The sequence below is a fragment of the Stegodyphus dumicola genome, chromosome 1 (assembly GCF_044657685.1).
Source record: "Stegodyphus dumicola isolate Sdum_Otavi_A_Nest chromosome 1, ASM4465768v1".
Classification (NCBI taxonomy): Eukaryota; Metazoa; Arthropoda; class Arachnida; order Araneae; family Eresidae; genus Stegodyphus; species Stegodyphus dumicola.
In genome coordinates, this window is record NC_140768.1 from 60,884,675 (window position 1) to 61,021,194 (window position 136,520).

A 136,520-nucleotide genomic window follows, 5' to 3' on the forward strand; every position below is an offset into this window, starting at 1 on the left:
AATTCATATTAGAAAAATGTCAGTATAAATGCACGAATATCAAATTTCTATTTATGAAAAATTTGAATTCGAAATTTTTGTTTAACATAATTATATTTTTTACGTTTTTTAAAACAATGTCGTCATTATTTCTTCTTATAAGATAAAACTTGTTTGCGTCATAAAATTTTTAGAGGTTTTTCAAAGGCTAAATCTGTAAATTACTGAGAGAAGTTTATGGATCAATTTAGAGGATCAAGGAACTCCTTACTAACAGAAAATTTCTTTGCAAGCGGCTAATACGCTGGTGGACAAGGACGTATCACGAACGGCTGTATAGTGCGTTAAAAAGTGTGTTTGGATGCTAAGTAAAATAAAAATAATGGCAGAATAACTAAGACATAACAATAAAGATAATTTATTATGCTCTGAATTGTTGAAGGCTTTGAAAAACGTTCAAGAGACAAAATGGTCATATTGTGCTGAATATGTAAAGTGAAAAAAGAGCAATTACCGGCCACAGGCATTTTGGTGTAAGAGGGCATTTCGAGACATGGTCACCATGAAGGGTGATGTAAGATTCCACAAGTCATATTATACTTTGCACAACATTATCCAACGGCTGTTGGGGTAATTTCAGATGAGGGTGTCTTTGTTTGTTAGAGGGCATTGTCGACCAGCAAGACTCCTGAAGCATCCCAAACATTTTCAATGAGATTTAGATCTGGTAAACGTGCTGGCGATATGAGGCATTGAATAGCTTCACTCCCTAGCGGACAGCGACTATTCGATGACATGTTGCGTTGTCATCTACGAAAACAAATTTATCACTGACAGCACTACGGAACACGTGAACTTGAGGCAGCAGAACATCATTAATGAGTCGTTGGCCAGTCATTGTCCCAGTTGTAACCACAAGTATGGGGCGTGAGGCCTTTGATTATAGTGCGGGCCCATATCATGGGAATGCACCTCGGATATTGGTCCTTTCCTGAGTATTTCCTGGACGACAAGCAGTACCACTTTCAAGCCAAATCGAATGGTGTCTATAATCGGGAAACTGACTGAACCTACTCTCATCTAAGAATCTTACACTAGCACTGTTCTGTTGAGTCCAATTACGATGCTCGTGATACCATTGCAAATTGACCGTACGTTTCTGTCTAGACAAAAAACGCACACATCAGGGTAAAGTATAGTCCTTGATGCAAACGTCTGTCTACAGTTTTTCGAAAGATTTGCGTGCCAGTAGCAGCAAGTAATTGATCTGTCCCCTCAATAAACTGTGATTATTTTGTCGATAATACTATTATCTTCTGCAGGTGTCTTACTGCAAACACTTCCTCCCTCGTGAGGTTTGCTACACATTCCATTTGTTTGAAATGATTTCCGAAGATCTAAAACAACATTGTGGCTGACGTCAAAGTCCCTAGTAACATCTATTATTTTTTGCCCTCTTTCAATTTTTTTTCAATAATATAACCACTCCTAAAATCATCTAAGTGATGTCCTTAAGACATATCGAAAATTTCAAATTCATAAATTGATTCTTTACCGTTAAATTTTGCTTTTAAAGAATAAAGGTCAATACGTGTCAGATCCTTTATCCCTTTTATCAGCGCATCACGTGACGAACAACTTCGGCAATAAAAAGTTTGCATACGCACAACACGTCTTACAGTTTATAATTTCCGCACTTTTGCTAATTTCCATATTTTCCTGCCTTCCATTTTGTGGTTTCTATCGCTGCTACTGTCATCCGTCCCTAGCAATTGTCCACAAGTATATAAGAATTCAAACTCTTTACGTTTGTATTCTAACGGTTACCATGTCATCAGAATTTTTGTAGTATGAAACTTTACGTTATGATTTCCATTTCTTAACATATAATTATAACTCTATAACGAATCATTCAAGATACAGCCATGTAACCTTTCGAAAATATCTTACACTTTTAGCACGTATTACTGCCAGAAATCGATGATGTCTTACGGTATACAACATATTTCGTGATATGTACTTCCTGACGTTGTTGATTGCCAGGATCAGATTTGCCTTTTAAAGTACATTGAAACCTAGCTGGTTCGACCAGCAACGGCTCTAAACAAATTTTATTATTAGAGAAAGTGGTATACTTTGGAAAGCAATATCAATTATTTATATCCTTAGACGTGATCAGAGGTGTTTGTCTATGGTAGATGGTCACCCTGAGATACTTTATTCATTGATTCAGTGTGACTAGAAGTGCTAAGTTTTAGTGTACTTTTATTTTTATTAATTTCTATATTGCTTTGATTTTTGTAACCAGTTAAATAAAATCTGGAACGGTAGTAATTTATCAAGGAAGTGCTAATAGTTGACGAATAATTATATTATTAGGTGATCAAATTCGATATATTTGCTTCCCAAGAAATACATTTCTAACGAAGTAACGATTACAGTTTCAGTTCTGAAACTAATGAAGAATTTTAAAAAGGCATCTGGAGAAATTATACTCATTATAGGTCTTCAAATCCTCTGAATAAGACTACCTACATTATTTGTCCTAAAAATTTATTTAAGTACTTCTTGATATTATTTTAGTTAATAACATTTTCTATTTTGACAAATGCGCAAAAGTTCAATTAAATGCAAATAAAAGCGGTAACGAAAAATAAATCAAATTTTCTTCCCTGTTAAGAAATCTTTTCCTTTAATGTACAATTCTTCTGCAATGCGAAGAAATAAGAGATGTGATGCAGAGGCGAAAACGGCATCTTCTGAATTTCTATTAACTTCCGAGTAATCCCTTTTAGAAGTTTTAAAGTTCTTTTTCGAATTCCTGAATATGGAGCCACTATCCATACAATGCGTCTTTTGTTCGCTGAACTTCAGGACATCTTAGATAAAAGTTATTTTATTCTATGGAAACGAAACGAAAGAAATAGGAGATTTGCTGTTCTTTTCATTTTATTGCGTTGAGGAGAAATTGCCAGTGCGTCGAATACATGTTACACAGTTTCTTTTCGTCTATTTTAGAAGAAAAAGTAGCTTTCTCTCTTCTTTACTTCTTTTTGACTGTAACCTGAAAGAGCATAAGAAAATCTATTAAAGAGTAATGCAGAACAAATTGTTTAGTTACACGGCGAAAGGTTTTTAAAGTAAGAGAAGTGTTCTTTTAATAGCATAAGACATGTTCTTCACAATTTCATTGATCTTAAGGCGCAGAATTTGTACGAATACTTCAACTCATGATTTCAGTAGAAAATTCTTCACAGGAGTATCTAAATCTCAACGTATTTTTTAGCCATCGTCCCTTTTTGTGGATTCCAGTAATTTGAGTTATTTCTAGTGATCTCTTGACGTAATAACATATAGAAATATTTTTCATCAGAAAATGAAGCTTCTGTAACTTCGTGATTTTTGTCTTTGTAACAACAATGATGACAAAAAGTCAACTTCAAAAATTTTAAACAAATTTTATCTCTGTTCTCTGAAGTGATTGAATGTAATTCATAATAGTAAAAATAGTAGATAGTACAAAGTATGTACTTTCTCTGAATCGTTAGCATTTTTGTGATAATTTCATAGTTAAGAAGATATCCATTTTATGCCCTTAATTAAAACAATAGCAAAAAAAAAAAAAAAAAAAAAAAAAAACGTGGAGTAGGATATTTATTTTTTTACTGTAAGAATTCGCTATGTTAAAAGATTACATTTGACAAGATTTATGCCTCAGATTCGATTCGCTTCAGTGGAAATTAATTGAATTAATTACTTATAAGGAAGCATACTAACGCCTTTGAGATAAAAGTTCTTGTCAGAGACTTTCTGAGAAAAACGATACGCATATCTTATGCAGCCAACAAAGTCAGAAATAGAATACGAAAGTATTTATGAAAACTGTACCTCGCAGAGAACGTTGGAAAGAATCCGACCTTGTGATTGGATACCCTTTCTGATGGCATCATTCCCTTTCTGTTCGAGTCAGATGAGAAACTGTCTCGAGCAGATGAGGAACAAACTGCTTTTTTGTTGGTCACATCCTATGTTAAAAGAACTCCTTGGCGCCGTTTGGGTTTAAGAACAATTTCTAGTATTTGTTTACTTTTTTATTTTAAAGCCGAGTTACTATTTAAGTACCAGAAGTCTGTTTTAACGAATGAAAGCCTCTTATAAGCGTTACATGAAATTGTTTCTTATTATACCGATGTGGGATAAATTTAAAACAAATTTTGCAATGTTTTTCAAAGAAGGAGGTTATAATTACTTCATATCACGCTAATTCAGTCAATGAGAGTTATCTGATGGGTTCAACAGCAGTTTGTAGCAACGAAAACTTCAATAAATAAATTCTTGAGGAATCAGAATCGTCCATATTGAAGTTGTCAACATTCATTTACTGTATCGCATTAGTATGTCGGAGCTGTGCAAACGCAACTTAAAAAAACGAGAATTGCATTCTTCTTTATCTGGCTTTCAAAAACAACCAACTTTGATATTACGTTTCCAAAAATTGTTGTAAGTTAATTATCAGCTATGAATGATAACAATAGTATTTATACAGGTGTAGGACATTAAAAAATGACTAAATTATTAACTTTTATAACTTAATACAAAGAAGCATGTATACTCTAAATAAAACGGCTAAAATGTATAGCACTACTAGAATTTCTAGCTAAGTGTCCAATAGTCATGCTTGCTTCTTTAACTCGAATGCTGTTGCAAAATAATGCCTTAGTTTTACTTTCTACTAGCCAAAAGCCACATGCATATTTTAAAATAGAATATATTGAATTAAAATTCTGTGGGTTTTATTGAACAGTATGTAACATAAAGAAGAGACTAAAGAATGATTTTGTTCCTCGTGTGACTTTTCAAATAACGCTTAAAGGCTCTGCCGTGGAGAATTCGCTATGATGGCGCCTCTTCAGCGGGCATTTAGAAATACTATAATGGTTCAGATCGTCTTTTTCCCCCACAGACGCATTTGTCATTATTTGATATATTTCTTGAATAGAAATATGTCAGAAATGAGTCATGATAAATTAGATACTATTTTAAGTAGAAATTAGTGCTTTTTCTCTCTTTAGTGATCGTTGGCTGAAATGTATTATTATTACTACTTAGTTTTAAGGATAGTAGTTAACTACTTAGTTTCAAAGATAGTATTTTAAGTAGTGTTACTATTTTCCTTTAAATTAGAATTGTTTAATCTGCTTCTATTAAATATCATTTAAAAAGGACACTTTACACAGTAGTTTCGTAACGTGAAATGTTCTTACATTCAGAGATTATAAAATGAAATATTATAAAACATTTAATCTTAATATTAGCACGTTTAAAATTACATAAACGTAATTTTATTTGAAGTACTGACGTTTCACAGCAGGGATAAGAGGAAAGCGAATCTAATATTATAAACTACTAAAATAAGTACACGAAACACGATTTTTTTTCGATACAACTAGATTAAGACTGTTAACTATTAGCAATACTAAGATCATCATTAAGTTCAAAACTATCCTTGCAAATCCAATTTTGAACCTGGTTGACACAAGGAGCTTTGTTGATTACGTATTAATTAAATCCATGGCAGTTTTTAATGCCCGAGTTGCTTTCTTCGCGGATGAGTGCTCGACGAAGTGACTTCAGTAGAAACATTTTCCATTTCCGTTTGCCCTCGGAGTGTGTCACTATTTCAGTTAACGTCCCACTCACTTTCCAATAAGGAAGAAAGCCGGCGGCTACGTAAGCGAAGACTCGAAAATGATTGGCGGAAAATTAAAGACCCAAGAGTCTCTCTGAGAAGCATCCAGCTCTGCGATTTTCCATTTTACCTGATTTTCATTTCCTATACCTGTCATTCAAAATAAGAAGTGAGCTAGTATGGCAGTACTACTTAGTTTTAAGGATCTTACGTTATTTATTTTTATTCCAAGGAACAGATTACCAATACTGGATTTAGAAGAACATTTTGGGAATAAGTATAAAACAACAACTGTCAAGTCTTGTTTGAAGAGCATGTTTCACTTCCAGTTACCTGAGATTAACAGGAAATGAACTTCAGGACTCATTTGAAGTCATAGTGAACAAATTCAAATCTTAACTTACTAACGTAAGTTTATCAAACTATACATACTGTCAGGGGTACAGCTAGATTTTCTGCCCCTTGGTGCAGTCTCTACTGCTTCAGAATTCTACCATATCATACGGCAGCACTGATTGCACGGTTCAGGTGCGGGCGAGATGTTACAGATAATGTAAATAACTCTGATAATATTTTTACATTTATATATGTGGTAATGAAAATTTTCATTCTTAAGTTACAATACAATTTTGTATGTTCAGAAAAATCATTAGTAATTAAAAAAGAAAATAAAAATATTATTTTAAATAGTAAATAAGGAAGATTATTTTTTACGCGAATATAACTAAAACGATGCAAAAGAAAAGCATAACCAATCCCATACAGATAGACAGAGAAAGTATTTATCATGGCGGTGCATAATTAAAAGAAACATTCTCGCTGATAATTACTAGTTTAAAGATTTTTATATAAAAATAGGAATAATTAATTATAATCAATAAAGCAAATTCTTCAGGAAGATTTCAGAATTTGAGAAATTAACCTTCCAACTTCATCCTATGCGATTTACATCCATAAATTTAACAAAATTTGGCGCCTTCCACAAGAATTGGTTTTACCTGATTGATTTAATTGCGCAGCACCATTTTTCTCACTCTAGACACAATGAAGAAATCTTGCATTCAGTATAGTTTTTTTAAATACTACCCAGTCCAACAGGTAACGGAGAGTTCTCCTTTTATTGGCTTTTAAACAAAAAATTGAGGAAATTTTTGTAATCTTTAGTTATTTTATTCATTTAATATATTTTTCGAAAATAATTCTGTTATTATTTTTCTATAGCTTAGTAATAATCTAGTATGCTAATTAGTGCTTCCGTTTATGTTTTTTATATTTTGGACTCATTTATGCTAACATTATTATGAGCATTAAAACATTCTACCTTTTTAAAACTGATTGAAAGTAAAGGGATACATTTAAAGATAGCATGTTATAATATATATAGAGAGAATAGTATGTTTTTTCAAAATACAGGACTTTTAAAAAAGTGATTTTACTATCTTACATATTAATCTTAGACATGCATTTGTTTTCCCTAAATTAGGTAAAACTTTGCCGATAGAGATTTTGTACACACAAAACAAACCTTTTTATATAAATTTCCCGAATTAAAAAAAAAAAAAAAAAAGAGAACAATCTTATAAAATGTTTCGTGTACTGTTATAATTTAAATATTACAAAAAGTTCCATATATTAATAATTAAAATTCTTAAAGATATAAGGAACTAACTTAGTTGATTCGGATCTCATTACAAATACATACTTTCGTGAAATTTAGGGAAATACTTCAAAATACAAGAGGTTCGAAGTTTTGAAGATTAATGATCTTGAATCGCGTAACACAACAGTTTTTATTAACCTTGAAAGCGGTCCAAGAAAGCTGGGAATTACAAATATTCAGTGAGTTGTGCATGAAAATATGCCGAACATTTTATATTTAACTTCAGAAAGTATAAAGAATATTTTGACAAATAGACTTTTTGCTCAATGGGAATAACTTCAGCTTTTAAACTCTTTCTTCATCTATCCAATGCAGAGATGTAAAACAGAAGATACAAGTATTTCGTTTTCAAGCGACATGAGTGAGTTTTACAAAGAGGAAGTTTTTTTTTTCACGCTTCATTCTAATCTTTCATATAGTTTGAAATTAGCGTTTTTTGTGTAATAAAAATCTTGGTTTCTTTATATTCACCCTTGCATTACTTAATAGCCGGTTTTGTAACTAGATCTTGAAAGTCTGGTTCTCCGATATTAATGGACAGGCAAGGACTGGAATAACCTTGAGCACTCTCTCCTGTCTGTGTCTGGAAATTTCCCTCCCCTCCACATTTTCTCCTAATCGGCGGGAAGGTACCCTTTCCCTAGCAACCGTGCTCATCTTGTGGTCATTCTTTTCTGATGCTGGCTGGACATTTAATCGATTTGTTTACGTGTTAGCATGCGAGACAAATGATCCATTTGGAGGAAAACTGAAGGATAATATATATATATATATTACTTCCCTATTATAAGGAGACAGAGAGAAAATGTTTACGTTAAAATCCGTAAAAGAGGATATTCCTGAAGTATAGCATACCACCACATTATAAAGTACACAGGGCAGAGAGGAAATCGATAAAAAATATGCTTATGTTCGAAATACTTTAAAGCAAATTTAACAAAATGCATAATGATTATCATGCTGCATAAAATTTGCTTCTGTCATTCCTTTACCACCTTTAAAGTCTTCTCAAAATCAGACTATTATTAAATTCGAACATACGTCATGCATGCTAGGCAAAATTTAAAATTTCAGAAAACGTTTTTAGAATTTATTTAATACCTCAAATGGATATTGTTTTATGCTTCTAAAATCCCATCTGTTACAAGTAAACATCAGAGATATGACAGCCGTGCTGTTGCCAATGGACGATGCATAAGATGTTTCCTTTTTCTTAAATTGTTGCTGTTAGTAGGAAAAATTGAGTCATTTAAAAACTCATTTTATCTGTGATTTAACGTTACTTTGCAACAAGTATTATTTTATGCTATTAATGTAATAAATAGAATACGTATCTAATACTGTATAATCTCCCGACTTCAAAATTTCAAACTTTATTTTGCAAAGAAATATCGCATTATTTCGTTCGTGCTCTTATAATGTATGTAGTTAAAACACTCACCTGAAAAACTGAATAACTTGTGGTACGAGTATCGACGCAAACACGATTGTTTTTTAATGCTTTTTTCGGCGAAAAGCTAATATACTCTACAATGGAGTTCGAACTAAAATGGGGGTAAATGATAACGTGTCACCCACTTTGATCATCTGGGCTTAATACCTCTTCCCAGTCGCCGTTTAAGCGGGAAAGAAATTATCGGATTCCCCTTGACAAACTCTTGTGATATAAACGGTTGTCCTTATATGTGGTACAATTGGTTTCCCTTACGTGTTCCTGTGGTATAATGAACAAATCCAACTAGCAAATAGATCCATGATTTGAATCACGGTTAGATAGCACTATATTTTTCTCAATTTCTGCGCAGCAAAGATCTAGAGTCTGCATACTGCATTATGTATATTCTGCGTACTGCATTAAGCCTGCATTAAAAACAAAATGAAGTAGCAATGATAAAATTAATATTAATGCATACATAGCATTCCTTTCTCGAACACACATTTTTAATATTTTCATATTTTCTCTTTACACTAGTTGCCGTTCAAAAAAGTATGCATTAATGAACACAACAGTTTTTAAACTTGATATTTGTTTTTAGACAAGTTTTCATTTCACCCAAAAATAAAGATTTAGCTTTACAAGCAGGCAAGTGTAAACATTATTTTTATTCAAAACATAAAATAAAATAATTACATCAACATTTTATACATGTTTTTAACTAAACAAAATTAACCGTACTTCTTCTTTAAGTCATGAAACTACAGCCTGAAATTTTCAGATCACAAGCTGATCCATTTATTTCATCAATAGGGTAATGAAATGTGAGCCACGTTGTCGATTTAATAGTTTTCCTTCCTACATCGCAGTCCTTTCTACGGATACCTATTTTCTTTCCCTACCATCCTAGATATTATTTTAATTAACCAATTTCCTTAAGATTTTGATCTATACTATCACTTCTCATCTTCGTTAGATATCAGCAAATGAGTTTAAGGTGCATATGAGTTCAGATTATTCAAATCTGGATGCTTACAGTAGCATTTTTTTCTTACAAACTTCTGTTATGTTAGTTAGCCTGCTTTAGCCATTTTACTAGTCGAATATACACCGCGAATTTAGAATTTTAGCAAAAGCTTTGTTAGTAGATTTATATTGCAATCTCCTGCTCCCAACTGCTTTAATATATGTGAATTCGGCTTACGTTTATCTAATACCTGCAAGTGGCGGAATTTTGATTTCTACGCACAAGTTTTATAATATGTTAAATCCAAGTGTTTAATAAAGGAGCTTATTTAAAACCATGTTAAGATACTGCCGTAGTAGTTTCACAGACGGAGTAATAACTGGCTTGCTAATATTAGTAGATTTTAAGATCCTTAAGTTAGATTACACAGAATAGAGCCCTACATTGATAAGGAAATTATGCTGCATTGTATGTAAATTAATATCAACAGAAAACATTGCTCCATTTGATTTCAAATAATGCCCATCCCGCGTACTTACTACTGTTTCAAATGTACCCTTACAAAACGTTTTAACTCCAAAAATAATTCAAAAAAGTGCGTACAGTTTAAAAGATTCAAAGTTACAAAACATTAAAATAAAATGAAATCTGCTCAAAAGAATTGACCAGTGAGCTTTATTATAAGAGCGATTATAGGAAAACGTTTCGCATAGCTCTCAGATAAATAACTTTATCATAAAAAATAGCTAAAAGAACATCAAAAACGAGCTAAGATGCCAGGTAATGTAGAAATGTAGAGAGAGCTTCATTAATGTTTAGTTCCTTATTAAGAAATTTGTTAGAATCAATTAAAACATTTCATAGAAATAAAAAAAATCTTATTTAACCTTTCCGTTTAGATCTTAGTTTAATTCTTGAAAGGAAGTTTTATCCAAAAGTTAAATTTATTAACTCCTAGATCATTGGTAATTATACAGTCAAAAACGTTATTTTCCAGAGAACAATAAAAGCGAAATATAACATAGTTTAGGGCTCAGTAAAATGAGTCGAGGTGTAAAAATTTTGTTATAAAACTAAAAATAAAACAAAAATAAAGTTATTCCTACTATTCGCACTATTTTCGTTTACAGCATTTTTTAAAATTAAATTAGTGAGTAATATTTTTCATAACTTGGATGTCAAATGAAATGTTTACTATCGAATTAGAACTAACTACGACGGAGAAACACCCTGAATATAGACGTGACATTCAGGAGTATTTTCAAACCGTAGAATTGAAAGCCTCTTCAAGGTATCTGTTGTCGTCAATTTGCGATAACATGAATCTGAATTAAACTGACAATGTTTATTAATCGAGGCATAAGGTTTTTTTTATTTATGTGAAATATGTAACTCAGTACAGCAAATTTAACCATTCAGAATATATATACATTTCATTAAAGTATTTTGCATTAAATATTATTTTACACCAAGAATGCCATAAACAGTGTAGGTTTCTAATACTTTACAGTCGGCTTTCTTCAAATTTTCTAGCTCTACATTTAGTCGGTTGGTAGATATTCTGTCTTTGGCCTGTAGAAAAAAAAAATTGATTTAAACTAGAATTTTACAGTGTACAGATTCTGCATTCATTTCTATCTTAAATATTTTTCAAACGCGGATCACCAGTGGTCAAGCGGTCAAGTCGTTGAACACTGGTAATGCGGCCGGGGTCCTAATCCCATCGAACGAGCTGGCTGCATGGTCTCGTTTTCGTAGTTTTTTTCTATGTGTAACGTGTTTCCCTCGTATGCTTTGCCGTAATCAAATACACCGCCATCACCACCACCTTTTTAAATAGTAATATATAATTAAGGCAAAACTAAAAAGTAAGAACTGGTTATTTTAAGTAAAATTTTGAATGCATCACGCTCAAGTTCATATTCAGAAAAAAATGTTCACGTCAAATCACGAAGTAGAAATAACGAAGAAATGGATATCGGGTTTCGTAGCATGTAGCTAGCATGAATCTACGGATGAGACCTTGGTTTCGTGTCTAAAGACTAAATATAGGCTTTAAAGAAAAGTAAAATTCAATTTGAAGTATTGTTATAATTTTTAACCCTTTGATGTTGATAATTGCCTCGAAAATTTAAGCCAGTTATAGCCCATTGGTAGCTCAACGGCAACTGAGGTCTTTCCTGCTGCCTGCAGTAAAATTAATAAAAATTATTATTGCTATTGGTTACAGAATTCAAGATATGTGTTTATTTTCACTTTTATTTCCATATTCAGAACTGAGAGCATTGAGAATTGATTTTCGTTAATTACTTGCTTGACATGTTGACATGAGCACCTACAATATTCTTACAAATATGCTTCAAATGTATGAATATAAATAATTAATAGATAAATGTATTCAAAATAGCATTTACCTTTCCTTATACGTGGAATCTAACATTTACAAAACCACTGGCATAACTAGACTTTCCCCGCTGGGGTGGTCTCCGCTTTCTCTCAATAACAGAAAGGGCTACAATATATAAAGGAAAATAAACTGAAAATATGCGCTTATATTTTTGAAAGAAAACTTTAAATCCGGCATTCTAAAATGCAATTTTACTTATTTCATGATAGAAAATCATCGATTACATTGTAAAAGTATATACCATTGCTTCTATTCTTGCTCGTTATTTGTAGGTTTTAAGTACTTCGCAAATTATTTATTTTTCAGAAAAACTCTTCTTCAGCTAGAAATATTTTAAGCAATTGTGAGAAAATTCGCAGCAGTAATCATATTATAGTACTATTTGGAAATGTGATATGGTGACCTTAGTAAGGAATTCTGCCCTATTAATGTCAATGCGATCATACACTTGGAAACTGCAGTTTTTCATTCTGTATTTTGATAGAATTAAGCAAACTCAACAAAAACATGGAATTGTTGAAAATCTTACTGTGAGTTGTTCTTTGAATATTCTGTCTACTAAATATAAAAATCTTTTCTTTTTACAATTCAGTTCTGTATGACAATTCATGGTTCTTTACACATATCAGTTTTTTCTTTCGACTCTGAAAATCCATACCTTTAGGCCTTATAAAATAGTATTTCACGTGAATAATAACGAATCCAATAAAATACCACATGAAGCAGACCGCCCCCTCTGCCTCCGTAGTTACGCCACTGACGCAAACCTACCACTTAACAAGCTCATTTATTCCCTTTTAATGAAAACAAATTGAAGAAAGAAGTGAACAAACGGGTTATTAGATTTCTTCCCTGTATTTTCTATTAACAAATCTCTTTCTTAGTCTCAACTTCAACGTTTATTTTACCTTCTTAAAGAAAGTATGCGTAAGATTTGCATCTTCTTAATATGCTTTAGTTGAAATGAGGAGTAAACAGAAGAACTGAATATTAGATTTATTAATGTTCTTTAGGTTTATTCATGCTTTTTAGGTTTATCAATTCAGATTTTAGGTTAATTAATATAAATTAAGCCTAAATCTCACAAAATAAGTAAACAAGTGAAGAATAAGTAGTGAAAATTTCATACCAGCAATAGCCAAACGCCGCCTCTGGATCCACCAGTGGTTTACTAACGTATCATCTACAGCTCGAAGAAGGCGTTAGTAGAACCCTTTTTTGTCTTTAAGATCTGCGTCAGAGTTGATGCAACCGATGGAGCAGCGCCGGGCGTTAAAATCTAGGGACGGTGAAATTTCTGTAATTTAGGGAAGCACCGAGCAGCAAAATTTAGGGATGAAAATAATTTATAGGATTTAGCGAAGCATTGGGCTGCCGAAATTGGGACCCGCAAAGCTTCAATCGGGTAGCAAAATGCCTATCCTGCTTGCGTTTTAATATCAAAATAAAATACTTTTAATCTATGACGGGGCTAAAGAGAGAGTTTATTAGATTAATATTAAGTTTAATATTCATAGATAGTATGAACGCATAGGAATTTAAAGCGAAACATTTCATTTGATCGGTCGTAACTGGGTTTAAGTGCTCAGTTCATGGGAAGCAACTAGATGTGGTGTTTGAAAGAAATTCGCCCATGTAAATTTGTAAAAATAAAAGGAAAAATGCCTTTTTTACTACGATATCATCCTCAAAATAAGTAATTATTTTTAGAAGTCACTAAATAACACTGATATTTAATTCATACCTGCCTGTGATAAACATACTGCAGAGGTATAACTCTCCAATTTTAAAAGAATAGCTCTACGTAAAATACTGTTAGTTTAACAAACTTATAAGATTAATTTAATAGCAAATTTGTAATCTAAAATCGCTTTTATAGTAATTTCATTCATAACTGATGAAATTAATGATAACTTCATTAATTAATGAAGTCTTTTCTTAATTCTGGTTAAAGAAACATCTTCTACGAAAATGGAATGAACAGAAATAATTGTAAATATAAGAATTAATAAACTTGAAAGGCTTTGCATAAAAATACATATACATCCTATTTTACACACTTGAGTTTGGAAAACATGTTCCAGAAAATAAAACACGGCGAACGAAAGATTTTAGTACATAGTTGAATTTAATAGCTATGTATTCATTTTTAATTTACCAGGTGTGCCTTATTATACGCAGAAATGTGTAAAATCGAAGCATTTTCTAATTCTTGTAAACAAAAAATATTAATGCTAATCATATAGCCTTGACAACGTTCCAGCGGCTTCGAATCATTGTACAGTTCTCATAGATTAGTAGAGTAGCTAATTCGCGCAACCTTGAAAACCCATCAATGGAGATTTCAGTGATTCACATCCAAGGCAAAATGTAACGATTTCTATGAAACAATAATTGCGTGTAATTTCATAATTGAGGCGTTGTCTGTGTGTCTGATAATCAACTTAGTAATATGAAAAAAATAATTTTATAAAGTAGTAATTAAAGCACAGTGAAACATCTCTAGGATAAATATACACAGTTCTAGACCTTTATGTTCTGCGCAGCCTTAAAGAAATGAATGCGGCTAAGTCCAGTATGGTTGTTTATTTGTATAGAAATATAGGTTGTTGTGGACATAATCGCATACTTATTTATTTCCTATGCTAATATTATGATTTACTCGAGCTATATATGCTTTATATATAACAATAAGTTGTATATAAAGCATATATAAAGCTGAGATCCACAGAGAAAAGATTATGCTGTCAGTTTGGAGGGATTATAAAGGAATTCTACAGTTTGAACGTTTACCAAGAAACCGAAGGGTTAATTCAAACGTCTGCGTTCAACAGCTCACGAATAAGTGATGAAGTTCAAGAAAAGCGATCAGAATTGCCAAACTGTAAGAGTGTTGTTTTCCAACATGATAATGCAAAGTCACACACAGTTTAGTCATTCGCCAATACTTAATGGAGCTAGGCTGGGATGTGTTGTCACAACTACCATATAACCTGACTTTGCACCTTCAGATTCCATTTATTTCATTCCATGCAGACCTCCTTGAATGGTAAAGTTTTAATCACACGTAAAATCTCCTTTAATCTAGTTTTTGTTGACAAAATCAGAAGTATTATGAATATGGAATTATGACACTGCTTGAAAGATGGTAAAGGTCATCGACCAAAAACGGATAATATCTAATTCAATAAGGTTATATTTTTAAGTAAACATTTTGAATTTTCCATTTTATGTAAAACTGCAATAATCTACCAAAATAGCCCACCTTGCCAGCCCAATAACTGCGATAATTTTCACAGAATTTATGGTTTTGTCCTTCATTTAATTTGTGTGACCAGTGAGAAACTGTACATCTACGGAGTATCATTGGAATCAGCATGGAAAATCTGATATTCTGCAAGATATTAGTTGCATAATTACATAAATATCTATGCCGATGTACCGATACGCTGTCTTTGAACAAAATGAAGTCCAAATACTTCATTTTCAAATGCGGCAATAACCTCTTCGGTGGCATATCGAGGTAGGTGAAACTAAATCTTTGTAGGGTTATAGAAATACTAGAACGTATTTATCCGCTGCAGACTGCATGGTAGAGAACATAAGATTATCCTGTAAGTATCACTTGCTGTTAAGGACTAATAAAAGGAGGGATAAGGATATCTGCTTTAAATTAGCATTTAGGGTTTTCCGGCTTCTTTACAATTGAGAATTCAATTGAACAAGATACATATAACTTATGTATAACTAAGTATATAACTATGTATATGATACATATAACTTAATATTATGTATTTTAGTGTGTAAGATTCTCACTAGTGTATTTCTCAGTTACTGTAGAAAGTGACGAATCTTAAGAACTAGTTAGTGAATAATCGCTTAAGTTCGTGTAACAAGAAACAACAAGATGAAAGGGTAACTAATCCTTTATTATTCCAATAAGATTTAAAAAAACTCCGTCTTGGAGTGTACAATAAAAGCCGACACTTGGGCTTGAACTTAAGAGACTAAGAAATAAACTAAAACTAAGATTAACTAAAGAGATATAGCCGAAGCTATCAAGATTCTAATCGAGTTGGTCCCTTAACTCTATTTGACTACGAAGCTTATCAAGGGCCTGAGTACGGTCGATCGTAATAAAAGCTTTGAGAGAGAGTAGCCAAAAGGCAGACGCGCGCAAATCAGAAACTGATTCTCTCTAATTTAGCAAGTAGACTTCGCGGTTTAAATACCGCTCCTCCTCATTAAGTATTCAGAGTGATTCCAAAACTACGTTCTGGCCGGAAGTAGTAAGTTGAAGTTAAGAATTTGACAGGAAAGGAACTTTAACTTAAAATTTAACTGTTAATAAAATTAACATAATCCTTACAAGTGTATAATAATATTAGACGTTTTGTATTTATTATGCAAGATGTATAGTATTGGAGATGTGCAATTTATTGATACACTGCAAGCTGAAAAAGTGTGTTTAAGCAATAATAAAATAAAACTTTGTTATTAATAATATTGCATAACTGTACGTAATAACAGTATATTTCATTAAGGTAATTACCCTATATATGATATAGTAACTTGATAATTGTAATGGTTATTATGTAGAGTCATTAGGTTTATTTGAACCTGAAGATGTGAAATATGTGCAATGCCCTCACCGGGACTCGGACCTGGACCTCTCGAATACTCGTTGAGAATACCTTTACATCACGATGTCATTCTGGAAGGAGAGAGAAAATATCTTACAATTATACGTTACTTTCTATCAATTAATATGTGCAATTATTGATATGTTGTAAATGTGTATTCAGCATAATCAAAACAAAACAGTTCTATGTATATAGCAAGTATAGATATGCTTTCCCGAGCTGGGACAAATTGCTACATGATCCATATATCAGACGAGGCTTATCTCTGGCTGCGTCCTGTATGTCTTATGTATGATCATTCATTTCCATCTACAAATAATCAGCATCAACCTGCAAACAAATCACCTGAGTTCACTTTTCAGAAAACTCTAATTAAACTCTTTCTCCCAGTTTGCTTCTGCTACCACATTTTAATAAATAAACGATTAATATAATTTAAAAAGTTTACGTATTTAATATACGTAGAGGTTCATTTTTTTTTTTTTTTTTTTTTTTTTTTTTTTTTGCATTATCTGCCAGATTTTCCCTTTCGAGGATTTTCCGAAAAATATTTTCTCTAAGATTGTCGTTTGTGAAACACGTTAAATCTTCTATAGTTAAAAGTTTTATTTAAATTAACGCTTAATATCATTATACTGAATCTTTCCGTTACTTCTACTGCTTTTTTCTACTCCAGTAGACAGTGCAAGTAGAGTAAATTTAAATAACAAGTGAAATTCTAAGTTTAGACAGATGGCTTTGGCAACTTAGGACTAGAGCGCTCTAATACTAAACTAACTTGCTGAAGTGTTGTGTTGATTGCTAATGGGATTTTATTTTTTGAACGTGAGAAAGCCTGTAAGCAAAGAAGTCAGGTTCATAGACTTTGAATTTTATTTATTTACATATAACTGAGTTACTGTGCATGCCGCAAACAGCAAAAGTTAAGTTTTTGTTAATCTTCTTAATTGTAACCTCAAGATAAATACCAATAAATATTTCTATTGCTTTTACACTTTTGTTGTTACCAATTCGAGCTGCATAGGATTCTATGTAAGACAGAGCGAAAATTCCTCCGGCAGGCATGCAAATTCACTTTCTTCTTTGCTATGCGGGGCTCCGTGTTCTTTGATTAAGTGATTAATCTTGTATATTTAGTTTCTAAATGAAACTGAAGTCATAGATAGAATTGCATGTTGGTAACTACACTGCTGGCCTTTAAAATTGCAACACTAGTAAGGAATGATATAACGAACGTCAAAATCGCATTAAAGGAAGAAGAGGTTGGGGTATGTAAATGAATAGTATTTCAGCCCATTTAGACAACACAGGAGGGAGAAACGACATCTGAAGCACTGCATAAAAGAAAAGTTGTGTAGTGAATGTTTCATGCGGAAAGCGCTTCGCAAGGTTGAAGTTTGCTCAGAATATCGTGTTATGTCTCGAATAATAATAATAAATCCTTACCAGCAAGTGTAGGAATTCGATAGAGGCAGTATCGTTGCCTTATCGAGAGTGCGGATTATCGTTCCGTGGTATCGCCCCTTGCACTGGTCAACATCCAACCACTGTCATGTGACTGGGAAATTAATAGGTTGCTGAAGGTCATACTAAAAAGCATGCAGGATCTCAACGCCATGCTATGACTAACGCACGAGAGAACAAACATATTGTGAGGCCAGCCCTACTAGCCCTACTAGTTGTACTAGTTGTACGTACCAGCCCTACCAGCCCTACTAGTTGTACGTACCAGCCCAGCTGGTACGTACAACTACATCACGGACCACTAGTCAGGAAATGGGCATGTTTGGGAACGTCTAGTACCCGCTCATACGGTGCGTAGACTTCTGCAGTCGCGTGGACTATCATCACGACGACCCTTACTTCGGCTTCCCTTGACTAAGAGGCATAGAGAAACATGGCTACTCTGGTGCGCCGAACGACAAAGCTGGATACAGGAGTGGTACAATGTCGTCTTTTCAGACGAGTTCTTGTTCTTCGTGCAGTATTCTGATGGCCGTATACGTGTCTGAGGGCGCCGAGGAGACCTCACATCGTTTGCTTGCTTTCGATATCGGCACAGGTGCCCTGTACCTGGTGTGATGGTTTGGGCAGCCATTGGGTATACGACACGTACATCTCTAATTCGGATCGACGGTAATTTGAACGCAGATCGCTACATTTCTGACATCTTACCTCCAGTGGTTGTGCCCTATATTCGAGGCCTTCCAAACGCCATCTTCCAACAAGATAATGTAATCCTATATGTTGCACGTCGTGCTCTGACCTTCTTCGATACACAAGTATTTGATTGCTGTCCTGGCCTGCACGGTCTCCAGATCTGTTACCCATTGAAGACATCTGGTCATGGGTTGTTGAGAGACTGGCCTGCCACCCCTCTTCAGCTAGGTCACTGACCTTAAATATCTAGGTATTATAATTAAAAATAGGCTTTCCTGAGTACCTCATGTTAAAGAGCTTAAGCAGAAAATAAATCAGGTTAGTAATTCCATGGTTAGAACAACAGGACCTCACTGGGACACTCCAATCTCTATACTCAAAAGCTGGTACAGAACAATCTCAAAAAAGATCATATTATATGGGGCCGCCATATGGGAAAGGAAGCTTATATATGAGGAGGCAGCTTCTCACCATTCAAAGAATGCAACTTTTGATCATATGCAAAGGTTACAAAACATCCCCAACTGCGGCACTGCAAGTGCTGGCGTGTATCTCTCCACTGGACCTTCTAGTGGAGAGAAAATCACTATTATTAAGGACATTGCGTCTGGAAAATAACATCTCTCTGGGGTAAAAGACATTCTACCACAAAGACTATGAGAAGGGCAAGCCGATCATGCTTGGACACTCTGCACGTACGGATTTATCCCACAGAATACACATGCAATACATCCCGCCAAATGAGAAAGCATTAGCTATTTATACAGATGGCTCAAAGACGGAGAAAGGCACAGGCTGTGCCTACTGTGTACTCCAAGACAAGAGAAGTGATTAAAACTTGCGAAAGACGACTGGCAGTCAAAAATACCGTCTTTCAGGCGGAGCTTCTTGCATTAAAAGCAGCCATCAATTTGGCAAAATATAAATTAGGAATAAAGGTCAACATATATAGCGACTCTGCCTCAAGTTTGGAGTCCATCCCAGGGCACAGGCAAGGAATTCTTTGGTGCAAGATATTCAGAAAATTTTTCTAAGTATGCCACCAGATGACAGAGCTATTCTGATCTGGGTTCCAGCTCATGTGGGTATTACTGGCAACGAAGCGGCGGACGTGCTTGCGAAATCTGCAGCCAATGACTCCAGTAGACTGGAAAACACAGTAAGTGTCCGCAGTCCTATTTATAAAAATCACGCTCAATAGACTTTTACAAGAATGGCAGAAAAGATGTGAAAGGGAAAGCACAGAGAGGAGAATCTACAAGTTCTTTCCGAAAGTTACATGCTCAGTTAATACATACAGGGAAGCACAAACTCAGTTCTTCACTGGCCATGGTCCCTTCCCACATTATCTTAAGAGATTCGGCAAACGATCATCAGAATTGTGTGAATGTGGTTCGGTGGGTGATGCAGATCACTACCTCTTCAACTGCAAACAAAACTGATAAATCGCCTTTAAAAATGCCAAGCAGTGAATACTGGCCGCAATGGGCGGAGAATACCTGTGGCAACAAGCAGACGAAAACTGAAATAGAGGAGATGATCAGGCTATGCTCAGCAAGGTATTAAGAAATTCTCCCCCTCCCTTGAGAATTGTATCTTCTAGCATAATTTCAATAGCGAATCAAAATACTACAACAACTGAAAATCAACACTAGAAAAATAGCTCACCCCGTAGAATAGTAACAGGACTGTAAGAGCAAAACTATTGTAATGTAAGCATATTACTATCCAATTTGTATGTACTTAATAAAATAATATTGTAAAGCAGTTTAAAATGTCATTGGAAATCCAGTCAATGTGTAAATGAATTACAAGTTTACTTTGATTATCTCAGTAAAAGTATTGTAAATAGGAATTCAGATAATTTTTAAATGTACACATAACTGTCCTGATTTTATGTAACTATCATACAGGGGTTGGACAAAAATATGGAAACACCTTTAAAAAAACATGTTTATTTGCTTAATATGGTGTAGGAAACCCGTTGGCATCCAAAACAACTTGCAGTCTTCTCGGAATGGATAAATACAGTTCCTGTATGTTTGCCAAGGGAATATTATACCATTCTTCCTGCAAAACGATGGCAAGTTCAGATAACGATGTTGGCGGTGGAGAACGAGAACGCACTTTCCGTTCCAATGTAGACCACAAAGGTTCGATAATATTCAGGTCTGGTGACTGTGGTGGCCAGGGGAGATGGGACAACTCATCCTTGTGCTCAGAAAACCAGTCCTGGACAATGTGAGCTGTGTGAACAGGGGCTTTGTCGTCTTGGAAGACACCATCACCATGGGGGAACAAAGTTTGTACCATTTGATGAACTTAATCGGCCAAAATGTTCACATTAGTCTTGGCAGTGATGTGCCTTGACACAGTTATCATGTGGCTAGCAGAGAACCACGATATGGCTGCCCAAACCATAACAGAACCCCCGCCATGTTTCACTCTTGGCAACAAGCAGTCTGTATTATAGATGGCGTTTTCCAGACGTAAACTCGGCCAGAAGTGGGAAACAATGTGAAAGAAGACTCGTCATACCATATTACTCGCTTCCACTGCTCTATAGTCCAGGCTTTATGACTTAAACACCACCTTTTCCTGTTACGGGCATTAGCATTACTGATGAGTGGCTTCTCAATTGCAGTACGGCCAGCAATTCCCTGTTTATGAAGCTCCCTTCTAATTGTTTTGGTACTCACAGGGTTCGGTAACACAACATTCATCTCAGCAGTAACTTTTGCAGCTGTGGTCTTCTTATTTTTCGTCACAATTGCCCTTAATGATCGTCTGTCACGATCACTCAGGACACACTTTCGTCCGCGCTGTGATTTAGCAGATGATGTTTTTCAAATATGCGGAGAGAAATATTGGCGAGAGAGGAGTCTACCTATGTTTTGATGCAGAAGTCTTAAAAAGATTTTGTACTTGAGTCTAAGTTTCATTCTTTTTCAGCAATGTTACCTTCTTTCTTGGAATATACTCCTGCTATTATTGCCTAATAGGTTAGCCTAAGGATATTTAAAACTTATAAATGAGTCTTTTGGAAGTTCTTGTTCCATCACTTCAATTTAAATGTTTGTGAAGATTGTTAACTTTGATTTGTGTTCGATTTAAGCAAGCTCTCTAACTTGTTAAATAAAAATTTCATAGTTATTCTAACTTATGATTCTTTAAAAAACTGTGCTAAATGGAGGATAGTAAACTTTGACTGTGTTACTGTGCCTTTAATTGCAATAAATGTACGATATATCAGAATTAAATAATATAAGCACCAAATATATTACGTATTAATTTGAAACTGCATCAACATTCATTCAATGCATTCGTATGTCTTCAAAATGATGCTCCTAAAAAGTGTATTGAAGCTGAAAACGACCCATTACTCTCTTTCGGTTTTTGGTTTCGTTCGCGTAAATACTGTGCTACGATATTTAACATATAGAATAGATTTATGTCTTACAAGCATGCAGCCGTTCAATATGCGCACCAGCGATGACTTATTTCCTTTCGTAATTAGAAATCAGCAGGTGCTCTAATCCCAAATGATTCGCTTCAGTGGTGTGCGCGAATATCTACTGAATTAACAATGCGCAATTCATTCGATCTCTGGAGAATATTCAATAAATTGGTTTTCGAGATTATCTCACGAATATATATCTATACATCTTACTTGTGTTAGGAAACAAATATAATCAATAATAAAGAATAGTTTTTATCCAGGATGTAAAACTCTTCTTAGCCTCCATAAAACATAAGAAGTTTTTCTTTTGAAGCGAAATTTTTGCTTTAAGCTATCTCTAAATTAGTTGTACGCAGTAATCTGATACAATCACAGCAGAGGGAAGTTACTTTGCAATATTTTACATCCTTTATGTTAATGAATAGCTGAACATATTGTTCATAAAACATCGTTTCCTACTTCATAATCATGCACAAGGTATCTAATATAAATATCATGAACGAATTACAAGACAAATTTTCTATGATTAAATATTAATTTTTCCCCAAGACTTCCAAAAGTTCCCCAAGACTTCCAAAAGTTCCCCAAGACTTCCAAAGTTCCTGAGTTAGATAACTCTGAAATCACATGTAATGGTTCTCCTTTAGATACTCTAAAAACGAAATAATCAAGAGATAAAGTTACTTACGTGAGCGAATTACAAGCGTTAGAAGTAGTTATAAGCTCATTTAAATTTTATTTATAACACTGCATGTGAACAATGTATGCTTGAGAAGATTATTATTACTGTTCTTAGGATTAATATATTATTTTCTGGCGTCCTAGATATCCTATTATACCCATAAGATGCGATTAGACTTAGAAAATATTTCAAGGATACTTTTGTGTTTATTTGCTATATCGAAGTCACGAGCGTATAAAAATTTAGCAGCGTTCACCCCATTTTACAAAATTTCAATATATTTTTTTATTATATAGTTTATACAATTATCTTTATTATTATATAATTATTTTTGTGGCTTCCAAATATTTGATAAATGTATACAATTTCTATACCCGTGCGAAAATTTTAATGTGTAAAAATATAATAAATTTAAATTTAGCAAGAGTGATACAAAAAGAGATTTAATAAATTATATAAAATTTTATAATGATAAATAAACTTGAGGAAAATGAGAAAGCAGCAAAAATGTTCACAGCTAAAAATAACACATAAATTAATCATTACATGACGAATTAAAAATGGAAGTAATGGAAATTATGAAAATAGAATACATGAATGCACCGTAATGAATATATGTGACCATGTTATATTGTAATAAATTGCTTTAACAAACTAAAGTATTTAGAACTATCTGAATTTCAAATCAATATTCGGATATGTTAACGTAACTTTAACTGATTAAGTGGGAATGTTATTTAAATGCTGCTTTGAGCAGGGAAGGAATAATTCTTGCACTTACTTTTGCGAGTGATGGGAAAAGTTGCTGATCTAAAGGAATTTAACAGAGGATAGATTGTTATGGTCCGAAGTCTCGGAGCTAGTAAACTGCCTGACTGGTAGCTCGTTCACGATCTGGTATTGTTAGTATTTCTGCAAAGTGGATAAACGACGGTGAATCCAGCAGTAGACGCCAAGGTGTTGAACTTCCACTCGTCATAAAAAAAATGACGTCGGAGACTGTCTCGCTTGGTACAGCCAAATCGGCACCAGTCAGTGGGTCAGCTGACAGCCCAATACAGTGCAGATCCGAGGGCAAGTCTTCCGGAACACCCAGTTCAGCGGACACTGTTGAATATGGCACGGCGCAGAAAACGTCCCATTCGTGTGCCTTTGTTGACCAAGCATCAGCATGAACTACAGTGGGTCCGAGAGTATCCAGACTGGACCATGGATAAGTAAAAGGACAATTGCGCGGTCGCATGAATCACGATTTCTCATTCATCACTTCGATGGTCGTGTCAGGCCATCTTCCAGGCGAACAATTGCTCCTCCCCCGTACCGCAGGTCATATACGCGCTGGTGGTGGCGGTATTATGTTTTGAGGAACGTTCTCGTTGACGACTGTGGGAACTTTATTTGTGGTAGAATAGACCATGAAAGCTGCGGACTGTGTGAATACAATAGCGGATCAGTTGCCTCCTTACGTGACGTCTGTCTTCCCATCTGGAAGTAGAATCTTTCAGCAAGACAACGCCCCATGCCACAATGCTCGAATTGTGTTGTAATGTTTCGAGGAGCATGAGGACAAATTCCAGCTAATGTCCTGGCCACCTAAATCGCCAGATCTTAACCCGATAGAGCACATTTGTAATGCCATGGAGTCTCAGCTCAGAGCTCAATCACCACGATGCCGAAATATCTCGACTTTGAGTGACCGATGCTTAGATATTTGGTACAACCTGTCTCTTATCATCTACAAAGAACTCGTGGAATCTACGCCAAGAGTTGCAGCTGTTTTTCATGCCGAAGTCGTGCAACTCGTTATATATTGAGAATAAAATACTTTCTATTTATTTCTAAAATTATCAGTACATTACAGCAAGAGTCCAAGTTCTGAAGGCCATTGTAAAGTTGAGCAAAAAAGGAGCGAATTTATATTTATTATCGAGTCAAATTATATTTCCTGGTCTTTTTTTAATTTAAAAAAATAGTTTCAGCTTTGTTTCTATTTCGAAGATGAAACATCCTCTAACTTTTTCATTCATATATATATTTAAATGCAATTGGAATATAACATACGAAATAAAAAGTATACATACAAGACATAAAAACATACTTGTACTTCTCGACGTAACTTTCCATCATTTTGCTTTAATTTTTCAATTTTGTTTTATCAGTATTTTAAATTACTGTGGTAGCAATTATTTTAAATATATATTACACTGTAATTGTTTTCGATGATTAAATTTTGTTTTAAGGGAATATTCTTAAAGGAATTAAATTCTTTAAGGGAATTCTTTAAGAGAATTCCTTAATTCTTTAAGGGAATTCCTTTTCTTATGAACTACAAAAATTACTTCAGGGTGAGAAGTCATATTTTGGCAATAAATATTCTCATCAAAGCTGATTAAAGAGAAAAGAGTTTTAAAATGATTAAACAATAATAAGTTTGAAAAAAATTCTTCCATCAAGGAAAAGTGATTAAATCCTTTAAACGCTGGAAGTTTTGCTTCAGATTCGACTTCTGATGGAATAGACTTGGTACCTGTGAATTGTTTATGCGACGTTTCTCATAAAAGTGGAGAAAATAGAATAATTCTACTCATTTAACTATAACCTGTGAAGTTATTCCTCAAATAGCAGATGGGCCCCGCATGTTTTTTGTTTAACCTTCAATCACTAGCGGCCGAGCGGTGTGCCTGCTAATCAATGGAAGCTCGACCCAGGTTTATGTCCCGGCGAATGAGTTGAGTGCATTGGCCTTCTTTTTTTTTCTTCCTTTCAATGTGTAAATTTTTCAATCTCTTTTCCTTTAAAATGTTTTCTGCGAAGGCGTCTTTCTACTCAAGTCTTTGGTGCTTCAGGCATGGTCCTAGGTGCCTAAAACTCCGTCTCTACTTTTTAAAAGGCAAACATTTTATATGTTTTTAAGAGTAATATCTTTACCCATGTAAAAGTAGTTTTTAATTTACACCTAATTTTTGTCTTATGCATCTTTATGTCTTATAAAGGATTTTGTCAGCTATTTCATACACATAAATGATAATTATTGGAATTCTAGAATTTAATTTTACAATAATAGAATGGAACGGAAGATCCGGCCTTACCTAGACGACCAGATGCATATCCTAAGTTTGTTTGAACATGCTATATAAATTTTTGAAAACATTGTGAAAAAATACAACTCGTATGGAAATAAAAGACTTGGAAATAGAGTGCATAAAAAGAGCTGTTTTATAAGGAATTTTCTCCATCTTTTCTGCATGTCTTCTCAGTGTAATCGGAAGCACACTCTACTTGTATTCGGAAGGTCTGAAGTTCGAAGCCCTGCAAGGACAATGAGGATTGCTTCCGTTTTCTGACATCAAAAAAATTGTAAATGAATCTACAGTGGCTCCCGATCTAAAAGACAGTGGACGATAATTTGTCACTACGAGGATTTGGCGATAGGGTCCTCTCATCCACTTTGGAAAGTGGGAATAAATAAGGTATTTTCTCCTAATTTTTGTCGCCTTATTTGGCGAGAATCAAATCTATATCAAAATATCTAAACGTTGCCAAAGTTGGCGACAATTTGGCGACATTTCGGTCCAATCCCTGTATAACTGCAATGGACATTGTAACTGATGGCTTGTGTATCTGTAACTGTATTTCGCCTTCATAAACGTTACAGTATTTTACAAAAGCAGAAAGTACTAGAAATATCTCGGCAACCGGGAGAAAACTATATAAGACAGAGCATCAGTTTCCTAGCTGTTATTTATCGATGTTTGTTCAGTGTAAGTTCGCAGTACTGAGATATCTCTATGTGAGCTTTAGATGCTCTTTTTTAGATGCGCTTTGCATTGGTCTGTGTTTAGTTCTTAGAAATTTTAAAGTGTAACTACTGACTGTACTCTGCGATACTGTAAAGAGCTGTACGACTGTTTTTGCGAAACGTTCCAGGATTTTGAATTGTTTCTTTTGGTAAAATAAATTTTATCATCAGGTCTGTATGCATTCAATCTATTAAGAACCTGTGCGCACGCAACAACTTTGGTGTCAGAAGTGGGATTGCATGCCAGTGACAAGAGTGATGGAGAAGCAATTAAGACAGCTGGTGGCAGCCTTTGCTACATCCAAAGAAGAGATGAAAGCTAGCCAAGCAAGATTCAAGTTGGTCAAGAAGAAATGGAAAGAGGAATTATTGCTATAATCCAAAACAAACTCGGGGCTATGAAAGACGCAAAGCAAAATTTGGAGAATTTCAAGAAAGAGTTTCTGCTGTGGAACAACAAATCGAAGAAAGAGTTTCTACCATCCAACAGCAAATTGAACAACAAATTGATGACAGGGTCTCTACTGTAGCCAAGGAAGTTGAAGGAAAGAAATCCATAACGACAGCTGGTCACTATTCTAAAGCCTTTAAATTCGAACATATGCCATCATGCCTTGAAAGCTAGCTAGCCTTTAAAGCTATCTACATACAATGGAAAGACCTCCTGGCATGTGTACAAACGCAATTATCTGCAATGGCAAACGCAAATGGATAGGATTCTGAAACTAAAGCGTGCCATCTCACCGCTTCATTGAGAGCAGGGTGAGTATGGTGGGTTCAGTGAGTATCCTTCAGACTCTTCCTGAAAACCATAAGCTTCGAAGCTCTGTCCGGCACGGAGCTGCAATTTGGGAAGAAATGTTCAAAAGACTATATCAGGTTTCAGTTAAAATTTCGCTAACAGAAGCTGACGGAAACACTCCAGGACTCGATATGGATGCTGAAAGGCTGTCTCATCTCTCTTTTACGTACTGGCTAACAGAAACAAGAGAAATACTGTCTCTGCAGTATTTCATCTATGGGATCCGGGACGGGAGATATAGAAAGCCCTGAGAATGATGGATGTAAGGATTTAAAAAGCGCTTTGTTATATGTCATGAAATTCGAAGCAGCCGAACAAACCACTCGTAGAGATCGCCGCCCAGTCAGAGCTACTCAAGTCCAGGAGCCTGTAGATCAAGTGACTACTCGTCTATATGATTTAACCAGACTACTCAATGCTATGAGACAGGAGAGGACTGATAAGAAAACAACTCAAAAGTGGTAGACCTGCGGTAGTGGAGATCATATACGAAGAAAATGTAAAACACCTTTAAAGCATGGAAGATTAGAAACCCCAGCAAGGACGTAGGGAACAAATTAGTGTCCGTTTCACGGAGGGATGTTGCCAGATAAGCGCTTCAGATTTCTGAGATAAAAGGTGGAAATAATGGATTCTTCATCATGGGATATATGAAGGGAGTTTCTTAAATTATGACCATCAATACAGGAGCCAATGTAAACATCATCCGAAAAGATTTGGCTCACCAGTTGGAAGGCAAACTCATCTGGAAACCGCCCTGCTTTACCCTCTAAACCGTGCCCGTGTATATAATTGACAGCGATGGAAAATTAAACGTAAACTTCACTTTTGGAAGTGCCGCCTTCCGTCACACGGCATATATAGGAAATATTATAGACCGTTGCGTACTCGGATTAGACTTTCTACGGAAATATAACTTTCCCTTGTACTTTAAAAATATTGAACTGCATTTCGCCTTTGAGGATATAACCCTATTCGGAATTAAAGATTAAGGATTTAAATCAGACCACCGAGTAATAGTTCAAAACGATATAATAGTACCCATAAGAACAGAATTGTTTTCTTGAATCCATAAGAGAAAACAGAAATTTCCGGTACGGTGTAATGGAATATCCCAAGAACTGTAACTCTTCGCAAGGAACCTTACTCGTCGACTTATCGAGGGCAGTTATCCCGGACACAGTTGCCAACGTCACTGATAAAGCGAAAATAATCAGGATAGCTCCAGCATGTACGTCAGTGACCTGTATTAAACGAACGGATAGTCGGTCAATTTCTGTGTCTTCCGAGAACCTAATACTGCAGAATGCACAACTAATCGATGAAGAGAGAAATGCTGCAGAACGTGTCATTCAAGAATTTCAAGATGCTTGCTCTTCTCATCTTTTGAGGTAGGCCAAACCAGCTTGACACAGCATAGAATTGATACAAAGAATCATTGACCAAGAAAGCAACATCCTAGACGCCTACCGATTGCTAAATGGGAAGAGGTAGGGAACCTTATGAAGGACATGCAAGAAAGTGACGTTTTCGAGCCTTCAATAAGTCCATGGCCCTCTCCCATTGTTTTAGTTAGAAAGAAAGATTGCTCAAGTAGATTTTGCGTTGACTATCGCCGGTTGAACCGAGCTTACGAAGAAAGACAGCTACCCTCTTCCAAGAACCGATGGTATTCTAGACACTCTTTCTGAAAGCAAGTGGTTTTGGGAACTTGATTTAAAGAATGGACATTGGCAGGTACAGATACAGCCTGATGACCGAGAAAAGACGGCTTTTACTACCGATCAAAGATTTTGGTAGTTCAGGGTGATGCCATTTGGACTAGCTAATGCGCCACAACTTTCAAACGTCTCATGGAAACCATGTTGAGGGGTCTTTCATACGAAGTCTATCTGATGTACCTGGATGACATCATCATCTTCAGGAAGAGTTTTGAAGAATATTTAGAAAACATTAGGAAGGTGCTTCAGAAACTTAAAGAAGCCAATCTAAAATTAAGTCCCGCGAAACGTAAATTATTCAGACAAGAAGTTACTTATCTCGGACATGCCACCTCTGCTGAAGGTGTGCGTACGGATCCTGAAAACATGTTCGCAGTTAAAGGCTGGAGAAAATGTTCATCAGCTAAGAAGTTTCCTGAGTCTTTGCACCTATAGCAGATTTGTGAAGGACTTTTCTTCATTCTTAAGACCCCTTCAAAAACTGGCAGAAAGCAAACAAAAGTTCTTGTGGGTAAAGGAATGTGAGGATGCATTTAACAAACTGAAGGAAGCTTTAACATCCGCTCCAATCTTGACGTATTTTCAGCTCGACAAACCATTTATTCTCGACAAGGCTGCGAGTAGTAAGAGTGTCAGTCCCAAGAAATAAATGCTCAAGAATGTGTCGTAGCATATTGAAGAAAGTTTCTGTCTAAACTGGAGGTAGTGTGTCACCAGGAAAGAGTTGCTCTCCAGAATTAAAGCCGTAGAACATTTCCTCCATTTTCTCTACGGCAGAAATTTCCTGCTCCGCATAGATCATGCATCGTTGACTTTGCTTTTAATTTTCAAGAATTCTGAAGATCTAAAAGAGCGTTGGATACAGAGACTCCAGGAATATGATATCAATATCCGTCATCGGAAGAGATCATCCCATGGAAATGTTGATCGAGACCCACAGACTGTCGAAGAAGTCTTGGATGATGGCAACATTAAACCCATAACTGATTTAACGGAATCTTCAAACAGGAAACCCATCCGGCAAGACATTTCGATCTGTAGTCCTGCGACAAAACCGTGTTGTGCTCTCTGGTGAAATGGAGTATTGTACCGGAAGTTCTATTCGGATGATAGAAAGGCTTTCCGATAGCATCCGATACTTCCCAGGTGTCCTCAAAGAACTGCATAACAGCCGTACTGGAGGCCACTTTGTAATAATGAAGACTTTGCTTAGAGTTCGAGGGTGCTTCTACTGTAGAAATGCAAGCGCTAACAAAAATAATTCTAATCTTACGATGCCTTTTCGGGTTGGAAAGGACCGAAGAAATGCATCCGAGAGAAGTTGCAACGTTATAATACAGGAGCGCCTTTCCAACGAATAACCTTTTACGTCCTGGAACATCTGCGGATGGCAAAAAATACTTCTTCATTGTCATTGATTTTTACACCAAGTGGCGTTGTAATTGATTACTTTACCAAGCGTATCTTGTTCCTGATCGAGAGGCTGTTACGGTAGCAGAGTTAATGATACAACATAGAAATTACAAATGACACCTTTACATCCCCTGTCAGACAGCATGGTACAGAGATTTAATCGAACCATCCATAATAACCTCTCGCTGGCGATTTCCAGAAACCAACAAGACTGGGAGAGGAAGTTACCTCTGTTTTTACTGGCCTATCGCAGTGTTGTCCGCGAGACTACCGACTATTCCCCCCATCTCAGATGTTCTTCGGTCGTGACTTTCGTCTGCCTTGCGATTTGTAGTTTTTTCACCCTTCGGATGCGCCTTCGTCGCCTGAGGAGTACCTCTGAGATCTCCAGGCACGGTGGGAAGTGATGAACAGTTTCGCAAGAGAGCGAGTCAGCTTGGCGAAGGAGAAAATGAAGACCCGATACGACACGAGAGCTACAAAACATTGATTCACCGGTGGTTATGGAATCAGATTCGACGAAAAGGACTCTCTCCTAAACTTACAGTTTAAAACACTACGCCTAAAATCGTTCATTACGACAGGCTAGCTCCTTACTAATGCCATAGTACATAGCCCACATAGTTTATACTATAATATCAATAGAATACTCAAACCATATTGTATATAAATTTGTAAATTTATGCATTTGTAAACGGATTTAACATTTGATTTGTTTTATATCATTCATTGCAATTATTGTTTAAGTATTACATTCTTGTAAGTATGGCTCTCTGTGCAGGGATTGCACTGCTTGGGACGTGCAGTCCTTGGGAAGGGGGTTGTCCTGCAGTGAATTCGAAATTATAATAATTAACGAATTGCATCAACTGATTTTATTTGCAAAGGATTTTAAAACTGGTTCTGTATATAAATTATTATCGCCAAAGGTGACGAGAAATCACCAAAAGTCGCCAAACTTGCCGATCATTTAGCGACATTTTGGTCTGGTCCCCATATAACTGTAATGGATATGGTAATTGATTTCATATGCAACTGTAACTGTACCTGGCCTAATATGTCTTCCAGTAATTTTGTACAGAAGTACTAGACATTTCTTGGCGGCTGAGAGAAAGCTATGTAAACTATTTAATGGATATTGTAATTGAAACTGATACTCTATCACAGAGAGTATCAGTTTCTTAGATGTTGTTGGTAGTTGTTTACTTCAGCGTATGTTTGATGTACTGAGATAGCTCTGTGTGAACTTCCTCTTTAGATATGCGTTGCAATGCGTTGTGTTAACGTTCTTAGAAGTCTGAAGTGTTGCTACCGACTGTACTCTACGGTACTGTGAAGAGCTGTACGACTATTTTTGTGGAACGTTCCAGAACTGTAAAATATTTCTTTTGCAAGCTAAAATCAGTTCTGAGTGCATTCGATCTATTACGAACCTGTGCGCACGCAAAGTTATGAAAAAAAAAATGGCATGCAATTTTAGAAAAAGTCCGATGTGTGTCAAAGTACGTACATTAAAATTGCACTTTGTTTAAATCTAATATATATCCTGAATCGAACTTTCAAGACATGAAAATGCAAGCTGAATTTCGTCAATCGGCCCAGTAGAACAAGAGATGTATAACTCTTCGACTTCTTTTGGGGAAAGAGAGAGACTGAGTGTACATTGGTTTTTATCATGAAAAACATTGAGAAAATTCTTTACTAACATTTGAATTAAAAATTTGTTGAAGACTTATTTTATAAGTATATTCTTAATACATGAGCGAAAGGTGTCCAAACTATAGTTTCCTACATGGAGATTTAAGTTTTATACATGATAAGCCGTTCGCAGAGAAAGCCCTCTCTAGTACTTCGGTTGTTATGTTCAGTAACAATTAGGTAATTATATTTTATTTTAACATTATTTTACTCTTTTTTCCCTTGCTGATAATATTCATATCCTTTTATGAAAATTCGTTTTATTTGTTTATTCATCAGAATTAATCCCTTATGGAACTCAGTAGTTGTGGTCTTATTAAGAACTGAAGTGCTTCCTTCGTTGATAACATAGCAATAGATTTCGATGGAAGATGGCCCTATAAAATTTTCAGAATCACTATTACATGTTATTTCTATATTTCAATAGTAACTCTTTCATATTTGTATATGCGTTCAGTTCATTCCATTATTTGTTTTCAACTGTAGTTTTACTAAATTTGTTTAAAGTTTCATAATTTTCTTCATTTTATTGTTTTGAGTTAGAATTATAAGATTTATAAAAGTCCAGAATAAATACTGGGTAGCTCTAATTAAAGTTTCACTTTGAAATGGTCACAAAAAGAAAACTACTGGATTGAATGTTATCAAACGTAATCGTGTAAAGGTGGTCATGGGAATTTATTTTCCGCGAAAAAAAAATAAATAAATAAAAGTTAAAAAACTCACTACCGCGGGAAAATTGCGCTGTATGCAATATTGTTAACCGAAATAAGACATGAAGACATGGGTTAAAAGTGTGTTGAGTCGTTTCTGAAACATGTTACAAAGCATGTTCAATATAGCGTTCACCATTTTCCAAAAGCAAGTTAAATCGTATTACTGCATTCTCAACAGCAGCTTTTAGCATATCAGGAGGAATGTTAAGGACATGTCGGTGTATCGCATCTTTCAATTAAGCCAAATTGTTTAGATTATTTGAATAAATCTTTGCTTTTTCTTGCCGTAAGCCAATTAATTACAAGCCATTACAGTATTGCCTCACTCCACAGAGAATTTCGTTTCTAAAACGGAAAAACAGTTTTAAACCTATAGCTTCCTGTCATAAAGCCAAATTTCAAGCTTCAAAAATTACGAATTAGCGATCTGTAAGAAAATTATTTCCGGAATGTGCACACTTTTGCGAGTCATTTGCGATCTCACATTTTCTAATCGCTAATTTGTGGTTTTCATTTCACGTGGTTTCATTCCGTTTCTGTGTTACACGGATGGCGCACTCGACGTTTATCGACTTTAAATAGTAATTTTGTTTAGGTCCATGTTTCTTAAGGGTATACAACATGTTAAACCCGTGGAAAAAAAGTTTAAGTTAGATTCCGACCCTTATTTAGTTTAATAATATTGCATACAGCGCCAATTCCCCCCCCCCCCAGTGGTGAGATTTTGAACTTTTTTTTGGAAGAAATAAATTACCATGACCTTTTTTTACACGATTGCTAAGTTTTATAACATTTAGTCCAATAGTTTCTCTTTTATGATCATTTGAAAGTGGAACTTTAATTATAACCACCCCGTATTTTAACCTCTTATTTACGCTATGCTTCAAAACATTCTTAACTTCTCTAACTAATGTTGCGTTTTTATTTGTTAGTTCTTCAAATATAAGCTTCACTGAAACGTTAACGATATATAAATTCACCTTTCATAAAACAAAGTGTTTGAGTATAATGATTAATGGGTTATAATGCTAATATTTTAACAGAAAAACAAGCAAGCATTAAATTTATAATCATATTTCAAATTTATGATAATTGTTTTAACATACTGATGTTGAAGTTAAAAAGACATATATATATATTATATTAATATATGTTATTACCAAACTACAGGTAAAATAAAGTTGATTTATCGGTAAAAATTTCAGCTATTTTTGCGATTTACCAGTAAATCGGAATTACAATCGTTAAATAAAACAGAGAAATCTTGTTACCTCTATTATGGTAGGTTAGTTTTTATTTTGCGAATTTAAGAATTCAAAATATATATAAAATTATATGCAAAATTGCATCGGAAAATTTGGGGCTGAATGGCATCTTTGTTTTATATAAATCTTCTAAGACATTTTTTTCCCTTCAGTAGGATATTTTTAACAATCTAAATTTAAACAGAGATTCTTAAAAAGACCTTTATTTGAACCTTGCTAAATTAAAATAAATTACCTTTTAAGAGATTTCCTCTCCCCATTTAAAAAACGAGTTAAACTAACGCGGGAAAAAATAAAAAATAAAATAAAACACGTGATAAAAGAAATAGATGCGTTCGGAGCTTATCGAACCTAGCAAAGAAACTAGAGTTGTGAAACAGGTAATCTAAAAATGTACAGTATTAAATTAATTGAAATCTACCGGAATGGTATTTGGATTTGCATTTTTTAGTCAACCATATTTAATGAGGCGAATGAACGGTACCTTTCGATCTTTTAAGACCTTTAGAAGACGGGTATTTATAACTACACGCAAATAAGATGCGTGGGTGAAGTCTAAATATGCTCGCTAGGTAAGTTAAAAATTCACACCACAAATCTACGTCTTCCATTCATACATTGATTGGCGAAGGCTTCCGCCTCCATTCATGAGCACCCGCCAACGCCTGACCAAATCCCTCCTTCCAACTTCCACCCCCCCTTTTTACTACTAGACCACGGATCGTCATCTCTCACTCCCTTCCTACCGACCCCTTCTCAGGACCGCGTGGGTGACAACGCATGCGCATTTGAAGCTACCTCGCCAGCTTTCCTCCATTCCAACCATGGTACGTCCCGAAATGGAACAGACCACCAGCGGTCGACTTCTGAGGCACTGAGTGAAGATCTGTTTGTGGTATTTTTCCTTTTCGAGGGGTGAAGGTAATCGCTTTAAGTTTTCCGACATGGTTGGGAGGGATTTTGCATAAATACAAGGGATTGTAACTCATCCGCCATGTTGTTAACAGGGGTGGCCCTTCCGGTATTATCAGCAGCGATGTTGCTAATAGGATGGTTTGCATATCCTTATTGACAGGTAAGTTATGTCTTTCTTTTGTTGTCATTTGATAATTGTCGGTGTGGGCGGGGGGACAACTGTTGAAACTTAAAACACAAGCCTTGCATTTAAAAACCTTTTTCTTGGTATAAAAGAGGTTCGAAAGCAAAAGCAACAGGCTGATGCTGTTGTGGGTATGATTAGAGCGTCATTAATGCGTTTCTGCGACCAGTAAAGGTATATCTTATCATAAAAACTTGTTTATTTATTGAGTGGCTTTTAATTTACATAAAAATAAATAGGCAAAATAATTGAATGTTTACTCTAAAGCCTGATGATTTATGATAAACAATGTTAAAGTTAATAAGAAGGTCTTAACGCACACGAGTGTCCCTTTGTTAATCTCCAAATATTATTTTTCTCTGTTTTCTAAAAATAGATCTTTCTCTAGCAAATAGGCAGAGAATTTGTACTCTTTTTATTTCAGAAAAGGAGAATTAATTAATTCTTTAATTTCGCATTTACTTAGGCTGAGTAAAGTTATTTGATATCCAAGAAATTCTGGAAACATTATGCTTTGTTTACGTAATAAAGGCTTAACGTTATAATTCAACATACCAGCTTCATCTAACTGAAATATTTTGCTATAATTTTCAATTCTATTTTATTATTCTTTTAAGTAAAAATGAGTTTTTTTGCTTGCACAACAATGTTTCCTGTCCAAAAAATATTTAAACTGCAAGACGGCAAATACTTTTGAAATATTATAAATTTGATTTGAGTCGAGATTCTATTTCTAATAAATTATTTTTATTAGCCACCAACTTTACATCCATTTATCATTTTAAAAGCCACATCGGATTTTAATTAACATGTTGAAAGCCACATCATCAGAGTTTAGAAACTAGCCTTATACCAAGCAAAACATACTTATAACTTAACGTTTTAAATACAGGATTTGTTTTATTAGACGCAGTCTAATATTATTTATCAATCACAATTACCTTTTTAAAAATTTTTACTCTTTTTCTCTGGAAAACAATTTAAGTGCATTCTAGAATGTACAGTAAATACTGAATTGTGTTGTTTAATTAAATGAACTCCAGTTCAATTTTCTAAAGATATTTTACTATTGGAACAATTACTTTCCATCAAATAATGTAATGATATCATAATTAATATTCTTTAAAAATATGAGCGACATGTTATAGCAATCAGAATTGAAGCTAACTGAAAAATATTTAAGTCTTACTTATAAATCCAAATGATACGAAAGAAGGAACAGTTGGTACCTATACAGAGAACTATTTTTGCATCTTCGTAATTATTAAAAGCCTGTAAGAAAAGTTCTCTTACTTATTGTAAAATTATATCTAATCATTCCAACAAAATACAAACTCAAAACATCAAAGACGAACACAATTTTCAGCTGCCTTCAATCTGTTTTCCTGTTGCCAAACGAAAGGCAGAAATAGCCTAAATTATGTGAGTTAGATATAAGAATACGTGCTTTGTAAATTGTAGGATAGAGTAGAACCTAATAAAGAAGGGAAGAGTTGTGTTATTTTAAAATCTGAATTCTGGATAGAACGAATTCCGGATAGAACGAATTTTCATCATTCATTTTACTAAAGAATCTTGTAGCAATGTCAAAACTGAATTATAAGTGCACAAGAGTCCTTCATTTAATTAAAAATGAAAATGAATATTGCAATTAAAGGATAAATATACACTGTTAAATTAAGTTTCTTGCTTAAGATTATTGCCATAATTTTAACTATAAATTGTTATCATTTGTAGGTATGTTTTTAATTTATATGAGTAGCGTTTTAACATTCAGGAGGGCGATTAATAATTGATGTGTTCCACATACATCAGGTTTTAAGGGTTTTTCCAGATAATTTAACCACTAGAATAATTTTCAGAGAAAACTGTAAATTACGACAGTTTAAAATAATGAGAATAATTTATAAATGAAATTTAGATAATGTAGATCATAAAATTTGTAGAGTGAAATCACATTTCATTCAAATAGTCTCAAAGTTATGCAGCAAAATACAAATTAAGTGTAACTTTATGGGAGGAGGGAATTGTCAAATTTTACCTTATTTTAAAAAATTCCTCTTACCATAGAAAGGATTTAGTAAAAAAAAAAAAAAAAAAAAAAAAAAAAAAAAAAAAAAAATCTGAAATGTTTCAGATTTTAAATTACGTCCAAAGGGGCGTTTTTTAACATTTTGTGTGTTACCTTTCTTTATTAAATATCATGTTCCTCGCACTTAAACCATAAGATCCAGTGCAACAGCAATATCGCAAAATAGTTTTAAAACGAGCATATCTTTAGAATTTCCGATACAGAGACTCACGCGCTGGAGATAAAAATGTTTTTTCTGCACAACGTTGCCATTGCTCGCTTTGAAATCCTTGAGTTTGTTAATCAAAAATTCGTCAAAGTTTTAAAAAATAGGAAATCGATCATAAAACAAATTTAAAATTTAAAATTTGGTCTTCCACATGCTCATATTCGTTGGAGGATTACGTTATTCAAAATTCGATGACTCTATGTACCGTTGTTTTATCATAATACGAGAAATATACATACATTTATGCAGATTTTTCATTATTTAATTTCTTCAAATATAATGCAGGACTCTAACATTTTGTGGCAACAGTTTGAAAAGTGAACCGACATTTATGAGTCCGACGCAAAATGCCAAAACGAAACTAATAGTCCTTCGGGATTCAAATCCCTTTGGACTAAAAAAAAAAAAAAAAAAAAAAATAATAATAATAGTAACATTTTGCTAAAAATATTAAAAGCGCATTATTAGAAAATGTATATAATAATATGTTGTTGAAAGCTATTTCCTTCATTTGAAAAACTCTACAATGTAATTTTCAACATTAATTATAAAAAAAACCCATAAAACTGTTAAAAATGAATTAAGTAATCATTATATAAAGGCGCATATAAATACGTGTATATAAACAATACATAAAATTTTGGTTAATTTTATTAAGTATTTTTATTTTATTGAAATGAATTTTAAAATTGTTTAACTACTAATTTATACCTATTTCAGTGAACATGTACATGAATTTTTATCAGGTAAATCGAATCAAAATTATATATTTGGAAATATAGTAAGCAGACTAGTTTTTAATGCGTCTTTGTAACTGTAAAGGTAGTTTCACTGCCTCTTTACTATGGCAGCGGAAAAAGCTGTTGTACAAGCAGTTTCTAAACAACTCATTCAAAAATAGTATTTGACACCCTCTAGAGGAATTATACTCCCAGTTTATCTCTTGAAGTACTACATATTAAATACTCACTGCCTTTTTAATACTTACCGCAAACTAACCGAACTTGCTGAAAAAGCTGTTCTACAAGCAGTGTATAAAGAGAAGTTTATGAATTGGTCCACAAGCATCTAAAAGTTCCGTTTAATGAAATATAATCACTAAATATATTTACAAATAATTTTAGTAGCAAATCTATAAGCACAAATCTTTGATTCTTATAATCAGCTTATGCACAATTATGTCTTCTCGTTTTCAATCCAATAATTGATTTTACACCCTCCCTTCGTGGTTAAATTTATTTTACATTCTTTAATAAAAAAACGATGTTAAGCTTCTCTTTGTGAAAGAATTCGAAGCATCGTTCCTTTAACTATTTGGGGGTAAAATAATGTTTTCCTGAAGAAATTTCACCTCTTTTTCTTCTATTATAGGAAAATCCTACAAGCACAAGTTTTAGAATCTAATTTAAGACAAAACATAATCATAATGTTTCTATAGAACTGTTGAAACTTGGAATACAACAAAAAGAATGCATACGGAAATGACGACGTTGAAACTGAATTTGTCATGCGGCATGATTTTGTGATTAATTGTTACGAGCATGGTTTCCAGTATTTGGTATTCTGAAGCTTTGGCGATTTCTAATAAAGTAGTCGCGATAATACATAAATACGGATAGTGTTTAGTGTAAAAGGCGAGACGTTTAGAAACAATAATATTTTCAGCAAGAGTACTAACGTTTGAACAGTTAAAATAATCAATAAAAGATGTTTCGAATGCATATAACGTACACCTTAAATACGAAATTTTTAATATTCTGCATCTGCGTTAAAGATTAAATTTTAACGGTAATAATTAAATTCGCACATTTTTATTCTCAAAAAAGAAATACAAAAAGAAATGCTGAAATTTCTAAAGTACATACTGGCGTCTTGGCTTATTCAAATATAAAAATTTAGTTTCGGTCATTGTAATAATAAACATACTATATTTCTACCTGATTCACTACTTCAGGAAATTTCATTTCATAAAATTCTTAAATTTGCTGCCCATATTTGGTTTCTGTATTATAGAAACACATACATTATAGTAGGAATATTTATCATAAAAATTTCAGTTTGAAATTTTCATATTAATGGCCTGTATAAATAAAGAGTTCTTATAGTTACGGAAATTAATTTTTGGTCTTCTGGTAAAATCATACTGAAGAGCTACTTTTAGGTTCTTGTTGAATAAGACTGAAAACTTTTTATTACTATTTTTTACGAAATACATTGTTTTAAAATTTATTGCTAATCACGCGATAGAAATAAATAATAATAGCTTTTAAATAAATGATTTATTTTACAAAATAAAATATTTAATTATTTTTACAAATTGGAAGTAAGTAATTATTTCTTTCACAGGCTATGCAGATAAAAATTACTTAAAGAATTACTAATAAAACGTTTTCAGATAGCAAACTAAATTTTGGGTAGTAAACACGCAAAAGACATATTTAGGAAAAAAAAAAAAAAAAAAGATATCATAAAAGATAAAAACTGTTACGAGCCCAGTTGCTAGTACTTTTATTTTGCTGTATGAATACGTGACGGAAAACTTTTACAACGAAAATAAATTGTATTTTTTCTTTGCCTAAATTGAAGTAAGAATGAGATAAGAATTGTTTTCCCTTTATAGTTTTTACCTAACATATCCCTTAAAACGTTAAAATTAGTGAACAAATATCACTTCTTTATTAAAACGGGTACCGTTTGCTCCCTAAAAATTGGTACAATTGACAAACTTGAGTTTACTTAGGCGATTTGAAAAGTTGCCGAAGGCTTATACGGACACCTAGTTAATGAGGTAATGCTGAAAAGATTTGATACTGTTTTTAAACATTTACCATTTAAAACACATGTTCTCATTCAAGTTTTAACATTTCGCGTAATTAGAACACACGAAGGTTAACATCAACTAGCTATTCGCTTTTACTAAAGTTTTGGAAATGTAATTAAAAATGAAATAAAAAATGTTAAATAATGATTGAACCCTAATTAATCAAAAATATTCACTATTTAATAAATTTTGTAAAATTTCAGTTAATAAACATTTTTAGTTTTACTTTAGGTTTATCTGTCTTTTTTCGTTAAAAATATACAATTAAGTACTCTACAAGTTTATGTAAAATACTTAAGATAGAGAATGAGATGTTGATCATTCGCTATATAGCTAACTGCTTAATTTTAATTAGTGCGAGAGATGTTTTGAAGGAGATGAATTTAGTGTTGTCATTCACATTTGAGAAATCCCCAGTATCTGCCTGCCTAGAATGAGAATGTTAGAATAGAAAAGTTTAGAATGAGAAGGTGTCTAAAGCGTAGCTGATTGTATTTTATTTCTTTATTACCAGGCGAAGTCCGTTTGCTTTTTCTATTGTTTTTCAAGGTAAGTAGTGGCTTTTAAAGTAATAGTTCTTTTTTGTTTTGCTTTGCAATTAATTAAGAAGTAGAGAAGCGGTAATTCACTAGGCATGTTCTCTAGCATTATAAAAGAGGAAATAACGCATGTTATGGTGATTAAATTCAGCTGAGGGGGAGATCCTTCAGCTCCTTTGGATAGTGGCCCATCGCATCCAATTTTAGGACTATTTTAAGATTTATGAATAATACTTTATCTGGATTGGAAGAACGGGTTCTACTGGCTGATTACTCAGCACCTATCGTTGTTCCACTGGCTGCCTTTCTCAGAGTCCAGAGCTGCATAATATCTGCACCGCAGTTATAACGTCTTCTATCCGAGAAAAGATGGGACACAGGCAGCCGGATTGAATCTTCTTCTCTCATTCTTAATTTTAACTTCAACCTTTAAGTTACTTCAAGTGTTCAGACATATCTGATCTTCTCGGTCTTTCTAATGTTAGAGTAAAACTCAGTGTCACCACTAACAATTGACACCTTTCCTTCCATATAAGCATTAACAATTAGAAATTAAAATTAATCTTCAGTCAATTGCTTAGTTTAGAACCCCCTTAAACAAACAGGAACAAAAAAACAATAAATTGCCATATTCTTGAGCAATGCAAATTGAATTCTGTGGTAAAGATTTCAAACTCATGGTTAGCTTTCAAAACTAAATTTCAGCGAAAGAAACCTTCCGGTCATTACTTGACTGAAGGAAGGAAAAAATTCCATTATTGGACCTTGCGCTCTATCAGTGCCAAGAGTTAAAATTCTAATGCTTCGGCAGAGTTATGAGCTAGCTTCTGGTATAGTAATTATTTGTGTCGTCTTTGACTACTATTCTGCTTTTAACTTAAATGTGAGCGTTCTGTTTAGTTGCATTATCTCGAGTAGTGGCTTATATTATAGCACAAGAGAGTGTTTTTGTCTTCTAAATTCTGTTTAAATAAAAAGGTTATTTTTAAACGTCACACGACTTTGTTGTTGGTTCAGGTATAGCAATAATTCGTTTCACATCTGGTAAGGTTATTGGACTAAATATTGTTACCAGATCAAGTAAAATCCTACAAAGTAAAGTGTATAGTGGTCAAGCGACTTTATTGACTATATAGAAAGAAGTCGTTAGTCATCATGTTGAAAGAATTATAGTTGAATACTTTTTGATGCTATGTAAAGGGTTATGCCCCACCTGACGGCCATTGTCATGAACGACGGCATCACACTAAACATATGTATTTGAAAACTCTGCATTTTTCTGTGTACCGCTAACTGTGATGAGCCACTATATGAACATTTGGCTCAATTGAAGCACCACTTGTGGGCAATAAATTTAACTATTCTCGTAAATCTTTCATTTAAATTGCTTTTTACATACCTGTCTGTGAGTTTATATAAAACGTTCATCGCGCTACACCTGTACGTTTCGAATTACTGAATTTGTACATTTTCAGTTTGTTTTGGATCATTCGATAAACCTGCACCTGAAATGCAATATTTGAAGCAAATCTGATGTCATGTTCCAAATTATTAAATGTATTTTTGTGATACAAGGAAAATTTGGATAAATCATTTGTTCATGGATGCAGCATAATTCCTTTGCCACAAATAGTCTGTACCAAATGTGCGAAGTATCAATGCTATTGACTTATTGCGTATTATTTTTTCGAAAATTTTCTAGAGAACTGCAGCTCAGTATTAAGTTAATATATTTCCTACTGTAACAGGAGGAACCACTAACACAATTTTAAATAAATTTAGCGTAGCTTATGTGATAAATTCTCTCTGAGAAATGTTCGGCATTCTGCATTGCAATGAATGCTGAAAATTGATTGTGTTCTTCCTGCAGGTTATCGGGCAAACTGGTGTTCCATGACTTACGAATATCTCACTGAGCTGAGTGTGGCTAGTGATGTTACTTGAAGCGATGATGTTGTTGAATTGTGTATAACTATAAAATATGAATATCTTGGTTATTATAGTCTCTTAGGAACAATAGAATGTTCGAAAAGAAATTTGCACTTGTCTTATAGGCTTTAGAAATTTTCCAAGCCCTCTATCTTGTTAGAGACAATAACGTTATAATTACATATGTTGGAAGCAAAAGTGTTAATTTCGTCCATCTGATTATAAGATGAATCAACATTATTACAGTTTTTGAGCTACATTCGTTATCTTTCTAGAAAAGAATTAGGCAAGTTATACGCGTTTGGCGTTATGCGATTCTCTGACAGCTCCAACCAGCTTCTTTGAAGTTTGCCTAGATTTTCAGATATCAGATTCCTTAATTATTTTTCTGGTTCATTTTCAAAAACTGAGTGTGCATTTTAAAGCACACAACCCAAAATATTGAACACAGTACAACTGCTCTAGCAGACGACTTCAGCTATGCAAATTAGGTGACTACAAAATAGAAAGCCGAGTTTTATGATTGCTTGATTGCTCTAAGAAGAAGACAATAATTTCCGGTATTTATTATGATGTGTTATAGGTATTGAGTGATTCAATTATAGGCGCCTATATTATATACACTGGGAGAAATTTAAAGGAATAACCATGAAAAGATGTTTTATTTGAATTATGTTAAGTATTCAGAAATTATGTTAAGTCCAAACGAAAGGTAGTTGGTTGGTAGCTCGAGAGGAGAATTGTCACGTAGCCCAATAGGATTCACCTTCGCTGCACAGTAATATGCAGTTCTATGCTTTCGTTCTTTTTGGCATGAGTAGAAGCTTCAAATTCCAATTCCAACGATTGCACAGGTACCTGAGTAAAAGTTTCACATGTGGAAGGGGGAACATGTCATTGACAAGGCATCTGATGGATTGTGAGAAGTGGCGTGAGTTTGGGAGAATGGAAACATGATAGACAATGACATAGATCAGTAAAGACAATATTAAAAGGCGTCATATCAAGAATCTGGAAACTATTTAAAGGCTATTAGCTATGATACAAAGACAAACCCGATGAAAGTCGGAAATACCTATAGAAAACATGGCTCGTATTCATTTGAAAATTACTATGAAAACATATGTATACGCAGTCCGTTCGCAGGAATTAAAGCTCAATCATATTATCAGCATACAACAGTCTTATTCAATCTGCCACTGGTGGACAACGTATCTTATGAAACAAAGTATATGTTTCAACAATCAATAGAAATATTCTTAAAAGTAAATAAAAAATTTCAAAAAAAGATTAATTTAATTGAAAAGACTACGGAAAGAGGAAATAAGCCAATATTGATATTAAATGTAGGTTTGTTTCCATAGCTTATCTGTACAGTTTGTAAATTCGAATACTATAAGTTTTTCATTTTAAAAATTTTTATCGTAAGAAATCGAGTGTTATTAACATATTTGCTTGAATAAAGATTTAGACGTTTTTGCTGCTCGTGGATAATAACATTTATAGGGATATACTATTCCAAAGCACCTGGCTTCTGTTTTTATTAAATTTCTTTCTGAACATTTTTAAAGTCTGCAGGCAGATTGAAGATCTTCCGCTTGGCAGATAAAATACCTAAATATCGATAAATTCCGTTGAGAATTTAGTTACGTTTGAACTAGTTGAAGAAACAAACCGAGAGAAAATATAAAATTAGCATTTATAAAGTATAAAATAAAAATGCGAAGTAATCTTATACTGCATCTTATTGCCAGATATTCATATGCAACCATACCACATATACATCTGTTAATCAACAGATACTCTATCCCGTCTGGCATTTTGCTTCAAATTCAGAAAAGCTTTATAATTATCATTAAAGCGCATTTATAGTATTATAATAAAAATTAAAAACTTGTATTAAGTATTCAGAAACTTTTTAAAGATAAAGATACTGTTCAACTATGCAGTACGATTTGTCGAATATATATTCAAATATTTATACTGAGCTGTTTAATCAGTTGCTTCCATTTGATACCGCCCACCAGCTGCCGAGCGGTAAAGTCGCTGAACACTGGTAGTTCGGTCCGAGGTTCGAATCCCGCGAACGGGCTGGCTGCATGGGCGTTTTCGTGGTTTTCCCCATGTGTAACGTGTATACGAGCCAGTTTCCCTTAGAAAGTCCTCCACGAAGGCATCCCTCCTCTTAGGCAGATAGCCCTCGAGGCTTTGCCATAATCACACACACACACACACACTCCATTTGATACCATTAGGAATGAGGTAAAATCCTGCTGAGTTCTCCACCTTGGGTTTACTTTTATCTATTTCAAAGGTACTTGCAACTATACTTGGAAATGATATGAAATAACGTAAAGTGTACGAAGAAAGGCACAGTCAAAAATGTTTTTAACTGGCTTTAATGCAGTCATTTCCAGCCTGTTTAGATTGACGAAACCTTAATTGAACTTAATATCTATGATCTCTCAATTAGAAACTTATATTTAAAATTTTTCTTATTAAATATTATGGTTGCATGAGTTACCAATTAATATAAAGTCTGTGTTTGAAGTATTCCTTACAATATGATGTTGTGACTAACAGACCAGGTGAACCATTTTTTTCAGGATTATCTGGTTTGTTTCTCGGTTCAGATTTCACTTCTCCGTTGCAGAAAATTGTGAGTTATGTAGCTAATCTAACAATCCGCATTTCCTGTTACCGTTTTAGGTCCTTTTTGTAGTAGCTGCACGGCTCTAAATATTACCCATTCGATCCCTGAAATAAAATACTAATTGTCTAGCATTCCTTTCGATTTTTAGTGAGCTGATTTCAATTATTCGATTTGTTACTAAGCGGGGGAAATTAAACTAATTATTTAACTTTAGTTCAAATATTAATCATCTTACTCCATTTAAAGATAAGCAGCGAAAATAAAGAGCATTTGCATTATTGTAGATTTCAACTTGGTACCATTTTGTTAAAACCTACACAAAAGAATCCATGGTAATAACAACGTTTTTTGCATAAATAATTTTTGAGTGTTACAGGATATTAAAATGGAAATTCCTTGCAAGGGTCCATGGCACATTGCCATATCGTAACATACCGGGAGTCACTGCCTGCATGTAACATTCATTTACAGTACAATATAGATGGCGTATACCTAACTAATTGCTTATTTGGAAGATATAATACCAAGTGATACTTTCGATTAATACCTGATTATCCCGATTATTAGTATATGGCTGCTGAAGAGGCATTCATCTTATACGTAGTGAGCAGAATAAACTATAGTTAAGCAGATGTATGCAGTTTGGTTTCGCTGAAATTTAATAACACATGGTGAAATAAAGATATTAAAATATTGATGATCACCTAAAAAAATAAAACAAAGTTGAAGTGTATGGTAATAATAAACTGGAAAAAGGCCAGAGTATGGAACATAATACCAAACAGACTAGTACCATGAAAATTTAGGTCTCAGCAGTGATACAGAATATCATTTTGAAAACGCATTTCTAGGGAGATATTTAATTGCTGTATGTTTTAACCAAACTACGCTTCTGTCGGAAACAGCATTTATCGTATATTTCTAGGGAGATATTTAATTGCTGTATGTTTTAACCAAACTACGCTTCTGTCGGAAACAGCATTTATCGTATTGAAAGCTCATATTCATATTTCCTTAGAGTCTAAAATACGGAAACATCAGTTTTCCAAGGAGTACCCATTTAGCACAAATCACAAGGTTTTAATATTAATTATAATATATCTGCATTTATCAAGATTATTATTATTATTATTATTATTATTTGATTTTCATCATGAAAAAGAGATTTGAAGAAAAGTAAAAGCTAATCTATTATATTGCGGTTTTAAAATCATAATTCTAAGGCAAAAGATAAAATAAAATTAAAACATCACATTCGAATATTTTAGAACAAATATCCAATTTCGGTATTGTAAAAACAACGAAATAAAACTTGAAAGCGGTTTGAATTATCTTAATTTCCCCAAAAGAGAAAACCAGCTCCACCATGAATCGATTACAAATACATCCCTAGAATTAAAGAAACTATTAACGGATATTAGACGTTTTGAACAGGAAAGGTGCGAAATGCATTCCAGATAGATATCATCTCTTGGGATACCTCAAAAATCAATTCTTTTCCTAAAACAGACGATTCAGTATAGAGCGAACCTAATGCATTAGCAGGGACATGTAAGTAATGTGTGTTTCAATGACTTGTCCTCCTCATGATTCATGATTATGGGTGCAGGTGAGTCGTTGTTGTCATTTTCTTCCGCATCAGCAATTCCTCGGTGAAAGTTTGCTGTCATATAAAGAAATGCTTTTAACAATATTCTGTAAAGAACAATCCATTTTTGGAAAAGGGAAATATTAGTGCTTATGTTGCGCTTGTGATACAATTTTCAAATAAAATTGTTTGTACATGATTTATTGTGTTTTCCCGAAGAATATGTATTTTAAAAGTAAAATTAGAATTCTCTGATTAATTGTTTATTAGCTTAACGCAAAAATACAATTTTCAAGAATGTTAAAAGAAAACTTTATTCATCAATAAAATTTATTCTTTAACGCTTTCATTGTCCATTCTTTATAAATATTTTGGTTTTTGACGTCTGGTTTGGACTTCGAATCACGAAATTTTGCGCTACTTGATTGTAAAGTTTTAATTTAATTAGCCAATTTTCATTTACGTTTTCTTCTTGTTTCTCCTCCTATCTTCCTAATTTTACAAGCATATTCCAGGGGAGGTAACGCACAGATTACAACATCAGCTAATAGCGAATATACTCCGGTTTAGAAAACGCAAGCGGTACGTTAGAAGAACGTTGTAGCAGTAGTGAGTACAAAGGCATGGAAACGATAAATAAACGGAAACAACTCCCCTGTAAGCTGTAAGTTTAGCTAAATTACTATTAGTAAAGAGAGATTCAAGTTAACGTGAAAGTTTTGCTAAAGTAACCATCCGTTGGTTGCTGAATTCAATAATTCTAAAAATATCTTTTATCTGCACAAGAGAGGTTTGTTAGATAAATATAAAAATAAAGTACTATCAGATATAACAGTAAACGTTATATATATATATATATATATATATATATGTGTGTGTACAAACAGAATAAGTCATAATATTTAACTGAAGATAAAAGCTCAAAACGACTGCTGAGGCTCAATACACTTTGATTTTTTTATATATTTTAATGTTTAATCTCATATATCGAAAATTAAAAAGGTGAAAAATTCTAATGATGCTTTCGTTATTACAAAGCAAAAACAACTCACGATTTGTAATATAAAACTAATATTATCCTGGAAAATGTCACGTGGGAGTAGTCTTCATCGTGAAAATAATATTTTTTTACATTTAAAAGTCATATAAATAACTTTTTATTTTATCTTTAGACCATGTCATATAAATACTTCCTTCTATAAATTCGTCACATTATAGCATATTCAAAATAACATGCTAAGCAATGCATTAAGTAACTGTTCTCTTACACCTTATATCTAAACATTGCTACCTGGTAATTGTTTCTTTATATTTCTACAGTGGGTAAGTAACTGTAGTCGTGAAAATCATATCATTCCTATATGTATTAGCATACGATTTCTTCAGAGTAACCTTCTGTAAAGCATTCACAGTAAAGAAAACGCTCATAAAATTGTCATGTTTGCTATCAAGCCAGCAATGGCAGTTTGCTTGTTTAGTACACAGGCTTATGAATACTTAGTTCATCATTCTTAAGGAAAAATTTCTACCCTCAGTAATCTGCACAAGTGTGAAGGTTTCCGGCAAATATTTTCGAATACATAGATTTAATTTTTCCCCAATCATAGTATTCTATGAATGAAAGTTTAAATTTAGAAGAAATGTAATTTGTTCACTGCAGATTGAAATGCCTAGTGTAGACCCTAATTGATTCAAAACGAGAAACACTGCGTTTTGAAGCCCATTTTATAGTCTTAGTATTTGACCTGTATTCGGATAATTCGCATTTTACCAGGTATTTTCAATTCAGTACTCAATTTTTTAACCTGAAATTTTCAACTAATTCTTGTAATCTTCTTATTTGGTAAACTCAAGGATTTCCCAGTTTTTAATGTGTCATTTACGTATTGAAAATGTGTAGGTAACGGGTATACCTTTTATAGTGAAAGATATCCTATCTCTTTCTATATCTCTTTCTCAGAAAGAGATATATGTACTAAAAATCTTATTCATTAAATTTGTTTCTATAAATTACCATATTTACTCACATATTTGGCCCTTTGGGTTTTTAGACACGTGATTTAAAACATTTTTATTTATGGTAAGAATGTAAAAGGTATTCACAAATAGTAAAGTATTTTTACAAGTAAAAAGAATACTATTTAAATTGTTAAGTTCTTTGAAATACATAAGAATGTTAGTGTATCGTTATAGGTTGCTTTTTATGTCCTATGTTTATCATTTATGCCGTCTCTTCAGAAATACTGTACTTCGCATATTTTTTAATCTCCCCGTATTCAAGCGGAAAAATTAGTAGGAAAAGGAAGGATGCGAGTAAATACGGTATGCACGTCGTAAATAGTAAAGAAAATTGTATTAACAACTAAAAAATATTTTTTTTAAAATTATTATTTTACGGAGAGATCTCTAGTAAAGGCTACGATTTTCAAGCAGGAAGCCACAAATAATTATCTTGGATATACATTAAGTACATGGCCACACTTCTTCTCAAAAATTAATTAGTTGCAGTTTCACCACTCTGAACTACCACTATTTGAGTTTTCCTAGTATCACTCCAAACGTTACACATGCTAAGGAGTCAGACGAGCACAATTGTATTATTCCATAATTAGTAAAATGCCGTCAGATGGATTATTTAACGTCATCGAACATTTCTCTCAAGATTGTTAATTATATAATAAAAATTTTTAAATCGTTAAATTTTCTTGCAGGACTTTGCAGTAATACGGTTCTTTTCTTTTGCTACTTAATCATTCTTCAGATAGGACAGCTGTTATGAGGCCATTTTTCCAGACTTACTTGTCTCGTGGCAATTCATGAAGACATTTAAAGAAAATCTGCTGAATACTGAAGGTAGTAATCTATTAAAAGGAAACATATTACTCCTCTCAATTTAAAATTTAAAAAAACTGAAAGGTTTCAGATTTTAAATTACGTCTAAAGGGGCGTTTTTTAACGTTTTGTGTGTTATCTTTATTTAGTAAATATCATATTCTTTGCACTAAAACCAAAGAACATGATATTTAATAAATAAAGTTAACATACAAAACCGTAAATGAACGCCACTTTGGGCGTAATATAAAATCTGAATCGTTTCAGATTTTTGTTCTGACTTAATTTATTGAACTTTTTGCGGTTGAATTTCCGCAAAAACCTCAATCGAATTTTTCAACTATCGTGCAGCTGCTAAAAGTGAGGGATTTTTAAATCAAAAATTTAGCGCCACTTTGTTGACAACTCAATAATTTCAAATCATGGTAAGAACGAAGTTTTAAGCAAACAAAAATTTAAATGCGCTGAATATTATCTTACATCACTGGATAGATCGGAAAACTTTTAAACATATCATATACTTTTGCTATGCTGATTAGAGAAAATATCTCGTAAAGTTGAATGCAGTTTTTTTCTCTAATATTCTCCCCTTCTGTGAACTGAAAAGTGTATAATAAAATAAATATGAAATCTTTTAAGTAACACAAGTTTAGTTAAATGCTCTAAAAACTAACAAATACTTTTAAACTAAAAAATAATGTTTTTAACTCTCACAACATTCTTTGTCCCATGTGACTAAAACTAAAACCTTGAGGCATACATCAATGTACTATACTGGGATATTAACTTAATTTTAAGTTGAGTATACTTATTTACGATAATCATAGTATATTCAGTTCAATTTTATTCTCAAAATTTTCCTTTAAAATCCTTCATTGATTAGAACCTTGCAATTTGTGTTTAGTTACATGTAAACGAAGATTGTTGTAATTGTTAATACATTATTTACTTTTCAGGGAATGTAATTAAAACTGATAAACCTGAAAATGGTTTTAATATATCATATGTATTCAAACATTATAAACTACCTTTTGATCATTTTTCAGTCACTATAAACATCTGTTTACAATGAACCACAAGAGAGTTATTTTCCAGTAGATATAACAAGACCTCATTAACTCGTAACTATGCATCAAGTAATTGCTCACAGTTATGGACTTCGTCCAAAATGAGAGCTCGTTACAGCTTACACTAAGAAAATACGGTTGCCATTGGCAACGCACAAACATTAATAGTGACTGCTCCAGTCTTAATTCCTTCGTTACGTTATGGAAGCAATGTAGTAATCTTGAACAGGAAATATATGGTTCTTTTGAAATTTCGGCTGCATGTATTAAAAAATAATTCTCAAAGAACAAATTGCATAATCTTATGGGGTTCTCTGTAAAAAATTTTCTTTCTTTTCTAAATTTGCATACTTGCTCTTAAAAAACTTAAATTTCCTTCCTTCAGAATTGAGTTGTTTTAGTCATACCAGGCCAGCAAAATATATACCGTAATTACAGAAAATCTTACTGTTCTATGTATAGAGCCCAGCAGAACAGGAGTAGGCTCAGTAGAAACTAGGACTATAAAACTGTCCCTTTATGTTTTGTGTTTTGTGCCGAGTGTACAATCCTATGAGAGCACTATCATGTGATATCAGCAGTTAATATAAGCACCGAACGAACCGCTCTTTTGTAAAGCAAATGTGAAAAGAATTAGAACACATTTTCTGCACACGAGCCCCATCCAAATCGGAAAATCATGTTTGTCTATAACTAAAAATCCTATCATCGAATATGAGCATATTCTGATATACAAGTCACATACATTAGATATACAAGTAATTACAGTATTTAAATCTACGCATAAAATTTACTTACATGTCTTTATAATGAGCGTATTCTAGTTACTATTAATATAATTCCAAAAGTACATTTAATGCTTAATAAATGTAACATATTGTTCTGAATAACCTACATGTTTCAAATACCAAATCTGAATAGTTTTGGAATATCTCATAATGTAATATTTCGCTAAAATCTCATCAGAGCTTCAAGTAAAGTATCTTTTCCAATTTATCAATTTAAGCCAAAATCTAATATATTGTTTCCATCGTTATAAAAATCTTAAATATTAAAAATAGAAGTTTTTAGTTTATATTTTTAATATAAGTTTTCATTAAGAACTCTTATTAGTTTCACCTAATACATATAACACTTCCAGTTGCCCATTAAAGACTGATATGGGCTTCATGTAAAGCCCACTTTCGGGTGTCCAATTTTACCGAAATTCTAATCAAATCTTTGTATGATGGTTGAAAGCTTAAATACGAAAACAGGAAATTTGGAAGTTTCATATAAGATTTCTCGTGGGCGAACAAATCGTCACTCACATACAGAGAGACATCATTTTAAAAAATAGTAAAAATGTGTTGTGGGGACATTAATTAGCACTTATTTACCAAAAACTGATTATTGAATTTTTAAACCGAAATCATTACCACCTTTATCTACGTATATAGATTAGCTTGGAAGTAAAAATAAATGCAGTTGAAATCGGCTGAGTTACTTTGATTCATCTTCTACTTGTATAGAAATATAATTTGCTATCGTCTGTGATTAAACTATTTTATTTTTTATAATGTTGTTAACATGCGCTAAAGTCATTAATTATGATAAGGAAAACCTTACTATTCACATTTAATCACTTGAGTGTGTATTTTTGAGTTTTGTCATACTTTTATACCCACTTTAATATAGTATGAAAGCAGTTTCCAAAGAATGCAAACTCCTTCCGTGTTCTAAAATTATCAATCAATACTCCTCCTCCAGTTGTCACTGTAATCGAGCAAGAATGAAGGTCGCTTTTAATGTCATCTGAGAAACTTTCCAAGCAAAGATTGCATTTTTATTGAAAATATATCTGGAAATTTTGATCTGAACAGAGTGTAGGTATGCCTATATTTTTCAAATTGCCCGAATGTTTTGGCAACAGATTTTTCAACAAGATACCGTACTCTCATAAGGGCATTGAGTGGTTGATTATTTTCTAAAGAAGTATCTCCTTGGTCGCAGCACATTCAATTGCTTGGTGCTTTACAGTTAGCCTGCTGGATCTCGGAATGTTATACGGTGCATTTTCTCTGACATTATATTAAGAATGTTGCGCTTGTTCAAATTTCATCCGCTTATCTTCAAATTTGTTTTGTTTTGTTAGACATGCTAACATACCCATGATATAAATCTGAAACGCGAAATCTGAGAATATAGGTACAAATCTAATAAAATTTCTTAAACGTTTCTCAAATAACTAAGAAATTATTCGTACATACAGTACTTTCAACTAAGACAGTTTTCGTTTTATTTAATGTATTATTTGTTATTCAGTTTTTTGTAAATTTAAAAAATAAATCCATTTGAAATCGACTTAATTACTTCGATTAACTTTATCCTTATATAAAACGTGATTAAATGTTTTTTCTTAATGTTAATACGCAAAGAAAACTCATTTATAATGATCATAATGCATCCCATTATTCATAATCTTGGGCTCTTTTTTGTTGGAATGCTTCGTATTTCATGCTTATTTTTCATGATATCGAGGCAATTTTCTAACAGCGAGAACACCTTCCGTGTCCTAGAAAATCGACTGGCGAACAAACCCTCCTCCCCACTAGCTGTCATTTTATGTTTTCATCAAAGAACTGAGATGAGAATTCAATATGTTAGTTTTTATAGCTTTCTATCACGAAAAGGAAAGTGGAAGCTTTTTGGAAAAATGATAACGTCAGACACTCATATGGAAGTATTTAAACTTGACCGAATTTCAAAGCTTCTGTCATCCTGATAACAAGTGCATGCTTTTTGTTTCAGTATTATGCGTTTTCATATGAACATTTAAAAGCTTAAAGTAAAAATGGAAACATGTTTAGTAATTTAAGGTTGTGCGCGTAAGAATATGTTAATGATCTGCATAGCATGCCTTTGCTTCTTTTTTCTTTCGAGGTCATTGTTGATTACTTAATTTGCTCTTTTAATTATTTTGTTGATTACTAAGTTTTAGACACTGATTATTGACATCATTTCTGATTATGTATTTGAAGTTTTTTAGTACGTATTTGAAGTGTACTTGATGTTATTATCTTTTCTGATTATGTGTTTGAAGTCTCTGTTTTTGCCATTATTTAAATATATAATGGTATATTCATTCACGCTATTAACTATAATTAAAAACCGAAATATAAATTAGCACTGAGATGCATTTATATGACCTCAGATATTGTGAAATATTTTACTTGAGTTTAAATTGTACTGAAGTTAGAAATACTTTTTTATTTAGAAAGCTCCTACAATCCTAGCAACACACAAGGAAAGCTAAAACTGATGTAAAGACGCTCAGAGTAATAAAGTTAATTTATCTGAAAATCTTTAACTTTTAGACAAAAATTTTAACAGATAAAAGCAACGAAAAAATTGATTTTCAAGTTTTGTATGCGTTCAGTTTTACGTAACTTGACTTTTAACTGATATACTGATGGCAAACAACGCCCACTTATGAATTTACATGAGTTTAACTGACTCATTGGGTAATTCCATTTGCTACAGCTCAGTATTAAAAAGTAGTTTTTATTTTGAATTTTCTAAAGCGTGTCCGCGTCGAGCGGAAACTCTATGCTGATGTGAATGAAATAAGCCCATCAACGGCTGAACGCACAAGATCCAATTTTTCCGTGTGCAACTTGAATATGAGCCACTTTCCCTTAGAATGTCCTTTATGAAAACGCCCTTCACGTAAAAGAGATGACATTAGTATGTTTCGCCGTAATCTAATGTGATAAAACAGTAATATATATTCCCACAGGATTTACCGGTTTATAAATGATAACGAAAGCAAAGACATATATGTATATATATATATATAGAGAGAGAGAGAGCAGTGTAAATAAGTTTCTCCAGCTTTCAATGATGTAAACCAATTGCTAAGACAGCAACGGGATTCAAATTTGTGCCTAAAACATCTAAAGTCGCTCTGATGATTTGATGAAATAGATGGGATTGATAATCATGAATGGAGAGTGATGGAGATCCTTGATCGGTTTTTGTAACGGATATTTTACTTATAGCGAATGTCTACTGTTGTCTACTTTCAAAAGGTATTTTTGTGACATTGTTATCCTATATTATTTGGGTCTGAATTTATGTGTTCCTTTTTTAAATGGAATTTTTATTATCATCTGCAGCGATACTAACGTTAAGCACTAATCTACTTCTATTGAATCACATGTTATGGTTTTATAGCTGTAAGAATGGTCAAGTATTTTATAGATCTATATATTCACGAGATCAAGCACGAATTAAAACACGATTCACAATTATCTTTTTACGTCGATACAGAGAGACACATGACTCGTATTTCAGATCCAAAACTGATACGAAAACATTCTTCTTGTTAGAGATGAAGTTCTTGTCGGAGATTAAATAATACAAAATAGCATGACTGAATAAGACAACAGCCCATATGAATAGTCCCATCGAAACAGAATCTGATGATAAAATAGTATTTTATTTTATAATCAAAATGCGTTGTTTACAGTAATTCAAAGCAGAAAAATTATATTTCTTTGTTGAACGTATTTTATTTAAAACAATATAAAGCTATAAATTTATTTTCATATGCTTGGAAATACGTTACATACCCCCATTTTGAAAGGCGACTAGGGTTATGAAACCCAATCGCCAAATCTTAGTGGTGACGAAGAATTCTCCACCACCTTTTAGTTTGGTTGTCATTGTAGAGACATTAGGTTTTTGACGCAGGAAACGTTAAAAATGTGCAGTGCCCTCGCCCGGATGTGAACTTCAAGCTCTTGAATACTGGCCGAGTGTGCTACCCTTACACCATGAAGGCATGCTGGAAGGAGGGGGGAAATACCGTATAGCACAAATAAGCAAAAATTGTTTCGCTGACAGCAGTTTCATTGGAACTTCGTCCATTAGCTTTGAAATAACGGTGGATTAAGTCCAGTATTATCGGATTATTATTGGATTGCTCTCTGATAATGTTCGTCCAATCTCAAAAGGAACTACAATCAGTGGCAATTTTCAATCACTGAATAATCAATTTTTTTATTTATGCTTATTACTAGAATAAATTTTTTCAATTCTTTTTATAAATAAGTAATATCGTTTTCGTTTATTAGTGTATTAAAAGTAATTATTTCTATTTGAGTTAAATAAAGCATATAATTTGTTCTTGTTCGACTGAGTTTTAAGTAATTTGAAGTAACATTATATTTCATTGATGTAAAATAAGAACATAATCAAATTACTCAAGGTGCAGGTATTCAACTGCATTTCCATTAATATGGAACAGAGCAGGTCAGTGTCATTAGTTGGTTAACTGATTGAGGCGAAACATGCGAGAGATCATTGTCGTAAAAATCCATTTAAATTGGTCCCAAAGCTTTTTAAAGGAAGGAGTTACATGTTTCTAACCTTCAAATTAATGAAAAAAGCTAAAACTACGTCAATAAATTAGCAGCAAAGGAAATATCTTCTGCCCTCAATACAAGATCAGACAATCCGGATAATTGTAGAGCTCCGCATATCTAAAATTTGGATAACTGGCAATCGATTGTAGATAAAATTAATAAATCAATTTGAAAAAATTCTCTATGTATAGTCATCAGGATCTTTAGGACTACAACATACAGTGAATTTCACGTACACGCAAAGTGATTATGAACTGAATTGCTACCCTGACAATCAGCAGAGATTAATGTAGAATTCAAATACAAACACCCAATACCACAATACCCAAAGCATACAATGCGGACGGGTCTAGAAGCAGCTAGATCCAAACCATGATTTCTGTCTGATCAATGGTACATATACAATAATCATTCTGGCAAAGAAACTGAGAACAAAGATTTCGGGACTAAGAGCAAGGACTGCAAGCCAATTTTTGGCATTAAGAGCAGCAATCCAGCACTGCAATGCTGTTAATCTCATTACATATATTTATATTGAATCTGCTTCAAATACGTAAGCCGTATAAAGCGGCCAAAGCAAAACCTGTGTTGTCAGATATATATATAACGGATTTTTTTTTTATATAAATGAATTCCAGACTAAAAAGAAGTTCAATGTAGTTACAACACACCGTGGAGTTTGGGGTGACGAATTGGGCGGTGAGGTAACAAAATTTGCAGCTATAGATCCTCCTGTAAGATCAATGCACATCCATTGCCAAATTGCACATGAGGTCAGCTACTTCAACATAGATTTTAGAGATTTAACAACAGGAATGGCAGCATGACGACAACAGGCAGATGTGTGTGCCATTCTTGTTTTTTTTCCCTAAGGTCAGCACGGTACTACATGTCAGAAGTTCGTCTAAGGGAAGCTATTCTTGCAAAGCATCAACGTACCCAAAACACGGGGAAAAAGTCCATATGTCCAAAAGCTTATTCCGCAGTGCACGAAAATGCCTTTAGAAATTTATAGAAGATCAGAAACAATGAGCTATCCAAAGCCGCCAGTCAGTCTAATTTGTAAACACTTAGGCTTACTACAACACATTCGCTGTAAATAATGTGACCTAATATTGCATCCTGCAATCATATTTTAAACATGTAAATATGTGTGTGTGTGTGTGTGTGATTATGGCAAAGCCTCGAGGGCTATCTGCCTAAGGGGAGGGATGCCTTCGTGGAGGACTTTCTAAGGGAAACTGGCTCGTATACACGTTACATATGGGGAAGACCACGAAACCTCCCATGCAGCCAGCCCGTTCGGGGGATTTGAACCTCGGACTGAACTACCAGCGTTCAGCGACTTTACCGCTCGGCCGCTGGTTGGCCTCAACATGTAAATATGAGCCATGAATATTGTTCTGTAGTAAGTATAGTAATCTTGTAATAGCAAATAAAGATTTTCGCCATAGCAATGTGTAAAGTGAATTGTAACTTTCATTTTTAAACTAAATTAATAATAACAGGTCACTGGACTGAATCATTACCTAATGTATAATTAGATAACGATTAACTAGCAGAATGTATTGCAATGTTCTGCAAATGAACCATATATATAGTCTAACTGTGTAATTTATTGTAGCGATGTTTAAGAATTGTACTCTAATGCTTTGATTGCTTTCTATAATAACCGTAAATAATTGCCAATATGCAATGTCCAATATAAGGTACCTGTTTAAACTCATGCAATGTATACAGTAATTACAGTAATTATACCCCGTACGTTAAAAACTTTGTCCTCCTTTTTGTAGTTGTTTTTCTTTCTAGACATACACCAGGGAGATTTTTAACTGCCCCCCTTGAGCATATAGCTGTTAGTTTGTAGAGACATTAGGCAATTTTTGAAAGCAAGAGAGATGAAAAATGAGCAACCACCTTCACCGGGAATCGAACCGTGGACCTCTGGAATACGCGCCCAGCGGGCAGACCACCACACCACGAAGTCATGCCAAGAAGGCGGCAGGAATACCTTATAAGATAATACTTTCGATAGGACTCACTAAGCGGAAGGGCGTCAGCATATAGGCCACCGTCCTTTAGAGGGAGAAATGTTGTAAATGTGTCTGTATTGTAATGCCCCTTTTTATCGTTGCGTGTAATTACTAAAAGATCAAAATTTGTTGCATAAACATATTTGTCTAAAACAGTAATAACAGATATAAATATAGATTAGGCATTTTTCTTCTGTGCCAGTAACAGGTCAGTGATTGTATTATATGATGAAAAATCAAAATGAACGTTTGTAATGATGATTCTTATTAGCTTAGTGATCATTTATAATTATGATTATTTTTGTAGAGATTCCCTGAAGAATTATTTACAATCCAGCATTCTTATGAAAAGAAATTTCTGAACCTATTCTTTAAAACTCCCCGTATCTGGCTCTATTTAATAGAACTGTGGTTAGACTAATTATATTCAAGCGTAAATCCGAATTATCACAATTATAATTGCAACTATTTCTAATTCCAGTGGCGACGATGTCAGACGAACTGGCCGAAGGGGAAGAAACCGAAGACTACTCGGTTTTCGAGAACAAGACCGGATTGGCTGAGGACATGAAGTTCTTAGCGAGTATGCCCGAGCTGTGTGATGTAACTTTCCTCGTCGGAGACACCAGGGAACCCGTCTGCGCGGTGAAGGCGGTTTTAGCAGCCAGAAGCAGGTACGCACATTTAATCTTTCATTTATGAATGGAGGAGAAACCTCGTTTAGAAACAGAGCACGAAGTCCTATTTTTAAAAAAACTACATTAGCGGATAAAATATTTCGCATTTAAATTGGTCTAATGACAATCCGTATGGAGTCATGCATTTACGCATCAACTCATGCTCAGAGACTTCATAGAATCTAGTTATAGAAGCATTGTATTGTTTACTTTCATAACCCACTTAAGTTTTTATTGTAAAATAGGTTGGCGTGCTTTTAATTTTATAAACAATTTTCTCTTACGTTAGTGACTTCATTTATGTTTCATGAGAAAGAACTTAAGAAAATGTTATGAAATTAGCATTTATGATAAACATAAAAAGTGAACTCAATTTGATGGAAAAAGCAAAAGATATAATATTATTTGATTTCACCTGTTCAGTATTCTGAGTTTTGTATTCTCAAGTACTTTCTTACTGTTTTTGCCTTTCGAAGCTCTGGTTTCAGGAGCTTTGGTTCCGATTTGAAGTTCTTTTGGTTTTCACTGTTTTAAGTTTCTTTATCGAGTATGGAGAAATTTTCATAAGTTTGATTCTATAGGGTGGGCCTAAACTTTTTTTTTATTTTTTGATATAATTATTTTTTGTCTTTTTGTAGGTCATAATTGAATTCTTGGAAAATTTATCATGGGACCATATAGTACAAAATAACGCGTTAAAACTATCGAGTTTTGCTATTCTTGTCAACGATCAATTGTTATGACGCAGCGTAAATATCTGCAATATTTTAATTCAAGCGTATTGTTTGGTGCGGTGTTATGGCCAATACTGTTATCGGCTCATATTTGAGAATGGAACGGTGGAAACGATTTTCGGAGCTTCTTACAGAACAATATTTCAAAACTTTTTGTGGCTAATGGCGAAGCAGAATCTTTTTTATGGGGATATTTAAAAGACAAAGTGTTTGTTAATAAACCAGAGACTATTAGACAGCTGAAGTAGAATATTCGAGACGAAGTACTGAGCTTTCAACCAGTAACAATACGTGGTGTAATGGAAAACGCGTTTTTTTTCTATTAGAATACTGCTTGCAGAATTTAATCCTTACAGTTTCAATGTGTAAAGTGTAAGCTAATTGTAAGCTGCAATATGTGGTGATTGTAATGTGATTATAAGTTGCAATGTGGTTGTAAGCTGCAATATGATTGTATGATAAGCACACAGTTTATTATATACATATATATATGTTTATATATCTGGAATTAGCATTTCATGCTTACCACTCTTTAATAACATTTCTTCTGCCCTCAAGCGCCCTCACCTGGTTCGCTTCTCTGCCTAGGGAATATATCAGAGAATAACGAATACATTTTGCTTTCAAGTTCGTATGGGCAAAACATTTTGTTGGTCAGGGCCAGGTAACTATTTATGTATCATATTTTCACATTTCCGGCACTGAAAGTAATATTAGTTTCCGGAGTGAAGAATATAACACTTGATTTCGGGTATTAAAAAACTACGTGCTATTGAACTTCCTTTAAGAAACATTAGTTGATTAATCTTTAGCAAACATTGCGTTAAGAACCTATGATATTTCAGGCATATATTCTATGGTGGAAAAAAAAACATTTCTGTATCCATAGACGTTATTGAGTCACATTTCAAGTTACCGTCCCTGTTACTGTTTACTATTAATGAAAAATACAACTCAAATGTAAAATTGAAATAGAAATTTATTAACCCTTTTAATGAATTTTACAAAAATTGAAAATTGATAACGTAAATTAAAACAAACTACTCTTGTACAAAAGTTAACAAAACTCGCTACTTGCCTTGATGCTAAGACTCTGATATTTATAACATATAACCTAAGAGTCTAAACACTTGGAGATCTGAAACAGTATAACTAACTACAGAAACAACTTAGCAAGCACGATCTATACTTTTCGGTAACTCCATCACAACTACTACAAATAATGACTTAAATAAATGATGTGTTACCTATTTAAGACGACAACGCTGAGGTGCAAGTTCCATATTAAACTATGCTGCTTGCCACTCAGTTTGCACTATTGTCTGATCTGAACGAAAATCTTGACGAGCCATGAAGATCAAAATGGAATTTAATTTAAAACTAACTCTAGTAAACCTTAATGAATACTTATCACAAATTAACTATGCTTAAATACTTTGTTTTCAACATCTTAAGTAAATGAAACTGTTGTTAAATAAATAATTTATACAAGATATGGCATATCGATTTACCTTACATGGAATGCGTTGGTAGAGAATCTCTTGAAGCGAAACTAGCTCTTGTCCAAGTTACGCACGAGGGAAACTAAGTCAACGCTAATGCTTGACCTCAGATGTTAATAAATTTGTAACTACATTTTACTCGAAACTCCATACAATTATATAAAATTCAACAAAGAATCTTAATGTATACGTAATTATTATTTCAACTATAAACGCACTTCATTTACTCACAGGATCAGCAAACCACTTGTGGCGATGAAACTAAAGTAATAGTCAAATTCAAACTTTGAAACTTAACCTAGAAGTCAAAAACTACACAATTTAATCTAAATCTAAATTGGATCAGAACTTCTCACCGGCGTAACAATTTAAATGACGGCAACTATAACGCCAAGCCGAATTACAGAAATCTTGTCAGAGATGGCAAGTCTAAGTAATGTGGCCTCGAAAGACAGAAACATGCTGTATCTTATAATCCCAAAACATCAGCTTAATGGAAAGGAGAAGTTAGAGCAAAGACTGAAATTATAAGTAACTGGTTAATGTAAATAATAACCACATAAATTTTATAAAAAAAGAATAAAATATTTTTGTAATAATATAATATAATATGATAATAAAAAATAATGATAATAAAAATAATAATGATAAATAATGATAATAAAAATTACCAGCGTCGTTGTCTCGTCGATGAAGCAGACTAAAGATTAAAAAAAAATTTATACTCTATGTGTTGAATAAGACCGATGCGGCTAATTTGAAGCTCTTTTTCAACTGGAACTGTCCTTTTTTCAACTTTCTTTTATCTTCAATTTTTCAGCATACCTAGAACGAAGTAAATCTCATGGTGGGAGATCTCCTACTGAAAGGATCCTTGTTTGCATGCTGGCTGGTCCACACCTTGGGTGCAATATGTAATTAAATCCAATAGATGCACACTCTTAATGGACCCTATAGGTTCTAGGCGATTTTTGCCTGACTGAGAAACTGAAAATAATTATTCAAAACTTGACAATAAACTAAACCGTTTATTTTAACATAGTAGCTTCTAAGTTACAAAATAAAAATACGAGACTTTATCACGTCTATTTTCAGATAAACTAAGCATTAATTATGAACTTTCTTCACTTGCACGAAATTAACCGAAAAAATATCAATGGCTCAAGTACTAAAATCTAAATGTTAATATAGTAATTACCTTAAGACTTACCAATTCTTTTACAGTTCTTTGCAACGTAAGCCAGAACTGCTGGGCTACACGAAGAATATAGTTAAGGCGAAGCAACGGTCTTAGAAACATTGAGTTTTGAGACCGTTGCACTTATAAAGCACTTATAAAGGTCTAGCCTAAAAAAGCAATTTTCATTGGAAAAGACTGGTTATATATTTATATATACGAATTTCTAGGAAAACTCAGTAATTTAAAAATCTTATGTTGCCACTCTGCTCTGCAAAGTATGAAATATATATTTCAATATCATCGGATTAAAAGGGTGCGACACCATTGTGCCTGTGCACGAGGTATTATTCCTATTGAATAAAACATATCATTGAAATCTATATCTTTTAAAAGAATACTTGTTATCAGAAATCCGTAAAATGTCCAAAAGAATATTCACACAGAGTTCTTTACGAAAGAGGCACAAAGTAGTAAGCATTCCTAGAAGGCAAGAAAGAGAAACTAATATTGCTACTTTAAAATGTTATGTTCATTACTAATTGCTCTGGGACTTTTTATATTTTTTATCATATACATTACAATCAAATGCATTTATGCATTCGTTGTCAGTTAAACTAGATTTTTCATGAAATTATTTGTTTAGTTTATAATAAATATGTCCTATTTGAACCATGTTAAAAAAATTCATTTATGGTTCACATTTAATCAGAAAAACCTGAGCAATATAAAAGAAATATGTTGCCCCTCGAAGGAACATAAAATATTTGTCTTTAGAATTTAATCGCATTGGGGAAAAATTATGGCATTATTTAGACACCAAATTTTGAATGCACGTCTTTCTGAAGCTCTTCGAAAACTGACTTTTGAAATTCGAAATCGGCTTTATTCATTTCAAATTTTTTTCGCATTTAATGATGTTTTAATTAACAAACTCGACGATTTAAAAGCAATATGTTGCTACTCATTAAAATATGATATATATGTTTCAAATTTAAATAGAAAATTCGGAGATTTATAAGAAATGCGTTGTCATTGCCCGAAACAAAGTATTTTTATCTTCCATGCATCAGTCTGTTGGCATTCGCAAAAGCGTAAGCTATTGAATTTTTCTTTTAAATTCAATCTGTTTTTTATGATCAAACGAAGCAATGAAAAGAATTAAGTGCAGTTCTTTCGTTTCTGTTATTAATAATCACTAACTGGACCCATAAGCTGGACTCATTAAAATCGTCATATAGGTTTATCTTTTTATAATAGCTAAGAGGCTAGTATTTATAATAGCAGAAGACATTTAAATATTATCTGACCAGGAACTATATTCATTTAAATGAACTATAAATTTTAGAAGTAAGTAGTTTGAATATACCTTATGCACACAAAAATAAACAAAATCTCATACCTTTAGATGAAATCAGTAACTATAATAGAATCCTCCATGCCAGTTCGTAAAGAAAGCCAGAATCCCTGAAGCCTTACTGTTAGGGTTCGCAGTTTTCAAGTCCTCAAACTGTGCTAGACAAAGCCCTGGGTTCTAATTATTACACAGCGAGCATCACTAGTTGAAACTCCTTCGATGTCTCGGGAAGGTGAAAATGTAAGCAACGTTTAGGATGATTTATCTCTCCGCAATCGATCGTTCTTAACACCGCAAGCATTTTCTGGTCATTTTGAAAACTTCTGAATATTTACACTGAGATTGCCGTTTGCTCTCATAGCTCAAAGAAATATCGTCTGTGTAAAGGGGTCTCTACTGCTGGCGCCTTCAAATTTCCTGGCAGTCCCTGGCAAGATGACTTCTTCTGTAAATTCGGGATGAATGACAACCTGTAGGCACAATCTCGTCATGTAATGACACTCGATCCTCCGCCCGATGGAAAACGTCTCTTCTAATCATGGAAGGAAAACAACTTTCATTAACTCACTTCTTCACACTCTCTCTTTTCCTTCAAGCACTCCTGGGGTGATAACATCTGCCATCTGCTTTGGCTAACGCGAAGGAAAGCTTTTCGCCTCTGCTACTCACTACTCCGCCGCTTCACTTTTTACCGTCCTTTAATTTCTTTGTCCCCAGAAACTTATTCACTGGCGAGTCACAGAGCGCTTACCAAAGAAAGCGATGGAATATGACTGTATGGTAGTTTTTCACTGGAAAAAAACTAGTCTGTTCTATGAATAGTATTTCTTCATTGCTTCTAAAATTATCGATATTATTTAGATCTAAACTATTATAGTAAACTTTTGTATTTACAAAAATGGAGATATTGATTTAAATCATTAGCCAAATGGAAAAACTAATCTCGACTTTTTTCACTAAGACGCCTTTTGTATGACTTCATCAGAATTATTGAGATAAATCTCAAAATAAATATGCATTTCTAGAAAGACATTAACAGAAGAAAAATTGAGCATATGGTTTTAGAATAATTTTTGAAAACATTCTCGCCATATTATTTTCAAGAAGAGCCATAAAACTCCAATTTACTATAGAATACAGGATCACTAAATTATTGTCAGCCTTAAAGAGCTATTAATCTCGACACACGATTTTGCGTTGGTTCACTTTGCATGCAAATCTGTGGCCATTTGGCAAAACTTAAGACATTTATCTATCAAACGTACTCTGTCTGTTACTGCTTAACAAACTAAGTAATTTAAAAGAAATAAATGCAGTTCTTAAGAAAATTATCTTTTTTAACTTTCAATCTGATTCCTTTAATTAAAAATACATTTAATTCATGATACATCTAATTAAAACCATAAAATATATTTATAAAATTATACTGCAATTTTTTTACTTTTCAAATATATCGAAGATATATAACGTTCCCATCGAAAAGGGTTAAATATTCACACTTTTGTATGAGCAGGCTAATGTTTTAAGATCTTATTAAAAAAAACATTAAAGTATTTTCTTCCTCCTTAACTCATACCTTAGAGGTGTAATTGCAAAGCGCCTCAGGCTAGCATCGAAAGGTGAAATGTTCGAATTGAAAGGTGAAATGTTGCTAATCTTTTATGCTTTCTGCGTCAGTAAACCTAACGATTCTGCAGAATGTCAAAAAGTGTAACACCACTACAGCAAAGTTTTTGATCACATACCTAGAACGAATACTGAGTTTCTTAAAATTGACAAGGCAGCCTAACACTAAAATTTGTTATTTGTTTATACCTTTTTCGAAGCACCCTCATAGCATCAATAGAGTACTCTGCTTTTACCCTTTTACCCTTATCAAACGAATGCTGTCTAAAGTCAACATAAAATATTGGATAGGCTGTAAAAACAGTGGCATAAAATAGCATTTGTGTGACATACTTACTCATCTTGAAAATCAAGATGTAACTTGATAGTTGAGAGAGAGAGAGCAATTAAATAGAACCTTTTAAAAGTAAGTATATTTTTATTTAAAATATTAATTTTAAAACAGAAAATTCATTGTCAAAAACGTATAAAAATTTTTCATAGTTTCAGAAGTTTAACAATTGCAAAGCAGCAAAATATTTTCAAAATCAAATTACTTTCCCCGCTTTTGATAATACAAAATAAAAAATTTTAAAAAAAAATTCGGAGCGGTGCAATTACCGTTCACTAATGCTTAACATTTGATGTAATATTTTTTGAAAGCTTCAAATAAAACATTCATGCGACAAGAATGTATTTTGCCGTTGTTAAATGGAAATGTTGAGAAAATAACTTTTCCATTAACAAAAACGGAAAGCTGGAGAAATGGAAGCAGAAATGTCAAACGCAGTGACAAACAAAAGAAAGCCTCATTCTGGTAAATTGTTTCTATTTTGGGATTCCTTTTGCTTCCTAGAATAAGCAAAATTTATGAAGAAAAAGAATGGCTTTCCCCACGAAATGAAATGAAATCTCGATTCTTTTGCGATGAGGAAATCGTCCTAGAAAGAAATTTCCTGTGAAATGGGATATTTTAATGGAAATTTTTGAAAATAAATCCACCCGTTGTTCAAGTTACAAAATGTAGGTTAATCTATCGGAACACTTCTGCTCCATTTCGTTCTTTTTACTGCAATTCTGGCTTCAATGTTTGAGTTTCTGACATCTTTATCAGTTTTTCTAATTTTAAATATAAATAATGGTACAGTGTTTTATGAAAAAAGCAATTTTACTATACTACATGGAAGCAGGCCGAGAAGTTCATGGGTATTAATTAATCTGTCAAGTTAACTACCGGACTTGATTTGCAAAATAAAAGCTTCCTGGATGTGCATGTCACATTCAAATTAGCATACGTATATATTATCATTAGGTTATGAGTTTGAGAGGAGTCTCAAGTTTTTTGTGAATCGAAAATTTGGGCTGATTTATCGAAGAAACAAGATGGATGCATATGATCCATTGAAAGGGGAGTTCTACATTTCGACCTTTTAGTAAATATCATAAAAAATTGGGCATCAGAGATATCATATACATAAGAAATAATGAGTAGTGCTCCGTATAATTCCACTAATGCAATTATCTTCGGTTTATTGCTAATGAAATGCCCTTCTAGATAGTATTCTTAGTGGATAGCTAGAAAACGAATGCCTAGTCTAGTTGTCTAGATAGCCTTCTTATTAGATGGTTCAGAGTGTAGCAGAATGGTAACACTTGTCATGCTATATGCGGACAGCTGTAAAACATATTGTTTCACCTGTTAGAAATTTTGCTTTGTTTAATTTTATCTTAGCTACCTGATTCTGTTATTTTCTGAACACATTATTATGTCCACCTGTTTTCGCTCAGAGTTATTTTAAAACAGAAAAAGAAATTAATGTATTCAATCAATAGTATAGAAATACCCGAAGTCATTTATACATGCCTGACTTATAGTAGTGTATATTATATTAATATACTATATTAATGTAAGATACAGCATGTTAATGTAAGTTATTCTGTGTTAGTCTCCTACTAGCGTTAATTTCTTGCATCTTCATTGGCTAGATACTAAACTGCAGGTTTAAAAACAAATTTTTGCTTATGGTCCTCGGTATTTATCTTCAGCAGAATAAAACAAAGAACTGTTCCTTTCCATACAGTTGGTAAATCTACATATCTTTTAAAGAGTAATGAATAAAAAATTTATAAAAAGGATTTTAAAGTCTAAAGCTTATTTAAAAAATATTTAAAATATATATTTAGACTAAAATAAATTATTTGGTCTGAATATTTTACTAACCTATTGCAAACGCGTCTTAAACCACACAGTATAACGAACCACATAGTGTAAAGGAAGCAATCCGTGAAGGAATACAATTTCACATGGAAATAGACAATTTCTATCATTCTTCCAATTACTTCTTTTTTAAATGTGAGAAGATGAATATATAATCGTAACTTTAAGCGCATAACACAACATATTGAGATAATCTTCATTTTAGAAATTTTCGTGTGACTGTATATTCAATGTAATATGCAACAGTTGATTTACTTTAAAAAATCTAAAATTGTACTACTGTACGTGCCAATAATTTTGTAAAAGGAAATAACCATAAATAACTGATGTTATTTTAACTTTTTTGTTTACCTGTTAGAGAGTTATGTAACGTAATATGTTATTTTATAGCGTACCAGCATTAGCTCGAAACTGTGTTAGTTGAAATTTTAATTGCTGTAGCGTTTCCATTCACCTAATGAGCGCTTTAATAATTAACTGTGCAAGAAGTCAGTTACATTAAGCTATAGGTCCACATTAGTTATAAGAAATCTTTAACAAAAGTATGTAGTAATTTTCAGTCAGCATTTTGGATTAAAATCGATGAACAAGTGATTACTTACGTTTTGTCGCTCTTCCATAACGAGTGCACAATAATGGCGGCTACGGATCTAAATTAGATGTTCATCGAAAAGCTGATTATTATACTTGAAATTCTAACTTAAACTTTTGTTAATTAAGAAGGATTTATAGGATATTATTACTACAGAACCTCCATCTTCAGTAACCGTAAATTAGTTTACGAGAGACGGAAAAGATAAAGCAACTTTAGGACAGCTGATTAGGACACATTCGAAAGTGTAAGACTGCGAAGGAGAAGTTGAAATACTCTCAAACGGTACCATGGAATTGAACACTATCTCGAAACATTTGGCTTTTGAAAAAGCCGTGTAATTTGTAGTACAGTATTAAAAACAGTTGAGCGATTATTTAATGTTAATGGAAGTAGTTTCTGATCAACTATTAGCGTTAGGTGAGAACATTTCAGAATTTTATTTCTTGCAATTATTCTAAGTAGCTGGCTGCGATAATAATAGCTTTAGAAACACGACCAGAAGCAGGTTGAACTGTTGAATTAGTTAAGAATAAATTTTTGGGATAGTAAACTCCTCAAAACGAAATTAAAGAATTTGGTACAGATAACGAGAATAAGGCTTAAATCATATTCTTCTTCAAAGCGTAACATGATTATGCAATAGCATTCGGTTGCATTCGGTGTTCTTAAGGAAAGTGAACATCGTCTTCGTACAAAACAAATCCACGTGGAAGTAACGAATTTAAAGTTTTGTAATAATTTTATTTAAGAAAGATTATTAAAATTTGCTGTATTAATAATAGAAATTTGGTTTCTTATTTAAAAATTTGAATTTTAAAGTTTTGAATTAGTTTATGATTGAGGTAAATATAAAAAAAATGAATGAATGAATTTTCGATATTAGTATAGAGAATGGGTACAAAAATTGTCTTATATGTATAACATAGAAAATATTTAATATTTTTATTAAAAATACTGCTATAATAAATATGAAAACGCTAAAAATTTAAGAAATTGAATAATTGTAATAAAATTTATATAACTAATGTAATGAAAAAGTAAAATTAATTTGAAATTATGGTAAATAAATATTAGAATTAATTAATAATTGTATAACGTATAATTGATAAATAATTGTATGTATATATTGTAGATAGAGTATGAAGAGGAAGTACTGGCTCAAAAACAGAAGCCTGTTTTTATCTCTGTATAACTGTTCTTTTTACTTTCCTAATACAATATTAACTTTGAAGGATTTATGAGAAAATGCATTTTTCCCCACAGACTTATTTTTTATTATTATTTTTCCTCATAATAGAATATGGTTGTATTTTGTTTTGTTTTGTTTTGCATATAATGAAATGTTTTAGTACAGCTCACATAGACCTTATGCAAGACCACCTTATGCAAGGACGGGAAGCTGTTAGAAGTAACTGCCGAGCACCTCTTAACCACTGATGAATATTAAAGATAGAAGGAAATAGGAAATGCTTGTGCTTGAGAAAAATTAAGAGGTCTTCCAGTTTTTGTAAAATAAAGAAATTAGAAATATAATAATAACAGTAAGAAACACGATTTCAATAATACAAATGATGCTAAAATGCAAGTTATAATATTGAAAATCAGTTGCGCTACGAAAGTTTGAAATTTTTGTTATTATTAAAAATAAGTAATGTGTGCATAAAATTTTTATGTTTGTTATTTTGTGTGAAAAGTTTTGAAAGGTCTTCCTTGAACAAATATAATTATGTGGACTATAAAACACAAAGACTTTGAAACTGAAAATTTTTATAGATCTCTAAACTATTGTCGAAGTTATATTTTGCAATTATTTAAATAATTATAGATTAAAGTTTTAAGAATCTGTATTTTTCAAATTATGTTTGTCTTTAGTTACTAATGCTTTAGTACTTTATCTCTTAGAAAGGCTTTTCTGTCGCCAAATCTTTTTCTCCTTGAAGGAGGGATATGTAAGATAAACAATATATAAAGCATGTTATTAACCGTAATTTAGCGATAGCCCCTTTATTCCGAATTTTAATTTTGGTATTTCCCTCTTTATTCTAAAGATAGTAATAACCCCACTTTGTCATTTGTCTCCACTGCGTCGTTTCCAGATTAATACATATCATATGACTTTTACATAAGGACGATAACGTAGCTAATTCGGAAGTAAAAATTTCGATAACCAAACCTTTCTCTTTATAAGCTCCCTTGTTAGACGACTGCGCTCTTTGCTTCTTCTTCTGCAAATAAGACGCGGGCTCTATTCTTACTGCAAAGCTACTAAAAATGTAAAATGTTTGAATTAGGCACGAAGAGTGTGCCAAGTGAATGGCTGCAAATGTCACTTGAAACAGAAATGAATATTTAATCTTCCTCCGCTGTCAAGTTTGTTGTTTATTATGGATAAATATCTACGAAATGCAATATTTCTACAATATCATTACATGTGCTGTGATGGAAAGTGAAATTCCAGCACGAAGAAGAAATTAGCTTAGAGAAATGAAATGTAGGTAAAGTATTTGTCTAGATAACATAATATTTATTTTATTTATGTTTCAAAGTCACAAGTTAAAGTATGTGCTGTAAAAGGCACTTCAAATATGAAGCTGTGGTACATTTAGCAATCACTGTATTAGCCACGTTGTTGAATGCAAACATGCAAACGCGCATGCATTGTGTCGCACAGGTGCCGTACGTTATTTTGTAGGATGGTGTTCCATGCCTGCTGCGCTTGGTCAGTCAAATCAGCAAAAATCCCTACTTGTAGATGACTCTGGATTTGTCGTCCAGTCATGTCCCATACATTCTTTATGTGAGAAAGATCGGCTGATCTTGCAGGCCAAGGCAGCATGTCTTTTGATACTCTAAAGAGCAATTTGGGTGATAACAGGCTATGAAGATGAGCGTTATCCTGTTGGAAAATTATCCACTGCAATATTGTGCAAAAATGGCAGCACAAGCAGCGTAATGGCCTATCTGACGTACTAATTCGCTGTCAAAATGTGTAGCGTAATGATCAGAGTTCTGCTGCTGTCACAGGAAATTGCTTCCCATACCATAACTCGTCGTGTAGGTCCGATGTGTCTACGCAGCAAAGAGGTTCTAAGCGCTCACCTGTTCTTCTAACCAACATACGGCCACCACTGGCACCAAGCCAGAAACATTTCTTATCCGAGAACACCCAACAGATCTTCACTCCTTCCTCCAGAGAGTTCTAGCATAAAACCACCGAAATCGCAAATGGCGCTGATTTTGATTTAGCGGTATAGTCGCTACAAGTCATCTGGATAAGAGCTGTACCTCAAGTAATTGATTTTTTGCAGTTCGCTGTATCACTCTGTCTTGAATATCTTGAAATGCTTGAATGTCTGCTGCAGATTCAATTCGATACGGCACAGATATGCGACGAATACGGATTTTTTTCCTTTGAGCGATGGCAAGTGGGCGACCGGACCCTGGCCTTCTTGAGACAGTGTCTTACTGCTAACGCACATGCAACACGCATACAGAGTGTATACATTCCTACTTATTTTGCGAAAATTTGCAGTTTTGCAGAAATTCGATTTTCTTGTAGCTCGATTGCATTGCCTCTTTCAAACTGAGTATGCTATCGATACTGACTTTTTCATATCCTTAAAGGCTTATTCGTCTCAGATCTTGCTCACAAAGCCCGACCTGGAAGATAATTAAAGCGTACGAAGTTCACATCACGTATTTAAAGCAGACGGGAACTGCATATTCATAGAGACACTACTAGCATTACATTCATTCGCCCACAGCGAAATGTGAACAGACGTTATCTTTCAAATATGCAAAAACGTATCCCACGTCAAATTCCGATTATCTAGCAAAACTTCTTTTTGTTAGGATTTCATTTACAATCAGTGTATATTTATAATTACACATTATGTCCATAATTTTACATACAATGTTGAATTCAATACATTTTTTAAATATTTCTTTTTTTAATTTCACTTAAATTCTCTAAATATTATTGTAAAACACGAAACATAATTTATTACGGTTTACGCCAAGAATAGCGTTATTCCTGTCTGAGCAAAACTGAGTAGCGAAGCAGTTTATAAACACTTTACTCCTGAAACTCTACTTTTCTTATTTTATACAGGAACAAGTAAAATAGTATTGCAATATATTACTTTCTGACAGATAAAATCACTGCTGAAAACCTTCTACATCATCAATATTGAAATAAATATTGACCTATCGAAAGACTTTTTGCGGAAATCTTTCTGAGACCGAATAGCTCACTCTGTAAAGCGTTATGTACTCGTATTTAGACAAACGTTTCGAGTCCCTGCTCGGGCGGGCATTATGATTTTGTTTTAATTTGGACAGGTATTTTTGTATTTTTTGAAACAGTCAAGGCCATTTTTTGATTAAACAAACTTCGTTCTATATTATTTTTCCAAAGTTTTAATTAAAATATTATTTATTTATTTATTTACCATCAGATGAGCTGCTGCACCTCCTTTAAGACATTCAGCTTTTACGCTCAACTGATGGAATCATCTACCAACTGTGTTGTTATATAAAATACAATAAAATTTTAGAATTTTGATAATTACATAATGAAAATTAAATATCAAGAAATAAATATATAAATAATACAATAAATAATAATCATAAATAGATACAATAAATAAAAGTTAAAAATTTAGAATAAGATAAATACAATGTTGTTATATATGAAGTCAACAAAGTATTAGAATTTTGAGAATTATATAATAAAAATTTAAAAATTTAAATAATAAAATTTAATAATAAAATTTTAGAGTTTCGATAATTACATAATAAAAATTAAATATAAAGAAATAAATATATAAATAATACAATAAATAATAAACATAAATAGACACAATAAATAAAAGTTAAAAATTTAGAATAAGATAAATACAAAGTTGTTATATATGAAGTCAATAAAGTATTAGAATTTTGAGAATTATATAATAAAAATTTAAAAAATTAAATATATAAATACATAATACCCAAATAAATATGTAAGTAAATGAAACATAAATACGTAAGTAAATACTTAAGAAGATCATTACAAATTTTGAAAATGAATAACATAATGTGTGAGAATAGTAGGGGCTGAGAATGTAAGGTTTGCAAAGAGTAAAGCATAAAAGTATAGTATTTCATTATGGAGAATGAAGAGCAGTAATTGAATAAATAGTAATTGAATAGCATTTGAATGAATTAGGATGACTTGAATGAAAAGTTCGTGGAAATTCTTGATAGAGTAAAAGTCTTGACTAAGAATCTTGAGTTGAGACTTTATCAATATATTAAGGAGATGGAGTTAGAAAATATTCTTAAATTCTTGACTGAGCTTGAGAGATCTTGAAGGTGTACTTAAATAAAGATGGTCTTGAGTAAAAGCATTAAAATGAGGTAGCAGAAAAGATGGCGTATTAAGTAAGGTAAATGAACAAAGAACAATATGATTTCAAGTTCCTTTAAGATTATCGATGTTTGCGGAGATATAATTTATTATATTATAAAGATGATTTCTTAGAATATTACTTTTTAATAACTGTTGAAACCATAACTGAGCAGAAGTTAAATTGTATGCTTTAAGGTGATAATCTTTAGTAAGGTTGCAGTGAAAAAGATAATGATCTATTGTGCCTTCATTCCCACAGGTACAGAGATTTGTATGGTGAAGTCCGAATCTATGAAGGTATTCTGGAAATGGACCATGAGCTATTAGGAAAAATGTAATTGAACGGTTGGTAGATATTAATGATATGAAAGGTTTTGATATGAAAGTAAAAGTTCTTCTGCCGGTAGTTGCTTTAGTCCAGGTTTGCTTCCATAAGTGCATTAATTTTGCTTCTAATTTTGTTTTTAGTAATGATATTGGATATGGAATTGAGTAATTTGGAAGGGAAGAATTGTTTGCAGCCTCTTTTGCTAGTTCATCTGCGAGCTCGTTATCACTGTTACCGATTTGTGCTTTAATCCATTTGAAATGTGGTCTATTATCGTTTTGAAATTTAGAGAAAGTAGAAAATGAATTTCTTGTACAATAGGCGATCGACTGTGTCCAAATATGGCTTGAATACCAGATGCACTATCAGAGAGAATTAAGGATGGTAAAGAAAGTTCTTTTGCGAAGCATATGGCTTCTTTGATTGCAAAAAGTTCTGCTTGAAAAACTGAGTTGTTATTGTTTAAACGAATATTCCAGTATTTAATATTTGATTTTTTTTTCGGAATGCGCAATATGCGCTACCGACGCCTGCTTCAGATTTCGAACCATCAGTATAAATGGTGAGTTCATATTTATTGAGTTAAAAAGTTCCCAATAGGGATTTTGTGTAAAAATATGTACGATGTAGCTCTAAGTTGTGTTTAAGATATTCAAAATCTGTGGGTTGAAATACATTATTATTCATTATGCTTTGAATTCTTAGTTTTGATATTCTTATTTTATTTGCTTCTTTTATTAGAGATAAAGTTATTGGAGAGATGCCGGTTATTATTTGTAGCGCACTAGTTGGAGTAGTTCTATATGCTTTTGCTAGAGAGAAGAGGAAAGGTCTTTGTATTGAGAGTAAATGTTTTTGAGCCTGGGAATTCAAGGTTAAACCCCAGACGGAAGCTCCATATAGTAGTATTTTTTCAATAACTGTTATGTACCATATTTTGTCTAATTTTGAGGATATACCCCAAGTGCTTGCTGTTACAGATCGAAGAGAATTGTGGAGGATTAAAGTTTTATTTTTGAGATATTGAATATGGAAATGCCAGGATTGCCGAGTATCTAATACTATTCCCAGATATGTGATGCTCTTGTCAATTTTGATTTTTCTTGAGAAATTTTGATTATTGGCTTTATTAGGTTTTTTATGGAGGTACCTCTTTTTGGAATATATAGTGCTTTACATTTTGTAGTAGAAATTTTAAGATGAAATTTATCTGTCCAATTGCGGAAGATATTTAAAGAAAAACTGGAGTTAATTTCTATTGATTTCCGGCTACTTGCGTTCACAATGAGAAGAAAATCATCTGCATATGCTTGGATATGTGTATGGTTACTATTGTCATACAGTTTTAAAACTTCGCTTGCTATAAGATTCCAAAACGTAGGGCTTAAGCAAGATCCTTGAGGACAACCTTTTGTTAATTTATAATATATTACACCGGAATCTGAAGAATATTGTAGAGTTCTATTGCGTAGGTAGTCTTTGATAATATGAAGGATATCCTGAGGGCATGATATTATTTCTAGAATTGTTATGATGTCTTTCCAGCGGATAGAATCGAAGGCTGCTTGAATATCTATCGAAATTATTATTGAATGAAGATTCTTTGATTCATTCATCTTCAAGACTTCTTGCATTTTTTGAAAAGCATGATCTATTGATTTATTTGGTGTAAATTCATACTGATTTTCATGCATGATTTTATTTTTATTTAGATGATATAAAAGTCTTGAAAGGATTTGTTTTTCAAGGAGTTTGCCCAACGTGGGAAGAAGGCATATTGGTCTATAACATAGAGGGTTTGTGGCTGGTTTATTTTTCTTGAGGAGCAAAACAACTTCTGCATTTTTTAGTATATTAGGAAATGTTAAGTTATACCAGCAGGCGTTAATGAATGATATAATAATTTGTTGATTATTATAAAAAATAAGTTTTAAGATGATGTTGTCGATTCCATCGGGACCTGGTGCTTTCTTGTTATTTAGTCTTTTGATGATATGTTTCAATTCATCGATGTTTGGAGGGATGATAACTGTTGGTGGATTAGGACGACATGTAGAAGAACTGTTAGATGCTTCTGTACCTGTGATATGATTCGATCTATATTCGTCTTGAGGGAATAATTTTGATAAAATTTCCAACGCAGCCTGGGAAGAGGAAATTGATTCAGAGAAGCTGTACATTGATAATGAAGGTGGAGTGAAAATTTTATTGTGCGCTATTTTGAAGGCGAAGCCATAATTGGAGGTAGAAGTGAAAAATATTTTCCAACTATTAATTTTTGATATTCTGATATTTCTTTTATAATGTGCTCTTGCTTTTTGGAATGCTATTTTATAGTGAGTTCTTTCTGTATCTTTTATACAGGCTTTGTATCTTCTATTCGAGCTCTTACTTTTTTCTTTCTATTACAAGAGTTTGGTTCCACCATGGAGTACTTAATTTTTTGGTACCTGAGCATTGTTTATATGAGGCGTTGCAGATCTCTGTTATACTATTTATGAGGTATGAAACAGAGGTATTTACTTCAGCTTTTGAAGAGGCTGTTTTTAAGGAATGAAGAATACTGGCAGAATAATTTTGTAGATTAGCTATAAATTTATTAAAAGTGAAATCGGATTATATTTCAAATGTGATGAATCAGTGATCACTAAAAGATTCTATTTCAGAAACTTTCCAATTTGAGATTAAGGATGCTATTTTAGGCGTTGCGAGAGTTAAGTCAATCCAAGCTTGTGCTCTTAATATCAGGAATGTAGGTGGACTATTTGCGTTATTTAAAATTGTAAGTCGTTTTTCTTGAATAAATTCTAAAAGTAGTCTACCTCTATTATTTTCAACCGGCGCTCCCCATACAAGGCTATGTGCGTTGAAGTCTCCTGCAATGATGTGATTTGAATTTGGAGGCAGTTGAATTGAGTCCAGGTCTATAAGTATCTCTTGCAAGTCTATTGATCGAGGAACATAAATGGAGGTACAAAATAAAGGATGAATAAGAAATTCTAATTTGATAGTTATTGTACGTAGAGTTTTTTGAACTATTATTGGAGTTAGAGGCCCAATGTAGAGAGAGTATAGCAGATATATGAGAATGCGAAAGGTGATAAAATAGTCCCGATGGAATTTCCAATTTCCTTGTTGAGGGAATATATGGTTCTTGTGCAAAGATGATATTGATATTTTCTTCTTTTGCAAACTTTAGAGCATTCGGTAAAGTGGCACGAGCTCTTTGTAAATTTATTTGTAATTTTCTTATTTGTTTATGAGAATCCATTAGTAGTATGTTCTTGATTTAATTTTCGAGATTTCTAATTGATAAGAAGGGCAGTGAACGTCATTTGCAGCATGATAGATATGAAAATTGGTTTTAAAATAGATGTTATTAACTTGACAGTTAATGCGGGTTGGAGCTGGAGCTTGACATTGCGAGATATGATGATTATCTCCGCAGTATAGGCAATGAGTTGAATAAGTGCAGAATTTACTTGAATGTGCGAAATCTTGACAATTATTGCATCGACGAATTCCAAAGTGCTCGGTGTTTCGAATAGTTTTCCAACCTATTGCAATTGATTTCATGTTGATAAGAAGTTCAAAAACCGTGGGGGAACATTCAATGACCCACTTTGTTGTAGATTCTGATCTTTCTGAAAGTTTGAAAAGCGGGTTGAAAGAGTGGTTGGATGTATCTATTAACGAAGATATTAAGGCAAAAATGTCCTGATCCGTGTAATGGGCTGGAACATTGTGAAATTTACATCTTGGGAGTTTTGGTAAAGAGATTCGAAGAGAAATATTATCTATTGGGCTATCTATTATTGTTGTTTTAAGGAGTTTGACATCGTTGTAAGATTCGCAGGTCACAAGCAGGGCTCCTCTTTTAAGTTTGGTTATTTTTTTTAATTTTCTGTTTCAAACTGTTTAATGGTACATAGTGAGCCAAATCATCTGAAAGTTTTTCAGTCGTATTATTTTCTTTTGGATGGATGATAAGTGCTGGTGATTTTTTATTTGTGTTGTAATCGTTCACAGATGGATAATTGTGTGGTAGAGTGATATTCAGAGTAGAATGTGTATGGCAGTTTGATCTCATATGCAAGTGATCTTGATGAAAATTATCAGTGTGAGTTTCATTTAAATGAAAATTAGGAATAATATGAGCTGATTTATTTTCAGTATTGATTTTTTCTTTTTGAGATTGAGGAGACTGAATAGACGGAGTAACTTGCCCCGCTTTGCCTTGCTTAGTAGTCTTATTATAAGTATTTGGAGACAGGATAGTAGGAGTGACTTGGCCTGATTTATCAGAATAGTTCTTAATTTCAGTTGATTTCATGGCAATTTTTCTTAGATTGTCCAAAATTTGTGTTAGTTGATTTTGTAACTTTAATGGAATAGTGTTCTTTTCCCCCTTTTTGGATTTTAACAATTTCAGTCCTTTGTTATAATAGAATTCGATACCTCCTTGGCTGACAATGACATTTTCAGAATTTTCGAGTACGGCAGTTAAATACTCCATATCTAATTCTGAATTTGTATCCGAAAAAGTATCAATGGTACTCATTATTATTATAAAATAATAGAAATGTAGAGTAGAAAAATAGAAGTAAAAAGTTGAAGTCTTGTAAAATTGAAATCTTGAAAAGACAAGAGTCTGTGCTTTCTGCTATTAAAATGTAAACAATGCATTAACTTTTATTTCGTATATTACTATTTAATAATATTTAAATATTTAGTGTTTCTTAGTTCAGAAAACTATATAATTTCTTAAAATATTTTTTAAATGAGATTTATTTATTTTATTATTAAGGATATTAACAATTTTATTTATTAAATGAATGTATTATTGCATGCACTTAGTTAAATTTTGACATGTGCATTGCTAGTAATATTCCAATGATTTAAATATGAAAATAAATAGTAAAATATTGAAAAATGTGTAATAACTTTTAAAATAATGAATATTCAGAAATGAAACCGATATAAAAAGAAAGAGAAAATTCTTCTTGTTATTTCTATTATAAAATCATTATATTTCAACAAAATCTTAAAATGTAAATATAAAAGATATATGTTTTTAGATCAGTTAGAGCCGATTCAACAATGTAAATCAATAAATGTAAATCAATAAAAGAGGATAAGTTTCAAAATTGAAAATAGAATAATTTTTAAATTCAAATAGGTATAGGAATCTTAATGTAAAGAAGAAAATTTCTCTTTTAGAAAAATATAATTTAAAACAGAATTTTCAAATGAAATCTTGAAAATATTTAGTACAAAAAGCTTACACCACCGTTGAAACGGAGTAATGATTGTTGAAAAGCTGAGACATTTTATCCGAAGTTGTAATTAATCCAACCGTCCACAGGTGATAAGGAGCACCCCTATGAGAGTTATATCAAATTGTTACTCTTGTAAAGGGCTGTCGAATGACATATTTTTCAAGAATATACCGTCGGCATTTCTGCACTTAAAAATTCTTAAATGATCAGCATTAAAACATCCAATAAACAATATAGCAGTCAGTAGATGATCCTCAATTAAAATATTAAAAATTTCTGTGAATGAATTATTGAGGTGTATATGTGCATATGAGGAAAAGTGGGAAAACATTCATGCAGCCAACTTGTTTTGTTAATATCAACATTCATGTGAACTTGTGGTGTTGCGCGGCCCCAACCTGCACGCAACAATAAATAGTAGTGACTGCTATGAACTGGAAAGTACACAAACTCTTAAGAAGGGTTTAACTCCCTTTTTATTCCACTTTAGAAGTTACAGATGCGTGCACTTGACGCTCACAAACTACGCCGACCCGGCGGTAAAATAAAAATAAGAAATTAAAAATGAATAATAACAAGTTACTACCTACGAGGCTCTCTAAAACGTAACTAACTTAACCGCGTTCTAAGATACAGCTGAGATTTCAGCAAACTTTCTGAATAAAAAGTTGAAAGATTCAACTATCGGCCGAAGCAAGCACACAGGCCGAAACGCGCGGTTCTTAAATTTCTACCTAGCAACCTTCACGCTCGTGAAGCAAGAAAGCACAGTTACGAACTCGTTTCCCTCCTTTTTAACTGAAATTACTTCCGATGACAATTTGAATACTTTGCGCGTTCTACTAAAATTTACATACTCTGGCATTGGCAATTCCAGGGGAAAGTAAGGCTTGACAGGAAAAATAGCTTAAAATAAATATAAACCCTACAAACTGATTATTTGACTGTAGGCACACGGTTTGAACGAACAAAACTGTAATTTACAGAATCAGTTTAGATACGTTTGCTCAACTTAGGAGCACTTCTTTAGATCAATATTAAAATAGAATGATGATAGCTATTTCTCTAATTTGCAGTTTAACAAAGTTTGTTTACATTATTTCACTTCTCATTATGTAAACAATATTTTCTCATATAAAATAAGAACAAAACTTCTGCTATATAAATATCGCGAGATCTTAATATAATTCTAACAATTCTAACTATAGATTATAATAGTATTCTAACTATAGATTCCATTGTCTAAAATTTTCTTATTAATTATTATTTTTAGCCGTATTAACCACATAAAATTTCGTGCCAAATTTTAATCTTCTGAAATCCGTAAATGTTTGTATAAAAAAATTCTACTTGTTAAAAATACAATTTAATCAAAATTTTCTCAAAAATCATAATTGTTAACCAGAGCGCATTTGGAATATGCCAGTTTAGGTGATTTCAAAATGCTACCAGTGTTTAATTGATATAATTATTGGAAACCTGCGGTGTGATAGCTTTCTCAATCATAGGCTTCTGTTTATAGACTGTTACTTAGAAACAGGTACTTAAAGGTCATAGCAACTCTCCCCTCGTTTTCAATCGTAACGTATGTCGTTGCCATCGCACAACAGGAATTAGAGGATTTTAGCAAATTAGAAGATTCGATCTTTTTTCCTCAGCAGTCGTTACTATGGTTATAAGCCACAGTTTGGGGGAGAGACGAAATATGCACTTGAAGTGACTTTTCTAGAGTGACAGGTTACAGTACGTAATAAATCTGATAAAATCATGGGTCAAGAAACGGTAAATAAGGTAGGGTTCAGAGGTTGTTGTATGTTATGTGCCAGCAGTAGTCACATACGATCCCATTCGTAGCCCACCAGCGGTCGAGCGGTAAAGTCACTGAACACTGGTAGTTCGGTCCGAGGTTCGAATCCTGCGAACTGGCTGGCTGCATGGGTGTTTTCGTGGTTTTCCCCATGTGTAACGTGTATACGAGCCAGTTTCCCTTAGAAAGTCCTCCACGTAGGTATCCCTCTCCTTAGGCAGATAGCCCTCGAGCCTTTGCCGTAATTAAATAACCTAACCTAACGATCCCATTCGTAACTAGCCCTAAGTACGTAATGTAATATAATGTAATATACTAGTGAACTATATAATGTAATATATTAGTGAGACGATATTATTCGGCCTCATGGTTAACGCAGCACACCCAACACAATGAGACAGACACTCAAAAACCAATAACTAATAACAATAACTAAAATCAAAATACAGTTAAAAACATCAAATTAAAATTTTAATACTGTTTGTTCTATTACGTTTTATGCAAATTTTCAATTCCTTTGCAAATTTAAATTGTTTCTTGTGGCAGAAAAATTCTTTTATGTTGCCATGTTTTTCACTAACATGTCGCAAAAATTCACGGTCCTCGGCGAAATGTCGTGCATTTCTTTTAGCATTACAAAAATTATTATTTATCAAATTAAATCTTTTCAGGTACGTCGGGAAGTCGCACGCCTAGTAATTATTTGATTGTAATAAATATCACAGATCATTCTCATATTTTTAGGAACCTCAAAGTTCAGAAGATAATTCTTGTTTTCCGAAATGTTCCATTGATTTTTCCAGCAATCATAATAAAAGTCCTTGGTTTTTACCAATAAAAATTCTTTTTGATACCTGGATATACGGAACGCAACCAGCATTACACTTTGCAGCTTCTTCGGGGTGCATGTTGGCCTTCTCGTTGCCTTTAACACCAAAATGAGCTTTCACTCAGTTCATTTTCTCTTCATGTATTTTTCAACTTGCACAAGATCTTTTATATATGAGACCAAAATTTGTATGACTGCTCCTAGTGTACTTCTTAAATTGAAAACTAATTTTAACTCTTAAAAATGAAGAAAATAAAAGTTCTGTTAGCAAAACACTCAAAATAAGCTCTGAATTAATTAAAGTGAATTAACTTGCGTGTGGTCTTACGTTATTCTATCTGAAAAGCTATTAAAAAGTTTGAAAGAAATATATCTCATTATGTTGAAATAGCTCGTGTTTATTTTAATCTATCTTATATACTGTTAATTGTTACAAATACTGCTAATAAAGCATGTTATTCGCACCATGGTATCAACACGCATGCTAACTTAGAAAACAGTTTTTCACCACTGATAGCAGAGAATTAATATTGTACTCCTTAAATATCCTTGTAAATAATGTTGTATTTGTTATTCTACATTAGTGTATCAATTGTTTTGCTTCTTTAAGAGTTTTAAATTTGAAAATATTTCAAACCTTTACATTTTTTCATAAAAAATTTTAACATTCATAAAAATTAAAGATTTTTTAATAAGTATTTCCTTTATAATATCGAATTAGACAATACCATTTTGTTTTTATGCACTGATAGTAAGAGGCGACAATTTCCAACGATAATAAAAAATATCGAACTGGTAAGTATTTTAATTACACAAATTATTTTTTTATTAATTCTTAGAAAAATTCCTATTTATTGCCATGGTTAACAATATTCTTGATTAATAACTCTGAAGTTTTATTGTGATTCCTGATTTTCTTCTCAGAGTTTTCCACAAGATTTTGTATGGGCAGCAACAGCAGACGCCAGCTAAAGAGTCTCTTGCAAAAAAACGAGAATCCACAAAAGAAACTAAATTAAAGATGTTCCTCAAGCGCAGCAGTGAACCCATTTTAAACGTTCCATTCCCTCAGGTAATATACATTTTTAATCCTGATTTAGAATGCATTAATTTACGATCAGTCTCAAATAATATAAAGCGGACGTGCTAAATAATATATGTATGAAATTAAAACCCTTTAAGGTTAAAAATGTAGTTAAACGAAGAAAAATCACTTTTCGTAAATGCCTTATAAATTAGGCATACTTTCTGTAAACTGTGAAACAAAAATGGTGGAACTTTTTAAAAGACTTAATGCAAGAATCAAGGGCATTGGATAAATCTGGATTAATATTATCATTAGAAATGCGAGGTTTTGAATAATTTTATTTGGTTTTAGCAGAAGAGTTACGATGTCATTGCGTGCTTTATCCTATAGCCTCTTGTACAGAAAGAAAAGTTTAAAAATCAGTAATATTTTAACAGAGATGCTGTCTTTTAATATGCCTGTTTATGGTAATCTCAGTGGATTCACTGATCTCATTTGATTACTATACCGATCAAATAACGGCTGTTTCCTGTAGTATGGAAATTCGGCTCTGAAAAATACTCTCTTCCACTTTAAAATAAGCCTTGACTTTTTTTTTTTTTTTTTTTTCTTTTTTTTTTTTCTTTTAAATGATAAGATATTTTCAGGACAAAGCGAAAATATGAGAATATTTCTATTTTGATGTACCAGCATAGGAATGCGTACATATAATCCATTTTTTGAAGAATATTTGAAAAATAATAAACTCTAATCGAGAAATGGTATTATTGTAAAACAACTATTTCATGATTATCTACAGAAGTTTCAAAAGTATATTTGTGGTTTAAACAACATACATATTTTTTATTTAAAATAATTGTTGGCATTTTTAAACATATGGTTTGCTGAAGATGAAGACTATTACTCAGGAAAACCATAACAACTCTAAATAAGTACGCTATTTTAGATTTCCCGAGAATTCCATAAAGAATCATGGGCTGTATTCAAAAATTTGTTTTCGCACTATATTTTAGACTAGTTTCTTTATGCTTTTTTATATTCGAAATTTCATATTTATAAGTAGTTTACTTTTCCTCTTTGCTTTAAAATACTTAACTACAAACTTTGCAAAGTAAGTCATTTTGGCACTCAGAAATTCTCCTTTTTCCACTTATGTAATAAAAGCAAAGCAGAAAAGTTGAACTGTGTTGTCGTGTTTAAGAAGCTCTTTCTTTTGAATCAGTATTTCCCTTGGATTTTCGTTTGCACTGCTAGGGCTCCAATATTCGTATCTGAATAACACCGTGATCACCGATTATTAACTGTCTCCTCTATATCATAACTTAAGAGTGAGAATTACTCCATTGATATTATAAATAGAAATAACAAACTTCTTGTAAGAATAACAATTTTATTGGAAGGCCTTGGTAATTCTGAGAATTCCAGCATTTACAAATTCATATATACTTTTTAATCATTTTAAACCATAGCAAACGTTTTCCCAATTTAAAATGAACTAAAGCTGGGGTAGTGATGTCAGCTTCTAGAATGTATAAGAATCAGATCGATCGATGTGAGTGTGAATGTGCCTTTTATGCTGAGTTTTGAAACGAACATTTTCGTTGTTATGTCCGTGTATGAGTTTTGTGCTTCAATAAAGTGTTTGCGTGAAAATTGTAATGACGTTTGCCTTTCGGGACCATACAAAACACCTTACTTCATGCTCCAATACTGAGATTTCGTTCTCGAAAATTGAAAATATATAAGACAAGAAGACCGTGAGCAGAATATATATTTGATTAAGCCTCAGTATTCGTTTGCTGTGCACCGTCCTGATTATCAGTCATGAAGTTACGAAGAAAATTTTTTACGAGACTTTAAAGTGATAGCAGACTTATTACAGACAGAAAAATTGTTCCAGGAATTTGATCAAGGTATATATGTAAATGGTGAAGATACTACTTTATTTAATTACTTCGAAATAGGTTTCCAGCCACTACCTGAATAATTCTGAAGATTAAGACAATTCAAATATCCTACAAGAACTTTACAATGTCGGCTTTCTTGAATCGATGGAAGAAAAATATAAATTAAAAGAGTTGCTCTGTATGTCTGACGTATTTTTGTTTGAAATTCGCTTAAAAGGCATATGTAACATCACTGAAAATTATCATTCTACCGTGAAAAGGAAGCAGAAATTAAGTTGAGAAATTTGTGCTTCATATTTTATTTTCAGCCGCTAAACGTTATTTCAGTTATGGCAAATATTCATATATTGAAGAAACAATGAGTTTCATAAACAGTAAATTTTATTTGAAATATTTCTTTCATTCAAAAATGCATTTAATATTAAACTTATTTTGAGGATCGTAACACAAATGAATTTTTCGGTTTGCGTTCTGCTTAATTAGAAGAATCACGTATCTAAGAAAATATACAGATAAAACCAATTTCAATGTATTCGTGAGAAAAAAAAATTAGTAATTCTATAGTATTTTATATGTTTTTTCCCAATATGTGCGCCTTTATCACAAAATCAAGCAATTTATCCCAAACATTAGCTAAATCTGCTCCTAAGGAGAGATTCCATTAACTTGCAGAATTTAATGCTATTAGATACCTTCCTATAACATGAAAACTTTTTGATGAAACAGTGATTAAAAATAGACTATATGCGAACTAGTAACGGCAAGGAAAGAAAAAGTTAAGTGAATGCGCAAGAATTGAATCGTCAGGCGATTTTGAACTTCTTTCGTTAAATTCTATATTTTTATTCCATTATTTAAATTAAAGCTTTTGTTATAACAAATAGCAGTAATAAACTATTTATTGGTAACAAATAGAAGTTTAATTTTATGATTTTATGATACAGGCTTACGTTCCCAACAACTGAAATTAAACGTAAAATTCTGAATGGAAACTAAAATGGTATATTCTATTCAGATATCTAACAAGTAATCCAACTCGCTTTCATATGGAAAGCTGTTACGTTTTCAAAATATTCTTTTAGACAGTCTCAAAAAAAGAAGAAACGTCTGGTATAAAGAATGTGTCAAACAAAGGTACGCCTTATTGCAAACGGTATTATATTCCAAAACGAACTGCTTATAAACTGATATTAAGTTCACTGATTATTTCTTTACAATACGGACGCATTATTTATTTGTAACACCTTTATTATATTCAATGAGAAATTTTCCTAATCAAAATAAAATAATTCGCTTTGGCTTTTAGTGAAACATTTTTTTCACTTCTTGCGAAGTTGATAAATCCACGTTCTAAAGCGAGCATATATTTTTCCTTTTCGCCTTTTATTTCTAAACTTAATTATTACATTTAATCCGCTAGATACCAGTGTACAAAGTAAATGAAGCAGATGAAAAACATTCTTTTATATGCATGAATATCTACATGTGTAAAGTGCTATCATGTTGATAAAATATTAGTAATTTTAAAGGAAACATGAAGTATGCAATAGTAATCACTTTATTCATGAAAATAAAATAGCTGAAATGAACTATTATTGAAACTGAAATAGAAAACGAATTCTTGTTTTTAATTATTATTAATTTAATTTATTTTTAATTGTCATTTGATTAGCACGTCGTCAGTCATTAAACAGTTTTTATTTTTGAACTTATATTTTCGATTAACAATTAAGGTAGACTTTTTATTTAAATCTGTAATTCATGTTGTTTCGTAATTCTTTCCGATTTTAGTATTTAGGAAACCTAAAATCTTTTGGAAAAGTATAGATTAGTATTCTTTCTTTACTCTTCCAGATTTTAATCCTTAGAAAATCCTAAACCTTCTAAAAATGTAGACGAAATCTATTCGTTAAGAATTCTTTTTGTTTACATGATATCTTTCTTTCAAAATTGTGTTAAAATAAGATTAATAAACTATAAATAATCATTTAAGAAAAATTCTCGATACGTTTATAATTTGCAATTAAATATATCAAAATGATAATTTATGCTGTTCAATAGTATAAATGCATTCCGTGAGCATGATCTTTATGTCTACTTTACGATTCTATCTTATTTTATGATTTTCTATAAATATAATAAAAATAAGTTTTAGACCCACTTCTGCTAAAAGAAAGCAACTACGTAATCAAACTCTCTTTCTACACTCATGTTTCAAAATTAAGAGAAGTTGCAAATTATGTCTATTTTTACTAAACATATTGAACCAAATATACTAACTATGCCCCCGAATAGTTATGTGAATATTCATAGTCGAATACACTAACGTACATTGCGTGTCTACAGATCTGTGATTGTAGAGGGAATATACTCGCACGAAGAATTTTCCGCAATTTGTGTGCCTGTGTCGTATTTCTCGAAAGAGTTGGTTAATTTTATAAGGCATCGAATAAAATAAGTAGCCATGAACGTGTAAATGAAAAAATGAGAGGAAGAATTGTCGGTAGATTGGAGGCAGACCAATCACAAACGTAGCTGTCTACAGAGTTCAATGCAACATCCAGTGTCTTCTGCAGTTCGTGAGAACAGTTTCAAGACAATGAATACATATGGAGATACATTGATTTCTCGAAACCTGCAAATGTAGAATTCTACTTCTTATTACTGGCATTGAAGAACGGTATTCTTATGCTCCGAATGTAGCTTCCTCAGCATTCGAAATAGCAGCCAACATCACTACGCTGTGAACATTTGTTTCCAATACAGTGAGCGCCTGATGAAAAGCCAAGCCAGGGCACTGTGCTTAGAATTTGGTTATCTCTAGCTCCCAAGCAGTAAACTCAAGAAAAAAAGGAGCAGTAGCACGCATTAAATGGGTGTCGGAATAATAACAGCAGCCATAACAACAGCATCTGCCCTTAAAAGCGCCTCCAATATTAATTTCTTTTGCAGTTGTGCTCTAAACAGTAGCACTCACTCATTCAACTGCAAAAGAAGGCGAAAAAAATTAGCGGCGCAACAACTCAGAAAGATCGCCGCCACAATCACAGTCTTCTCCAGTCTATCTTCTAATTACCTCGAGATTCAGAAATTTCCGCTTTTTATAAGCTAGTACAGTAAGTCAACAGTTAAGCGTCTCAGCTAATGAAAACAATTTCACATGGAGAAGAACAATAAATCATAAAATTCCTGTTGCTTATCAGACAAAATGAACTGAAAGTTCTTGTCTGATGAAATTGCATGTTGCAAGAAATAAAGTTGTAAATAACTCTGTCGCCAAATTGTCAAACAGAAACTGATAGAATCTCCTAGCTCTTGGCATCATAAGCTTGTGCAATCTCTCAGATGTTTTCGTAAAAGTTGTATTAATTCAAAAACTTGAATTCAGCGTGATCTCGGCACAGCTACTTCACTGTTTTTGCACGCTCCAGTATTCTCACCTGAAGTTCCCTCTTTTAATCCCATGGTAATCTATATAGCTTGAGGTCATTTGCCTACTAAGACCGTTTCCACATTAAAGTTTGGGCTGGTTTAGATTACAACTATTTAATAATTCTACCTAGTAGTATGACATCTTTTTAAGCAAGATAGCTTGCCAGAACGTCTTTCCGCTTTCCTTCAGATATTCGTAGAAGAATGCGATTCCTGTACGATACAGCTCCAACCCACTTCAGCGATTACGTCAGAAATTACTTCGAGCTTATGGTCCTCACTAAATCAGTTGGGTGTGGAACTGTTTCTTGGCCACCACGATAAGGCACTACTTTCTGTGCATGCGTGGATTTGTTCTTCGGGGTAAGGCACATTAAAATTATATTCTAGAAAGTTCTCATTAGTCCGATGAGGATTTACTCGTTAGACAGTCAGTTGCTGCTAAAAATGTGCATGAAATGCCAGAGATATCTCCTAATGCCCAGCAAACCATGCGGCACCACGTAAATCTAGTACTACTGTGAAGCGGTAGCATTTTCGAGGTGCTTATTTTAAATTTCTTTGTCTTTCATACTTCTATTTTCTCTTTTATGTTCTCTTTTCTCTACTATCGTTACATATCAGCACTTACACGTACCGTTTTCACACACAGACTCCATAACAAAATCTGCTATTTTGACATTCGTTGGCTTTCGTACTTACCTATTTTTAATACATTCCTTACTTGCTGGCACTTGCATGCAACATTTCCGGGTACACATTCCATTACAAAATCTGCTTTTTACGGTTCTTTTACCTGCTCTATACTTTATACCAGATAATTTATAATCACTCTTTTAGTTAAAATATAATATGCTGCTAGCGCGCATTTTAAGTTTGATAATTTTAAAATGAGCATATCTTTAGAATTTCCGATACACAGTTCCACGCGCTGCAGATAAAAAGGTGGGTATTTTTTTTTTTTCGATAGAGTGTTGCCATTGCTCGCTTTTAAATCGTTGAGTTTGTGAATCAAAAATTCGTTAAAGTTTTACAAAATATGAAATCGATAATAAATCAAATTCCGAATTTCAAATTTTGTCTTCTACATAACCATATTCGTAGGAGGATTACATCATTCAATATTCGATGGCTCTATGTACCGTCATTTTATCAGAATGCGAGAAATATACATACATTTATTAAGATTTTTCATTATTTAATTTATTCAAATATAAGGCAGGACTCTAACATTTGGTGGCAACAGTTAGAAAAGTGGTTCGCCGTTTATACAGTGAGTTCTCGCAAAATCGCAAAACGAAAACAATAGTCCTTCTGTGACAAAGCCCCTTTGGACTATAAAAAGAAAAAAAGCAAAAAAAAGAAAGAAACAGTTTTTCACAGACGATTCCAGTATTTCTCATTCAATTAATTCAGTTTTCCCTTCGTGACAAAGCAAAAATACATAAAAACTCAAAATATCTGTACTGAAAATTATGAAGTAAATCTTAAACACTTATTTCCTTCAATAATGTTTTCCAAAATGGATTAAGCATCCGTGCAGATTTACTAAAGGCATAAAAACCTTAACCGGAAGAAAAGAACAACATAATTCAATCATTTTTAAAACAAATAGTGCACAATTTACAAACATACAAGAATAAAGAAACTGAGATTACTGAGTCGAGTAAAAGATATATATACATATATTTATATACTTTTGCTACGGCGGATTGCAACCAAAGTGCGAGGTGCACATCTGCATGCTATAGCAGTCCTATATACAAAATTTCAATCTTCTGAGGCTACTCGTTTATGAGTTATGCGAGATACGTACGCACAGACATCTCGAAAATTTCTCTTCAGAATTTATTTTAAATCAGTTTTGTAATTTTTTTCGGGGGGGGGGCAGATTCCTTTATTCAGTCCTTACGTACAGATATCACGCAAAAATATCGTTAAATTGCATTCGATAACGGTCAAAGTGGATATTTTCGTTGAAATATGATGCCTGAAGTTTTCCGCGATTACAATACTTCCTTTTTACTTCGTACAAGGAAGTAAAAAGGAACATATGTTTAGTACGAATTTTATTTGATTAATGCTATTAATCTTTTCTTTAGGTCCCAGCTGGTGGCCACCAAACGCTCATCGTTGAAGAATTCGAGCCAGACGTCTTCCGACAATTAATCGAGTATATTCACACAGGATGTGTCACCTTACAAGCCAGGACGCTACTGGGTATGCAACTGTTCACATCCCGAGAATCAATCAGAAGTAAAATGTATATACAGAGTGATTCGAAACTCCCTCTACAAACTTTAAGGAAACAAAGGACAACTAAAACAAACCTCTTTCGTTAATGGAATGTATGCGCGCATGCGTCATTCTTCGAAGCTAAAAGGTGCTGTTGGTACGTGAATAAAGGGAGGAAATTGTGAACAATATTTTTATTTTCAACAGTTTTATGGCAATTGGAATTATAAACAGTGTTTTTATTTACAACAGTTTTGTGGAACTTGGAATGTTGTGAAACATAAAATGTTACAATTTAACACACTTGTGGAAGTAAACATGCAAAAATTCGGCATTCTGCACCAGTCCTTTAGGGAACCATTCGCAGTAAAGTTTTGCACCGCTGCTGTATGTAGTATCAAGGAAAGCACAGAATGACACCCAGGCCTTAATGGCAACATTCCGCGCGCGTAAATTTTAGCTGCTTTTGAAGTCTAACACTCCCTTCCCTGTGCAGTACTCACTATCTTCTTTGACTCACCCTAGGCAGTGTTGCACTGATGAGGCAATGAAATGGCTGATAGGTTCAGACTTTTAAATGCCCGGCCATTGGAAAGAAAAAACGATAAGAAACTTACAGCAACTCTTCATTTCTCAATAGCAATACGTATCTTGTATATTAGATGAATTCTTTTTTTCAGCATTCATAAAAGGTATATCAGGCCTATGAAAAATCAAAATCCGCGTTAAGAATGATTAAATGAGAAAATATCCAATAGCCGCATTGTCAGAAATACCTTTTTGTTTTCTCCATCAAAGAATTTATGTGTGGAAACACGTTCACTAATGCAAACAATTAATTTTAGTGCTCCCTTTCTTTCATTAAAGTTTATAATGAGAGTTTGAAATCACCCTGTATATTAAAATTCGACAGATACGAAAGAAGTGTCAGAAAAGAATGATAACAAACCATCGCGTTTTCCAAATGAACAACCAATGTTTGCCACTGAAGTTTTACAGCACCTAATTTCAGAATTTTCGAAAATTTAAGATATTTATACTATTATTAGATATACTCTCATCATGTGCCTAGTACATTAAATGCCCATCTGCTCAAAAAATTTATTTTGTAACAAGTTAGTGCCTAAGCATATAAACTGTTTCGAGTTTGAACAGTTAATTTCTATCTTTTTAAAAATATCCCACTATACTATTTTTACCATTTAGCACTTTTCATTCATTTCTTTGTCATTTCTGTAACTCTCACCTGAGTAAAACAACTTGCTATATACATTTTAGTATAATTAATTAGTCATTTTATTTTGGTAATCAAATCCTAGACATGCAGTTTTACATACAAAGTGCAAATAAAAACAAAATTATTTATTAGAAACTCTGAAAGACTGTAAGAAAAAGAATAAACATAGTGTTAACTAAAGTTAGTTATCAGCAGAAATGCCTAAAATCTACATTTGTAAGCATTTGATAAATTAATTAGTTAATTAAAAATATCCAAGCAAATAAAACTAAACGAATAATTAATTAATTAAAAGTATCCAAGCAAATAAAACTAAACAAATAATTAATTAGTTAAAAGTATCCAAGCAAATAAAACTAAACGAAAAATATCTATGTCTTGTTGAATTGCAGACTTAAAATACACATTCAGAAATTTTTACGGCCAATAAGGGTCAGAAATTGTTTTAACTTTTAAAGAAATTAAAACTAACTTAATATGATATTATTTTTTAAGCAGATGAGCACATCAGTTTCAAATATAATACAAAATTAATTATAACCTAACAACACAGAGTGTATTCTTATAGCCCAAGGTAAATTGTAACATAACAAGATATTAAGTCTTTGAAACAAAATACAAACTTAGATTATTTTATTAACCTTAGACTGGTGTGTATTTTAAATAACAATAGGATTTTGGGGACGATCTAACATGGGCTTATATTAGCAGCAAAAATGTTTGAGTGGATGGTTGGTGCAAGTTATCAGATATGTAGAAAAATCAAAAGGCAGAGAAAAGCGAAATTAAAAGTAGCTAGGAAAAGCTAGTAAAGCACAATTAACACCCAGTATTGTATTACGAGCTAGTTCAACAGGAATTGGAACACAACTGAGAGTTAGCTCAACGGGAATATGTTGCAGAGAACTCATTCAGCTGAAAAACGAACCTATCTCTCTATATATTACGATGCCCACTGCATGCTCTTGAATATGCGTTGTATCTGCATATTTAAGAGCAAGCTTTTAAATAGCAACTTTGTTTCTGTATTTGATTGCATATCGCGATATTTGGCAATGATGATAGCAATGACTGTGCGTTTCTATACTATTTAGTTCTCTTTTGTGTGTGCTTGTAATAGCAGCGGATATACCCATGTGTATGTAAATAACGTCAGCAGGCATGTTCATGTATATGCTCGCCAACCTAAAAACAATGTTAAAATTTTACGTCAAGAAATCCTATGTTAAAAAATCTTATTTTAGAGAAGAAAATAAATTAACCTTTTATTTTGTTCCTATAGTTCCTACAATACAATAGTTGTTCCTACAATAGTTTTGATTTCAATTCTACTGAAATTTCGCAAAGCTCCTTTAGCTGATGACGTGAATTTCCTTGAAGGATTTTACACTCATAAAAAATGTAGCTTCGTTAGCTAATTGCATTAATTTCAGTCCAGGTTTTCTAACTCTTTCAAAAATTTTAATATCTTAGCTTTAATTAGTGCTTTCTCAGCTTTTCCTAGCTACTTTTATTTTCGCTTTTCTTTGCCTTTTGATTTTCTACATATCTGATAACTTGCACCAACCACCCATTCAAACATTTTTGCTGCTAATAAAAGTCCATGATAGATCGTCCCCAAACTCCTATTGTTATTTAAAATACACACCAGTCTAAGGTTAATACAATAATCTAAGTTTGTAACAGACCTATTTAAGTGTAACTGAACTATTTTATTCACGCCATGAACTCATGAACTGTAACCGAACTATTTTATTTAAACGCCATCTCGTGGCGATATGAAAAAACGTCAGTCGAACTCCAGCCGCCATGATGTTATTTTACTATGTCTCTGTTATTCAACTGTTTGATGTTCCATTTGGTATATGTTTCATTTTTATGTATATTTCTTTTGTTTGTAACCGTTCCTGTGTGCTCTGTTAATAAATCCTTTTAAGGCTAGCCAGCATTAGTGTCTATTGAGGAACGGCTACATCACAAGTTTGTATTTTGTTTCAAAGACTTAATATTTTGTTATGCTACAATTTACCTTGGGCTATAAGAATACACTCTGGGTTGTTGTGTTACAATTAATTTTATATTATATTTGAAACTGATGTGCTCATCTGCTTAAAGAATAATCCTATATTAAGTCGTTAGTTTTAACTACTTGATAATATTTCAGAAGAAAATATTAATTTTTTAAAACTCGTACTATTCGGTAAAAACTTTGTATTATGCAGGAAAGAAGTAGTTGATAGCCTGTATCAAAAGCTATAAATATTTTTTTTGCACAAAACACCAAATATTTAATAAACATTTCTCAATACTTATGTATTTTTATATTAAAATATTTTTACAGTGTATGATATAGGGAAAGGAATAGCTTTTTTCCGAAATAGGAAGAGCTTAAATAAATTAAAATTTTGTATGAAATAGTATTTAACAGCTCGAAACAAATTGTGAACAATGTATTAATATTATTAATTAATGTATTAATATTTCTAGTCAGATGCCTAAATAATTTTAAAATAATAATACAATTCTCAGGTATTATTTATGACATGTATGTGAATAATAACAAAAAAAAGCAATATTTATATGACAATGGAGAGCTTTCTAGACACCAAAATTACTGAAATATCACGCGGTGTAAACAACAGTATTGCAGTTTTTTTAAATACTATTTGTTGGTGCAGCCAACTGGCCAAAATAGTTATATAAAGAAGAAATAGTTACATAAAGAAATATATTATAATAATCGCTTTGTTAATCAAAAACAGACAGTTTAAATTTGAAAGAAAAATTAAGTATCTTATACTTTGCCGTTTAAAAGGCAGAAAATTGACTCATGGAAGATTAAAATATTTTAAATGGGCAGTGGCTACACATTTCTTTTAAATTGCTGAGTTCTTTTATTAAATTTAAAAGAAAAATATATTTCTTATGTCGGTATCTCATTAAGTTTGAAACATATATTTTACATTTTGCAGAGTAGTAATGCATTGCTTTTTAATCGCCGAGTTTGTTAATAAAAATTTCCTCAAAAATATGAAATAAATCAAAAATATTGTTCGTACGTACGGGTTCGTAATATAGATTGAATACACAGGTCCGATAATAGGTTAATAAAAATTTATTTTTATCAAAAGAGATATTTCAGGACTGTAATTTTCCACAGAAATATTCGTACAAATGTTCACAGTATCGTACAGTGTAATCAGTAGTTACATTTCAAACTACTAAGACCATTAAAATCAACGCAATGCAAAGAGCATCTAAAGAGAAAGCTAACTCGGAGATCTCAGTTCATGCTGAAAACAACTCACAAAAACGATAGAAAGCAGATGCTCTCGCTTCGGCCTTAAATAGTTTTCAACTGGCAGCGAGATATTTCTCGTACTTTCTGCTTCAGGAAATTACTAGAAAGCAATACGAGGGTGGAATTACGGTTACAGCTAACATACTGGTCAATTACATTTATTCAATTTCAATACAAATTACCGAGATACCCATTTACTCAATGTTAAATGCACGTGTCCCTGTATTCTTACTTTTCTGGCGTCGTTTTCTCTTAAAATTTGTTTTGCGCTACGTTACACAGAAAAATACAACAATTTTAATTACAATTCTACTAAAATTACCTATCTAAATAAAAAATCCGTAACAATGTATTCAAAATTTCCTCTTCGATGCATATGTTCGTTTGGAGGACTACGTGTGTTCAAAATTAGGTGGCTCTAGCTCCTACCATTATTCCACAATACGTGGAACATACATACAGGCAAATTTTCCATTATATAGTAATAAAGATGGTACAGGCTTTTAATAGGAATCATATAGATACCCTGCTGATATTTTCTGATATCTGATTTTTAATGTTTACATTCTAAGCATTTTTATCAGTAAAACAATATATACTAACAAAAAAAGCTCTCAGCATGTGCACAAAAGCACATGTATGAGTAGATTAATTGCTGAAATTAAACGTATTTTATTTTGTACCTTTGAAATAGGAAAAGTTTTGATGTACTTTTTACCTCACCTGATGTACTTTTTAGCTTTGTTTGCTTTTTATAGGACTCATGAACGCCGCTGACTATTACAGCTTGGATGAGCTGAGAAAAGCATGTATGGGTTTTGTACAAGCTTGCATCAATGTCGATACAGTATGTGCTCTACTCGCTTCGGCTGAGAAGTACATTCAGTACAAGTGCACAAAATCTCTTGTTCAAAAGGTAAAATAGCCCTTATTTTTGAATTTATTGAACAAAATATTTATCATTCATTAGAATATCATAAAAATATGTAATGCATCATCCATTTTTTCTTCATTAATATACAAGTAATAATACATATTGGGGAAATCAAACAATTATCACTTTTAATAGACTTTGGTCTTGTGTATAACGTGTATTTGTATTCAAAGCAAGCTGTGATGAATATATGCATATATAGGCTAAAAAGAAATATGTGTGTAATTAGGTTCGGATAAAGAAAAAATAATAGTATTAAACTAGTCTAAATATTAGATACATATTCGATAGAAGCAGCATCCAAATGATTAAAAAAAGGAACATTATAGTCAAAATACAACCGCCGCGTAAAGAGGAAAGAATACGCAAACGTAAAAATTCATAAAAAGATCATGAAAACTCTAAAAGAGGTTTTTATATTTCTCATGGCATATTATCAGGAAACTGGTGTTCCGAGAAATGCATAAAACATAGCTTTTTTTCTGATCCAACCAATGAACAATTTAGTAAAAGCGAATAATTTAATAAATTAAAAACTTAAACCGCGAACCTCTGGAATACCGGCCCAGTGTGCAAACCATCACACCACGAAGGCATGCGAAGAAGGTGGGAGAAATACTTTATATACTCCCCCTTTTAAAGGGCGACTAGGGTTTTAGAGACCCAGTCGCCAAATTCTGGGTGGGGAGAATCAACATCCACCATCCTTTTAATTCGGGCGCCACTGCAGAGACATTAGGTATTTTGTGGAAGCAAGAGAGATTAAAAAATTAGCAACCGCCTTCGCCGGGAATCGAACCACGGACCTCTGGAATACCGGCCCAGTGTGACATGCAGAGTTCCATGAAAGTGGTCTGAATATTTTGCATAGGAAGGTTTTTCTCAGGAGAGAAACGTTTCTTATATCAAACAATAAGACATAAGCTTATTATTTTAGTCTTATTGTTTGAGTTTATTGACATTTTATACTCGAATAATAAGACACTCATCATATCATAATTAGTTAAAAATAAAACATTTCCATACTGTTACATTCAAGACTCTGTTAGATGTTCGAGAATTAGCTCAGGTCATTTTTCTGTATCCGTAACCTATTTAAATGGGCATAAATCATTAAGATTTTCAAGATTTTTTTATTGTTTATAATATTTAATGTCTTTATTTTGACATAAGAAGAAAAAGAAACGATTAAAAGTGTGATTTTTCTAGTTTTCCTCCATGCTATTTTTAATTTTTCTTCTAAGAAAGGGATCTTAATATTACTAAAGTTTGATATATTTTATTAGATAAAAGGTCTAAACATTTTGCTCAGTATCATAATATACAGCTGAATGATATTTTAGAAATTTTTATTTCTAATGTGATTGTAATGCGATTTCTCATTTTTAGACCTTTATTTGTGTATTTTATCATTCACTAAAATTTAAATTTTATTTTTAAAAAAGCATTTTGATAATTTAATAAATAATTTCAAACTAATATTTTAACATTTATTAGTCTCAGTAAGCATAAAAACTATTTTAAAGTATTCGTTGAGTTATCTACTGACTTTATAAGAACTTAAATAACTTTAAGTCCGTGGTTTCAGCAATGAAAAGTGTATGCATTAAAATTTTTAATATATCGTCATTTAAATGCAGACAATGTTATGTATGTAAATTTCGGTAGCGGTAAATTTATTGTATAAATTTACTAATAGTATGTCCTTTTCGCCAAAATTATGAAAATCAACAATTTAAAATATAAATCAAAAACTTAATGGTCTTTTTTAAATACAAGACTCTTGAGAACAAATTTAGAATGCTGTTACAAATCAAAAACTAACCATTTTTGTGATGAATAGTTTCTACTTGCAGCGTTCGTAATTAAATTATTATTCTTCACATTAATTTTTTTGAAAATGTCTATTAAACATCTTTCAAAGAATTTTCCCTATCAAAGACAAGGAACATTTTTTATGTAAATAAAACATCATGAATATTTTATTAACTGAAACATATACGGTATGAGGAACTTATAGAAAATTATATAATCCATCGTGAATATTAATAATGTTTTCATAATATTTTTCAATATATTTTTAAAGCTTTGTAATTCGAAACTACGCGTCTTTTTTTTTAAAATTTTATAAAAAGTCCAAATTTTAAAAAATAACTTCCATAGCCACTTCTTTTCCAACTATACCGAATATCTTTTCTATTTTGAAAATACTTTCATTTTTTCTAACAACAAATATCTTAATTTTAGGTTTTAGAATTTGTAGACTCTCATGGCGATGATGTACTGAGTCTAGGTTCCTTCGCCCTTCTTCCAGAACATGTGGTTCGATTGATTTTGTCGCGGGAGGAGCTTCAAGCTGACGAACTAACTAAATTCCAAGCTGCTGCACATTGGAGTCGACGGTACTGCGATAATGAACCAGGTTCCGATCTCAGGGAGGTCATGTCCAATTTCCTCGAATGCATAGAGTTCTATAAGATCCCAGCTGGCGTCCTTATGAGAGAGGTAAACGAAACCTAAAATTCTTTTTGGCTTGTACTTTATATGTCTAAATAGAGTAATAGATATACAGTGAAAAATTACCACGAATAACACAACCATTAAATATGATTCATCCAATTTTGGTTAGTTAACACAAAGCGTCAAACAATATATGAAATGAGTAGCTTTAGTTTCACATAAATACCTTGAAACAGTAGGCTAATTTACGCCATACTTTCTCCAGTATATTATCAGTTACTATCTGCACAGCAATAACAGGTACAGGTTGAAGCAAGGCCGGCACCTGTGCACTCCCATAGATACATTAGGCATCGCTGGATCTTGCTAATTTTGCCTCGCCCCAATTTTGATGGATAACATGCTGAGGCCATTCTTAGGGTCTTCCACCCTTCTTCCCTTTGCATCGACCACTCAAGAGGATTTTCGGCTCATCATGTATTTTCAGTGCCACCATTCCGCAAGTACTATCCACTTTACTGATCGGGATAACCCACAGCAAAAACAAAACTTTTTAGATTATATGGGGTTGTAGGAAAATGCTGCGAAAACAGCACTTTTAACATGCTCCAAATAGAGAAATTTTCACGGCATGAGATCCAGTTACCTAAGAGGTCAGTTTTAAACCGTAAAAGTACTGTGTTGAAAGTGACCGATTCATCAATAAGTAAGCACTTCGTTATTACGTTAACATTTTGTTAATAATATACAACTCGGAAATTTCTGTCTAATTTCATGTATAAAGCAAAAATTTGTAAAATGTTTAAAATTGCACGGATGAAAATTGAAAATTTGTTATACGAAAGTATGGTTCGAAACATACATATCTGTGTAACGTTTCTGGAGGAGCGAAATAGGAAATATGTACTTCAATAATTGATCGATTGAAGGCGATATTCCTTTACCATTCGAAATGCCATCACAGGCACTTCGAATTGTGTACATGAAAGATGTTATAAAAGAACTGAGTACTTCACGAATGCAATTCATTGGTATGATATAGCAAACAAAAAGTAGTTGAAATCAGCTAATATTGATACGATCTGCAATCTCTGAAATAAATTTGGCTTTGATATCCCTTATCCTTCTTCGTGTTGCATTTTGGATAGCCAGCAGTGTGTATGAAACTAAAAGTAATTGTATCAAAAGCTGAAGTTAAACAGTTGTAGTACTTACAGTCAAGGCTAATTTATTTTAAATTATTCGCACTCAATTTTAATTAGTTTTATTAATCATCAGTGGTAAACAAAATTAGTTTTATTAATCATTTTTTCTTACAGTTGAATTTAACAGTAAGAAGAAACATTTGTTGAAATCTTTCAGATGCCGTTAAAATTGCGCTTAAAATCTTCTACCTAACAATCATGTCAAGCCTAACAATCGTGCCTAACAATCATATAACACCATTAAATTCTTTAATAGATACAATATACATAGAATAGAATGCCACGAGCATGAGGGCCTACTAAACGAGAACAACAGGTTAATTTCTTTTTCTTGAATGACATATTGTCGTTGTAGCTAAGATACATCCTGTACCTAAGGTATTGTAATGGTACTATGTACTGCACACAACAGCAATGTGTCAACCAATATGTTTTTCTGTATACATGTAGGATTTTACGTACCAATGTCTATTATACGTATAGTACATTTGATCAATTGTCACTTCATTCCTATTTGTGTTATGTAAAGCTTTTAATATACTATATAATTTTCCTTAATTTTGTATTTAATTGCATTAAAAATAGCATGTAAATGCCTATTAACGTACGATGAAAATATAAATTCTTATGAACTATTAAGAATAGAGTTCTTCATTTAATTGTATTAGTTTTTCGAATTTGTAGCATGTGACAAATGGACCAATATGCGATACTCTGCACACATATAGGCAATACGCATGTATCTGTGTCTATATGTTGTAAACTTGGACTAGAACTATATTAGTCTTATTTTTATTATGTATATATACATGGGGTTTCAGCAAATCAGCTACAAATCTTCAGGAGAGGTAGAGTATACCTAGACGATGGGAAATCACACAGCAATGCATAGTCGGAAACGCTTTTTTTGGCGCGGTAGTGACGACACAAAACACTAAAAAAGGAAAGAGACGAACAGTGTGATAAATCATGTTTTATTATGTTTAGTACAGCAAAAACCAACAAATAAGACAAAAAAACAGACAAAGATCATTATTAAAGGTGTTCGAAATTATGATCCCGGACCGTAATGCAGACCTCACATCTCCGGCGCCTGGAAGATCTGCATCACGAATGACGATCGCATGGAAGATGCATGATGCTCGGTAAACATTATTCTTATCTTGTTCGTGTCCTTTCTTTCTTGTGTCTTATCTAGGTGTACTCTAGCTCTCCTGAAAGTTTGTAACTAATTTCCTGAAACATTCTATATATAATATTCCCTTATTTTTATATTTAATTGCATTTATATATCTAGTTTCATATCATTGTCTACAATAGTGTACTTACTTTATTCACTTCATTCTGAATTTGTATATTGTGTAATCTAGAAGTATATCTGAAATTTCAATTGGGCATTTACATTATATTGCACATAATCTGTCTCCACCTGATGCAATACTCTGTTCGTTTTTAAAACAACACTATAGCGATGTCTCTATATTGAAAATATAGGTCTACAAAAGCCTTTTTTGCTGTCATCTCAGTCCTTGGCTGGGGTTTGGCCAAAGGAAGATCCACTCCGATGAGTAGGTAATAACCCCGTATGGTGAATACCCTAGTCGAAAGCCTGCTTTATATCGAGTAGCAGTATTTAATAGGCATATCAAGATCAGCAACCTTGACAGCTTATTTTACCAAAATTATAAATACTGTTTTAGTAGGTATACGAAACTTCGTAGCGCAGTTGATTTTACGTATAGTTTAGCAATTTAGTGATTTTTACAGTGATTACAGTGATTTTTTTAAATTTCAAAATACCTATATAACACTTCGTTATACCATTACATATCTGCATTTGGTTTTTCGCTTGTTTTAATTCTTAGCGGCAGAGAATAATTTAGTGCTTGAATAAAGATTGCCATTCAAAATGCAAAGCGAAAATTAGATGACAGGGGTGTCATTTTATGAAGTGCTCATATTTAAAAAAGCATTTAAGAAGAGGAAGGACTTGCAATAATAACGTTCTTCTGATAGGAACAATTTATGCTGTGTTGATGCTTCTTACAACTGAAATCTTAGGCTTCTTGATAGTTTCTATTAATATATAGAGAACGTTACCAAATTATTTCTTCCTGTTATTTGATTTTATTCTGAGGTAGTTAAAATTAGTTATTTTATTTGAATATAATTTTTAGCTTATAGTCTCAATCATTTAGTATTCATGATAAAAAATAATTTAAAATCTGTAAAACTAAATAAGTGAGCCAAGATGAGACATAAGGGCATGAAACATTGTCCATAATATAAATCGTTTTAAATTCAGATCCAGATTCATTCTTGAATGCAGAGAAGGGCATGAAACATTGTCCATAATATAAATCGTTTTAAATTCAGCTCCAGAATCATTCTGGAATGCAGAGACGGAAATTTTATTACCATATTAACGACTTCAGTTATATTCAATTGGAAATCTATTAGAGCTAATGTCAGCTCTAACTATTAATTGAATGCTGTATCATCTAACTGTAAAACCAGTTATATAATTATAGAAAAATTCAATATTTCGCGATGCTGAAAGATTCTTATTCATAACAACATATTTTTTTGTATTCATAGGTTCATCCATTAAATGTGGTACCAGATTATGTGATTATGAACGCTCTTGCCTATCAAGCGGATCCCTCAAGCGTGGACTTCCGGAAAGTGGGGTCGCCAAACAGATTCAGACGAATGTCATTAATGACTTTGCCCAGCCAGGAGCCCACCTCTTTGCTCACTGAAAAAGTGGCTCCCATTCCAGAAGGATCCGCCCAATCCTCCACAACAACAGAAGGATCCACGCCAGAATCTGAGAAGAAGACCAGCCGCTTCACCAAATCGACTCGGATTAGGTTGTACAAAAGAAGCAAAACTCTGGCTGAGAGTTAACCCGAAAGGTAGTTATAGGGTATTAAAATACATAATCGTGGTACATCTGTCATGTCTTGAAATCGGATTGTTGTACAACTATGCATTCGGTCCGGCTCAGAATGCCATTTTGTGAATTCTGTTCGTGTGCAAAACGGTCATTGGGAGAAGAAGATGAAGCATTTTACTTGACTAGTCATAAGCAGGAAGATAAGGTGCAATTTAGTTTAAAAGTTTGCGTATTCAACGAAAATATTTTTTAAATTCCAATTATACTTCCGAAAAAAAAATCAAAAGAGCTTGTTATTTCACTAAGCGATGACATAAAATTTCTAAAATGAGTCGGTATTAGAATTCTTTTAAAGCATTACCTTTAAATTCTTCTATGTAGCGTATTTTAATAAGGGGTTGATAGACGACTGACTTTTTATGAAAATTAAAGACATTGCGCTAAACAGAAAAACTAATGATGAATAGCTGAAAACTCGGGCATTTATTTAATTGCCAAAGCATTTAACAGATAAAAGCCTTACAATATGCTATTTAATTAAACAGTGAAAAGAATTTTTATAGCAAAACATATAGTTTTATGGTTTTTTTATTTCAAAAACTTAACTGAAGCCGAATGAAGTGCACTAAAAATTTGCTTTGAGGAAAATATAAATGAAACAAAATAGACTGAAATAAGTAACTGAACACTGAAAATCATATTTACTTTAATATATAAAGATAGATTAGGCATTCATGCTAAAAATTAAGCAGTTTTTTACTCGAACAGATGTGCAAATTTACAAACAGGGAGAAAATCATTATGTTTCACATAGTAAATGCTGAAGAAAAAAATCACACATTAAACATGATTTTAATATCTGATTAAACATTAAAACATCGCAAATGATTTAATGATTTAATATGTGGTTTTATATTAATCTAAAATCACATATTAAACATTTTTTCCATGTTTTGATAAAAAATTTCAAGGTTTCTTAGAAAAGGGTCTGATAGGTATAGTTAAATATTTTTTTAAAAAATCATTATTAGTAATGCGATTATTTTAAGACAGCTTCGTATAATAATAAAAATGATAACGATGATAATAAATATAACATTAAACAAACTTCAGAATTTCATTGGCTTTGATTTTATTGAAAACATTTACCAGCTTTGAGGGAGGGAGGTATATGATCCAGTTTCGTTAAAATTTAAAAAAAAAAAATTAACAAAAGGAGCAAGGTCGTGTATTATTATGTAATCTACATCTTAAAAAATATACATATTGCTTTCCTTTCCAAATTTTACATTGTTTATGGGGAAACTAACCGCAGTGATCAACAGACAGCATGAAGTTGATTACAGTCATGAATTCAAAAAATATTTTTTTCTTGTATTTGCAAGGAAGATCACTTGTTCTTGTTTTAAAACATTTCATTAACCATTTTGATTTTCATACACTTGATAGTTCATGATTATCTATTTTCTCTTAAAGGGGGCTTATCATTTTAAACAAAAAGAAATTCTTTACATAAACGCCATAATATTTAAATTGAAGTTTCATCTCTGGTATTGATATTAAATGAACACATATAGAAATTATACAGTTAGGGTTCCCGTTTAATGATAAAATGTTGTTGCAGTAAATTCCCGGATAAAAATGCTTGCAATTAAAAATAAAAGCTTACATTAATAACGTGAAAGTGAAACAATGGACAAAATTGTTAAAATTTTAAAATATGAACTTTTCATGTCGTGAAACTTAATCAGAAAATTGCTGGATGACAGAAAGAAAACAGTTGTAAATTTCTGAGGTTAAACACAATGTTAAAGATAACATTTTCTACGCTTATTTTATATGTACTATGATGAACAGTTTGATGTGTCGATGCAGTTATAAATATCATTTCAAGGCGTTACTGATGCACAAAATAGTGATTTACATCACGAAGCACTTTGTACAGTATAGGGTGTCTATAATAAGCCTCGCCGCCTATAACACTAATTAATGTTTCAGCCTACAGAACTAATGCTTCAGCTTATAGAACTAATCAACTTATCAGCCTTGGTTTCAAATTGTACATATCAATGGGTGCTCTCAAAAATTTCTGAAAATAATTTATGCATGATTCTTTCGTTTGAATGGCAATATCAAATATATTCTCTTCCCTAACTGATGTCAGGGATGATTGTGGACATAACAGAAGAAATGCTATGTCCACATTTCTTCATGTCTTATATGTCTTCAGGTATTCTAAGTTACTCATTTCCTAATTGCGAAGAATCTTGCTCTTGAAATTAATTTAGCAAGAAACAAAACTCAAGTAACCTAAGCTCAAACAAATTTTAGTTTTTAAAAGTCAAAAATCCTGCTAAGGAATTAGTCCTCTACGTTTAATTCATTGCAAAGGAAACAAATTTTAGATAGTTGCAGAACTTTAAATGCACTGCAAAACTTTGAGAAAATTTCGAATGAAATTTGCAGAGTTACCTCGACGTACACAAGCTTTACGTAAGAATCATTTCCAATATTTCCCCATTAACACTAGGGAGACGCCATGTTGACACCCTATACTTTTCGGACCATTTGTTTCTAAGTCTAGAAAATTTAAGAAATTGGAGAATGCTCCCATTAGCCTCCTGAGAGGTCTAACTTAACCTAAGATATTTGAAAAATGTCGTCATTATTCTTATAAGAAGTGTCGTGTTTATTCGTGGTTAAACATACTTAGATGCGTAAATTTCGGATTTCTCACAATGGTGTAGATAAACATTACGACTTTGGACGTGCTGATTTTGTTATAAAACATTGGATTATGCATCTACTACGATCATAATGAAAACATACAGATTATATCTTGGATAAACACGCGCAAAATCACGGAACATCTAGGAAATAACACCAATATGAAGTCTAAACAGAAAAATTGTTGACGTCTTTCACTGGGTCTAGAAATAGCATGGAGGATAATTAGTGTAGGACCCTAAAATCTAATTGCTTCCTCACTCAGATATAAACAAATAATAAATCCATCAAAATTGCGTTGTAAACTATCAAATGTGCCTGCCCGTTACAGACAAATATCCTGAAGATCATGTGAATTATAGCACCCAGGTATTAACTATATATTAACCATAAGATGCTGAACGCTTACTAAATTATAGATTCTAGTAATGCTTAATCCAAGGTCGAAACATTTACAGTTTAGTTTTCATATATTTCATACAGTGTTTGCTCAAGACTTTCTTTTAACTTGAAGAAAGAGAGGCTATAAGTAAAGGCGCGTTATTCTATATATTATAAAAATGTATAATATTTGCGCATACTTGATTCTTCAATAATAATAATAATAATAATAAATAATTATACAATTGGCAAATACTTTCCAAATATATACTCATTTATTGATAGAAATCATTAATAATTTCTTTTTAAGATAAAATACGCTCAGTACTTTTATTGAAAATGTTGACTATACAAGGTACTTATGATATGCTCCCGAAAAGCAAATGAACAACAAAAGACATTAGGTAAAATGAATATGCAGTATTTTCACTGAAAATACTAGAAGTACGTGTATAAAATACACTCAATGTTTCACGTATATGATTAGGACGCACACTATGTTCTATAATCTTATAAGGTATTTTCTCTGTCCTTCCAGCATGCTTTCGTGATGTAACGGTAGCACACTCGGCGCGTATTCGAGAGGTCCAGGGTCGAGAGCATTGCTCATTTTTCACGCCTCCTGCTTCAAAAAACCTAATGACAAGCTAATAAATAAAAGATACCATTAGATAAAATATATTGTTTGAATCTTTAGGACCTTACCATGTCATTTAAAAATTTCAAGGTTAAAGTAGATACTTAATAATAGTTTAATAAATAAACGTAAACAACTATATAAGATATATCTACTTTACAAAACGAGCATGTCTAAAATGGTGTAATTGTTATGCTTTCCATGATATCTACGATCTATCAGATAAATTATTATTAACTACGATTTTTTTTTTCTAGTACGGAAAACATTTTTACTACTCAGTTTTGTCGTGTGACGAAAAAACTTCTAATTTCGCCAGAGAAAATTTTTATCTGAATTTTCTAATTAATTTTATTCACTGAGATATTAACTGCGTGATTTCTAGTGTATCTTAAAAATATTTTCATACTTCTTTTGCGTGTTTTAATTATTCGCGTACCTTCGTATACCTTTCGCTTAACACAATGAAGTATAAAAAAGCTTATAATTTCTGTTTTTTTTTTTTTTTTCCACACAGTATGTATTCTTTTTACTATTAAATCTTATACAAACTAGAATTAAATAAAAAATTCTACTAAGTTACAATTATTTCTTAAATCGGATTAGTGATTCGAAATATGCAGCTTTTCAGCACACTTTAAAAAAAAAATTATTAGTTCCTAACAGCATTTTGAAACAAACGAACATCTAGAAAATGACTGAATAGATGATATTTCAGAGAATATTATTGAGAAGTGGATAGGATGGAACTAAGATATGCAAACAGTCAATGAAAATGATGGCAGAAATTTTCCTAATCTAGAGTGATTTCGTCAGAAAATTACTTTATGAAGGATAACGTTTTATTTTACAGATTATGGTATTTGCGTATTTTCATAAAGTCATGCTTCCGGTTAGAGTGGAAGGATTTATTAGACTGGTCTTACTTAACAGACAACATAAGATAATATTTTCTAACTTGTTTTAATAGAGACTTATTACTGTTAGCAGAATAATTTTTTTGGAAGATTTTTACAATGTTTTTTATGGTCAACACAGTAGATGAAGTATGCTTTCCATATCAAAAACCTTGGTAAAAAGGTCATAGTGAAAAGTTAATAATTTTATATGTAATGGTAAATACGCAGTATGAAAGCCGGCATCTGGCAAAATAAGTATTAGCAGAATCAGCCAATTTAAGACTGCCAATCTGCTCTCATCAATTGTGCCAGCATAATATATACATATATATGTAGATATATACACAAGGTATGTATATATATATATGTATCTCGCTATATTAAGCGAGCATGTTTTTTTGTACATAAAGCATATTACATGTCAATTGTTAAAAGTGTTTATATGTTTATTGTATATCTAATATCTGTAACAGGTTTCTGAAATATTCTTCAGGCTGAAATAAGTAGTTATATCTAAATAACAATAATTTTTAGTTATTACAATTTATAATTAAATAGTCAAAATTGTTTGTTAAACTGTGTTAAATTAACATACTGTTTAAAATTTCTTATATGGTGTTTACCTTTTTACATTGGCTTGCATCAAATTGCTTAATATACGTAATAAAATTAAATAAATTATAATTCTTAACAATCTAGATTACAGCTCTCTATATAAATGTGCGTGTAAAGCATGATTAAGCTTTTTACTGAGATATAAATACTTATAGGAGTTTCGAAAAAATTTAAGAAACAAATTGGATTTTTATTCAAAATTTTCATTATTTTAAAAATGTTTCATAAAAATATTTTGTGAATTGAGAGCTCATTCAACTTTCGAATTATATGTTTATAAAAATGAAGGAGAAAATTATAATTTTATAATTCCATTTCGTTTATTGCTAACCGATTGATAATATAATGATTTTACGAATATAGCAACCTTTGAATTTATTTAACAATGAATCAAGTACATTGCAAACGCGCACCACTACTCACTATTAGCCGCTTTTATGAAATTATTGTCTATTTACGAAATTATTATTTTGATAATTTCAAATTAAGTTCTTGATGTAAATTTCAAATAAAATAATTTTCATTAAAAGCGGTACGTTAATACAAATATAAAGCTTTTCTACTGAAAATAATGATATAAAGATGTGAGTAAGCAGTAAGCATTCTTTTAAACTTATAAATCTAATTATGAAATGGAAAATTATGAATATCGGCAATTGCATGATTAAAATAAGATTCAAACGGTATACTTAATTAATTTATAGAATAGCAAATGTTGGTCAGCTGGAAAATTTATCATTTAAAATACAGTTTAACACTTAATGACAGAACTTAAAAACTTATGCGTAAAATTTTTTGTTCTAAAAAATTTGAAAACAATTGATAATTAAGAGAAATTTATATATATTACTCATCTGCATTTTTTGGAATTTAATCTATTATAGTACGAGATTAAACAAAAGCACTGAAACAGCTTAAGAATATTCTAGAAAACTGTGTTGTTGTCGTAAATGGGGAAAGCTAATCTGGCTTTGACATTTGTAATGAGCATTGTCAATCTCAGAGAAAATTTGTTAATGTATTGTGAATGTTAAGTCAGCACTTAGCACTGATTTCTTGTCAACAGTGTCTTACTTTCCAAAGAAGTGCCGTTCTATATGACAGATCTGTCATATACAAATTTCTGTAATGTTTTGCATAATGTGTAATGTTGTATTAGCCTAAAAATTTGAAACTTTTAAAAAAGGGGAAAATCCTGTTTTATTTTATTGCTGACAATCAAATATGGCGTCTCTTTTTGTGATGTGTTTGCCGCCATAGTGATATTAGAATATTTGGACTGCATTGTATCATAACTTGCCATATCGCACGGTCAGTATGAATAGCTGCAATTAGATAAAATTTATACGTAGATAGTATAAATGGTAAAATAACTTATGAACTAAAAAAATAACGTTATAGAGCATAACTACAGAAACCATTTTGAAAGTTATTAACTATTTCATATAAATAGCGCATCAAGATTGAAAATTAGCTGAAAAAATTATTCCTGTACTAATGTTAGATCTGTAAATTCGAAATTTAGCTAAAAAAATCAACTAAGAGCAAAATATCCAGAAAAATGCTAACATAATATATTAAAATTTGTCTGTTTAGTTCAATAATTTAACCAAAAGAATCAATTATGCAAAAATGGGAATTGATATTTTGTAATAATGCTAATTGCAGCTGTTTCTGAATGGCTATTGCATTTTGAATGGCGGCACAAATTTACGTGGTTTCTTTACATTTTGCAAATGTAATGCACTCTGTGTGCTATTGTGTATAATCTGTTTCCATATTCTTCCAGTTTGCCACTGATGGATTCAAATTTTTATGCAGTTGCTGTTGATCAGTTTATTTACTAAATGTTTAAATGGAGATATATCGCAAGTAATCAGAATAGATGTTAAAGCACCTGATTCATGTAATTTTCAAAGCTATCTAATTCTTATAGCAAAGTACGAACGTATTTATTAAGAACAACCATTTAAATCACTTTAATAATAAATTTTTACTATTGATCCACTAAAATTTAGCGTAAAATTAATTTTAAAATATCATCTCTTTTTTATTTATTAAAATGCAATTACTATAACTGAAATTGATATAGTTAAAATAATCAACAAAACTTGACTATTCGCTACTGAAGACTATTAGCTATATAAATGTAAGCGTGTTAATGTATCATAAATATGTAAATAGTATCACTGTAACTTATATTTTTATGCCTCATTTCAAAAGTGTGCAAATATGCCTGAGCAAACATTTTTTTTTTTTTTCCACATTTTATTAAGTTACGTCTGAGAATGGTAATTTAGTTTCAAAAATAAGAGCCCTAAAAAAAAAAAAAAGAGGATTGTAGTATTTCTTAAATTCAAAAGGAATCCAAAAAGTATCGAAGTTTGATTAAACTTAATTTAAATGTTTTGTTTGTACACAATGGATAACATATTTTACATTTAAATACCTTGCTAAATATATATGGTTTTAAAAGTCTTTTGCTCAAAAGTCGTTCAGTAAAGAAGAAGGAATTTTGACTAAGAATCCAATAATTAAAACTGGTTCATAAATACAGAGTATGGCGTTCTACAACAAATAAATACCTCTAAATATTTTTCGTTTGAAATTCAAAATAAAACAGAATCGGAAGAAAATTCTAATAAGGTAACAGCATACACCACACATTACCTTAATATAAATTTTCACTTCCGCTTAGAACATAACGCAATTTAGTTAAGAGAGGTCTGAATTTCTAACCGTGTTTAACAACGTTCTTCTAATGGAAGAAATCGATGCCAGACAGCAAAAGTATTGTTAACACAATGAAATCCATATTTAAATCGACTAATTCTTTAACATGCCGCTTTATAAATGATAAGTTCATGTTAATCTTGGCAGAAAAGCGACGCATTTCGAAAATTAAATGGCTTTAGCATACTGAAGCTATTTTATACTCCTATCTACAACAGATCAGCTGAGACTGAGAAAATATCGTAAATTAAAATAATCATAAAATAAAAAATACATGATTTTTAATTAAAGAAACTAACGCAATTCAAATTGCTCCCTTCGTTGTTTACATTAAGTGCTCCGTATGCAAGCGAAATGAATCTAAACATTTTGTATATATAATTTTAAATCGTACAAGAAAACTTAGTATTTTTTAACATAAAAATGTGTGGTTTTATAAATTTAGACGTTATTGTAAATGACCTGCGGTGAATGCAGCTGTACAGTTAACCCTTGAACATCACAGAAATTAGAACAACTTGCGGTTCTATTTAAAATCCGACAGCAATTTTTACTTAAAACTTTAGTTAGTTCTAACCGATCGTTGATCAGAAATTTTAAAGACAAAGTTAATTGCTGATTAGTGTATGTTTTATGCACCATATTTAGTGCATACTGTGTTCTCATGATAACGTATTTGTTATTAAAATCTAACATCTAAAAAATCTATCAATAAACTAACATATGTATTATCAAAATAAAAAAGAAAATCCATTAGCAGTACTGATAACATAAGTAAATAAAAATGCAATACTATTAAATAGTATTATAATTGTATTAAAATTATCTTAGAAAGATTTTATGCTTGTTATTAACTGCAGAAACCAAAAATTAAAAAAAAATTATATATCTTTATTCATGAGAAATGATAAAATGGATTAAACCCATGTACACAATTTTTTCTGAAGCTTTTTGATATTTCTAAGTTATGGTGTTCATCTCCGAGGTTTTTAAATTAACATAAATCTTCGAAAAATATTCCGATTACGTTTACTGAAAAAACTCGCTCATAAGCGGCGCAAACCTTACAAATCAAACCGCGTTGTTCAAAGATCAGCTGTACTTCAAATTTTAAGAAAGATGTCTGGATTGCACTTCTAAGAATAGATTTCCAAATTATTAAATACTGTTCCCCTAAAAAGTTCTTTGATTACTCATGTTGCTTACACCAGAGTCATGCCGGCAAATTTTTAACATCCGAGCAAATCTCGAAACTACAACTTTTAAATCCTTTTTTTTATCAACTTCTGTAATTAATTTATTTTTTAACTTTGTGCCCCCTCTCCCTTTTAATGAAGCATAAAATTAAATAAAATATATGAATTAACATGAAATTGATAAGGGTCCCTGAGGCGAATGTTATTACACTGACACTACACACAACATGGCTCTGCCTCACACTTATAATACACAAATTATTTTAATTTCATTGTAAAATGTTCCGTAACTAAGTCAATGTGCACTCTACATTAATTTGGAAGGTTTTAAAGAAACGTATTTATTCTGAGAGCTGTATTCGAAAATCATTCGTACGAAGATGCGGGATTAAACCGAACGACAAAAGAAATAGGCTGAATAATTCTGAATATAGGATGTTGCAAAAGCATTTAAATTTTCAACTCCAAAATGCAGTAACAATATTAATCACTCACTTGAAAAAACACATAGAATAAATAAAGAGAATAAATGGTTTTTCGTGTAAATTCCTGTACTAACAAATAAAAAAAATTATTTGAAGAAATATGTTATAATCTCAAATGTATATGCAATCAGTTGTCTTACCTGGAACAAAGCAATCATTTCTTTATTGTATTATAATACTTGGGGAAAAGTATGCAATTTAAATATGCATTTTTGATTTTGTATTACAGGTGTGATATGTATATGCATATTAAGTCAATTTCATCATTGCCAGAATTGCAAATTATACTGTGTTATGTTAATGTTGTGAGTGTTACTGAACTTATATAAGACAAATCTTAGTTCATAACAACTGTGTGTTAAACTTTATAAGTATACTTTTATATAGATGCATCTTCCCAGTTAACAGTATTTTCTTTACATTTATGATTTATGACAGCTGAATCTATTTAAAATTTATTTTATGAGATAAATGGATTAAAAAAATGTATTGTATTTTTGTACTTTGGAAAATAAAACTAATCATGAGTGTATATCTGTCTGTACGCCAACATTAAATGCTTTACTTTTTAATCTCGAGCTAAACACAGTTTTATAGGAACTCCTCAATTTATGATAAATGATAAATATGTCCTGATAAATCCATCCAAGTCGAAAATAATTCAGTGTTATCTAAATACCAAACGTATTAATTTAGCTCAGCTTGCATCAAATGTGCCATAAGATGCCCATAAATTGTCAAATAATATGATAAAGCTAATTTTATCATGAGCTTTTAAATTCCACATGTAATTATTGGAATATCGAAAGAAAGTGAAAAATAGCATGATTGTGCAGATACTAATGTGCGCATCTTATAACACTTTAGGATTAAAGATTTTGGAAGCATTGAAGCTATGTTAATTGCTCGATAAAAAAGCTATCAGTTTCATTTCCTTGTGATGAGCATCGGAGCAACTGGCGGAATGCACTGGACCTGTCATTGGTTGATTCTTCAGCAAGCGTCATACTCTTGAAGAAGATGCCTTGAAAATGATGTGTTATTATTATTTTTTTTTTCCGTTTATTCCTGGTTAGGATAGAGGGCTGCTTGGACTGAATATAATAGACAAAGGGCACTATACAAAAAGCAAATCTTAAAGGCCAAACTAAAATCATGGAATGCTTATTGAACCCGCAATACTGACGCGTACGCCACACTTTATAAAATAGCAACTTCTAAAATCTTTCAGCCGACGCTGCTTCACGCCCCAGCCAATGCTCAGTCGGCTTACGATAATAACATCACAATTAACACCATTTTGGATCATGTCTTTCTTCCGGACCATACCAATCAAGAAACCCTCACACAACAGGAAATAAGAATGTCAACTGAATATCCCAACTCAAACGACGATGTACTTTTCACAAAGAATAAATTGCTACATATAGTCAAAGCACTGGACGATAAAATAGGCACCAGGTCCAGACGGTATTCCCTACAAAATACTAAAACTCATATGCCAAGTTAATCCTTCTATCCTTCTTAACCTTTATAATAAATGTCTTATAAACTCCACTGTTTCCCGGATTGCTATAAACAAGGACAGATTATCCTCTTTTCAAAAAGAACAAAAATCCAGAGGACCCTTACTCGTACCGACACATAAACCTATTACCAGTCATGGGAAAACTCTTGGAATGCTGATCAACAGAATCAAACATCATGTATACAAACAAAGACAACAAAATCAGTATGCATCAACATTGCTATAAACCTAAGAGCTCAACTATCCATGCACTCGATGATGCACTATCCCAAAGTCATAGCAATAAAAGCAACCAAATGCACTCAGCCCTCCTGTGTCTGGATTTAAAGAATGCATTTGTCTCTCTCTGGTGGCCAGCTGTACGGCAAGCCCTCAGGGAGATGTAATGCCCAAGAAATCTATACCTCTTGACAACCGACTACCTAGAAAATAGAATCAGCCTAATTGTTCATAACGACACTGTAATCTACAGAAAGCAAGAAAGAGGATGTCCTCAGGGGTCATGTATGATCGCAGACCTCTGGAACCCCATTACCTTCAATAGTATCATTGATCACAACTGGCCAAGCCACACCAGAATTGTCGCCTTTGCTGACGATGTAGCGTTCATTGTACAAGGCAGCACGCGAGACCAGCTCCAGGATTACTGCAACACCACGCTCACCTGATTTAATGACCTCTGCAATAGTTTAAAGCTAGAAATTTCACAAATCAAATCCCAAACACTAATTTTTCATAAACCTGGACAAACATTAACAAGGAATCCTATCCTGCGAATTGGCCAAAATAGATTAAAATGCGTCAAAACTATCAAGTATCTTGGTCTAATTATAGATAAAAAAATTACCTGGATATCTCATCTCCAAGATAAAAAATTAAAAATACTCAAAATGGCACACGCACTAAGGTCAATGAGAGGTTACTCCTGGGGCCTCAACTCCCATATTATGAAAATGCTGTTGACAACAGTCGTAAATAAGATCATCACGTATGGGACTGCCATCTGGGCACTGCCAATGACGGCCAGGAAAGTTCGCACTCTCAATTCCATTCAGCGTCCATTTTTAATTAACATCACCCGTGCATTTAAAACAACCTCTACCAATGCCCTACAAGTTCTGGCAGGTGTGACTCCTTTGCCACTTCAAGCTGAAATTGAAGCACTGTCCTCCAAAATTCTTCAGCTGAAGAAATCTGCAAGCTACGATGATATCATCTTCAATCCAAAAGATTACAAGGATACACCACGGAAATACATTAGACACCCGAGTAACTTTCTTCATAACCTGCACTGCAACCTTAACAACCCTCCACCATCTACTATATACTGATGAATCGAAGATAGAGGACAAAGAAGGCTGCGGAGTCACTATAAATTCTGAATAGCAAGGTGTCCTCAGACACGAAAACAGCATATTCCAAGCTGAGCTTACAGCCATTCTGAATGCTATCAAGCTACTTCTACCAACACATATGGACACTATTCATGTGATTACTGATAGCCAGTCATCTATCTGTGCTATCAAACAACAGTTCCCAAACTCGCCAATTGCATATTTAATTCCGGATTTAATACTCAACAGCAACAACAAATTTATAATATCATAGATTAGAGGTCACAGCGCTTGCGCAGGAAATGAACGCGCTGACCTCTTAGCAAAAGACGCAGCTATTCACCAAATAGGCACTCCAATCTCTATCCCGTGGCCAAAGTCAGCATTGAAATGAAAGCTGAAACAACTTGCAAATGCACAATGGCAACATCAATGGGACCACGGACAACAAGGAACACGAACATATGAATTACTCCCTAAAGTAGATGAACACATCATTTTTTGATTACATCTTCAACCGTCCAATGACGTCTATTCACCATATCCGTCACCCAGGCAACCAGGTCTAGAATTCAGGCGATTTCTAATCAAGCACAGAAAAACATTTAGACAGATAAAGAACATCATCGACTACCTCCACAGACAAGGACTCAATATGTGCCACCTTTAATCTTCAATCCTCCATAAAATAATTTGCTACATATAGTCAAAGCACTGGACGATAATAAATTGCTACATATAGTCAAAGCACTGGACGATAAAATAGGCACCAGGTCCAGACGGTATTCCCTACAAAATACTAAAACTCATATGCCAAGTTAATCCTTCTATCCTTCTTAACCTTTATAATAAATGTCTTATAAACTCCACTGTTTCCCGGATTGCTATAAACAAGGACAGATTATCCTCTTTTCAAAAAGAACAAAAATCCAGAGGACCCTTACTCGTACCGACACATAAACCTATTACCAGTCATGGGAAAACTCTTGGAATGCTGATCAACAGAATCAAACATCATGTATACAAACAAAGACAACAAAATCAGTATGCATCAACATGGCTATAAACCTAAGAGAAATGCCATTGTTATCTCCACCAAACACAAACTTCTAACGTGCCTTCAGTCATATCTGTGCCTTACCTCCACACCATGATATTGTATCTATTTATTATTACGAACTTTATTGTATCTCATCTACCTATGAACATTACCATCACCAACTGTAACAATATGCAGCTATGTATATCCAAATGTATAACATCTGTATGATTGCATGTCACCTTGTTTAATTCTCAATAAATACGGAAAGGGCAATACCATTTTTTCTCATAGCTTGGGATTTGATATGGTGCCCCCTGTACTTGTTCCTGTCCTGTATTCCTTACTTTTCTATGCGATTTGAGAATACCGTCATTTAATTTAGAAGAACTCGTAATATATTGCGCATTTAAATATTTGTGAAAAAATAATAAAACAAATCTAGATTTTTCAAAATGGAAATGGCTAGGATTGATTAAGGGAAAAAGTGATGATTCACATGTGATGAATCCAGGGCAATGTACTAGCTCTAAGAATACTGAAAAGAAAAGAAAAATTGTTAATAAAAATTATAATGAAAGCTATTTATCATTTGGGTTTACTTGGAAAGGAGATGAAATGGACTCTTAATCTCAATGTGTTGTTTACGTTGAGCTATTATCCAATCAAAGTATGAAACTACCGTTTCTTAAAAGACATCTTGAATCTAAGCATGAAAATATAAGGATAAATCTGAAGAATATTTTGAGAGGAAATTATCGGAGTTCAGAAGTAGTAAACAAGTAAGGTTTTGTTATTTAAAAGGAAAAGCTTTGGAAGCTAGTTACCTAAGAATTGCCAAGACTGGGCAGGTTCACCCTATTGTTGGAAACCTTCTATTACCAGCAGCTAAAAATATAGTTTTAACATTATTCAACGAAAAGCGGCTACTGAGCTTAATAATATTACGTTATCAAATGATACAGTAAGTCGATAAAATCATGAAATGGCAAATTCCATAAAAGAGACACTTATTCAAAAAAATACATTGAGTATTTCGCATTTGAATTAGATTAAAGTAATGATATAATGAACTTTGTTCAGTAATTAGTTTACGTTAAATTTCGAAGGAAATAAACGAATTGCCAAAGGGTATTTATATTGTGAGTCTCTTCATGATAGAGCAACTGCAAATGAAATTTTCAAAGTAATTGACAATTTATGTTCTGAAAATAATATTGCTTGGAATAAGTGCATTGCCGTATGCAGTGACGGAACTCGGGCTTTAACAGGAAAACATTCCAGTATTATTTCTCAAATAAAGAAAGTTGAAGCTGAAACTAAATTTACTCACTGCTCCATTCATCGTGAAGCCTTAGTAGCCAAAACTATCCCCGAAAACCTGAAAATCGTTTTGAATCAAGCTGTGAATATTGTTAATTTTATTAACAGCCGAGCTTGAAATTCAAGAATATTTAGTATTTTATGTCAAGAGATGGACAGTGAGTGGTTATTCAGAGACAAAGTTTTAAATCGTCTTTTTGAACTTCGATCAGAAATTTTTTCTCTCCGATTCAAAGTTTGAATTGCAAAAATGTTTATTTAGTGAATTAGCATATTTATCTGATATTTTTGGAACGTTAAATGAATTAAATTTAGGATAACAAGGACAAAGTGTTAATCTGTTTACCAATAGAGATAAAATAAATGCAATGATTAAAAAAACTCGAGCTAATACTCAAAGAATTGAATAGTAATATTTTAAGCCTTTTACCACTTTTTGAAACTTTTCTAACCAAAATTAAATCGAAAATAAAAGAAAAATTAGCATCCGACATTAAAATCATTGTTTTTCATTGATAAATAATTTCAACATGTATTTTCCCGAGGATTATGAAAAAGAAATTTGAATTCGAAATCCATTTTGTTCAAATGTACCTGAAATATTATATCGTTAAGAAAAAGAACAATTGATAGAAATTTGCTTGGATGGAACTCTAACTGAACATTTGAAAAATAACACACTTTTTAACTTTTCGCTGAACCAAAAAAAAAAAAAAAAAAAAGAAAGAAATTAATTCAAATAAAGCTATTAAATTTTTATTGCCATTTTGCACAACCTATTTGTGTGAACAAGGATTTTTTTTTCCATTCTATATTTGAAAATAAATATAGAACAAAATTAAAAGTGCATCCTAATTTACGGTTAAAACTAAGTGAAATATGAGTAGATAGAAAATGGGGGTTCACCCACACGCGGTGTGCGGTGTGGGCGTGGCCAATGACGTCACACAGAAGGCGGGGCCAAAGGCAACGTCATCACACTAGGAGGCGTGGTTTCGAGTGGAGTTGAGGTGTTTTAGATTGCTGATTGAGTTGTAGACCTCCTGCTTTTCATTTAAAGTTAGTTTTTTTTAATTGGCAACGGGGTCATGGCGTCCTCTAGGGACGAAAAAAGAAAATAATTTATTTAGAAGTTTCTTTTATTAAAAAAATTTTCTATGATTCAAAATATAGGATCGAACCCTGAAACAAAATATCTGCTTTTCTGCAAAGAAATAACTGTTAAAAATATTGCAAAGAATAACATAATACTCATTAAAATTTCACACACACACACATACACATGGGCTTTTATCGAAAGCCTCAGCTTTCTGACACCTGAGGGTCTCTCTTCACAGTTTCACAGTCATGGGGTTTTTTTCAATTCCCAGGTGCCAGCCCCTTCCCACAACTCCACTGTGAAGTCGTTGACCAATGATAACATTCAAAAAAATATTAATTTACTTTTTCTTTATCAGCCTCTATTTTATAATGACCGTACGCTAATGTATGGATGCCATCCTCCAAAATATACCTTTTATCGTCGAATGGGGAGAGACTCAATTTATTCTGGCGAAGAGTGAAAAGATGATGTTCTTCACTTGCAATTCTATATTGAATCTCACGTCTAGACTGCAGGTTTTGAAGGCAGTGCTTGTAATTCTCATGCAGGATTTTACTTCGCATGACGTGACGTGAAACGCCCTTTGCCGTCTTCTTCTCCCCCGTCTCCGATAAAAAGGAATACATTTTTGCTCTCAGACCCACAAATTCATAAACCAATTTAGATGAAAATTCATCTTTCATACATCCAATTTTTTTCATGTTTTTCTGACTGTAAAGAGGATGATTAGGGGGATAGTCTGATGTATCGTAAATGTCGCTGCGATGTTTCATATCCTCATATACATCCTTCGTACGAATTTCATACGTGAGAGAATCTGTGTCAGTGAATAACAATGACGCATTTTCTCCGTACTCCTTCTTTATAATATTGTAATGGAAGTTGTACATCAGAATTTTACTTAATTCCAAAATCACAAAACCTACATAGATTGGTCGATTCAAAGTGAGGGTGTTTTTCAATCTCTCCACTGCAACAAGATTCTCACTGAAAATTTCGAATCGTTTAAAAGTGGGACATGCTACCAATTTTTCTGCCTTTTTCCGTTCATTCACAAGTTGCACGTTAACATGGTTTCTTATATTTTCCATAGTTTTACCATAGATGGAATTATTCAGTAGTTTAAAGAAATCTTTCTCAAAAGCAGATTTTGAGTTCTTGCGTTGTTCTGTATTAAAATCAATATATGGTTTTAGCCAGGCCTTCTGCTTAAATTTCAAAATCCTATGTACGGCAGTCAATTTCAAACCTTCCTTTAAATAAAATTGTAAGTTCTTATAATACACAATATAATTTTGTTTATGCTTCAAATTGGGGATTAATTTAATCTGGCTAGTGAAATTTTGATAGGGGAGGATGTTCTGAGAGAAAGGAGAAAGATCTTCTAAATTAATTTTTAACTTTTCAGGTGCGAGAGGATAATCATTATGAGCGTCATGTAGTTCAGGAGGATACTCCAAATCAACTTCTAAAATATAACCTTCTGTTGAATTTTCACTAATGGAAAGAATCCATTCAGGGGTTACAGCTTCCTCAGAAATCCATTCAAATTCGCCATAGGGTAATGCTTGCGACATCGCCCATCCATACAGGTTATTTGCATCTAGATACATGATATAGCTCTCTGGGTTTGTTGAATCGTAATTTGGCATATAATGATTATTTGCCTGCGCCCACCGCTTTGTAATCACTGAAATTCCCCCTCGTATCCCCTGTTCAATGAAGAGATGCATATCTACATCGGTTAAAAGTTCTAGAGGCTGCTCAATCATTTTTAAACATGCTTGCCAGGACAGACCGGGTGATGTCATTACATGAGCACAATCGATTTCATAAAATTGCAAACACAATTTCCTAAAATTTTCGAATACGTCTGCCAGTTGTAAAACATCTGATTTCACGTACAAGTCGTGATATTCCCCCATTGTACGGATGTTGAAGTTGTTCCATACTGCCTGTGCATGTTCGTAATCTGACGCTGAAATCTCCTCGTCCTTTAAACTATTGTGAAAGGCGGCAGGAGGTGGTAACGCCGTCTCTTCAAACATCTCAAAGGACTGGATGTAATCGTAAGGGTAAATGCCCTTTTTCAAAAGAAGAGAAAGATCCCCTTCTCTTACATTTCCCTTTAAAATGTTGAATTTTTCTGCAGGCAGATTTTGTACCAGTTTTTCAAGAGATGTATTCAAAAACTGGAAACTGTCGATGAATTGTAAAGAAACTTTGATCTTATTGTGTTTCTTGCTAAGGGCAAAAGTGATATATTTTTCCATATTCGTAGCGATGACTTCAATTTGATGGTCTTCGATCTTTCCCAGTCCCTGCATTATATGGTGAGCGTCATAATGCTTCAAATTATGGAAGACCACCGGTATCTTTTTCTGCAAGCGATATTTCAGATTGCATAAACTGTGTAATGCTCCTCTGTAATGTCCCGTCAAGTGATCGTGATCGCGAACGCGATCTTTATAAAGAGGCTTCTTACACAGATTGCAAATCGTAGCCGTTAAAAAGTCCTGCTCTTGTTGTGGTGTCATAATTAATGGAACGATGTGAGTTAATGTTTCCGCAAGTTCATCTTTTTCACGGATGATATTTTGCAGAAAATTATCTACGGCATCTGATCCTCGATACACGTGAGCAGGTTTTAAACTCTTGCCATCGGGACCTATTATGATGTAAGCGTACCCGCAAGCTTCATGCTTCATAATGGGTTGTGTGTATGAGGTAGCATGACTCGGTTCCGACGTATGCACTTTTTTGACGATAGCCTCAAAGTCAGCATATATGATATATGGAATTGGATGTTGGAAATGTTGATTTCTAAATGAAAGAAATTTGTCTTCCTCTGAAGGCATTTTAATATGCTGCGGTGAGTGTTCTTTGCAGAAAGTCATATGATTTTTTAAATTTCGCTCCTCTGAAAATCTGTGGAGACAGCGATAGCAGTAAAAGGTGCATGTCTTATGACGTGTTAAATCTCCCATTAACCGCGAAAAATTTCTAATGAGGCAATAATGACTGCCTCCTTCATTAGAAATGTAGAGCAAATTAATACAGTCCTCATTTTCTTGAGGGGATACATAGAGGGGGAACACTTCATCATCTTCATATCCGAAGACGTTAAAACGGATATTATTCAGTCTTTCAATGACTGGTATTTTCGTGACTGGAACGGGGCACTGGATCTTGCCTAATTTAATATCTGCTTCATAGGGTATGTAATGACTGACACGTTCAGGGGCATTTTTCCAGTGAATCTTCATTTTATGTGCTAGTAGGCACCATACGAAGCATTTTAAGTCCAAGTTCTGGATATTTAAAATGGCTTTCTTATCAGCCAGCTTTTTGGGAAGGGGGATGTAACTACTCGGGGCGAGCGGATGATATTTTGCCACACATAAATCTAATTGATTTATTTTATCGAGAATCCATCCCGATCCCCGCTGAGTAAATGCTTCGAAGGACTTTAGAATTTTTTTAAATCCCTCTTCCACATGACCTTCCACAGTTTCCTCCATTAATTCAATAGCACATTTAGATCGGAAATGGGGAGCAATAGCATCTAATTCCCCATCCCGTGTTGTGCGTGTTAAATGAACTTTTGCCACGACATACCATTTAATAGTGGATTTGTCGGCTAATTCTTCTTGTAATTTTGATGTAATTTGGGGGCGCATCTCTTCAAAACATAACAAAAAGTCGGACGCATTTTCCTCAGAGGGTGTAAACGTATGTACACTAAATACGTTTAAAGCACCTTCTTTCCTCATTTTTTTCACGGGACGATAGAGCGCATCGACCTTCCTTTTAGTGCAGTGAGCCGTGCGCACATGTAGCAATTCACTCTTTTGAGTGAACACTTGGTCGCAAATATTACAAGAGTGTTCTTTAGAAGGCTTGATATGGGTCAAAGCATGACGTTTCAAGTCAGAATTTCTTGCAAATGCTTTCTGACAAACATTGCAAGTAAAACTTTTTTCTCCGGTATGAGTTTTCATATGTCTGGTTAAACTCTCCTTGCGGGTAAAGAATTTAGAACAGATGGTACAGACCTAGGAAAATTAAAGGGAAAACCCTATAAGTATACATCTTTTCAAGGTGTATGTTACATATTATATAAATATGCGTCACGCAAAGTGTAATAAAAATTTCTCATCTACCCCAACTATTTCACATAACGCGCTTAAACATAACAGATATAACTAAACATAGTTTCCTCAAGATTTAAATCCTTTCGCATTTAACTCAAAGATACGGAAAAACATGAAGTGAATAATACCCTGAAAGCGAGCTGTTAAGTGAGAATCTTTACAAATACGGAAACGATCGCTGATAATGATCAGGTAGAAACTCTTCACAAAAGGGTCACGTGTGCAAAGCTGGTTAAAGTCACAAAGCAAGATTGCCAATTGTATCGTTACTTAAAAGATAACAAATAGAATTCTTCTACCCCATAACAAGAATATATTTTCAATAGAAAGTGTGTATCTAAAATATTTAACTAACTACCGATATTTTTTCTTTTCTAACATTTAATGTATACATGGATTTACGTTGCATTTCAAGTACTGAGAAACATAGTTATTTCGGAATTTAAGATTCATTCATGTCTTAAGCGTGTAACGGAGAAGGATTATTGTTAACATACTACATTTTCTGATACCGTACCGCTACCTTTCTTAAAACACAACAACTTTGCAAATTATATGCAATACATAAAACTGAGAATATAATATCAAAAATCACGACTATACACATGTAATTAAATAACAATACCTCTTCAAGAAACATTTATCAGCGTTAACTAAGTTCACGTTATAAGTTTAAACTTTCGAATGAGGTACTAAAACTTCAAAACATACACTGATACTAAAAATTCACACCGTAAAATCATGTAAAACATACCTAACAAACTGAAAAACTTAATCTGTAATAATCCATTTTAAAACTTTTCCCTCACATAAGAGGTCCTGAAAGAATGATCCACCCTAAAATAATTTTTGCAAAATAAAATATTTTATAAAAAAAAAAAAAAAAAAAAAAACTTACATGTTCCGGAACCATACTGATTATCAGATCTCCAGCAACATCATTTTCAAAAGTTGACATTTTCAATTTAGAAAATATTAATCAGGAAGACTTGCTCTTTCCGAGATTGTCGAGTGAACTGACTTCTTCCATTTCTGACACAGCGTTTTATAGGGATTAAAGAATGTTCTCCAACATTCCAGATTTGTGTAATCTGAACCAGGATAACCCTTTCTTTCGAATACAACTTCAACTTCCATTAACCCTTATCATGATAACGTGAAGTCTACAACGCTTATCAAGGATCTTCCTTCACTTCTGTATGTATTGTCAAACTTGGAATAGCAACAACAACCTTAAGATAATACATTCTTTCACATATGATTATCAGAGTTTTAGAAATTTTCCATTACTCTATCATGATAAGTGGATGATGCTTTTAAGATTACCCTTATGCATATATGTATAAGTAATGTCAAACTTAAGAATAACAACTCTTTCAAATAAGTTTTCAGTGATTATCAGAGTTTTCCATTAACCTATCTTACCATGATAACGCAATAATATAATGACGCCGGACAGACTGTCCTTCCCAAACAAGAAAAGACAAGAATGTATTACGATAAGTGTTGATGAATTATATTGGTGAAGATATATTTTTATGTATTAATTTTAAAAATATAAGAGATTCTTTAAGGCAGGAAAAAATTGTTCATTTATTTTGTGATAGGTTTTTTGAATCGAAATGTTATGAAGATTATAAAAATGCATTGATATAAGTACAGCTATTCTATTTAAATTTCTGTGTTTGGTTGATGTTATGACTATTTTTTTTCCTTATGTTTTTAATAGAAATATATTGAAATTTTAGTTTTAATTTTAAAGCAAACGTGAATATCAAATGTTAGTAAATGGATATTGCTGTTAATTTGACATTAACTAATGAAAGAAAATTCCAAGTATATTTTATGTATAATACAGAAATTTATTATTTGAAAATAAATGTATTGAAAGGTAAAAGCTTCTTGGTGAAATGAATGTTTTTCATAGCATTTAAAAACGATGTAAAACAAATATTGATTGTAGAGAGAAGAAAGAGTCTATATATAAAAATAATGATTTTATTCATTTAATAAGGTTCCCATTTTCGTGGAGAACGTATATGTTTTACAGATTTAACATGCAATATTTTTTTTTTCATATTAACATCATGATTCTGTAAATTTTCATTTTTGATATAATCCATTGGCATGTTGATTTCAGTCAAGGCTTTTAAAAATTCGTTTTTAGCAGGAATATTAATCTTTTTCTTTTTGGTTGTAAAAATGATATTGAATAAGTCTATAATATTTGAGTGCTTAATTTTTTCCTTATGATAAAGTACCTCGCCTTTATCATTCCACTTAAGAATATCAGGATGTCGCTTTAAAATAGCTAATGCATTTTGTGCTTTTCTTCTCATTCGTAAAGGTACACTGTCTAAGATAACAGTAGAATAATCAGTTACAGTCATCTGTTTGTCGCCGTCTGTCACAGATGAAGGGGCTTCTTCCTCTTTCACTTTCTTGATCTCAGCTGAATCGTCTAAAGAATTTTGTGAGTCGTCTTTAGGAGGTTTAAAGGGTGAATTGTATTCCTTTAAGTTCAATTTCTTTTGTAAAAGTTCATAATAACGCACTATTTTCTCACGATCGTCAACTGAACTGTTTAAAATATGCATCATGGCTTTATCCAATTCACCTAACTGTTTATCAGAAATGGTATGCTTTGTCATCATCTCTTCTGGAACTAACACATATTTCTTAGTGAACTCCATTGATTAGTCCTGTAAGAACACTGAGAGCAGCAGGAATCAAAACGTTTAGAAAACCTCCTTTTTGTAAAATTAATTTTCGTTTCTTCACAAGAGAAATCTTACGATTTCCTAATTTTCGTAAAGTTGTTTTATGCTTACAGAGAGACTTCTTTTGTTGCTCCGACAATGGAACGTTTCCTTTGAGTATGTTTAAACTACATTCGCATATAGCTTTCATGCAATTGATATTAATTTTCTTTAATAGCTGTTTCCGTAACTTTAACGGACAAATGTTTAACAGCTGTAACTGTCTTAGCTGTTTCTTGACCAGCGTCATTTTATAATATGATGATACATTTTATAAAGCTGTTGTTTTTATTATTTTTTAATGATGTTTCATTTGATAAACATACTGTACTTGGTTAGGTAAAATTTGGGTGCGTAAACGTAATTCTTCCGGAGTTTCACTGCGCAGATCAATGAATAAATAAGAAAAAGGTTTCTTGGTTGCATCTTCATATACTTCTTGAAAAAACTTTAAATGACGCGGAAAGAGCTGTTTTCCTAAATGTACGATTTGACTGACATCTCTTCTGTTTTTACACAAAATCAAATAGTGTGCATTTAAAGTCACTTCACGCATTTCTTTTCCCTTGTGAAAAAAGTTTTGTGTGATAAAAATAACGCTTAAATTTAAATGATGACTTCCTTTTGTAAATAAGTTAGTCAGACGTTTATCATTCCCACATTCGCTCATCAAATCGTCTATGATGAATAATGTGTTGGAACCTAAATATTCTTGATATTTAATTGGTAAACCTTCGACAAAAGTAACATTCGGTATATCATTATACAGAGGTTGGTAAATTCCATAACACCATACTACTTTATCGGGAATCGTTGAAAACATTTCCTCTTTATACTTTAACAGTTCTCGTACAAAATAGGTTTTCCCACATCCAGTGGGTCCCGAAATCACCATTGTGAAAGGATGTTGTAGCTTTGGAAATTCCATATTAAATGAGACAAGACACATAATGTATAAAGTTTAAATGTATTTATTGATAGAAAGAAGATCTTACATGAAATTTCTTGATTACAAAATTATATACCTTAATATCATTAGATATATGTTGAGGTATGAAAGATAACAATGTATCATTGAGAGATTGTCCACGACATTTACAATGTAAATAGTATATGCAATATTGACCACATACTGCTGTTACATTAGTTTGGAGAGTCATCGAATTAAAGTCCATCTGTGGAAATCGTTCTGCATACTTGGCTATCGGTCGAGGAAAATAGGATGGATCATGTCCATAGGAATCGAAAAATTCTAAATGCTGTGGGGATGAAATGTAAAAGGCTAACCAGTGACTACCGGATTCAGATGCACGATCTACATTAGCTATAAAGCAACTTGGATATTTCTTGATCTCGATAGGGAGTCGATCACTTGCAAAAACTCCCAGAAATGCTTTTCGTGTCTTTGCATTCTGAGAGAGTGCTCTGTTTATTTCAAGGCTGTCCATTGCTTAATTAGCAAAATCGCATAGTACATGACGAGATTTTGTTATTTCAATCACGTTTTGAAATTCTGCATAGACTAGCACCGAGAGAGTCACAGAGAGAGCTTTAGCAAATTTAATTTCTAATCGCAAATTACCTTGATGCTGTAAATTAAAATGAGATCCATCACACATATCTGGAGTTAAATCGAAAGCATATAACACATGTCCTTTCACAAATTCTTCTCGAGATAATTAGATGCCTTTGTCGCGATTAAATCCAGAAAATAAACTGTGGTAAGCACGCACATAATGATTAGATTCGAAATCAAGGTCCATTGGTTTACATGGAACGGGTTGTCCATCTACATAAATCGATATAAAGTTGACATGATGATGGGCAAACAGAAAGGGATTCATTGAATATTGTCCATTCATTGCAGCATTTTCTACACAAGTAATAATGACTCGCTTGGGCATCAATCCTAAAAATACATTATCTTGCATAAAAGACCAACTTCCCTTAGATACTGAATATGTTTTGCATAATACTCGATCTATAGGGTATTTAGCAGAACTTTTTTCCAACGCTTTTACATGTCCGAGAGAGACTCCAGGGTTTACTTTTACTTTTCTGATAAACAAAGAAGCATGATCCAAGATCACTTTATAATCGGCATCTTTCTCAGTAGAAACTAGACAGAAAGCAGATTTACTACGCACCATTTTAATTTTCACATCAACTAAATTTAACATGAGTCGATTTTGTTGAAAAATGTCACAATGTAATTGTCCTATCAAATCCACACTTTGACTGTTTTTTATAAGTTCACCGCGAGCTTTTAGTCCAGCATCCGCATCTTGAGCTAAGACATCTATTTTATTAGGTGAAGTGTCTTGGAAAAATCCTTCGCAGGTGAGTAAACTTTTCTTTGCATCTTCCCCATAATTCAATAATGTTTCGATGAAGGCTCTATAGGGATAGGTATTTGTCGCAGATGAAATGTTTCTTTCATTTAAACTTACATCTACTTGCGAAAAGAGAGAATGTAAAAATTAATTTACAGGGGCAACCGGTTCTTTGTCTGTTAGATTGGATCCGTCTGCCTTAACTACTTTAACTTTCACGTGTATATAAGAAGCAGCTAGATCAATATAGTCTTCACCACTGCCAGAAATATTAAATTCGATAGGTCCTCCATCTCGTATATTTGCGAGAGGGTGATATTCCACAAACTGTCCTTTTTCTATAGCTGTTTGCGTAGGAGGAATGGTAAATAAATCTAATTCAGATTTGACGCAAACGGGAGAGTCTCGATGTATATACGAAGTCATACTTTTTTTTAAGAGAAAATATCCTGTGCTTTCACCTTCTTTGATCGGTGAGAAATGGTACGCTTTTTCCTACGTTTCTGCTTTTTATTGATTCGTCCAGAACCAATCATGTTCTTCACTTTAGTAGCAGCTTTATCCGTTAATATATTTCCGGCTTCTTTCAGTCGACGCTTAGCAGCCTCTTTTACATCTTGTCCTTGTGATACATCATTTAACAAATTCAGTCCACTATGCCATACTTGTTTTCCAATTGCTTTGGCTCCTGATTTAATAAGAGGTACGGCAGCGCGAAAGAAGGATCTGAATAGACCCCCTAATCCGTATCCTCTCTGATAAAGATTACCTTGATAATAATTCAATCCATGTCCTGTTTGTTGTACATAATAATCTTCAAAAGATTTTTGACAACACTGATAAGGTACATACATTATGACAAGTATTTTTGACGGAAATGAAGTTTCACGTATGACCTTCCTCGTTCAAATGGCGTAAATGCTCCCATATGCGTTCTTATATCGATTTCCAAAGTGTCTATCATTTTCCGATTCACAGTTAAATAATGAGGTCTATCAAATAGTGCACTCACCACTTCTCCATCGCTACCAGTTACTCTTACAATTCGAAGTAGAGGAGCTAAAACATCTCCTACGATTTGAGGTTCTACAATATCCGTATATATCATTAATACACGATAATGTGCACAGGGGTCGGCTGCAAAAGGACTTTCTACAACAGTTTCGGAACTATCATCTGTAGATGTAATTTCCATAGGTTCAAAACCTAACATTTGTGCTAACCCATCATGTAAAATCACTTTAGCGTTATTTTTAACTTTGATTTTCACTCGTTTTATTACTGGGTTATAATTAAAAATTATTTTGTTTTGATGTTCTTTAATATAAATAGCTTTTAAAATATCAGGTACTGTTTCATAACATCCTGGAGGTAATCTACGACCTAACATTTCACCATCTTTCTCTAAAACAAATCCAATTAAGTTATTGTCTGCATTCACATTGTGCCATGTGTGCGGATATAGCAATTCAACCAAACCAACTTCCCACATACCTTTTAATTCAATGGGAACAGGTAAACGTGTTATAAAATGTGAAATTTTATTTTCGGGGAAATAATTCATAGAGCTATCGCTCGGAAGTGTTACGTAGAAACTCATTTTCACAAATGATTCGGATACAGTATTTTCTCACACTTTATATCGACAGTAAATTAGAAGCTGGAATCCATTGATTGAATTTGTCGGGATAACCGCGATATTTTACAAAGTATTCTGTCTGTTTCTTACGCATACGTTTCTTTAAAATTTTTTCAATGCGATATTCCTCTTTCAGTCTCACTTTCTGCAACTCTTGTGCATAAAACGTTCCTTTTACTGAGTCTCCAAGTAAATCTTTAATTCTATACACGGCTGGATGTCTTTTAATACACTCTGTCACCACAAATAGTTCTTCCGTCCAATTGGTTTCATAGCCTTTTTCGAAAGTAAGCTTTAGTTTGGAAACACGTACCACATCTCCTACAGCGAATATACATTTAGAAACGTTAGAAGGATGATCTTCATACAAGGTAAACCATACATCACTCTCATTTTCTGAATTGACTTCTATGGGAGCTCGCTTTATACTTGAATGAAAAGTAGCATTATAACTTTCTATTAATTTGTCCAAGACATCTACATATTTATATGTATTTCGAGTCGTAAAGTATTTCCACATTTTTGTTTTCAAAGTGCGATGAAACCTTTCCACCACGGATGCTTTAGTAGTATTGAATGTACTGAAAAGTTTAACTTGATTTCTTTTTAAAAATTTTATAAACACTTTATTTTTAAATTCGGTGCCCTGATCCGTTTGAAGTAATTTTGGTTTACGTTGGCTCATTATTTTTTGAAACGCTTTCACAATATCTTCTCCTCTCTTTTGTTTCAGAGGAATAGCCCATGCATATTTGGATAATATGTCAATACAGGTTAATATATATCGATAACCATCATTATGATCACGTAAATGTGAAACATCCACTAAATCAGCTTGCCATTGTTGATCTATAGAATACACGATTACTCTATTCGTTGGAAATTTTCGGCGAATCGGCTTGTGAAGCGTGTACGCATCTACTCCCTCTAACCATGTTTGAATCTCTTTCCTGGAAACTTTACCTCCTGCAGCACGATGTAAAGCTTCAACACCACCAAAACTTGCAACATGAGCCGGATCCTGATACGATAAATTCATATTCATAGCCTATTGAATTATTCTTCATATGGATAACGATAAGTTCCCACTGTCGTTAAGACGTAGCGTAAAATCAATAGGAATTTTATGAAATTCTGTAAAAATATAGATGGATGATAAAATAACGCATAAAACAGTGTATAAACACACCGCAACGGTGGCTTCTCCTGGAGCAGGCATAATTGCAATTGATGTGCTGATTCAAATTCCATTTTCTTATATAGGCTTTTTTACCTAAATCTGAATGTATCCCGTCAGCTTAGTGGTTAAAATCTTCAAACTACTCAGCTGGTGAGATATTTTGTTTCAGGGATCAATCCTATATTTTGAATCATAGAACATTTAAAAAAAAAAAAAAAAAAAGAAATTTCTAAAATAAATTATTTTCCTTTTTCGTCCCTAGAGGACGCCATGACCCCGTTGCCAATTAAAAAAAAAACTAACTTTAAATGAAAAGCAGGAGGTCTACAACTCAATCAGCAATCTAAAAACACCTCAACTCCACTCGAAACCACGCCTCCTAGTGTGATGACGTTGCCTTTGGCCCCGCCTTCTGTGTGACGTCATTGGCCACGCCCACACCGCGTGTGGGTGAACCCCCATTTTCTATCTACTAATATGACCAGACATAAAGAAATCAGGCCCTAATTTCACACTAAATTTTAGAATTAAAGTATTATAACTTTGATAATTAAAATGGCGATTTATTTTTAATCTAATATGTTTTATGTGTGCATGTTTAATACAGATAATCAATAGGTTGTGCAAATGGCAAAATATATGTTTTTAAATATTTCTATTGAGAAACTGAAAAATAATCATTGTAGAATGTAGTGGTGGTACTTAAAATTTTTTAGTTTTTGTTCAGATGGTACACTTTTGTCAAAAGGCTGAGAACCGCTGCCCTATAGTATAAGATGTTAGCTTTTAAAATAGTATAGATAATTATTTTGAATTGAGTAACTTTAATTTTGGTTACCACTGTATTTATCGAATCTTTCTGAATTAAGACATTTCTAAAATTACAGCTTCAGTATCTAGCTGCGTTCCAGGATCTCTTGAGTCAATTACACATTGAGTTAAGTTATTGTGGTTCTGATTCCAATGATTCTCCTTCGCTTGATTATCCTAAAGAAACAGTTTTAATAAGAAACTAATCCTGTTTTAATTTAGTTATGCATCACGGACTTTCTCTAAAATTCGGAGAACCCTCAGCTGCGGCTATTGCGAGGTCTTTAAACCGTTCCTTCTATTACACTTAAATACGAACATGTGTTCTTACAGTGGTTCTTACACTTAAATACGAACATGTGTTCTTACAGTGGCAGATTTAACTAAATCAGTGTGGTGTAAGCAATTGGGCTCATTTTAAAGCAAATTTTGTAAAATTACCTTTGATGATGGACTCAGGACACCTTAATTCATATATCTACAAGTGTGGTAACGCAAACTTTTGCCTTAGATTCTTTGTTGGAGGACCCAAGACAGCTGTTATTTATATATATGTTAAAGTATGGTAACGCAAGCTTTTACCTTACGTTTGGGCATGGTTAGACTACTACTTTAAAAACTAACATTGATGTAATTATCCTATGAAATCTAGACTGCTTCTATCAAGTCTCAAGAGCTTCACTTCACTTTAAAGCTATTTAATAACAAAAAGATCCCTATCGACCGACAATTATTTTTTAAAAAATCTAACTATCATATCAGGGAAACTAAATCAACTAAGTTATATATTGTTACAGTTAAAATCCAGTTACTAACCATTAAATTGTAAACAAAGAGTATCAGAATATGGCAGTCTGGTACATTTTAACGAAGAAATCACCTCTATGAAATTAGAAATTCTGTTCTGATATAATTAAGAACATAAAATTGATTTAAAAAAAAGCTTTAAGCCCTCATAACATAGAATGTCCTTAGGATGTCCTGTAAAGTCGCAACGTCCTGGGATATAGTTGAGTGTCTTGACCTGTAAATGTCCCGATCGCATCATTACGTAACAACTTAGGAATGTCTTGTTTAGATCGCTATATATTGGGATACGCAAATATGTCCTGAAAATGCTAATTCTCAGAGGTCTCTATATTTCGTCATTTATCATCTTGAAGATATTTGTGCAGAATTTTTGGGATTATTTCCGTTTCCAAATAATTTGAAGTCGTATATTCTCAATTTTTTTCTTCTTGAAGTATATTTCTAAATAGTGTTTAACAACCTGGATATCAATAAGTAACAATTTTACACAGGTCAGACTTGATACTTAAGATATAAACTAAAACTGAACACTTAAAAAAAATAAATTTCACCTTTTGCTTCGGTGATACCATTTCATCATTTTTACCACAAATTCATACCAGAAAGGGAAAGTAATTGTGGAGAGCAATCAGTAATTTTCCGTTTAGGCAGTTGATTTCCTGGTTCGTTAACTGGTAGTTTTCGCTACTCGACCCTGTCTCTTACTCATCTGGGTTTCCTTTTGAGACTGGAAATTCTGGCGTAGCCAGCTGCTTTCTTGCTACTTAATATGCCGTCGGAAACCTCTTGGTTCCCTTGGTTCGCCTGGAACTTACCATTCATACCAAAAGAGTTTGTTGGCCCTCACTGTGACAGGCCGAGATGCTGCAGTTTTCTTGATTATCCAATAATTTCATTTCTATGAAATTTCATCCGGATATCTAAATATGGAAGTTTTTGGCTGAGGTGAATTATTGTTATGGATGATTTATTCGAATCCTCGAATGAGAGAAATCTTGAGAAAAATTTAAGAGCAGGAAAGTCAAGTTTTCGAGTGCTTTTCCACTTTTAAAATCATAATCAAAGAAATATTTTCGAAGTTTTGAACACAGAAAGATTTATAGGGTTACGCAAACCGTAATCACAAGGGGCACCCAAGTCACTTTCCGGACTTAAAAAAAAAATCAATATAAAAGAGTACAGCACGGTAAAATATTCTTTACCTTGGCCTATATCTTGAAAAAGTATTTAACTCACAAAAGGCTGCTGTTGAAGAGTAATACTTGTTGACCCCCAAGATCAAACCCTAGTGCCCTCGCATGCTGTCAACTATCAGCAACTATATCTTGGCTCTATAAGTTCGGGTAAATCCCCTGCCTCTACTGAGAAAAGTTTTGAACTGAAATGTTAAACTTCTAAATTCAAAAGTTTGGAAAGAGCCGTTTTATGGATTACCAGAAGAAGCGCTCATTAAAAGAAAGAACACGATTGTTGCAATTTCAGTGGACTTGGATAATCAGTATCAGTTGGCGGCAGCCCTGGGTGCCTCACTTTAATTTTATGGAGAGAACTCAGCGTTGCACGTTTAGAGTTTCTCTGTGTTAACTATTGAAATAATTATATTTCTCCTTTACGTCTGATTTATGTAATTCGTGAAAAACGCAAGAAAAATGCAAGAAATTTATTGGAGATTATAGTGTAATTATATTCAGAAAATAAACTTTACGATTCAAGAGATTAATTATGATCATCACATATTATATTTCAGTTGCATCTACTTAATATATATGTATAGGCATATATTTAAAAAACGCATCTTCAGATTTGTTCTTCGTTAAATGCAGATTTGGAATTCTGCGTTCATTAAAAACTTTTAATGGGAAGTACAAGTCTTCTTCCCTCTCCTTATTAGTATTATTATTCTTAGTATCTTATTACTATTATTATTCTTAGTGTCTTATTACTATTATTTATTCTTATATGAGAGATTCAAGAACCTTTCAGGATTTGGATTAAGATTTCAGAAAGTTTGAATTCATCGACTCCAGTTGTTAATTAATGAGGTTTATGGCAAGTCATGATAATGAAAGTAACGTCCCAACTGGTTGGAATTAATAAAAATGCGAAATAGATAATTTAATCAGAGTAGCATGTACTCTACCTATTCTTTGAAAAAGAGACTACAGCAGAAGCGTGGCGATCTTAGGGCTTAATTAGCGAATATATGTCCCAAAAATACATAGATATTTGTGAATGCAAAAGTGATTTGCTGAGGAACATAATGTGCAAAACTTAAGCAACAATGTAAATTTTAATTCGATAGCCATGAAATTGCAGAAAAGGGGTTTTTGCAATCAGTACAATGAACACGAAACTCAGTAGAAATGTCATGCGTATGCAGATGTCACGAACAAAACTTCACAGGCGACATGAGCGTACGCAAAACGCGTGCGGTCGACGATCTCAACTAAAGACTACAATAAGAGGAAGGGCGGGGTCACAATTAAAGACATTCGCTGCAAACGTGAGTTCTTTCGTGAAATATGGTTAGAAGAAATCCCCTGGATGATTTCACATGTGGAAGAATGATCGGAAAGTTCGAGGAGGGGCGTAGGATGACCAATATAGTTGAAGAGTTCGGAATCAACGAAAGTGTCATTTCGCGCGCTCAGAAAACTTCCAAACCATAAGTATAGCTGTTAGAAAGGTTGGTGGTGGCAGCCCTAGGGAAACTCGCTGTCTCGCTTGCAATGGATGACCGATATATCGTCCTGCAAGCGAAAAGAGCCCGAAATCAGTCAGCAAGCGAAATAGCTCAGTAACTGTGTACAACAACGGGGCGACAAGTGTCGCAGTTTACTGTGTGCAGGCGCCTTCATAAAGGTGGCCTATTCGCCCGCTGTCCTGAAGGCTGCATCCCTTTGAAAGTTCGCCATGGGCGCCCCGTTTAGAGTGATGCAAGGAGCACAAAAAATGGACATCTCATCCCAATGGAGTCGTGTCCTCTTTGCGGGTGAGAGTCGCTTTAGTGCCATAAGAGATTCTCAAAGACAGCTGATTTGGAGAGATGTCGGGATACGGCTTAATCCCAGTAACGTCACGGAAAGAGACCGTTACGGTGGTCCTGGAGTTCTCGTCTGGGGAGGCATTATGCTGATCGGCCGGACAGAGCCCCACGTTTTCGACAGAGGTTCTGTAACCGGAGATCGCTATTGCCAGGAAGTGACCCTTTTCCATGTGCGTCTATGCCGAGGTGCCATTGGAGCAGACTTCGTTTTTATGGATGACAATGCACGCCCACACAGGACTTCTGTTCAGAAGCTATTGGAAAGTGAAGATATCACATGAATAGGTTTGTCAGCGTACTCCCCTGATTTAAATCCCATAGAACATGTATGGGATGCTTTGGGGAAACGCCTGGCGGCACGATTACATCTTCCGGGGAACACCCAACAACTGAAACATATGCTGATCCAGGAATGGACACTCTTACCTCAAGATCTGTTGGAGAATCTGGTGCTGAGTATGAAGAGACTGTGCGAATCAACCATTGCAGTAAGGGGAGGGCATATTCCATACTAAAGAACATTTGCTTGTTGTTCTTCCTCTTGTACAGATAATCATGTGTTACGATACAGTTCAATAAAGCCTTTTTTTGATTCCATACTGTATGGATTAGAATCATTTTTGCGCAACTCTGCTTTCGTCATCGTTTAAATACAAAATGTTGTCTCTCATTTCTGAATTTCATGTCTCTCAGATGATTTTTCGTGGAGTTATGGCAAAAACAGCACCTGTTGCTTAAGTGTTGCACACCAGTGTACTAAAAATTACTAATTTAACTTATGTTCTACATTTTTTCAAACATTTATTTCTAAAAAATTTATGATTGGTTTAATTTTTATTTTATGTTATTAATTTATATCTCTATACCTAGAAATTTTTCTAATAATTT

At 32.9% G+C, this 136,520-nt stretch overlaps 1 protein-coding gene and 1 long non-coding RNA gene across 2 annotated transcripts; one reads left to right on the forward strand and one right to left on the reverse strand.

Moving 5' to 3' along the window:
* Positions 1 to 413: 413 nt before the first annotated feature.
* Positions 414 to 36,954, reverse strand: LOC118187656 (uncharacterized). Its single transcript, XR_004757996.2, has 3 exons — positions 36,785 to 36,954; positions 12,145 to 12,242; positions 414 to 3,043 (listed from the first exon to the last, which is right to left on the reverse strand). It is a non-coding gene; the product is annotated as an uncharacterized LOC118187656 (long non-coding RNA).
* Positions 35,363 to 107,140, forward strand: gprs (speckle type BTB/POZ protein). Its single transcript, XM_035357915.2, has 7 exons — positions 35,363 to 35,571; positions 59,247 to 59,439; positions 83,190 to 83,337; positions 90,734 to 90,851; positions 96,163 to 96,320; positions 98,586 to 98,843; positions 102,602 to 107,140. Exons 1-7 carry the CDS (start codon positions 35,547 to 35,549, stop codon positions 102,911 to 102,913), a joined length of 1,212 nt encoding a protein of 403 aa, XP_035213806.1. The 5' UTR covers positions 35,363 to 35,546; the 3' UTR covers positions 102,914 to 107,140.
* Positions 107,141 to 136,520: the final 29,380 nt, after the last annotated feature.

Coding starts and splice junctions, on each gene's coding strand:
- gprs (XM_035357915.2), top strand. CDS start 35,547: ATGGTTTGCATATCCTTATTGACAG. Junction 83,338..90,733: donor TAAACGTTCCATTCCCTCAG/GTAATATACATT, acceptor TCTTTTCTTTAG/GTCCCAGCTGGTGGCCACCA. Junction 96,321..98,585: donor CAAAATCTCTTGTTCAAAAG/GTAAAATAGCCC, acceptor TCTTAATTTTAG/GTTTTAGAATTTGTAGACTC.